Below are 144179 nucleotides of genomic sequence, written 5' to 3' on the forward strand. Positions count from 1 at the left end.
CAGAGAGAGACAGCAAGAGCAGGAACACAAGCAGGGGGAGTGGGAGGCGGAGAAGCAGGCTTCCTGCGGAGCAGGGAGCCTGATGCGGGGCTCGAAACCAGAACCCTAGGATCATGACCTGAGCCAAAGGCAGATGCTTAAGGACTGAGCCATCCAGGTGCTCAGTTTCTTCTTCTTCTTCTTTTTTTTTAATTTTTTATTGTTATGTTAATCACCATACATTACATCATTAGTTTTGGATGTAGTGTTCCATGATTCATTGTTTGTGCATAACACCCAGTGCTCCGCGCAGAACGTGCCCTCTTTGGTTTCTTCTTTAAATTGAAAACAAACATAAAACCCTACCTTCCTCATAGGTATTATTGTTTTTATTTTCTGAGAATTAAATGAATACCATTTGTAACATTCTTAGCACAGGGCCTGGTACATAGAAAGCCCTCCAATCCCGATGGCTACTCTTTACCAGCACTCATATCGTTATTACTATCGTAAATATTGCTCTGGGAGTGGTATGCAAGGTGAGTCAGGTAGAGGATAAGCTGGAGGAAGGGAGACTGCTTAGAACGCCTCTGGAATAATCTAGGGAAGAATATTCTATTTTTATTTATTTATTTATTTTTGTCCAGTACCCAGCTGTCATTCAGAAGGAATAAAAAAAGTTTGTGGAATAAATGAAAAGGAAGACTGAGCAGAATGTAATGATTGATTAGCTCAGAGAAACCAGGGGGAGAGTAAAAGATGACTTTAAGTCTTCAAGCTTGGGTGACTGCAGAGTTCTGGTACTGTTGACACAAAGAGACCTTTTCTCTTCCCATCCCATGGCTCAGCTTTCTCAGACCATTGCTCGCCTGACACCTTCGGATGGTCACCAGCTTTTTTCAGTTTCATTTATTAGCTCAGTGACTGTGCTGTGCACATCTGCCAATTTGTCTTTTTCTAGAATGCCTTGTCATGACCATAATGGAGGTATATCTGAATTTAAAAACTTCGAATTTTTGAAGTCTCAAACTCCACTTACAAATCGGGTTTGAATACCCTTCTCTAGCTGCTTCCAAATCTCATTTCATTTTTAGATCCTACAGATGTCTCTGGAAAGACTAGCATTCTATGCCTCTATATGGGGGCATTAATAGAATCCCACACTTTTACAATTAATATTGTGTCTGAAACAAAATATACTTATGGCTTCTCAATATTATATAATTGCCATTTTCTCTTATATGTAGAATTATATTTTTGGTCCCATGTCACAAACAAACAGACAACCCAAAACTGGCTCAGCTTTTGGCTTTTCTTTTACTGCTAAATTGGTGTTTCTAGTCTAACTCTGAAGACAACCGGAAAAACCTGGGAATTTGACAGGAGGTCTTGTTCTAGCCAGGTCATCTGTCCACATGAATGATTTTAGTACCAGGTAAGAGCAGATGGGGCTGAAGCCATGGGCATGGTTCCCTGGGTTCCCCCTCTGCCCTGCCCCACCGTTTTCCTTGAGTTTGATTATTCTGATTACTAAAAATGCCTTTCTGTTTGTCAAAGAACAGGAATTTTGAGGTTGTGCTGAGGCTTGGTTAGCTAGGTCAAGCCTCCAGTAACATATATAGAGATTGTTTTTTTTGGAGTGCAGAATTTTAATAAATGTCTTATGTGAAAACAAGTGACACATCATAAACGAGTTGAGAGTGGTCTCTACTAGTGAAAATGGCGGTGTGTTGATCTGTCCACATTCTCTGCCTGATTGTTCTTGTGATCCAGAGCACACATTTGTGAGTCGGCTGTCGCAAACAAGAGGAAGTAAAGCAAACGCCACTGCCCATCAGGATGGCTGTCTGATCTCAGCGTCATTAGCTCCTGAGGTACTACCAATGAAGTTAGTCAGAATTCCTGTAGACCCACAGCTGCTCACATGCAGCCTTTCTACTCCTTCTCTCTACTGGTCCCCTAATCTCTCTCTGTGTGTATGTATTTCAGAAATAGCACGTGAGAGATGGGAAATTAAATGTCTCTGTGGGAAAGAGCAGTGTTTCAGGTTCTCAGCATTTTAGTCAGCTGCGGTCGTATTTTTCCAGACTGTAAATATATTTTGAAGCTATTAAAAATTGATTCAGTGATGAAAAAAGGTAGGAACTCAATAGTTCTTTCCCAGCTGCCATTTGTCCAGTAACAAATATCTAGACACTTTAATTATCCTTTTAATTTCCCCTAGTGTGGCAGAATAATCCTACTCATCTTCATGAACAGGGAAAAAAATCTGTGTTGGGAACATAGCAAGACAAAAAGCTCCCTGGGCTAGCCTGTTTATCTGGTAGTATGGACTTTGGCAGCGCTTTAAGAGTTTGGCTTCCTGGTGAGGGCGCTGGTCTCTCTTGGGTGTGGGAAGGGAGAGGTAGAGAGGACAGGAATCTCTTTTAAATCACAGAGAAAAGGAAACCAGGAAGTAAGGAGAAATTATTAGTCTGCTCATAGCTCAGGATGTTAAAGGCAATAGGCTCAGCTGGTTGGTTAATCATTAGCAAAAAGGAAAGAGCAGTGGGGGTCAGGACCGGCCAGACCACAGAGACGGACCTGAAGCAGGGAGGGAGCTTCCGGCAGAGGCAAGATGTAATCTTACCTGCAGTTCACCTCTTTCTCTTATTAACTTTACCTCCGCACATAAAGCAAGATGAGTCTTCTGTTCGCAGACGTTTGTCTAAATAAAGCCCTCTTAACTTTATTTTAGCTGTGGGATTCCTAAGCAGACAAGAAGAAAAGGCATCTTCCCCCGAGCAGCCTCCCAGCTCCCACTCAGTTTGGCATTGGGGCAGCAGCTCGGGCCACAGAAAGCAAGCAGGTGAGTGTCCCCAAGCGGGGATCACCGCAGGCAGGTCTGCCGCTTGTTGTGAAACGGGGCTTTGCACCCTCTCGGAAGCCGGGGGAGTTGGTGCTGACTTCCAAGCTGCCTGGTGGAAGAAGAGAAAGTGGATCTGCAGAGACTGAGGGGAGAGGGAGAAGCCCCTCTCCCCTCTTCCCTACCACAGCACCATGGGCAACATTTGTCTGAGGTTCTGGGCGAACTTGGGGCCCTGCCTCCCGTGCTTGTTCCAGGAGGCCGACAAGCCGGCGGTGGTGATTGAGAACCCAGGAGCCCGCTGCTCCCCCGATCCTCCCCAGTCGCAGAGTCAGGAGCCCAGGAGAAGCCACGGCCACTACTTTGTGGCTCTGTTTGATTACCAGGCGCGGACCGCAGAGGACCTGAGCTTCCGCGCGGGCGACAAGCTCCAAGTCCTGGACACTTCCCTCGAGGGCTGGTGGTTGGCCAGGCACTTGGAGAGAAGGGAAGATGCCTCTGGCCAACCGCTACAGGGCTATATTCCTTCAAACTATGTGGCTGAGGACAGGAGCCTGCAGGCAGAGCCGTGAGTAATACAAACCCACACTTTCTCAACTCTCTGAGGGCAGGTAATGAGTTTTCCTTCTTACCTATCCGCAGCCCCCGCATTTCCAAAGAACTGCCCAGAAAGTAGGAGGAAGCCTTGGTAAGAACCTCCTAATTGAAACACACCTCTCCTGCTAAGGGAGAGTGAGACTGGCATGTAATTGTTGTGGAAAGGACTTCTATTACCGTGGGCCCTGGGTGAATCTTCATCCATGTAAACAAATGGTGCATTTAATGCCCTACCTTTTCTTTGGCTGTAAAATAAGTCATGCCTCACTTTAATAATATAATAATGTAAATATATATTAATAAATATATTATTATAATATATATTATTATATATAATATATATTAATTAAATAAATATAATAATAATAATAGAACTGCATTTCATTTGCAGGTATCTCATAGATCTTCCTTAAATCTTTCAAATCTGAAGTCCAGCTCTCTCTCTTTTAAAACTTTGGAGCATCAACCCCCAACCCTAACTCTAATTTTAATCCTTTTTCATTCTGTTAGGCGCACACAGGGCCAACTAACATACAGGGTAACATTTAGAAGATGCTGATTTTTCACTCCTTTTTCCCAGTAAAATCATGACTAGACTTTTTTCTTTGAGTACCAGATAAGGACTTAGGCTACCCAAATTGTGATAGTTTGGAGCTTTTATTATGATTAGAAACTGGCCAGCTACAGATATTTTGTAAGTTTTAACAAGGAAAATATAATGGCAGTATTTCCCCAGAGGAGGTGATAAAGACTACTCCGATATTTGAAAAAAATCCTATGAATTATGATGGACCCACAGAGGAAAATTTTATATACTTATCCACTCATCCATCCATCCATCCATCCGTGCATCCAAGCATCCATCCATCCATCCATGCATCCATCCATCCATCCATGCATCCATCCATCCATCCATCCATGTAAGTGCCAGGCACAGCAGGGGCGTGGTGAGTGGGGGAGGAGGGAGGTTATGCTAGCGGTGGTTGACTATAAAGTAGGTAAAGCACAGTCTTTTCAATGGATACTTGAGGCTTGCTGGGTTGAGAAGCAGGTGGGGACTGTTACTCCCTAACTTTCTTCCTGCCTGGTTCCAGTGAAACCCAAGACTGGGAAAGTCTCTCAGGACTCATTTTATAGAATGGATCCTTAGTAGAGGAACGAGCCACTGGGGATTCACTCATTTTCTCATATGGTTCTCCTTTTTATGAGAGCTGCAGCATCCTTTACTAGCCCAGGGAATAAAATGGCAAGGAATGCCATTGGGGCAGTACTGCTGCTTTCTAAACTCAAATACAAATACAGAAGGAGGTTTTATAATTTTTGAGATTCTTTCCAACACCAGGAACCTATACATGTTAAGAAGGGTCTTATTTTATGCCCAAATAGAAATGAATTGAAATCTAGACTTTTGAGGAATGGAATTGCTCTCAAATGAGAAAATCATCTGTGTAAACATTTGTTTTCTGTGTTAATCTATAGGAAATATCTTATTCATTGAATGCTTACTTATGTGCATTTGTTTTTACTACTGTACGATTTACAGATATGGTATGGTAAGGTATGGTATTATGTATGTTTTATATTCAGCATAACATATGCATACTATACGAATGAATACTAGAATATTTATACTAGAGTCTTGAACTCATAATCTACTAATATTTTTATCATTCTATTTTTTATTCATCATGATAAGTGTACTCTTTAATCTCCACCCCATATTTCCCCTATTCCCCCATCCACATCCCCTCTGGTACTCATCAGTTTGTTCTCTCTAGTTAAGAATCTGTTTGTTGATTTCTCTTTCTCTCTCTCTTTCCCTTTGCTCATGTTTCTTAAATTTCACATATGAGTGAGATCATATGGTATTTGTCTTTCTCTGACTTACTGATTTCCCTTAGTTTTATATTCTCTTGCTCTATCCATGTTGCAAATGGAAAGATCTCATTCTTTTTTACAGGTGTATAATATTCCACTCTCTATCTATCTATCTATCACATCTTTATCCATTCGTCTATAAGTGGACACTTGGGCTGCTTTCATAGTTTAGCTATTGTAAATAATGCTGCAATAAATATAGGGATACCTGTATCCCTTTGAATTAGTGTTTTTATATATTTTTTTGTAAATACGCAATAATATGATCACTGATTATAGGATAGTTTTACTTTTAATTGTTTGAGGAAGCTCCATACTGTTTTCCACAGTGGCTTCACCAGTTTGCATTCCCACCAACAGTGCAAGAGGGTTCCTTTTTCTCCACATTCTCACCAACACTTGTTGTTTCCTGTGTTTTTGGTTTTAGCCATTCTGACAGGTGTGAAGTGATATCTCATTGTAGTTTTGATTTGCATTTCCCTGATGATGAGTGATGTTTAGCATCTTTTCATGTGTCTGTTGGCCGTCTCTATGTCTTCTTTGTAGAAATGTCTGTTCATATCTTCTGCCCATTTTTTAATTGGATTATTTGGTTTTTGGGTATTGAGTTGTATCAGTTCTTTTTTGATCCTAACCCTTTATCAGATATGTCATTTTCAAATATCTTCTCCCATTCAGCAGGTTGCCTTTTAGCTGTATTGATTATTTCCTTCACTGTGCAGAAACTTGTTATTTTGATGTAGTCCCAATAGGTTAGTTTTGCTTTTATTTCCCTTGCTTCGGGAGACATAGCTAGAAAAATGTTGCTAGGGCCAATGTCAAAGAGATTACTGCCTGTACTCTCTTGTAGGATTTTTATGGTTTCAGGTCTCATGTTTAGGTCTCTAATCCATTTTGAGTTTATTTTTGTGTATGGTGAAAGAAAGTGGTCCAGTTTCATTCTTTTGCATGTAGCTGTCCAGTTTTCCCAACACCGTTTGTTGAAGAGACTGTCTTTTTCCCATTGTATATTCATTCCTCCTTTGTTGAAGATTAACTGACCATATAAATGTGGATTTATTTTGGCTTTTCTGTTCTATTCCATTGATTTGTGTGTCTGTTTTTTATAATCAATACCATACTGTTTTAATTACTACCGCTTTGTAATAGAGTTTGAAATCTGGAATTGTGATACCTCTAGTTTTGTTTTTCTTTTTAAAGATTCCTTTGGCTATTTGAGGTCTTTTTTGGTTCCATACAAATTTTAGGATTCCTTGTTCTAGCTCTGTGAAAAATGCTGTTGGTATTTTGATACAGATTGCATTGAATTTATAGATTGCTCTGGGTAGTATAGACATTTTAACAATATTTGTTCTTCTAACTCATGAGCATGGAATGTCTTTCCATTTCTTTATGTCATCTTGAATTTCTTACATCAGTGTTTTATAGTTTTATATTTGCAGATGACATAATACTATATATAGAAAGCCCTAAAGACTCTACCAAAAAAACAAAAACAAAAACAAAAAAAGTACTAGAACTGATAATTCAGCAAGTCTCAGGATATAAAATTAATGTACAGAAATCTGTTGAATTCCTATATGCTGGTAATGAAGCAGCAGAAAGTGAAATTAAGAAAACAATCCCATTTACAATTGTACCAAAAACAATAAAATATCTAGGAATAAACTTAACCAAAGAGGTGAAAGATCTGTACTCTAAAAACCTTTTAATCTACTAATTTTAAATGTATTTAATGTATATAATTGCTTAGGACCTCTGTTTGCTCATCTATAGGGTCCCTGGGGTCATGTAGATCTCTGGGTTCCCTGATGGTCTGGGAACATGAGCTCTTAATGTTTCATATGTAGTGGTTTAGCTACATTCATACTTGACAAAACAGCAAATGCTGAAGAAAACAAGTAAACTGAAATAAGACCATTCAAAAGTGATAATAGTCTGGGTAACAGGTGCAAGCACAGTGTCCTTTGCTTATTTAGATTATATTTGCCTACCAAACACAAAATAAGATGACTAAAATATTGTGGCTATTTTTTTATTCTCATGGGCTATCTGTAACCAAGAATACTTTTTCTTTTCTGCACGTAACTCCTGACATTTTTCCTCCTGGAAATGGTTCTCAGCAGTATTCCGGTGTGTCACTACTGACCTATAGTGGGCTCCCCTTGGGATCTTCACATCCACTGGAATAAAAACTTGATGCCCAGAAGATGTTGCCACTGTGTCTCTTGGTCAACGTGGACCATTTCTTTTCATTTAAGTGTACACCATGGCCTTCATCTATGAACAGAGGTTATTAATGAGAGTTCGTGCCACCAAATAGCTAAATTCCTTCAATACTTTCAGTGTAGGTAGCTGCAGCCTCTAGAATTCCAGTCCATTTCAAGTGGTAGTGATTTAACTTAACAGTTAAGCAGTTAACAGTCTTCTGAGTGAGGGTGTCCAAGTGGCCCACACAGTGCCTTACTACCCGCGGAATTACACAAAGATGTTTTTTAATATCTTTCTTCATTGAGTGTTTGAAAATTACACTTCATTTTTTTCCTTTCAAATACTGTGGAAGTTAATGTAGTTTATTTTACAATGAGCTCAGTATATAGCATTAAGTAAAGATTATTGTTTATATTTGCCTGTGTGAGATGGGAGGCAATGGGAAACCAATGAAAACTGAGTTACCAAAATCCTAAGTAGACTAGTTTATTGCATGCATATTAGTATTTATCTGTTTGTGTCTTTATTCTTGTCTTGCTGAAATAAGAAAACAATGCAAATACTTACGGAGTTACCAGTGTCAGGGCAAATCAGTTGAAGGTTTTAGCTTTTTTTTGTTTTTTTAATACTAAGAAATGGAGATGTTAAAAAAAGAACTATGCTATTGTTAAAAGATAAACCAATTTAATACTTGATTGTTATTCCACTTTGAAATACCTTTTCTGAATATCTCACATTAAGCGATATAATAAAGCCATTCTTAATGACTTATTTTGTCTCTAGGAAAAATTATTATATTTACCTTAACTTCAATTTGAACTCCTAGGTCCTTTCATAGATGAGTGCTATTCTTCAACATCTTCAACATGGAATTTCTCAAAAGCCTTGCTCTTAGAGTCTGATTACTCAGAACTCTGCATTTTTTTCTTTTTTTAAAATTTATTATTTTTATTTAAATTCAATTAACATATAATGTATTATTGGTTTCAGAGGTAGAAGTCAGTGATTCATCAGTCTCATATAATACCCAGTGCTTATTACATCACGTGCCCTCCTTCATGTCCATCACCTAGTTACCCCATCCTCCCAACCCTCTGCCTTCCAGCAACGCTCAGTTTGTTTCCTATAATTAAGAGTCTCTTATGGTTTGTCTCCCTCTCTGATTTTGTCTTGTTTTATATTTTCCCTCTCTTCCCCTATGATCCTGTTTGTTTCTTAAATTCCACATATCAGGGAGATCATATGATAATTGTCTTTCTCTGATTGACTTATTTCGCTTAGCATAACACCCTCTAGTTCCATCCACATTGTTGCAAATGGCAGGATTTCATTTTTTGATGGCTGAGTAGTATTCCATCCATTTACATTTTTTTATTCACAGTGTTTTTAGAAATAAAGTTCACCCAGAAAATAATGGTATGGAAATTACATATAAATCTTGGAGCCAAGAACAATGGCTTTAAATTCCATGTTTTTACTGTAAAAAAAAATTTAATGCAATATAGTGATGGAAAGCAAAATGGTCAGCAATTGTACAATTTACACATAGCAAATCATTTATCCACAAAGGGTTTAAAAACTTCTTTGCCTAATTGTCTAAGTGTGCTTTAGGTGGTGCTCACACACTTTACACCAAATTAAACTATGAAAGCATTCAGTGGAAAGCTTTTTCTCCTCCTTTCAATTGCCACATAAAGGCAGATTATTTCCAGTTCCTCTCCTATTCACCATTTTATGAGCTGCTTTGAAAAAAAATATTTGTACCTTGTAATTTTGTTGGTAGTTTATGCTATGAAATAAAAGTGTTAGAATTTTATGAAGTATAAAGGTAATGGAATTTCTCCCTATCTGTTTAGGGCATATTTTCCTAATTGTGCTCCTCTTTACTGTGTCAAACTAGAGTTCTGTCAAAATTTTATCTAATTTAAGATCATTGCCATTGTCTGGCTTGAAGAAAGTAGCATTGAAAAATAAAGGGGTCTATTCTCAGGAAGAGAATTCTTTTACCCCACCATTTTAAAATACAGTTGGAGCTTCACTATTTGGTGATTTGAATACTGCTGAATTTGATAACTGTCCAATACAAGTTGTGCGTAGTGTTCCTAGTTATTTTCAAACTAGATGTCAGTAGACTTCTTTCTCAGCTGGGTAATGAAGCCACCTTTTGAATCTTATTAGTGAACGATGTAGTTTAAAAATTAAAATTATCATTAAGACATAAATAAATGAAGGTATCAGTATATATATATAATTATTTGAGTCTAATTGACATACAATGTAACATTAGTTGCAGGTGTACAACATAGTAATTTGACAAGTTTATACATTATGCTCTGTTGACCACAAGTCAATACCATTGACTATATTTCTTATGCCTTGCCCTTTATTCCTATATAGTAGTCATTCCGTAACTGGAAGCCTGTTTCTTCCACTCCCCTGCACCCATTTTGCCCAACCCCCATCCTCCTCCCCTCTGGCAACCATGTTTGTTCTCTGTATTTTTAGGTCTGATTCTGCTTTTTGTTTGTTCATTTGTTTTTCGTGTTTTTTTTTTTTTAATGAGTGAAATCATATGGTATTTGTCTTTCTTAGCCTGACTTATTTCACTTAGCATAATACCCTCAAGGTCCATCCATGTTGTCTCAAATGGCATGATCTCTCATCTTTTTTATGATTTCATAATGTTTCAAATACCCCACATCTTCCTTATCTGTTCATCTATTGATGGACACTTAGTTTGCTTCCATATTTTGGTTATTGTAAATAGTGCTGTAATAAACATAGGAGTGCATATGTCTTTTCAAATTAAAGTTTTCATTTTATTTGGGTAAGTACCCATTAGTAGAATTTTTTGATCATACGATATTTTTGTTTTTAATTTTTTGAGGAACTTCCATACTATTTTCCATATTTCTTTCCCTTTGTGATAGTTTTCAAGGAAGACTAAGTGCATATATGTGGAAAATGAAAATAATGCATTTTCAGTTTTTCTCCCCCAAACAAAGTATAAATACCATTGTTTTAGAAACTAAGTAAAATAGAGATTTCCATATATAAGTAAAATATATTGTAAGAATAATATACCTGTTGTCAAAATAAATGTTCCAGATAAATCCAACATAAGAATTTTAGGACAAATAATTTAAATTAGTTAGAAAAATGTATTATTTTTTTTTAAAGATTTTATTTATTTATTTGAGAGAGAGAGAGAATGAGAGATAGAAAGCACGAGAGGGAAGAGGGTCAGAGGGAGAAGCAGACTCCCTGCTGAGCAGGGAGCCCGATGCGGGACTCGATCCCGGGACTCCAGGATCATGACCTGAGCCGAAGGCAGTCGCTTAACCAACTGAGCCACCCAGGCACCCAGAAAAATGTATTATTAAGTGACTTTATTACCTATAGAATTATGATGTATTCTCTCCTAATCCCTTGATGTAAAATAATAAATATGGTGCTAAAATACTTAATTTATAAAACATTACATCACAGATATAATATTATATGGTTGGTTGTTCATATTAATATAACTATTATGCTTATGTTAACATAACTGTGTTTCTCTTAATTTGTTACATAATGAATTTTATGTAAATTGTCACCATTTTCAAGAAAAATGATAATTAACTGCTAAATTAAAATAAATTTTAGGATGCCTGGGTGGCTCAGTTGGTTAAGCAGCTGCCTTCAGCTCAGGTCATGATCCCAGGCTCCTGGGATCGTTCCCCACATCAGGCTCCCTGCTCGGCTGGGAGCCTGCTTCTCCCTGGGCTCCCCGCTCATGCTCTCTCTCGCTATCTCTGTCTCTCTGTCTCAAATAAATAAATAAAATCTTTGAAATAAAATAAAATAAATTTTATAAGCATAATGGCAAAGTCGTAGAAGAGAGGAAAAGAGGAACCAACTAAACTGCACTAAAATCAGCGTTAAGGGGCATCTGGGTGGCTCTGTTGGTTAAGCATCAGACTCGTGATTTTGGCTCAGGTCATAATTTGAGATCGAGTCCCCTGTTGGGCTCTTGCTGGGTGTGGAGCCTGCTTAAGATTGTTTTTCTCCCACTCCCTCTGCCCCTCCCCTTCCCTCCTCCTCTCTCTAAAAAAAAAAATCACAGTTAAAGTGTAAGTGTAATTAATAGCAGTTTAAAGTAGTTGCTGAATAGTAAAATTTGATTACATGTATCTCAAGATATCTTTGAGAAGCAGTGAAATGACACCCCAAGAGAGTTGTTTGAATGGCATATTGCAATTGAAACTTTCAAAGTATTGGGGCACCTGGGTGGCTCAGTCGTTAAGAATCCACCTTCAGCTCAGGTCATGATACCAGAGTCCTGGGATTGAGCCCCGCATCAAGTCCCACATCAGGCTCCCTGCTCAGCGGGGAGCCTCTTTCTTCCTCTCTTGCTCCCCCTGCTTGTGTTCTCTCTGTCAAATAAATAAATAAAATCTTAAAAAAAAAAAAAGTAAATGAACAACCACCAAAAAAACCAACTCTTTCTCTAGTAAGAGTATTGATTTTTTTTTCAGGTTTTCAACAAATTACTAATGATGAAAAACATTTTATATAAAAAAATAAAATGATGAATACTATAAAAATTTTTCATATGAGTGAATTACATTATAAGCTACTGTGCTTCAATCTTAAAGATTAGAGCCTAAATTCCAACTTAATCAGATTCATTTTTTGAAAGAAAAAATATTCTATTGGTTTTTTTCTAATTTGTTTTTGTTCAGATGAATTTATTTGAATGTTTAGTTTGCCTCTGTAGCTACATCCTGGTGTTATTTTTGATGAATAAAGGTCAAACATCTCACCAAACTGACATTTCCAAAGTAAACACAACCTTCTGTACAATAAAGTAGAACTAACTTTTGTTAGGCAACTATTATGTCCTGTCTACTAGGTCTTGAGGTTCCCAAGAGAAAAACCAGGTTTTGCCTTAGTTAACTGCCTGATTATCAACTCAGAAAATTCCCTTTGGACTTCCCAACTCTCAGTCCTGTAGTGATACCACCATATCATGAATAAAAATCAGAGCAACATTTGGGTTCTTGCTGGATATTTTAACTAGGTCAAAATGTTAGTGGCGTAGAATTTTAATGGAGATATAATGCTAATTGCTTTTTTAAATGTGTTTAAGAACACAGGCTGGGTGACCAGATGATCTAAATTTGAGTTTGGCTCTGTCATGGCTTAGCTGTGTGAACTTGAGCAAATTATTTGACCCCTCTGCCTCAGTTTCTCATATGTAAAATAGGAATAAAAATGACACCTATCTCGTAGGGTCATTATGTGACATAAATGAGATTATTTGTGTGAAAAGCACACATCACAGGGCTTCATAAATGTTACCTATTACTGAGTTGCATGGCTCCCCATTTACTTATACCTAAATGAATCACACTTTGTGCATCTCCGCTCTAACCTCAGCTCACAGTATTTTTTCCCTTAAATGGGTTTCACATGCTGAGTATCTTTTAGTCTTTTTTCCATACTCTCCCTCACTGCGGTCTTGGGCTTCACATGGGCAGGCTGTCTTGCCTACAAACCTCTCCCTCCTCTTTTCCTGACCACCGCTCACTCATATTCAGTATCACCCTGTTCGTTCCTCTCTCCCTGAAGGCTTCCTTGACTTTCTGGACTACGTGAGGTGTACCTGTTTAGAGCCTTTAACGTCATTCATCATCATTGCCTATCTATTATCAGAGACTATAAACTCTGGGTGTGGGAGGTGGAGAGAGGAGCCATTGCCTTGGGCCCCAGAGCTTGGTGTGGTGCCTAAATAGTGTGGTGCTTAAATAATTCATTTACCCAAATACTGTTTGGGTAAATGAATAATTAAACAAATGTTTACTTATCTACAAATCTCAGATCTTTTGAAGAGCAGCTGACAAAACTACCTTTTTTTTTTAACAGTTCTCTGAGTTGCTTTTTTACCTACCAGAAATATCTAATGAGTTTCTAAAGGCATAGGACATTTTGCATTCTTTTCTCAATGAATTGTTCATCTTAATTTTTGGTTAGACTCATAGTCATAAATATAATTTCTAAGGTTCCAGAAATTTGTGGCTCTAATCCACTCCTGGGGAAAAAATACTTAGGGGTCACCGATTGATTTGAATATTATCCATAATGTAGAATGAATATTGAGCCAGAAACAGATTGTGAATCTTATTGAAATGGTATTTAAAAATCACATACATACGTATTAAACTATATTGTGGTTATATTTAGAGTAAAGGAATTATTGGCCTGAGCTTTTAAATGGACAGAAAACCAAAACCCAATTTATAAAATTAATGTCATGGGGCCAGACTTGTAATTTCAGTTTTTATGCTTAACAGACATGATTTCAAATTGTTATGGATATGAAATATTTTTCAGATTGTGCATGCTGAAAGTTTGATGCTTTTACTGAATATTAATAGATTTTCACTGTCACATTCTAAAACATTACCAAACAATAATTATATGTTTTTTTTACTAGTTTTCTTACTAATTAGCTGCTAATTTCTCTGCAGCATTTTCTGACTCCTATTTTTAATTTAACACTTATTAGCACTGGAAAGATTGGAACAGTTTTTCTGGGGGAAGGTAGTTATGCAGATTGATTGTATTTTAGACCACCTTATGGCTGTTTTCCTGAAGCCTGCAACTTTAGTATTAGTTTATGTGGATTTTTTTGAAGATTAACGTAACAAGAATTTTGCTAAACTGTATAGGTACAAATGTAGATCATGTGATCTGTATTATACACCTTCATGCTTATTTAACTAATTTCAGATGCCATATAGACTGTCCTTGTGTATGATCGTTTTGTCATGAGGTCATTTTTTTTCTACAAAGTTTTTCAATTAGGTTTTTTTCCTATTTAAAAATTGAATTAATTTTAGTGTTAGATTCTTAAATGTTTTTGTCTTCTTTTTTCTTCATATGCATATTTTGTAGTGCCTTTAAATTCAGACTAAATTTCTCAATTAGAGATTTTTTTCATGAATTTTATGCCTTTTGAAGGGTAAAATGGAAATGCAATTCAAGAAGCGCTGTAACTAAGAACTTTTGTAATTCAAGAAATACTATTACTGAGAACTTTTAAAATTTATATTAGCTATCTATTTTGAAAGGCATTTGGAATCTTATATCAAAATAAATATTTCCATTAACACAAATGTTGCATACCACACTGGCAGCATGATTCAGAAGAATCCCATATAGTTCTGTGACAGGCCAGTATCGTTGGTAGATTTAAAGTCACTCTGATGCTATTCCAATCTCACATATATCTTTTCTTCTATATCTGAATATTAATCAATTATGTCATACCAAGATTCTCATTACAGGAGGGGCATCATCCTGTAAACCCCAGAATTGTGCTGACGGCGAAGTCCCTTCTAAGAAGTCCTCTCTGGAAGGTGCTTGTGTTATGTCTATGAAGTAGGATTCAGGACACTTTCTCCAAAATCTCCTCAGCATTTCTAGTCATTGAGAAAGATAGAGTCTGTGGGGTTCATGTATCCATTCAGTAAGCATTTTGTGTATATTTACTTTATTAAAGGCACTGTTTTTGGATAGTGGGAGATACCAAAATGAACAAGACAGTGCTTCTTCTTCTCAGAGAATTCTAACAATCTCTGGAGGTAAGACAAATAAACCAAGACTGTATGTCAGTGCTTGTCAGCCAAAGACCACCAGGAATATACCTGTGCTGGTTTATTACTCAGTGTGGGGAAGGAGAACACAGCATGGACAACAGTGGACTATCTCAGTAAGAGCATGTTAGAAAGAATGCATAATAGAATTTGGGGGTATAATTTTGGGGAGGGATGAAAGAAGCAAGGCTTCACTCTAGATTGACTACTGTCAGGAAGTGGGGATAACTGTATGATTGGGTATTTTAATAAATTTTGTTGAGAAGGAGGGAAGACTAGTTCAAGATTAAGGCTGTAATTGGTAAAGAAACAACAGTCACTCGTGTTAGCCAAGATAAGGGGATGGTTGGTCATTTTTGTGGTTAGACAATGTCCATGTCTTTGTGGGTATTCAGGTGTGATTCAGAGTGATCTGATCTTGTGTTGGACTTGGCTTCATCTGATGTTAATGTTCTCTGAGGTTGTTTGTATTCAACAGGAGAACACCAAGACCTACTCACAGCACAAGGCTAGCCCTTGGATGTCAGGGGCTGTTTCTCTCAGCTAGCATAAGACAGATGTTGATAAATGCCATAAGAGTAGCACAAACTGTCATGTCATGCACTTTAAAAAATTATTATTTAGTGAATGAATGAAGAAATGAATACATGGATCAGTCCTGGTTTGGGAAAAATCATACCTTTCTTTCAGGGTTCAACTCATAAGACCCTTTTCTAAGAAGGTTTTTCTCACCTTCATTGGAAAAATTCATAATTTGTTCTTCCTATGACTTTGTATTTCTTGTTAATAGAGTGATGGATATAAAGATGGGATTTTGAGTTTTGAAGGCATTCACACAGAGGTGTTATAGATGTCACAAGAATAAGAATTGCAGACTATTATAGACCCCACAAGGATTATAAGAACCATACAGTGTGAGTCTAAGAAATAGGAGAAGGGGCCAAAGATCACCTCTTTAGAAATGCCCATATTTTAGGTGAGTAAGTGCAGTGTGTAGATCATAGTAATGGCCCCATTGGTTCACATCTCCTTGAATCCACACACTTCAGAAGTCTCCTCTCACACAAACTCTCAGTTTGGCCAACTGACTTGTTTTGGCCAATGGAACAATAGTACATGTGACAAATACAGAGATTGAAAAGTGCTTGCATCTTGGGACTTGCTTTCTTATTGTTCTTGGACTTTTGCAAGTACCATGAGAAAAACCCAAGCAAACCCCCTGGAGGATGATACTGTGTGAAGAGAGGTCTTATTTGTCCCAGCTGACTTTCCAGCTGACCGGAGACTCACGGTCAAGCCCAGCTAAGATCAACAGAGCCCATCCCAAATCACTCACCTCTAGATTTGTGAGTTAACTAAATAGTTAGTTTGAAGCAAAACCTAACTAATACAAGGAAGAAGAAGAGCCACTGAAAGAAACAGTGAAGAATTCATGAAAGTAGAACAAAAACAAACAGCATATTTTTCAAAATAAGAAGATAGGATGTGAAGAAGGAGATTTTTGGGTCAAATGCTAAAGAAAGATTGGAGGAATGAGAAAGATAAAAACTCCTCGAATTTCTTGGAGATTACTGATAGCACTAAAAAGCAGTTTCATAAAATAATTATGGGTGATTTCATGAGCTGAAGAGAGTTCAATGAGGAACATTATGCTTCATCTAGAACTCTGCACTGGGAAGGTTAGGCTGGACTGAGCCATAGGAAAAATATTGTATGATAGGGCTCTGCACATGGGACTTGGATTTGTCCTGATACTCAGCTAAGGGAAAGCAAAATCAAAAGAGGCAGTTGGAACCCAGCTGAACAGAGCATGCACGGTCCTAAGGACTATGTCTGTTTGGTTTCAGTTCTCACCCTCTGTAGGGCATCAAAGTTGGTAGCTTTTCAACATCCTCTGGTGGGTTGGGATATTTAGCATTTGGTGGTTGGGGTAGAGCGAGAGTAGGTTGAGGGTTCATTTTTAGCATGGTCAGTTTGGTCTTCCCAAAATTGTTCAAAAAATTAACGAGTTTTCTCTTTGGTGCTATACTTCCAAGTTTTGGGGTCATGTAGGAAGATTGAACTCAGTCATTTAACAGCTCCTTAAGAATACTTCAGTACTTAATTATATACCTCGCATCTACATTTTTATTTTTATTTATTTTATTAAAAAAATTTTTTTTGCATCTACACATTTAGTAATTATTTTCTGTGGTATTGTAGTAGTACTAGTATACAAAATAAAAAGAATGCACTCAGATCCCATCTCTTCCACTAATGTTGTATATACAAAACACAATATATGGTCCTCTTTGTATTTTCCTAGAAGACAGATGAGGAGTGGGTTAGGTAAGCCTTGACTATCTTCTATTGTATACTACAGTTATAGAATGTTCCTCTGTTTAGCTTTAGGCTGTTATAATACAGTGAGTACAGTGATATTTCTGATAAAAGCAATACAAAAGTGACTCGATATCTTGTATATGTATTATGCAATAGTTTATAGGAAAACAGGCAGATACTGATTTTGCTGCTGAATCACTTTGAACTCTGTGCTCTTATCAAAAGCCTAACTTAAGGAAGCAGTAGTTTAACAAAATGGAAAGTCATGCTATTGATTTAGTAGGTCCTTCCTGGTAAAGTGGTAGAAAGCAAAATAGTTTCATGATTAGTGAAGATCAAAAAATCCCAACAGATGATTTTTCACTTATGATAATTTTGGTGCTTAATGAAACTCCTGATAGGTTTTACTTATTTTTATTATTTTTTAAAGATTTTATTTATTTATTTGACAGAGAGAGAAAGCGAGAGCAGGAACACAGAGGGAGTGGGAGGAGAAGCAGGCTTCCGGCCCAGCAGGGAGCACGATGCGGGGCCTGGGATCATGACCTGAGCTGAAGGCAGATGCTTAGCTGACTGAACCACCCAGGCTCCCCAAAGTTTGTTTCTCTTGAAAAATTATTTACTTCCTTATAGCAGATAATAAGAATTTTATTACACATTGCTTTTTTTTTAATTCTTAGGTACTAGGAAGCTCAGAGACCAGTTGAATGCTTGTTCACGATAACCATTTTTTTTGAACTTAAGTCTGGCTTATTTTCTTCCTTCTCTCTTCTTTTTGTTCTTATTTTATAGAACAAATACTGAGTTTTATAGGGGTCTGTTATATAACCTACTTTAATACATAAATAATATCATTCTAGACATGTTTTACATTTTATTTTTTATTTTTTTTAAAGATTTTACTTATCTATTTGAGAGAGAGAATGAGATAGAGAGAGAGAGCATGAGAGGGGGGAGGGTCCAAGGGAGAAGCAGACACCCTGCTGAGCAGGGAGCCCGATGTGGGACTCTATCCCAGGACTCCAGGATCATGACCTGAGGCAGTTGCTTAACCAACTGAGCCACCCAGGCGCCCTAGACATGTTTTACATTTTAAAACCTTAAATTAGAAAGAAAAAGGTAATTTTGTATCTTAATCTATATCCTAATTAAAGAATACATTTTTAAATTGTCTTTCTAAGCTTGATTGAGAGACTAATTCTAAGGCAAACATGACAAGTTGTTGCATTGAATACAATTAATGATTGTTGGCCAAAACCCAACCTCACCACTCCCTTACATTTCTCCCAATTTTTTTCCGAGGTTCCAACACTGGTTGGTGCTGTCTCCCCTGCCTCTTGCCTTCTGTTTCAATCAGGCATACATCTTTGTTTGCTGGAGAATTTGACACAACCTCCCCAGCCTTCTTCCTTGTTCCCGGGATTGCAGGCAGTGTGTGTTTGTACACGGGTGGGATTCATTCTGCAGAGTGAGGCCGGAAAGTGCTGTCAGTGGGGGATTCAACCCTGTGTGAAACTCACATGCATTTGAAGAGAAACGCACGAGGAACAAAGAGAAGGATTGGAACAAAGGGAAGGAGGGGAGTCCGTGGTTTAAAATGTGGGTAAAAGGCCAGATGAATTTTTAAATAAACATCAGAAAAGAAGATATAAGGAACAAACAGAAGTTACCATAAGCAAAAATAAAAGAATATAATGCTGGTGTTTAACTAAATGAAAGGAAGTGAAACTGTATGAGAAGGTGGGATAAGAGATTGATGAGCAGGTAGATAATTAGCCGGGCGTGGTTTGAGGGCGTGGTTTGCGGTTGAGGGAAGACTAGATAGAAGGATGCCTTGCTAAGAATGGAAATAAGTCGGACAGATATGGGCGTGTAGGGAAATTCGTGATTCTAGGCTTATGTTATTTTAACCGGGTTTAAAAATTTATCCCTGGGCTTTTACATTTCTTTAATAAACATTTATACTAAGGAGACTATAACAAGATACAGTTTTTCATCTCAGGCTTTACTTTTGGGGCCACTGAAAAAAAGAAAATGCTGATTATTGTCGACGAAAGTGAGTTAAATCCTTTTCTTCTTTCTACCTTCTTTTTACCATCCAGTGATATATTACACTTTAGTGTAGATTATCTTTCACAGAGTAAAAAGAAAACAACCCACAAAACTACACACATCGAAAGTGAAACCAAATAAGTGACTTCTGGGACCCGAAAATGAATTGACCTCCTACACTGTGTGCAAATTGGGTTAAAGCAACTTAATAGTGATGTAAGAAGTCTTTCACATTAGCTAATGGAAAATTATCTGTATAGGCAAAAGGTGCTAAAACAAAAGACTTTTGTAGGGAATTAGAGGAAGTTAATAGCCTTGCTTAGCTCCCAGTGATTAAGAAAGGCTCACAAAGAAGTACTGACACATTTGGGTGTGTTACATTCTCCCTTAGGGAAACCTGAAGGCTTTGTTATTTGTTGATTTAATAGTTTAAAGAAATGTTGTGTTAGTAATAATAACTTTTTTTCTGATGACATGTTCACATGCAGAATATGAAATTGCTTTTTGAGGAGTTAGAAGAATAAATAGGTGAATGTATACTGAGGAAGGCTTCCATAAGCTTCTGCATGGTTCCAATGATGACTTTTCCTAGGACAGAGCACACTTACTTTGGTCACCTTATTTATACATTTGCACTTACAGTTAAGTAGACTGATAGTTATCTTGGAAGGCTGTTTCATTTATTAAATGGACAAAATACAATTAAAAAATCTTTTTCAAAGGAGTATTTTCAGTTTATTTGAATTTTGACAGTAATTTAACAAAAACTAATCTTCAAATGCAAAGAAGAAATACCTCCCAGGCATCTTTGCTCAGTGGTTCTGGGAATATAAAATATGTCAATAAGCATTTTGATTTAACATTCTAACTGCATTGTCATACCTGACGGAGATCACTGTGCATACCGAGTGATTTAGTTTAGTACAGTGGGTATTATGAGAAAAATGATCCCAACTTGTTTTTCAAACCTATGTTTTTATGCATTTGAACATATTTTAGCAACTTTTGGTTGCTATAATTTTGTGCCATTGTAAAGAAGTAAGAGTATGAGTAATGAATGGTTTAGTTTGATCCAGCAGAAAGTAAGTTTATTTGCTGCGGGCAACCCAAGGAATTGGCAAAGTTCACTGCATTCCTGGAGATTACCTTATCTAATGGGATCTCAGCCACTGCTGAAAGAGGGGGGAAACTATCCCTATTACTCGAGGATTTGTCATGGAAAGAGGCTTTGTCCAAGCACAGAAGGAAACTGTTATTTCTTCTTAAATTGCAGATCTATTTTCAGAAACGAAGTATTTGTTCAGACAAACTCATTTAAAAAGAGCAGATAGGGTGCCTGGGCGGCTCAGTCGGTTAAGCGTCTGCCTTCGGCTCGGGTCATGATCGAATCCCACATCGGGCTCCCTGCTCCATGGGGAGCCTGCTTCTCCCTCTGCCTCTCTCTCTCATTAAAAAAAAAAAAAAAAAAAAAAAAGAGCAGATAAATCTACTGCCTGTTCCTTTTCTATCCACTTTTTCAAGAATGGAAAACTGAAATGGAATCATATTTAATGAAACTTAGAGGTAATGATCCTTGAGAAAGAGAGCCAGAAAAAAGGAAAGAAAATAGTTGAAATGAGGACAAGATGAAAGAGACTAAGGATAGGAATGAGGGAAGAGAAAACAATACTTAAATTTCTATTACAAAGGACAGTAACAAATGCCAAAGATCACTGTGAATGTTCTTGTCTACTGTAAATAGAAACCATAGAAACAGACATTCACCTGCTCACTATTTATTCATGAATAGTTGTTGCAACACAAAAACTCAGTACTTGTTAGCTTAGTCACCAATATTGGAAACAATAATAGGTAGAGTGGAGAATTAAGGAAGACATTTAATAGTAATTCTACTAAAAGGTCAATGAGTCGGAAAGTTTGATTTTAAGGAGTAGCTACATGAATTATATGATAATTTTCCTTGTTTCTTCCTTTCTTTGATTCAGGCATTTGTTACATTTAATCCAAATTTATTAGCTATCATGCACGGTAGTTTGCTAATCAAACATGTTACTAGATTATAACTCTGAAACAGGCTTTTCAATCAATAGTAGGTAGAAGGTTTCTGAAAGTATGGTTTTGATGGATGTGTAGGAATGAGTAATGACTGTGGTCATATTGGAAAAGAATAAAAACTTTAGCAAGTTTAGAATGGGCCTGATTCTTAAGCTTGCTGGGGGTTCAACTGAAATTGAATAATGGGTCTCTTATAAAAATTATTGACCTCTCTTACATTCACCACTACAATTTAAATTCTAGTTGGTAAAGAATTAAATGATTTTTCAGAACTAATTTCATCTTGGAAAGCTATGTAGCAGCAAACAAGATCAACATTCTTAACTCTTAAATTCCTCTGAATTCCTCTTCCCCTCTGGCTACTGCACATTAATCTCTTCTCCTGTACAGCATACCTTTGAAAAAGTTGCCTATACTTGGGTCTCTTTTTTTCTTTCCTCTCTCTCTCTTATTTTTAATTTTTTTATAGACTTACAGAAAACAGTATCCGCTCCCCCCCATGTCTCCTCACTCAGCTTTAACAATTACCAACACATGGCAATTTTATCTGATCCTCATACTCCTTCTTCCTACCCTTACTCCCACCCCACCACTGGGTTGTTTTGAAGCAAATCCTAGACATCCTATAATTGTTTCTGTAAATTCTTTTTGTAGGCATCTGTAAACAACATGAAATACTCTTAAACATAATTATAATGATCACTCCTAAGAAATTTTTAAAAATTCCTAATATCATCAAATATTCAGTCACAGAAACTTCCCCAAGTCTTATAAACCTTTTTTGATACTTTGAATGTAAATTTTTGTGGATTTATTTTATGGTTTGTGAATCCAAATAACATCCATATGTTACAGTTGGATAATTTGTCTCATTTAAATCTCTTTTAACATGGATCCCTCCACTCTGTTTATTTCCTTGAAATTTATTTCCTTTGTCTGTAGAGTTCCCAACAATCTCAATTTTGCCCACTGTTTATCTCTTGAGCTGACTGCAATTAGACTTTTACTCTTACCACTCTGGGAAACTGCCCATTCGACCTTGGTGATCAAAGGTCACCAAGAAAACTCCACATTGTAAAATCCATTGGTCAGTTCTTAGTCTTCTTTTTAATTATTTTATTAACACTATTTAACACATGTGATAACTACACTAGCCTTAATAAACTTCCTTTAATTGACTTCCTTTAATTGATCTCTCATCTGGTTTCCTTCTGTACCTCCAACTGAGACATTTTTGCTTGGTTCCTCCCTTCTCCCTGACCACTAAATGTCACAGTACCCAATCCTTTAACTTTTCTCCTCTTTCCCATCTGCCCTGACTTTCTTGGTCATGTCCTTCAATTTGAGACACATGTGTTCAGTGATCTACTTGAAATCTCTGTATTTACATGGAACGCTCCAAATTCCAGCTAGTTCTAACTCTTCCAAGACTGAGCTCCTCAACCTACCCCATAAAGCCTTCCCCTTCTCTGTCAATAGCAACTAGGCCTCCACTTGCTTAAGCCAAATATCTTGGACTCACCGTGACTCCCATTTTTTCTTAATACCTCACTTCCGGTCAATCAGCACATCATTTTGCCTCTACTTAGGACATATATCCACAAGTCAACCATCTCTGACAGGTCTTGCTACCATCTAGTCCAACCCACCTTAATCTTTCAATCTGGCTTTGTGTGATACTCTCCTCACTGGCCTTTCTGATTTGACTATTGCCCTAAAAGACTATACTTTCAGGGATCATTTCTATAGTCTGTGACTGTTGCCCTAAATATACTCTATGCTCAACCCAACAGGCAGGGTGACTCTGTTTAAATGACAAAATATTAAAATTACTTCTCTGTTCAAAATTCTCCAGCAGCTTCCTGTATCATGGAGAGGGATCCCCTATTTCCGCCATTACCTTTCTTTCTGACTCCATTCCTCATCTGTCTCTCCTTGGCTTCTTCTACTTCCCCCACAGGACTTTTTTAGTATTTTCACTCAGACCTTGGAATTGAAAAGTAGCCTTTTAATTAACTAGTGCTGATATTTCATCTGTGTTTGGCATTTCAAACTCATTCTCATTAGTACATGGTAGCCTGTGTGCCTTTGCATGGTCTTGAGAACACAGTCTTTCTGGCTCAAGGATGTTAAGTTTAAGAAGAGAAAATCTGGGACTTGAACAAAATAGTCTCTTGTACCTCTAATAACATCAACAAAAGTCTGTGTTATTAATAGATATCTAGATTTCAGTTCTAGGCATTTCAAAATCCTTGACATTGAATTTATTTTTCTCTTATTTATATCTTTAATGAAGAATTTTTCTTAATGAATTCAGTGCAATATATGCACATCTAAAAATAGTTCTAAACACAGAAAAATTATGAATCAATTCTGTGTTGGAAATTACCCTCTGCAGCTCAAATATGTTTCCCCCTCCCCTAAGAAATTAAACACAGACATGAAATATAAATGAATATATGTTTGCTGTAATGCTACTTGACATTTAAGTGGTAATCGACAGGATTTCTAATATTAACCAACGTTAATTAACAATGTAACGTGCTTAAACATGGAATGTAGTAACAATGCCAAGTAGATTAGGTATATTCATCAATATACCTCATGCCTATTAATGATTTCTTTTTGAATGCCACATTATTAAACAAGTTTATTATGCCTGCCATCATGAATTTTGAGTTTTCTCTTTTATTCGTTCTGTAGATATTACTTCTTCTTTAAGATATGGTGGGTGTTAGGGATAAGCTCCATGGACTGAGTCAGCAGGTTTGAGGCAGGAACAGCCTTAGGGGGAGAAGCTGATTGGAGGTATGGTTCTGGGAGAAAAAGAGCTGCCATCTGGCTTTGATTTGGTTATGTTAGGTTTGTTTTGTTGGTTTTTTTTCCAAAATGGACATAAGTTCACTTTTTTCTGATTGTGGGCACAAATAAAGGCTTACTATAAAATGTTTCAGACAACACTGAAAAATGTGAAGAAAAATTTCCTCTCATCTGAACATCCAGAGATAGTAACTGTCCACATTTTTGATGCATATCATCTTTCAGAAATTCTTCCTTTGTTCCATATCAGTCTTTTAGGAATTCTCTCTCCTTTCCTTTCTCCATATCTATATATATGTATCTGTATATCTCTAAATAAACCCACTTGCTACATTACATCTCCCCTTAACCACTACAGCTAAATGCGATTTTCCTCTTCTCAGAAATTCTCTTAAGTATTTTTGGCACTTAATCATATGTTGTCTGACGCTGCTAATCTTGAATATTGTTAAAAACATTTGCCAAGCGATATACATATATAACAAATATAAAAATATAAAAATATTTTCTAAGTTTTCTTATGCATATGTCCTCTGTATAAAAGTAATCAGTGTATATATTCTGCTTTTTCACTTCTGTGCATTTTAAGGTACTATAGAGTCTCCTTATTAGTTTTTCAAATTTCTGTAATATTCTTGTCAGTGAATGCACCATAACTTATTTAACCCTTCTCTTAATAGTTAGCACTTAGGTTTTCTTCCATTTTTAATTTAAAAAAATTTTTTTAAAGGTTTTATTTATTTATTTGACAGAGAGAGACATAAGGAGAGAGGGAACACAAGCAGGGGGTGTGGGAGAGGGAGAAGCAGGGTTGAAGGCAGACGCTTAACCGACTGAGCCACCCAGGCGCCCCCATTTTTAATTTTTTTAAAAGATTTTATTTATCTATTTGAGAGAGAGAGCACAAACCGGGGGGGCAGTGGGAGGGTGGGAAGGGCAGACGGAGAGGGAGAAACAGGTTCTCTGCTCAGCAGGGAGCCTGACGCCCGGGGTTCGACCCAAGATGATGACCTGAGCGGAAGGCAGACACTTAACTGACTGAGCCACCCAGGCGCCCCCCATTTTTAAGTTTTATAGTGTTTTGAATAACATAGCAACGAATATCTTTCTACGTAAAGATTTTGCCATGTTTTGTATCATTTCTTTAGGATAGATTCCCAGAATCTAAATTACGGAGCCAAAGGTAATGAACAGTTCTAAGGCTCTTAATGCTTACTGCCAAATTTCTTTCAAACGGATTCGAAAGGATTCCACTGACACAATATGGAATGCTTACATTCTCATAAAACCATAGTCAGTACACAGTATCATCACTATTTTTTCTAGTGACTGGAAATCCAATTTTTAAAAAAATTTTTTCTACACTAACAAATTTGAACTTTTTCCATATGTTCTTTTATTAATTATATTTTCCTCATGGATAAAAATTGGATCTCTTTTGCTTTCCCTTACCATTATGTATGGGCTCTGTCAGAAGAAAACATTGGTTCAGTCTGTTCATTTGCTAGGGCTCTGCGACAAAGTGCCTCCAAGTGGGTGGCTTAAGCCACAGAAATGTATTATCTCACAGTTCTCCAGGCTGTAAGTCTGAGATCAAGGTGTTGGCAGGTTGGTTCCTTCTGAGAGTTATGAGGGAGAATATGTTTTATGCCCCTCTCCTAGCTTCTGGTGGCTTGCTGGCAGTCTTTGATTTGACTTGTAGAAACTTCACCCCCATCTCTACCTTCATATTCGCATGGTATGTGTGTGTGTCTGAGTCTCCAAATTTTCACTTCTTATAAAAACAATAGTCATATTGGACTAGGGGCCCATTCTGCTCCATATGACCTCGTCTTAACTAACTACATCTGAAATGACCCTATTTGCAAGTAAGGTGATATTCTGAGGTACGGGCACTTAGGACTTCAACATATGAAATTGAAGGGGACATGATTCAACTCATAACATGCAGTAATTCATTTATCAATATATTTATTGATAGTATTTATTGGTAATTTAGGCAAGAACATTTATGTAGTGATTCCTGCAATGTTAAGCCTCATGCTAATCATTGGAAATAGGGAAGAAAGATACATATCTTGTCCTCATGGAGCTGGAAGTTTCAATGTGGACCCTACAGCTCTGTTTGACTGCCTCTGCCCCAGCTACACTGATCTCCTCCATGATTCAGGACACATTGGGCACGTGCCTTCCTCTGGGACTTTGCACTTTCTTTCTCCTCTGCCTGAAATATTCGTCCCCTGGATGTCCATGGGGCCTGCTCTTTCCCCTCCTTTAATTCTCTGCTCAAATGTCACCAGCTCTATGGGGCCTTCTCTGACTGTCCTGTTTGAAGTGGTGACACCACACATCTTGCACAACCTATTTCTCTTTCCTGCATTTACCTTCTCAAAATTTCTTATCACTTTCTAAGATTATAGTCTACAATTTACTTATTTATTTAGTTTATTGTTTGCCTTTTTAGTGGGATACAAATGGCTTAAAGACAGGGATTTTTGTCTGTTTTATTCACTACTGTATTCAAAGGGCCATGTTCAGTCAATACGCAATGAATGGATGAAGAGAGAACTATGATCCAATGGATTAGGAGATACTATAGTGTTAAGCTTTTACTATTCAATTGCATTTTTATTATTATTAAGACTTCATTTTTTAGAGCAGTTTTAGATTCATAGCAAAATTAAGGGGTAGGTATAGGGATTCACATATATTCCCTGTCCCCACACATGCATAGCCTCCTCTGTTATCAACATTCCCCACCAGAGTGCTACATTTGTTACAATTGGTGAACCTATATCGACACATCATAATCACCCAAAGTCCATAGTTCACATTAATGTTTACTTCTCGTGTTGCACACTTTATGGGTATGGATAAATGTATAATGTCACATACTCATTATTATGATATGCAGAGTATTTTCATTGCCTAATACTTCTCTGTTCTCCACCTATTTATCCCTCTCCCCACCTCTCCACCCCATCAACCACTGATCTTTTTATTGTCTCTGTATTTTTGCCTTTTCCAGAATGTCATAGAATTGGAATCATATGGTATCAAGCCTTTTCAGATTGGCTTGTTTCACTAAGCAATAGGCATTTAAGTTTCCTGCATGTCTTTTATAGCTTAATAGCACCTTCTTTCCTTCCTTCCTTCCTTCCTTCCTTCCTTCCTTCCTTCCTTCCTTCCTTCCCCTTCCTTTCCCTTCGTTTTCTTTCTTCTTTCTTTCTTTCTTTCTTTCTTTCTTTCTTTCTTTCTTTCTTTCTTTCTTTCTTTCTTTCTTTCTTTTCTTTCTTTCTTTCTTTCGTTTCTTTCTTTCTTTCTTTCTTTCTTTCTTTCTTTCTTTCTTTCTTTCTTTCTTTCTTTCTTTCTTTCAGCACTGAATAATATTCCATTGTCTGAATATACCACTGTTTATCCAACTACCGAAGGATATCTTGGTTGCTTACAACTTTTGACAGTTACTATAAACGTTCATGTGCAGGTTTTTGTGTAGACATAAATTTTCAACCCCAAATAGTGTGATTACTGGATTGTATGATAAGAGTATGTTTAGTTTTGTAAGATACCGCCAAGCTGTCTCCCAAAATGGCTGTACCATTGTGCATTCCCACTCTCAGTGAATGAGAGTTCCTGCTGCTTCAGATCCTTGTCGGCATTTTACTGTTTCCAGTGTTCCAGGTTTTGGCCATTCTAATAGGTGTGTAAGTGGTATCTCATTACTTAAATTGCACTTCCCTGATGACATTTGATGTGAAGAATTCTTTTCATATGCTTATTTACCATCTGTACATAATCTTTGGTGAGGTATCTGTTAAGATCTTGGCACCGCATTTAATTGTTTTCTTATTTTTGAGTTTCAAGAGTTTTTTTTGTAAATACATTTTAGGTAGCAGTCCTTTAGCAGATGTATCTTGTGCAAATTTTTCTCCCAGTGGGTGCTTTATCTTCTCATTCTCTTCACATTGTCTTTCATAGGGAAATTTTTAATTTTAATGAATTTCAGCTTATCAATTGTTTTTTTTTCATGGATCATGTATTTGGTATTACATCTTAAAAGTCATCACCACATCAAAGTCATATAGGTTTTTTTCCCCTATGTTATCTTTTTTTTTTTTAAAGATTTTATTTATTTATTTGACAGAGAGAGACACAGCGAGAGAGGGAACAGAAGCAGGGGGAGTGGAAGAAGGAGAAGCAGGCTTCCCGCTGAGCAGGGAGCCCGTTGTGGGCCTCAATCCCAGGACCCTGGGATCATGACCTGAGCTGAAGGCAGACGCTTAATGACTGAGCCACCCAGGCGCCCCTACCCTATGTTATCTTCTAGGTGTTTTACAGTTTTGTGTTTTACATTTAAGTCTGATCAGTTTTGAGTTGATTTTTGTGAAGGGTACAAGATCTGTGTGTATATTCATTTTTATGAGTGTGTATATGTCAAATTGTTCCAGAACCATCTGTTGAAAAAACTACCTTTGCTCCATTGTATTGTTTTCGCTCCTTTGCCAAAGATCACTTGACTGTATTTGTGAGGGTTTATTTCTGGGTCTCTATTCTGTTCCATTGATCTATTTGTTTGTTCTTTGTCCAATACTACACTGTAGCTTTATAGTAAGCCTTGAAGTTGGATAGTGTCAATCCCCCAACTTTGTTCTTCTTCAGAATTGTATCAGCTCCCTGAGTCTTTTGCCTCTCTACATAAACTTTAGAATGCAGTTGTTGCTATGCAAAAAATAACTTTCTGTTATTTGATTGGGATTGCATTGCATCTATGGGTTAAGTTGGGAAGAACTGACCTCTTGACAACGTTAGGTCTTTCCATGAACATGGAATATTTCTCCATTTATTTAGTTCTTCTTTGATTTCATTCATCAGAGTTTTGTAGTTTTCTTCATGTAGATCTTGTACATATTTTGTTAGATTTATACCTAGGTACTTCATTTTTTGGAGCACTAATGAAAGTAATAGTATCATAGTTAAGGTTTTAAGTTCACTGTTTCTTTATTTTATAATTATTTATTGAGCACCTATTTAGATAGTACATGTGTAGTCATGACCAATACCTAATTCAATTGTTTTTTTTTTTATTCTTTCTTTCCCTTAAGAATAATTCTCCTAAGTCATGAATTTACCTCTGAGTATTGCTTTTAGGGATCTGGGAAAGTACCCAATGTTCTATTGCATTAGGGAAGTACCATGCACTGCATGAGTTATTTACATTAATTATTCATCAGTTCTGCAGAACAGCTATATAAGGGAGGCACTCTTCAATTGTAGACAAGAAAGCTGAGAAGTAGCAAGTCTAAGGGCTGGAAAGCAAATCCAGATATCTTAGTCATACCTTTCACTCTCTGTGGATTCTTCTGTTTGGCATGATTCTCCTAGAAATAAAAATACTCTGCTATTATATTCTTAGTGTCCTCTTTAACCTGACTTTTCTTAGGAAAACTTTAGTTTCCAGTTATTTTTAATTTTTTTTGTTTGTTTTAGCTTAACTCAATAATTCCAGGTCTTAATTTCTGACCATCTCAAAAAGTAGTATGTAAATTCCTACTTTTACATTTATTGGATTTCTTAGTGGCCTACCATGATCTGTTTTTATTTGTGAGCCACACATCTTCCTTAAGAAGATATCATCCAGATGTGTGTGGTATAGGGTTGGTTCTCCCTGCCTCATCGTAGTTCAGAGTATGAGATGATAATGAGCCAGCCACTCCACAGTACAGACCCTCTCAAAGAATTTCTCTTAAGTGCTAAGGTGGGACAGATGGAAGAGAGAATGATCCCTCAGGTGTCCCACAAAATGCTGTTCTTTTGGTGTGGTAAGCCCAGCCACTCTGGGACTGCTGACTTTCTCAGGTGGTGCTATCTGTGGATTCTCTTCATTCAGAATACCCGTGTCATCCATTTTTGTTCAAGCGATCTGTGGCTGGAATGGCTCTGTGCCTTAGCTGACCATCTTCTTGTGACATAATGTTGCACCATTCTTGCCTTCAACACTTCTTATGAATATCATAATGATTTTCAGTGTTCCTTCTCTGGGCTGGCTGGCTCCTACCTTGAGCCCTGATCTTCTGTCTCAACAGCCCTTTTGGCCAGTGTTTGTGTAACAATCCTGCCCCTCTACTCCTGTACATTTGCATTTAAAAAACCTTCAAAGTTCTAGTTCCATCCTCAAGTTCTCTCCTAATATCTTTAACCTTAATCTTTTTAATCATATTATTCTTTTTCTTCTTTAAGCCATTGAAAATTTTTATAACTGAATCGATCGTAGACCTGTAATACTGGATTAAAAACCTCCCATTTTCCCTTCTAATTTTAAATAGCTCTTTCTTTATGTTATTCTGATTTATCCTATTTTTGTATATTAACATATCTTAAAGTTTAATTATGACTTCTCAATTATAATGACCTTTGTCTTTTCCAAGTTAATATTTTTTCTAGATTAAAACAAATTAAATTGATAAGTTTTTATCTGACATTTTACTGTTTTCATTTCTGTGTCTTTCTACCTTTGGTGCCTCAAGTAATAAACAGACAGTTAGATTTGTTCTTTTAAACCAGTCTTAAATTCTCTGACTTGATGGGCCATTTTGGCTGCTTATAGTCATTATATAATATTCATTTGCTTATATAATATTTATTATTTAAGCATTATCTATCATCCTATTTGACATGTTAAAAATTATACCTCCTTGTCTCTTTTCTTTTGAGGGTCTTTATTTGGGACTGTTTTTGTTTTTCATTTTGCTAGTATGATGGAAGGATATTCTTTCATCTTAAAGTGTAAGCATGTTTGAACACTGCCAGATGATTTAAATATGTTCTTTGGTCGCAATCACCATGTGAAGTAGTTAGTAATTACCTTCAACACGTTTAACAGTTTGGATGGTCCATGGTTAACTCTTCAAGGTCTGATTCTATCCCTGTGGGAGCACATGATTCTGCATAATGCAGACATCATGGCCAGTGTTCAAAACTTTCTGCCATTTCTTATGAACTCCTTACCATCTCTTTCCTACTCCATACCCTATTTCTTGCCACATTTTGACACATTTTTCTCTGGTTTCTCCAGGTCCCAAGTTATGGCATCATCATTCACTTTTATGCTGCATTTCCTTCCTTCTGGCAAATCATTTGTGACAGTTACCTCGCTAATAACTCATCTTTTGGCTTCTCAAAACCTTTTCTTTCCTGATTACTCTTATGGGAAGAACAGCCAGTTCTCTCTAACTTGAATCCCAAAGAACTTAGCTTCTTGAAGGACACCTTATTCACATTCCTGACACTTTTTCCTCAATAAAGATAAATCTAATAGTCAGTCTGTCTGTCATCTATCTTTCATATTCTTGTAGTACCTGTTGTTTGATCTACTTTGGCCCTTCTAATTGTTCCTATTATGCTTTGGTCATGGATGTAGGGACTATTTAAAAACAACAATAACAACAGCAACAAATTTCTGGGCAGTTAACTCAGGAATTACTCCAGGCTTATTTCTTCTTCGGTCACTTAGAATTTCCTTATAATCAGTATGTCTTGTTTATCATCTCATTGAATTTAAACCCTTTACCAGAAAACTGGGGCACAGGGATTGGTGCCCTGTGACATTTTCTCTACCACTTCTCTTTCTAGAAGTGGATATTTATCTCCTCTCTGTTCCTTTTCTTTTTTTACTTTGCCAATATGTTATTTTTGCTTGCTATTCAAATTCTGTTCCTTGAGGTTAGCAGGAACTCAGTTACAACTAATAATTTGATTACTTTTAAATATGACACAATTGACATTTTGGCATCTGGTGCCGTGGTAATTTGTAATTGCTACAACCATTAACGTCTGCAGCATAGATAAAATAAACCTAATTTCTTCTTTCTAGCTCTTTTATTTCTCAAATAAGAAAGCACACTGAAGCATAATCAAGTGAGATAACTGAGTCGGCTCTGAGTTTTAGAAGAGTGAGCGATTTGTAGACATTAGTGCCTTTTTAAAAATTAAACTTTTAATTATGAGATAATGGTAGATTCATGTGCATTTTGATAGAAATAATACAGAAAGATTTGGTATGCCCTTTACCGTCTTTTGCCTAATGATAACATCTTTTAAAACTATAGTGCAATATCGAACCAGGATATTGGTAGTCAAGATACAGGTAGTTCTATTACCATGAGGGTCTCCCTTTTTCCTTTTTTTTTTTTTCTTTTTACTCTTTTATAGTCAACCGCCACTCTGCTTCCCACCACCCCCCCACCCCACCACCCCAACACTCCCTCCAGTCCTGGTCCTGACCCCTGACAACTACTGATCTCCATTTCTTTAATTATTTTTCAAGAATGTTATATAAGTGGAATCAGACATTTTGAGATTGGCTTTTTTCCCCACTCAGTATAATTCCCTGGCAGTTCGTTCAAGTTGTGTGTGTATCAGTGTGTTCCTTTTTATTGCTACTGCTATTTTTTTATTGCATGGGAATAGTATTCCACAGTATGGAGTACACAATTTGTTTAACCATTTACCCATTGAAGGGCATCTGAGTGATTTCCATATTTTTGGCTATTACAAATAAAGCTTCTGTGAACTTTCTTATATAGGTTTTTGTGCCAATGCAAGTTTTCATTTCTCTGGGATGAATTTCCAAGAGTGCAATGGATTTGTTTTTCTCCTGTTGAGTCTTGAGAGTTCTTTATTTATTCTAGACACTAGCCAGTCCCACGTACATGGTTTCCAGATACTTCACATATTTTTCTCTCAGCCCGGAGATTGCTTTTTTATCCTCTTAATAGGATCTTTCACAGAGCACAAGTTTTTAATTTTGCCAATGTTCAATTTATCATGTTTTCCTATGATGAAGCATACTTTTGGTGAAAAGTTTAGATCTCTTTGCCTAGCTCTAGATCCTGAAGATTTGCTCTGTGTTTTTTACAACAGTGGGTTTTACTTAGAGAATTGCTTGCTGCACTCTTCTCAGCTGAAATCAGTAGTCTTGATTCCAAAGTTTAAAACTCTAAATGAATACATAGATGAATTAGCCATAGCATATATAGCTGGGATCTTTAAAAAGTATATTTGATGGCTCCAGCGTTACAAAGAAACACAAAGTGCCTCTTCTGTAGGTACTGTCATGAAGGCAGAGCATGGAAAGATAGGACTCTTGTTCTATGTGCCTTATAGAGTTATTGGCAGATTCCTAGAACGAGGGGAATCCAATAGAAATGTCAAGGAGGAAACTGAGGCCAGAAGTCAGGCAACATGTGAAACATACTCATTTACAGTGAATAAATGGTATTCTTTGGAGTAAAGTATAAACAGAACTGTAGCCTGTTCTCCTAAGAGTGTTTAACATCCTGGATTACAGAACCAATGATAGATGACTCATATTATTAACAAAGAATTATAACACACAAAAGTTGGTAATAGGTAAGGCCATAGTTGAGAAATAGTCAATAACTAAGAAAAATATAACCACATACCTTGGGTATTTGGGTCTTCTAATAAGTCTGGTCTTTTTAAAGGTCAAAATTATAAGGGTGTGGTTTCAAGCTTTATTATTTCTAGAAAGGGTTTGCTTACTTTGAAAGTTTATGATCCATGTGTAAGTGCATGGTGACTTCACAAATAGTGGTAAGAGTTTCTTTTTAGAAGTGAAATTTAGGGGCACCTGGGTGGCTCAGTTAAGCATCCAACTCTTGATTTTGGCTCGGGTCATGATCTCAGGGTTGTGAGACTGAGCCCCACATCAGGTTCCACACTGAGCGTGGAGTCTCCTTGAGATTCTCTCTCTCCCTTTGCTCCTCTCCCCACCCCCTGCTCACGCTCCCTCTCTCTCAAATAAATAAATAAATAAATAAATAAAATCTTTTAAAAAAACACTGAAATATAAAATAACTTTTTATAGGGTGCCTGGGTGGCTCAGTCCATTAAGCATCTGTCTTCAGCTCAGGTCATGATCCCAGCATCCTGGGATTGAGTCCCACATTAGGCTCCCTGCTCAGTGGGGAGTCTGCTTCTCCTTCTCCCCTTGCTTCTCCCTCCTGCTCATGCTCTCTCTCTCTGTCAAATAAATAAATACAATATTAAAAAAAATAAAATAATTTTTTACAGTTAAATATAGTGTAGATTCTATATATAGATTTTAAGATGTTTATAGTCATTTTTCTCTAATAAAAGTTAAAAAAAATACATTTTTGTTTATTTTCCCATCTTTGTATTTCCCTTCTCAAGAAACTAGCTAATCACAGGGCACCTGGGTGGGTCAAGTGTCTGCCTTCGCCTTGGGTCATGATCCCAGGGCCCTGGGATCGAGCCAGCCCTGCATCGGGCTCCTGCTGACTCTGCTTCTCCCTCTCCCTCCCTCTGTGCTCTCTCTCTCTCTAATAAATAAATAAAATCTTAAAAAAAAAGAGACTAGCTATTCAAAAACATAAGTTTGCATAACATATTGAAGATTAGATATTTACTTTTTTACTCCAGTACTTGAGCCTTAGCTAGTCCTCTGAAAATTGTGTCAATCTATACCTTTGAAAAAAAAGACATTTGACATTTGACAGATGTTTCAGGGCCTCACTAACCCCAATTTCTCCTGTTCATGGAGCCTAAAACTTTTGTTGTCCTGGAAGTTAAAGTCCTCTCTCCAGAAGACCTTTTTTAAAGAAGTAAATATCTTAACCAGGGAAGCAGATATTAATATCCTCAAGTGACTCACACTTCTACACCCACCCCTTAAGTGAGAATAGGATCCTAAGGAAGCAGAAGCCAGAACAATTGTACTCAAATGGGGCAGTCTAGTAAGGTGGGGAAGGAATGGGGGACATTTTCAGGTGCCCATGGCAGCACAGACGCAAACTTTATGAAAGGAAGATTTCTGAGGTCCAACCTTGCAATTGAATTGTTTTTGCAAATGCCAACCTATTTTCAAGTCTAACTAAGGAAATAGTGGCATTATAAAAGCCACATAGTATAGTTTTTTAAAAATTAATTTTATGAAGTACAGTTTATATACAGTAAAATGCACAGATCTTAAGCTTACATTTTGATGAAGTTTGATAAATATATATGCCCATATGAAGAACACAACAATTAAGATGTAGAACATTCCATCACCTTAAAAATTTCCCTCATAGTCCTTTTCTAGACACTCCCCCTTTCCCTGCCCCTGGACAATAGTTGTGCCTAATCTGGCACTTCATGTAAATGCAGTCTTACAACATTTACTTGTCTGTGTCTTGCTGCTTTTGCTCATCGTAATGGTTTTGGGATTCAGCCATGTTGTTGAGTGTATCATTAGTTTGACCTTCAGTGCGGAGTACTAGTTTATTGTATAACTATATCACAGTTTGCTTTTTCATCCTCTTGGTAGACATTTGGCTATTTCCCGTTTTTTGCCCATTATGAGTAAAACTGCTCTCAACATTTTTGTGATAGTCTAGTTGTGGACATATGTTTTTATTTTTCTTAAGTAAATACCGGAGAGTGGAATTGCTGTGCCATAGGGTTAATGTGTGTTTAACTGTACAAAATATTGCCACATAGTTCTCCAAAGGGTTTGTACTATTTTACACTCTTGCAACGACATATGAGAGAGGCTTCATAGCTTGCTAATGCTTGATATTCTCAGTCTTTTTTATTTTAGCCATTCTCCTAGGTATGATATAGCTCACTGTGATTTGATTTTTTTTTTAATTTTATTTTATTTAAATCCAATTAATTCACATATAGTGTATTACTAGTTTCAGAGGTAGAATTCAGTGATTCAGCAGTTGCATATAACACCCAGTGCTCATTACATCAGGTGCCCTCCTTAATGCCTGTCACCCAGTTACCCCATTCCCAACCCGCCTCCCCTCCAGCAACCCGCAGTTTGTTCCCTATAGTTAAGAGTCTCTTATGGTTTCTCTCCCCCTCTGATTTCGTCTTATTTTAATTCGCATTTCCTTAATGACTAATGATATTCAGCACATTTTCCTGTGCATACTGGCCAATCCTCTGTTTCCTTTCTAAGTCTTTTGCCCATTTTTAAAATCCAACGTCTGGGCCTACTTGGAGTTACTTTCTATTGACTTCATTTTTCCCTGGGTATGGATCACACTTCCCTATTTCTTTGCAGTACTGCTAATTTTTGATTGCATACAGGACATTGTTGTAGCTACTTTAGATTCCATCACATTCTTCTGAGAATTACAGGCTTTCTGTTTTTGTAGATAGTTTAGTAGATAGTAGCCTGGCATCTAAGTGCAAACTTTGTTTCCTTTAAGATATATAACTGCTTGTATCTTTATTCTGTTTTTATTTTGCCTGTAAGCCTGACAGGGTTTTTTCATTGTGGCCTTTTTTCAGATTGACGAGGTTTTCCTCTACTGCAAGTTTGCTAAGTGTTTTTGCTTTTAATCACGAATAGATATTGCATTTTTCAAAAGTATTCTGTGTCTATTGATTTGATTCTGTAGTTTTTTATTTTTAGTCTATTAACATGGTCAATTACATTGATTTTTAAATATAAATCAACTTCTTCCTGGGATAAACCCCATTTGGTTGTGATATATTTTTTATTTTATAGATTCTTGGATTTGATTTATTAGTATATTTTAAGGATTTTTGCATCTATGTTCATGAGAGATATTTATCTGTGATTTTCTTGAAATGTCTTTGATTTTTGATATCAGGGTATTTCTTGCCTCACAAAATAAATTGGAATATATTCTTTTTCTTGAATTTCCTGAGAGAACTTGGATATCAGATTGATATTATTTCTTCCTTAAATTTTGGTAGCATTCACCTGTGAAGCACTAGAGACATAGAGTTTTCTTTGTGGGAAGGTTTAAATTATGAATACAGTTTCTTCAACAAACCTTCTTTATGGTTATTAAGATTTTCTGTTTCTCCTTGTGGTAGTTTGTATAAGATGGATTTATCAAGGGGCATGTCTATTTCATCCAGGTTGTCAAAATTATTGGCATATAGTTGTTAACAATATTCCTTTATTGTTATTTTAACATCTGTGGGAATCTGTGATGGTCCCCCTCTTTAATTGCAGATATTGATAATTTGTTTTTTTTTCCTTGAATAATGTTGCTAGAGGCTTATACCTCTTATTAATCTTTTCAAAAAAATCAATTTTTGTCCTTGTGGATTTTTTCTATTTTTTTCTTTTTTATTGAACTAATTTCCACTGTTATTTTTATTGTTTCTTTTCTTCTATGTCTTTTAGGTTTACTCTGTTCTTCTGTTTTTGTGTTCTTTTAAAGGGAATATCTGGTGTGGTTTTGAAAAAGCAATAGAAAGATTTGTATTAGTGTATACTTAGAAAATCTATGTTGAACAGATTTTGCAATCTTATTTTTGTAATCAAGGGACTTTTAAAATTAAATGACTATTGTTGTAAATTTAATCTCAATTAATTACATATGAAGGGCATGAAGATTGAGGCACATAGAGAAATTGTGAGGTGGAAAATCCTTGTCAAGCCAAACTCCTAAAAATAGCACTTTAATGTGGAGGTAGAAGTATAGTTATATTTTCCAGGCAATTACACTCATAGGTCTTTTTTTTTCATAGTCTCTGCCTTATTAGCTATTATCTGTGAAATTTTATCTGCACCATTGACATATTGATCACATACATGTCAATTATGGAACATTTCCTCACAATACATTTCTTTTAAAATATATTTCTTCAATTATCTGACATCAAAATGATGTATGATATGGTTAGGTAGCTTATATTTTTTGACTTTTGTGTTTTCTTTTTATACTGGTCTACATGTGTGTTTTTCCAGTTGTAATGTAAACTTGTAAGCAAGCATATTATCTTTTTTTTATTATTATTCCTATAGCTTATCGTAGACTTCAATAAATGTTTATTGTAGTGTTTTTCCTTTTAGATGTGATGTTTCTCAGCATTTGAAACGTTTTAAAAACCATCCTTTTAGTTTCTAAAGAATGAGAATCTGATTTTAAAAATTAATTGAGCATAAAATATCATTTTAAAAAATGAACATGAAACCATTTAGTAGTTCTTTTTTTCACTCCAATTTTCCAACTAAGATTTGGAAACCATGTGAATGCAGATCAATTAAATATATAGTAAGAATTAAAAAATAAATAAATATATAGTAAGAAATAAGATCAGAAAAATGTTGATAATTATTGAAGTTGGGTGTTGAATAAAAGTGGGTCATTATACTATTATCTCTACTTTGGAAAATGAATGGAAAGTTTAAAAATGTCTATTATGAATGCATGTATGGAAACTCAAGGAGATGGGGAAATTGTGTCTTGTCATTGAGACTTCCTAAGAAAATATTTCCAAACATGGACGGATCTTGGTTTCATGGGTCTACCATTAACGTGGTTTGGAGGGGAAGGTTCTCTTTAAGACAGTGAGTACAGGGGCGCCTGGGTGGCTCAGATGGTTAAGCCTCTGCCTTTAGCTCAGGGCATGATCCCAGCCAGGGTCCTGGGATCGAGCCCCGCATCCTGCTCCCTGCTTGGCAGGGAACCTGCTTCTCCCTCTCCCTCTACTCTTCCCCCTGCTTGTGCTCTCTCGCTCGCTCTGTCAAAAAATAAATAAAATATTTAAAAAAGAAAAGAAAAGAAAATGAGTACAGAACTATGTGAACAGAATTTGGTAAGAAAAGGAATATTTAGGGATGCCTGGGTGGCTCAGTCAGTTAAGCATCCGCCTTCGGCTCAGGTCATGATCCCAGGGTCCTGGGATCAAGTCCTGCATCAGGCTCCTTGCTCCGTGGGGAACCTGCTTCTCTCTCTGCCTGCCACACCCCCTGCTTGTGCTCTCTCTTTCTCTCTTACTCTCTCTCTTTCTGACAAATAAATAAATAAAATCTTTTTTAAAAAAAGGGAATATTTAAACAGAAGAAGTCACTACAAATTAAAGAAGCTGACAGATAATAAACATAACCATAGTGAAATATTAATGAACTGCCTTCTATATAATTTTTCCTCCATATTTTTGCTCATTTTCTTTGACTCTTGATATGACAGTGATTTTGTAATACCATTTTCCATAGAAAGAATAAATGATAATTTGATCTTTTGAAATGTTTGATCACTTTTTTTGTTGACAGTTTAGAAAAACTACTTTAAGCTTCATAATTCATTATTTGTAATATCTAAATTTTGGGATTGCTTTGCTTATTTAAATATTTATTTGAATCTTATTTTGTGCTTTTTATTTTCAAATTTTGATCCTTGTGCAACCAAGCGTACCTCTAAATAACAAACAGGAAGTAGTGTTTAACTTCATAAAAGTATATTTTGTTACTCTATGGGAATATTTTTAGGAACAAATTTGGTGCTACCTACCTATTGAAAATGATCCATCCTTTGTGTTGTACACATTTTTTCAGGCAAATGTTAAAGTGAATAAAGGGTAAGTCTCATGGTTTCCTTTTTTTCTGGAAAATCAGTGAAATTGAAGAGAAATTTAAAAATGAGAAATGAAAATATATGACTTGTTACACTAGCACAAACCCCGTGGCTTACTCTGTTCAGCATTCCTTCTGAGAGATATTATAAAAGAGAGCTTATCGACTCACAATGAAAAGGGGTGTGACCCCAAATCCTATTTTTTTTATTATGGTCACATTGTGGGGTAGTTTTCTATGAATTTAGGTGATACCTACTTATAATGTTTTCAACTTGGTGTTCCTCTTTCTGCCATGGTTTCTGTATATTTCTGACCTGCTCTGTAGAGTGGAATTATGATGTGAGGACAACTCCGTATGTCCCACTGTGCGCATTCGGCACAGTTTTGGAGAGGTCACGTGTAACTGCCTTGCACATTTGCCAACACACTTACACTGCTTATGCTCTTCTCTCAGCTCTAGTTCTTAACTCCGCAAAGTGGAGCTATTGAAGCACCCGCTCTGAGGGCCCCAAGATTTGCCATGAGAATGAGCGCCATAATGTCGATGATGACACTGGGAATTATAAAGTGGAATCCAAATGTTAGTCTTACTGTGATTGTTATTACTGTCACCTCCCTTTGAGGACTGTGATCATTTGCTTGACTGTGAGGATATTCATGACTGATAAAATCTGACTTCTTTCGCCGTCTGTTCCAAATCTTCAGATGATTTTCTTTATATTCTTGTCCTATTTTTTTAAAGTTATTTGGTCAGCTTTAATGTTTAACAGCGAGACTCATGTCCCCAAGCAATCATTTGTTCATTCATTCATGTATTCATTCAAAGATATTTGTTGAGAGCATATTTAATATCCGGTGCTGTGCTAGACTCTGAGAATTGCAGTAATGAACAAAAAGATAGGGTTTTGCTCTTGGAGCTTATAAGTGTAGTTGGGAAGTAGGAATTAATCAAATAATACCAAAAAGAGGAATCCAAGGAAAGGGGTGTGAAGGAAAGGAACAGGAGAGGGGGCTGTGTTCTGTCTCACCTGCTCTGCAGATAATCCAAAGGTTAAGGAGTTAAGGGAAGGGAAGTTCTGATATATAATGAATGAATCTGTCATCACTCAGTCTTAAGATTACCTGCTTCTCAGACTGACTGGGGGGGGTGGGGCGGTGTCCCAGTTCCAAGGCTTTAGGGTGTTCCTTTCCTGTGCTCTCATTCCAACAGCAGTCTTTTCAAATCTCTAAGATTTAAAAAATCTTTTCTCTGGGTCATAACTTGACTGACCAGTCAGAATTTATTATACTCTGTGTGTTTCACTGAGTTCTTTCTTCAATTAATCCCAGACAAAGAAGGTAGCATTTTCGTACCTGGATAATTTTTTGTATCACCAAAATTATGGAACAAACCTTACTTAATTGCAATTTGCTAATTAGTAAGGTGGCCATCCAGGCAGGACATACTTCAGTTTCTCTGAACACAAACTTGCACACAGGTAGTTCACATGCTACTTACAAATAATATTTACTTTGTGTATCATTAGAGTTTGTCCTTTTTTTTTTTTTTTAAAGATTTTATGTATTTATTTGAGAGAAAGACAGAGAGCAAGGGCTGGAGGAGGGGCAGAGGGAGAAGCAGACTCTCCGCTGGTGGGACTCCATCTCAGGACCCCAGAATCGTGACCTGAGCTGAAAGCAGACATTTAAGCAGCTGAGCCACTCAGGTGCCCCTGAGTTTATCCTCTTCAGAAGACATTTTGAGAGAGCAAATATTTTAACCTAGTTCAAGAAATTCATATTTTAATAAAACTACATTCTTTAAAACATAAATGTAACTGAAAAAAAAACACCCCAACTCTGCCCCTTCACCCTTATCCTCAGATGTGGACTAGTTTTTGATAGCAAGAGTATGCATAATTTTTCTGCTACCTTCTGCTGTGGAGAATGGTGTGAGAGGTGCTCTGCCTGAGGATATATCCTGCTAAAGAAAATTCTATTTTCAAAGCTCTGGTTGTTTGTACTGTTGAGAATCAAGACCTGGAATGGATGGGCCTTTATGGAGCAGAACAAATGAACATCTATTGGAGTATACAGAAGGCCCAGAATGCTCCTTTGGAGTGGGGGTGGGATTAAGAACTACATTGCTTTGCATATAAAATCAGGGGTATTTTGTTGTAAAAGCCTGATCCAGAGGAGAGGGGAAGGGCCTTAGCAACCTGGCAGGGGGCTCTGGACCTGAGGGATAAGAGCATTTTGGGAAATTCCCTCTTCAGGACACTTGGTATTAAATTTCCAGGAACAGAGAATTCTGATGTATTTGAACTTGTTACTCTAGATTGTACTTGGCTCTCCACAAATTTTACACAAAGTTCGGGCTGAATTTATATCTTTTGGTTGGGATGAAAATAAGAGAGTGGGGTCCGGTTTGGGGCAGAGTGGACCAGAGAGAACCAGGGTTTGGGGTGGGTGATGGCAGACATGAGAGAAAGTCTTTCCCTTCAAAGAATAGCTGTGCTTTTCAAAACTCAGCCCCAGGTTCCCAGCCTCAGAATGCTCTGGGGCACTTGGGAACCTGCAGCATCTGGAGCCCCACCTCCAAGCTGGGAGTACCTGTACACACTCTTCCTCGGCTTTCTTAGCAAACTGGGGTTTGAGAACTGAGGCCCTGGAGGAGGTTAAGAAGTGTGGTGGGGTGGATGGGGAGGGACAGTTTTCCTTCTCTCACGCAGCCTGTCCCCATAGCTGTTCCCAGGAGTAAGGCTGTAAGATACTTGTGCACCTGCCCTGGAACTAGAGAATTCTAAGCAAAAACAAGCAAAGAACTAATTTTCAGGTTTCAGAAAAATCCACCAGTGTGCTGGCAGAACCTTCCTTTTGTTTCCTGACAAATAGCTTGTTGGCACTGAAAACAAAAGGTGTATTTTCTGGCACTGTTTCCGGCTTTCCTTTTGACAAGAATAAGCTGCTTTGTGGATAGGTGCAGCTTCTACCATTTCAGGAGTCCAGTGGGGGACATTTACATAGGTTATAAATACTTCAGTTATTAATACTGGTGTGATTATTGATAATTATTAATGATAGCGATGTTGAGTTGGTAGCTGGGTGCACAGGATCAAATTACTAAAAAGAAAGGAAAAGAAAAAGAGAATATGTGTGTCCATTCTGACCTTTATGGACTCTGTCTCTCCTCTTGTCTGCCTTGGGACACCTGCTTCATTTAAACCCCTAAAAAGTCAGTGATACTAGTGCACATCTGTGATGGTAGCAGTGGGTTCACACCTACACACATACACACACACCCGCATACATCCACATCCACAACCACATCCACATCCACATCCACAACCACATCCACATCCGCATACATGCCTGTGTCTCTGTGCCGTGTGTGGGTTAAGAGAATAGAGATTTTGTTTTTCATTATATATTTGCCAAATGTGAAAGACAGTTTCACTTAAACATTTTGATTTTTATATGGATTTAAGAGATATCTATAAAGAAATCCTACCTCAGCTATTCCTTTATAATCAGAAATATTATTTCTATTCTATGTATAGTTATTTTTTTTATAAAAGGGTACTCTTCCTGTTAAACAGATTGTTCATTTTTCTTTGGCTAAAGAGCCATAGTGCCCAAGGAGACCCTTGGAGGATACCTGGAGCTTCTGGTGTTTTGCATTTCCATAAATATCAGTGATTGTCAATGAAGTTGATGGATATCATTTATTTCTTACCTAGAAAAAATGCTAATAGATATTGGCCAGGCGGCAGTTGAGAAATCTGGATATTGTCTCAATCCTAGAGTGGATTACAGTCCTCACTCATCTACTCCTTCCAAAGACTCTATCCAGTTTTTCTCCACAGCTGAGTTTATTTTGATTACTTTGACTTCAGGAACACACAGGCAAACCCTCTGGAATTCCATCTGCCACATATTGCAGCCTACTGAGTGATTTTAAAAATTTACTCTCTCCTTCTTACGTTGCTTCATTTTTTTTCTCCTTTGCCCTTACCACCTTCGAACACACTGTATAATTACTCATTTATTTTATTTATTGTCTATCTTTCCCCATTATATGGGAGTCCAATAAAGGCAGGACTTTCTGTTTGTTCCATTCACTGCGCTATTTCTACCAACTAGAACTGAGCCTGACACATAGTAAGTGCTCAATAAATAATTGTTAAATGAAAAATGAATGAGTGAAGGAATTTTATGGTGGTAAGGCTGTGGTTATAGCTTTGTTACCTGCTCTTGCATGAACTTGGAAAAAAAAACACTTAGCCTTATTGAAGGAGATGTGTAGTTTCTGTCACAGGCATCATTGAGAATTTAATGAAACACTGGACTCTCTTCCCAGAGAATGCACGTACTCATTAAAACACATTTACAATAAGTTTCAGAGGTTTACACATGGACCCTCATAAAAATTTCTTTCTAGTTCTAAAATTCTGATCACCTCTCCTGTGTCCCTCCCATAGAATAATTCTCCCTTGCTCTTGCCTTCCACATTTTCATCTCTTAAACTTATTCATTAAATGATTTTTAGAAAAAACAAGTCAAAATTTCCCATCATTTTTGCAGGTGTGCTCAGAACTCAAAATTCTTTACTTTGTTAAATCTTAATTGGAATATCTTATCAACCTCCTAATGTACTTTTTGAATATTTACCGAAGATCTACCTCAACTGTGGAGTTAGTAGTTTCTACATGGGAGTACATATAAACATCGAAGAACTGGTTTTGTTTCTTCTTCATTTAATCGACCCTCTCCCACCCCCCATTGCCCACCAAACCAGGCTGCTCACAGACATGCTGCTGGTTCTTCACCTGTGACATGCCCTTGTCCTTCATTTCTTTGGGTTTCTCATCTCTTCCAAATCCTTATTCCAAGTGTCTTTTCTCTAAGATGCCTTCCCTTTTTTTTTTAAATTTTATTTTATTATGTTATGTTAATCACCATACATTACATCATTAGTTTTTGATGTAGTGTTCCATGATTTATTGTTTGCGTATAACACCCAGTGCTCCATTCAATACGTACCCTCTTTAATACCCGTCACCAGGCTGACCCATACCCCCACTCTCCTCCCCTCTAGAACCCTCAGTTTGTTTCTCAGAGTCCATAATCTCTCATGGTTCATCTCCCCCTCTGATTTCCCCCCTTCATTTTTCCCTTCCTACTATCTTCTCTCTCTCTCTCTCTTTTTTTTAACATATAATGTATTATTTGTTTCAGAGGTACAGGTCTGTGATTCAACAGTCTTTACACAATTCACAGCACTCACCATAGCACATACCCTCCCCAATGTCTATCACCCAGCCACCCCATCCCTCCCACCCCCCACCGCTCCAGCAACCCTCAGTTTGTTTCCTGAGATTAAGAATTCTTCGTATCAGTGAGATCATATGATACATGTCTTTCTCTGATTGACTTATTTCACTTAGCATAATACCCTCTAGTTCCATCCACATTGTTGCAAATGGCAAGATTTTGTTTTTTGTTTTTTTTTTGATGGCTGCATATAAGATGCCTTCCCTTACTGACACACTTGATTTGCTTATTTCTTGGATTGCAGTTCCCTTAGCAATTAAATGCTCCTTTTGTTTTTGTCACTTCTTTTTTATTACTCAGTTAAAGTGATCTCTTATCCCTCCCTTGATAATCTAAAATTCTCAAAGGGAAAGAAATATACCCTTCTTTTGCTCTTATGCTTCTTCATCTGTTTTCCATATAGTTAGTATGAAATGAATGTTACTGATATATTTTAGCAAATGAAGCACACAAAACTATATCTGTATGACCATGTACGGTAATAAGAAGGTAAAGTTACCTTCAAGTTGTATACTTTCTGATTTGGGATAAAGGATTTAACGAAAGTATATGATGACATGGAGTGTAATGTTATTAACCCATCTAGAAGAGGGTACACACGTGGACTACTAGCTCACTAGACTCAACATTTGGTCTTGTTCCTTCTGTGAACATTCCCAAAGAACAAGTTATTTTGTAGATCTTTATTTTTTTAAGTAAAATCTATGCCCAGTGTGGGGCTTGAACTCACTACTCCGAGATCAAGAGTTGCATGCTGTATCGACTGAGCTAGCCAGGTGCCCCACATTTTGTAGATCTTTAAGAATACTCAGTGCTTTAAATAAAGTGGGATGAGATAATATCATTCATGACTCTGGGAATTAAGATTCTTTAAAATTAAGTGAATTAAAAAGTTCCTTTCATTTTTCCTTCTTGGAAGTGAGAAAGGAAATGATTCATGAGAGGAAATAACTATTGTGGGTTTTGTGTGTGTGTGTGTGTGTGTGTGTGTGTGTGTGTGTTTTGATAGGAAACTGAGTGGGGCTATCACTTCTGAAATTAGAGCTCCCTATAACTATTAAAAAGTCATACTAGTACCCAAAAACTTATTCAAATAAAGAATTGGAGTGAACATTTGTGGTATTTTGTGAAGTAAGGCATTTTCCTAGACATTATAAAATCAATTGCATTTACTTTCTTTGGATGTGACAAAGATGGAAATTCCTTAATGATTAATGCTTTCAACTCTAATATTTCTCTCGTTTCTAGGACAAACATTATCACAAATGTACAAAAACAAAGCAGACACGCTTAATGATTGGAAATGCCATTATATATTCACACACTTTATTTATTAATTTATTTTAAGTAAGCTCCACGCCCAGTTGGAGGGCTTGAACTCCTGACCCTGAAATCAAGAGTTGCATGCTCCACCTACTGAGCCAGCAGGCACCCTTGTTTTTTATTTTTAAAAGAGAATATTAGTTTCCATTTCCTTTTATACAAATAGGAGGTGGTTGTGAGACCAAAGCAGTGCCTTCAGATTGAATCCCTATCTGAACTTTATTATGCTCTTCAACTTTTTGTGAGGAATTGCTTTTGATTACTAGACACTGGCAGGTGGGTTCAGGTTATAATCATATCCTTACAAACATATAGCACCACACCTTCCGCAGGGGTGAAAGTACCAATGAGTTCATCTTACTTCCTTTCTAAAGAAGTTCCTTCAAAATTCCCTTTTTATGATGACTGTACAGGTGAACAATAACAAAAAAGCTTTGTCAAATGAACCAAGCAAGGAGCTTCCTCGTTTCTTTGTGATTGCAAGTCATACCTCAGACATTGAAGGTGACATCGTCGCTTTATCACACATTTTTTTACATGTGTGCAGCCTTGATACGCTTGTGTGTGGGAGGGCAGGAAAATCAGCTCTATTTTTGACCTTTACATTCATAGGCAAATGTTCTCTTTGGGAGAAGAGAGTGGTCAGATTGGAATCTGTGGTCTGTGGCCAATTAACATCTGAATCTGTGTTGCAACTGGCCCAGGACAGATAAGGCTTCTCCCTTAAGTGTTTACCACTCAAAGTATGTGGCAAGCGCAGATAAATGATTACATGAACACAGGTTTTATCTAGTTCAACATGCAGTATAAACTGGAAGACATATATAAATGCCCACATTGAAGTACAGTGTATTGTTTCATCAACAGGTATTTAACTGTTCCAAAAGGTATATGGGGTGTTTTCAGTTAGGCTTTGTACCGCAGAGGTCTGCAGCCTCAAGTGAACGTGGAATAATAATAATAAAATAATAATAATAATAATAATAATAAAGCAGCTCTAACTTTTGTATGCTACATGTGAAACCGAAGGGTGGTCACTGAAGACTGGGAATTCTGGGGAAGCAGATTTAAGTGATGCCAGTGCAAATAGCCATAAGAAAATGAGTTTAGCTAGAGCCGAAGAGTTGATGGTGGGGAAGACATTGTTCAGGAAGTGGCCGGTGTCCAGATGGTAGAGGGCCTGAAATTCCAAGTCAATAAGGATTTTATTCCATAAGCAAAGGAAACCCTTAAAACTTATTATGTGTATGTATGCCTTGGTGAGATGTATCAGGTCATATGATCAAATGATTAATCTAGTGGCGGTGGCATAAGCAAGGTGGGGGAGTCTAAGGTAATGCGTGTAACACCATAACAGCAGTCCCTGGCTCCTTGTCCGTGATCAATAAGCAGAAGCTGTTAATATTAAAGAGGACAGAGAGTAAAATATTGCCATGATCTAAGTGGTGATGTTAAAGTGGACAAACGTTGTGATGAGGGAAATGAAAAGGAGAGAATGCATAACAAAATACATATGAGCATTATTTGCTTTTTCTTTGTCCTTATCATGCTATGTTCACTTTCTGTGAGCTAAATGGGCTGCTGAGCCTCAGGAGACTTTGTAGAGGAGAGGGACATGCTTACCTGGACAGGAAGGGAACTTCACAGGGGCTGTCCTGACAATGTTGCTGAGACGCAGATAGATGCAGGGGAATCATATGGAACTGCCATAGCTCAAGGGACCATGAGTTCACACCTTACATTTAGATATGATAAATGACTAAATGTGGATGATGAGTGTACCCTGCAAACTATAGGTGTTTTGCAAATGTTTGTGTCTCTGATGTCTCCCAAGCCACGCTGGTGAGGATGATGGGAGGTTTTATCCACTGTGACATGTGTCTGTGAAGACTATGAGGAAGAAATGAGGAAATATTAATGGACGTACCACATCTTTATTTTTTTTTAATTTTATTTATTTTTTTAATTAAGGAGGCTCCACACCCAATGTGGGGCTTGAACTTGGTACGCTGAGATCAAGAATTCTATGCTCTACCAACTGAATCAGCCAGGTGCCCCTGGAGGTATCATGTCTGTTTACATATTGATTTCCCTAAATTTTGATTGATATCTATATTTTTTAAATGTTGATATTCAGTAATAACACATAAATTCTGTTGTTTTCTTTTTAAGACTGATTTTGTCTTTTTTGTCAAAGTACTTCCAGTTATCACAGTACAGCCTTTTTGAATTAGTAAAATTGCCTACTGCCACCTGGTGGCAGCATGTCCTAATCAAGAATGGGCAGGCAGGACCAAAAAATCACTAGGGAGGAACCTTCCAATACAAACACATCTAGAAAAGTGAGATCACGTTCACATATTTATCACATTTTTTTCATGACCTCACGCCTAACATGCCTAAAACCAAATATATAATTTCTCCCTTAAATTAGTTTTCTGAAAATAGGTGCTATTTATTGAACATGAATGTAGCCAGGCATCCAACACTTGATATACATCATTTTTTCTTTTTTACTCTCAAAACAAACCTACCAGGCAGTTGTTGTTGTTGTTGTTATTATTATTATTATTATTATTATTATTATTATTTTTGCTAACAAATGACGAAATCTGGGCATAGAGAGGTTAATTTTCCCAGTGAGGTGCTGTAGCTCTTAATCATTATGGTACTTTTTTTTTTTAAAGATTTTATTTATTTATTTGACAGAGAGAGACAGAGCAGGAACACAAGCAGGGGGAGTGGGAGAGGGAGAAGCAGGCTTCCCGCCGAGCAGGGAGCCCGATGTGGGACTCGATCCCAGGACTCTGGGATCATGACCTGAGCTGAAGGCAGACGCTTAATGACTGAGCCACCCAGGTGCCCGGTACTCTGTCTTTAATGCGTTGCCCAGTATATTGTTCTTCAGTCATCCAGATTTGAAACCCTGGGGTCATGTTTGCTCTTCTGTTTGTTTCCCTTCTCATCCATCAGCACCTGTCCTGTACTCTTTTGAGATTTTTCTTGTATCTATCAATTCTAACTGCCAAAGTTTCTACTTCAGCTCTCTTACAGCATGCAGATTTTTATAGCTTATTTCTGATTGGCTTCCTTAGATTTTTTCTGTTTAAGTAGATTGCAAAGTAATATAAAACTACATCTTGCTGTAAATATCCACATTATGGAGAAGAATGCAGAGTAAAAAGTGAAAGTTGGTTTTTGTTTTTTTTTGGCCATCGGTTTTGCTATCTCTCACTAATCTCTAGAGAAGTAAGCACATACAAGTTTTGATTTGTTGGGTTTTAAAATATAGATAAAACTAATATTTTGATTCCTCTGCAGTTTACTCTTTTTCATTCAGGAGTATGTCTTGCAGATCTTTCTGGGTCTGTGCTACAGAATTTACACACAGTAGACACTGGATAAATGTTTGCAAAATACACCTTAGACTTCAATTACATACTCCTTTCATCCAAAACAGATATTATGCTTTTTGCTCCATTTTCTATTTGAAGCATTTCCTTCTCCTTTTTGGTTATTCTTAATCAAGATCTCTTTCATGGCAAGTATGGCATAGCAATAAAGATTAGTTTCATTAAAGATCAATAAAATGTGTGTGTAGTGTCATTTTACTGGATAATTTTCACATGTAAACACCAAACTCTAACAGTATTCTCAGCTGTCTCATAAAGATTTTTAATTTTTTTTACTATTCCTATAACTCAGTAGTTCTCAAATTTTCCTGGGCATCAGAGGCACCTGGAGACTTACTGAAACCTAGATTGTTGGGCACCACCCCACAGTCTCTGATTCAGTAGGTATGGGGGATACCTGCAGATTTCCTTTTCTAACAAGTTTGCACGTGATGCCAATGCTCCTGGTCCGGGAACCACACTTTCAAGGGTCACTAACCTGTAAGACTCTCCCGGGATCTGTCCTGGGATATCCTGATCACTTCTCAGCACTCACCGTTTACTGCACACAAGAATTACAGCAGAAAGAGGGCATTAAAAGTGGCTGTGGTGAGCATGCTGGGATGTGCGTGACCCTCTGGAATGGGGCCAACAGGGGCTCTAGCAGGCAGAATGGAGAAGAATGACGGTTCTGCCACAGGCTCAGACCACAGGTTAAGGCACAATTTTCCCATGTGCAGAGGGTGGAAAGAACTGTCTTTCTCCGTTTAGTCTCCACAGCAGCACGTGCCCTAATGATTCAGCACATGCTCTAACGTAGAGTGGTTGCGTCATCATTGAGTATGAAAGATGGCATTATAATGCCACTACATCCAGAAAACAATTTTTTATTTATAGTCACTTCCTGGTGGTAGTCAGCCAAGTAAAATTCCAGGTATTAAGTGAGCAGATGCATCCAGTCAAATATTTATATCCATTTCATTACTGTGGAGTCAATACTGGTGTGATTTGCCTTGTGAAGTGAGTGTACAAAACTATTATACAAGAATCCAAAATTGGTGAGAAAAAAAGGATTTATGGGGCGCCTGGGTGGCTCAGTCTTTAAGCGTCTGCCTTCGGCTCAGGTCATGATCTCAGGGTCCTGGGATCGAGCCCTGCATCGGGCTCCCTGCTCAGCGGGAAGCCTGCTTCTCCCTCTCCCACTCCCTCTGCTTGTGTTCCCTCTCTCGCTGTGTCTCTCTCTGTCAAATAAATAAATAAAAGCTTTAAAAAAAAAAGGATTAAAAAAATTACCACAGTTTCTCTCTACAAATGTTATAAAATTACTATATCTTTGATTTACAAAACTGCTTGCTTATACATATATTGGGCAGAGAAAATACATCATTTACAGATTTGATTATATAAAATACAAATGTATGTATATAAAACATATTATAGAATTTATTCTTAAGGATGATGAGATATATGAGATATAATCATACTTCTAAGAATTTAATCTGCTAGATAAATTGTAATTCTTGTAAAGGTTTAAATATTTATATTTTGAGCAAACATTTTAATGCTGATGCATAATCAATGCACTCAGAATCAAGGAAATGCATGGGCTTGATCAGTATATTTGATCCATGTTGCTAATGTGCTTGAAATATTTGTGCAAAGAAATTTTGCCATTTCTGGAAATGGAGTAAAAAAATGTTATTAGCTATTAACTATTAGCTTTCATTAAGCATGCAACTGTCCATAAAAATATATAGTGTTTTTTATGTGTTCACTTAAACTTTACATAAAGGACATTATAGTAGTATGTGTCATTCTTCAGCTCCTTTTTGTCCCTCAACAATTTGTTTTGACTGCTGTATGTTATTCTATCTTTTATCTACAACTAAGTTTATCTATTCCCCTGCAATGGACATTTAGATTGTTTCCAATTTTTCAGTGCTAGAATTCTTCAGTGATTGTTCTTGTGATTTATTTCCTTGAGCACATATGGTATATAATCTAGAAGTGAAATTGAATGGTATATAAATGGTATGCAGCCTTATTAGATATTGCCAGATTTTTCTCTGAAGTAGTTGTACCACATGATATTGCCTCTAGTATTGTATGAAGGTTCTTGTTTCACATTTTTCCAGATACCTGAATGTGAAAGTTTTAAATTTTGTCTAGCCTGAAAAGTGTGAAATTTCATTGTTTTATTATTTATTGGTATAGATAATACTGGTACAGATAGAGACTGTGCTTATTTTCTTATTTTTATTAGTTAATGGATTTTCCTTTTCTGTGAACTGTACAATTATATACTATGCCAATTTTTCTACTGTGTTGTCTCTTTATAAAAAAATTCTTTCTAGGAGCGCCTGGGTAGCTCAGTCGGTTAAGCATCTGCCTCCGGCTCAGGGCGTGATCCCGGAGTCTTGGGGTCATGGGCCCCCTGTTCACTGGGGAGTCTGCTTCTCCCTCTCCCTCTGCCCCTGCCTGTGCTTTCTCTCTCTCTGTCAAATAAAATAAAATCTTTAAAAATATATATTTATTCTGAGAGAGCGGGCGTGCACCAGTGCAGGGGAGGAGCAGAGGGAGAGGGACAGAATTCCAAGCAGACACCCCTCTGAGCGCAGAGCCCAAGGCAGGGCTTGACCCCATGGCCCCTAAGACCATGCATGACCCGGCCGAAATCAAGAGTAGGGCACCTAACCAACTGAGCCACCCAGGCGCCCCGTGTTTGTTTTTTTTTAATTGATTATATGTCTCTATGTAATCTGATTACTATGCCTATTCTTGGTTATATACTTTGCAAATATTTTCTCCAGGTCTGTGGTTTGTATTTTAATTTTATTTCACGATAATCTTGCTGTTGTAGAAGTTTTTAATTGTGGTATAAGAAATATTATCAATCTTTTCCCTTAAGGTTTTTATGTCTTTTTCTTTTTCTTTTTCTCTTATCTAAGAAACCCTCCCTAGTCTGGTAGCCTCACAAAGTTTTTAAAGTTTGCATTAGGTCATTAATCTACATAGAACAATGTTGTATGTTGTAAGTAGTATCAATTTTTTTTTCCGTATGGATTACTCATGGTACTAATATTGGTTATTGAATAATCTGCACTTTCATCTCTAATTTGTGTGTTTGGGTCTGTTTGAGGTTTTTTTCCCCCCCATTATTCTATTGACTTATTTCTGTAGTCATAGAAAACATGCATTTCTATTTTTCTGTGAATTCATTACATAGCCCCTTCGAATGTTTCCCTGGCTTCCATAGTTTCTGTCCGACAAACAGTAGTCTGTGGACATCAGTTTGGTCCCTGATATTGAGTTGGTGAGGTGGTCATTAGTGCAGTCTACCACGTAGGATTCCAGCTCTGCCTTCTGGGAAACGGTGCGACTGCGTTTCCTACTCTCTTTGCATTTAGGCACAAACATAGGACTTATTTGCAAGAGTTTCATTCTTGTATAGAAGCTTTAACTAGAAACTCCAGGAACCAGTCTGTGATTGGCCACATGTCTTACTCCTGCCTCAGCCATCGTGGAAGCGTGGAGACAGAAATGCCCTGGTAGTGCTAGTGATAGACCTAGAGCAGAGCCCTGGGCAACCTTTCGGACATGCAGCTGAGAGAAAAACAGGTCTTCATTGTCTTAAACCATGGAGATTTTTAGCACTGTTCATTACTCTAATATAACCTGGCTTATCCTAACTGATATAGTTAAGATTGTGTGATTTCCAACTTGATGATTGGCAAAATGGTAAACAAGCACCTTGCCTTTGCTAGGAGGTAATGATTATGTTTTAATGTCTCTCTTTTCACTTCCTTTCCCCTCTTCCTTCCGATTGTATCACCCTCAGTGCACTCATACTCTCCAATATCCATGACCTGTCAGACCAATTGGAGCCAATTTGGTATGGCCTGTATGTCCTCCCTCAGCCTGCAGCTCCTCACACAGCCTGTGTATCTTCCCTCAAGCCTACATTTCCTCTCTTTGAGTATCTACATTTTTAAAGATGATACCCGAAAAGATAAAATCTGTACCTAAGATTTTGTTGTACCTAAAATCTTAAATGATAAAGATTAACTTTGTGACTCTAGAGTGAGGGGCCATCAGTGAAAAGCAGGTTTTCTCAACTTCCTTTTATTATAACATTAGTGTCTACTGACTCGATATACATCTTAGGCTGGCTCCAGCGTTACAATCCATAATTCTTGGGGCGCCTGGGTGGCTTAGTTGGTTAAGCATCCAACCCTTGATTTCAGCCCAGGTCATGATCCCAGGGTCCTGGCATCGAGCCCTGCATTGGGCTCCCTGCTCAGCGGGGAGTCTGCTTCTCCGTCTCCCTCTGTCTGCTGCTTCCCCTGCTTGTGCTCTCTCTGTCAAATAAATAAATAAATAAAATCTCAAAAATAAAATAAAGTCCATAATTCTTTGTTAGGGTTAATCACATTCACAAACGTGTGTGTTCAGTATCTGACTTTTATATTTCTGGAATGTTCAGGATAGGAGGGTAAAGATAAGAAGTGGGGGTGGCCCTAGGAAGATACTTCCCAGGTGGAAGCATCTTTTTCACATCATCTCTCCACCAAGGACAATTTCCTTTATATTTGATAAGTTTCTCCTAAACATGCAAAATTGTCTCATATTATGGTGGCATTGGGCAGTAATGGATGGAGTGGGGGGGGGGAAGGAATTAATGCCCAGAGAACTACATTTTTAATTGTTCACACTTTAATGTGGAGTATATGAATCCATTGATTGGAATGTTTGCCTCCTCACACCTAGAAGGTGTTAGGTGAGGTGGTGAAAGTTTGATGGTGATGATGAGTAATTATAGAGCATGGAACCCAGCCGGCTAATGTGGTGGGCCCACCCTGGAGGCTTTGAATTTGACAGAAGGAGGACACATTACCTCTCAGACAGAATACAGATGTGAGAAGGAATGTGGTAGCAGGCATCAGCCAAATTCCTATTCTATAATTTTTAAAAGGCTCCTGGTGAGGGTTACAGACATCCAGAAAAATCATCTCAAGTATCGAAAGGTACATTTATACCTGTAATAGTTTCACTGAAGAATAGCAAACATTTCTGATGTTTGAACACTTTCTTGCCAAACTTTCTGCTCCTTAAAAAAATGACTCTTGATTGGTTAATTAAAGTTTACATCTGTCTCTTTTTAGGTGGTTCTTTGGAGCAATCAAGAGAACAGATGCAGAAAAACAACTATTATATTCAGAAAATCAGACTGGTGCCTTTCTAATCAGAGAAAGTGAAAGCCAGAAAGGAGATTTCGCCCTTTCAGGTATGGGCATTATTTTGTGTGATTTAGGTGTGGGTTTGAGAGTCTGTAGGAATGAACCTGCTGTGTGAACATGGACAAGTTAATCTGAAATTTGCCTTATTTCTTATTTTCATAATTAAGTACCAAATTAAATCTGAACTACCCAAGAGTAATACAGAAATTAGCAAGCAGTTTCTATCTATGGATAGGAGTCTCTGTAAACAAATACATGCGCTCTGGATATGAAATGAAAATCATATAGATCTGGCCGCATTTTCTCACTTTTGTATTACCTAAGGGTCTATCCTTCTAGGGAAATGATAAGCAAAAAAGTGAAAACTACACTGTTGTCAAAATTGATCTTTCCCCAATATAGTTTGAGTTTTTGCATTTCATTTGTCTTTGCCTGGTAAATAGAAAATGAATTGAAATGCTGGATGCAATTGCATTTAGTTAACTCCATGACATGTAAAATTTAGCCAAATGTAGTTAGTTTTCTAACTAAGAGTCAAATACATGTTTACTTTATGTTGTCTTAGGAAGGAAGAAACACCTGAGAATTGTCTTTGATAATTACAGGTGCTTACATGCATGTCTCTGCCTTCAAGAATCTGTTTCTCGGGGTGCCTGGGTGGCTCAGTCAGTTAAGCATCCAACTCTTGGTTTTGGCCCAGGTCACGATCTCGGGGTCATGATATGGAGCCCCTCCACCCCCAACTTGGGTCAGGCTCCACACTCAGCAGGGAGTCTGCTTGAGATTCTCTCTCTCTCCCTCTGCCCTTCCTCCTGCTCATGCTCTCTCTCTCTCTCTCTCTCACAAATAAAGAAGTCTTTAAAGAATCTGTTTCTCGGTGTATGTTGCAAGGCCACAGAACGTCCTTTCTTCAAGACCATCCAGACCATCTGTCATGTGAGACTTTTTCTCTCCTGACTCTGCTCTGACCTCTGTTTTGTCCAGGCGCATTGTGTGCTATTATCCCCTTTAAAGCGTGCACTCTGTCTAGATATAAACCTTTTGGGGGAAAGGATTTTGCCTTCCTTTATCCCTGTTGCCCTGCAGCAAATGTTTATTAAATACCATGCCCAGGCACCTGATTTTGTCTGCCTGGCTCACTGAGCTGAAGTCAGGACAGCCTCCAAGGTGCACTGGGGAAGCACGCCTTGAGCTCACATGTCCTAGGAACTTTGATTGAACCTGAACTCAGGCCAGACTGTGTGTGTTGGGGACCCATTTTTCTTACTTACACTAGGCAGTCCAAATATCGGGGCAGATGGATGGGACCTGGAAAGGATTAAGGGCAGAGGTGTTGAAGCACCTTTTTTCAGAGGTTCCATCCTTCCGCCCCTGCCTCATCCTGCATCAAATGAATATGGTGTTCTCAAATTGTTTGGCTTCAATCCACCCCTCCTTAGAGGATGCTGTTCTGATTACCGTTTTTGAAATGTGCTCCAGTATGATGTGCCACTGACCTTTCTAATCTTGCTTATACCCAAGGTGATAATAAAACAGTACAATGACTGATACAGGATAGGCATTCGCCACTTAGAATTGATGACCCATCAGCCTGTGACTTCATACCAGGGCACACCTATACACACCCAGGTGACATACATGAATATTTTATTAGATCTAATAACTTTTTTCTGATCATGAAAGCAATATCAACATTGTTATATAAATAGAGAAGCTCAAAGAAGAATCAAAAATATCACCTTCTGAAGATGTATTTTTAATACCGAAATACCTTTCCTGGCAAGCTTTTTTTTCTGTGCTTCACCTGTAAGTATATTTATTTAAACAAACACACCCTCATATTCAGAAAATAAATGGAGATCATCTTATAAAGAAAAGTAAATATAGATATGTGTATATATGCATATCTATATTTATATATACATACACACAAACTTGTGTGTGCACACACACAGTGGATCTAGGCTGCATTTTTCTTATTCTGTCTCTCAGTGTCCTGTGAACAATTTTGCATGTCCTTTCATATTCGTCTACATCATTATCTTTAGAAACCACATAACCTACATTGTATGGGTAATTCATCATTTAATCTATTTCATGTTTTATGTATTTTCATTATTTTTAGCTGTTTTGCTGTTAATAAAGTATGATGCAGTGAACATCCTTATAGATACATATTTGAATATTTCCATAAGACTATTATACTCAGAGGAAGAAAAACGAGTCTTTTGGAAATCTCTATGCTTAATGATAAGAGATAGAAGAGAATTCCTAATTTAAGTGCATCCATGTTTGTTTATTTGGCTTTCCCAATACTTATATGCAAAATTAGGTAATCATTATTTAGCTAAGAGCTAGATTATATGTTTTAGATTAGCATTAAACATAGAGAAGAAGATTTCCATGAGGAAAACAAACTAAAAGTAGAATTGCTTGAGTTATATGTTTGAATAATGCCCAGGCTGCAGTGACTGTTCTGAACACTTTCTAAGAATATTATGGAACAAAACAGCTTTACAGGCTTAGAACAAAATTACAAGGATATTGACTTTTATGTGCTGAGAATACTCTAGTGCTTGCTTATGGATTTAGGAAGCTTTGTAGGACTTTCTTGGAAACCAGCATATCATTATATATTCTTTTTGAATGAAGTCAAACGATTTAGAGTCTTTCAAACAAATTATCTGATTGCTGTGTATTCACTGGGGGACAAAGTAAATGCAGACCATTATATTCTACTGAAAAGAAAATTTTCTTATTAGCCAGAAGGAGGGTGATCCAAGAGAAAAATGGAAAGAAAAAGGTCTTCAGTATGTCCACATTAAAACAAACAAATACACCAACAAACAACCCAACTGCTGACTGTTGATTACCACTGAGGATCTTCAGATATACCATGGATTTATTTCTTAGCGCAGTTGTTCCCTTAATAAGTCTGAATTGATGGTCTTCCATTTTGCTGACTTGTGTGCTGCCAAAGGAAGGCAAATAATACCCCTTTTTTATCCCTGTCTTTCCCACATGCATTTTCCTTAGAAGTATTGTCTTTATTCCTTGGGCAGCATTGGCTTGCAGCTGTCAGAAGAGCTTCATGATGGAGCATGATTTATTGGTGCTAGGGCAGGCTGGAGAAGCAGCAGCCCAAGGTTGGGGTGGGTGCTAATTGGCCTGTTGTGATCCTTGCATGGCTGTCAGCTCTTCTGAGGTCTGAGTAGATCTGGAAAGAGAGTTAGGGCCGTGACACTTCTCATAATGGCAAGACATTAATTAGCTGTGAATTATAGCAGCACTTTTGGATATTACATATTATATGTGGTAGCCAGAGAATCTGTCTTCATTTGATGCCTGACAGGTAGTTTTAGCAGCCCTACTGTTATTTCTCACTGGTAGTGAATTGTTTTTCTGATAAAAAATATAAAATTTCGATTGCATGTCAACTTGTTTGGCTATTTTTTGACTTCAATGAAGTCCTTTAAAGACAATCATTATTGTTATTACCATTAATATTAAGTTGATGTTTGAGTTCTATACGCATTTATATTATTGTATAAAATACACTTTGAAGAAAATACACTTTGAGGGCTAAAACTGGGCTGCAGGTAGGTTTTTCAGAAGAGATTCTGCATTGCACATTGTAATTTCACTTTAGGCAACTCTGCATACAAAAGCCTCCAGAGTAGTAGAGGGAATTCCAGATTAGTCCTCAGTGAAACCCTTTCAAGAGCAAGCGATTACAGATTGAGGATAGTTGAAAAATGACCACGTCGATGACACGAGGCAAACAAGCTCCTCAGCAGTATTCAGGGAGATGCATTCAGGAGTTGACATCATTTATTTGTACATTTGCTTATTTCTTCAACAAACATTCAGGTGCCTACCATGGGCCAGGCCTTTGCTAGGTGAAGGGCAGTGAAGACAGCAAGGCACAGTCCCTGGGCCCAGTCTTTGGGAAGATTATAAGCTGTCTAGTGAGAGGCGGTGGGGGCAGGGACCCAGTCTCTAAGGAGGGGGGCAAAGAGGTTTCACAGAGGAGGAAGCATTTGTGTTCTGGCCAATTTCTGTTGCCAGGTAGCAGTGTGGGAAGGCAAATGCACAGGGTTATATGTCTGTGTGTGTGTGTGTGCGTGTGCTTGTGTAGTGGGGATGGAGTTGAGGAGAGGAGAGAAGGAATAGTAGAAAATGAGCCTGGAAAGGAAAGTGGGAGCGACACCATTTAGGGCCTTGTGTACCATGTGAGGAATTTGGACCTTGTTCTACAGGGGGAAGTTTTAGGCAGAAAGCGACCTGGTCTGACCTTCAAGAGCTTGTGAAGGGACGAGGTTTACAGGTGATAGTCTGCGGAGGAGTGACAGGCAAACACAGTGGCATCACTTGTCACTGTTTGAAATCACAGGTGCAAGGTGGCAGAGTTCATCAGCATTACGCACAAAGGGGCAACGGGACCCAAGCTCAGCTGGTCCCACTGAGGCTCCACTCAGGCACAGGGCAGCCCCAGAAGCCACAGGGCCCATCTGTTGCTGAGCTTTTCTTAGGGGGCAAGTGTGGGAATCGCCCGAGGACTCACAACAGCAGCTTTGTCTTGGTGCAGTCGGCTTGGATATCAACTGTTTGCCAGGTTGTTTGGAAATCTCACCACCTATGGGCTTTGGGCATGGTGGAAACTGCAGCTCCTTTTTCATCCAAGGAAACCATGGGATTTCTTAGAAGTGGAGTTTAGGTGCAGCCCCTCCTGATAGAGGGTGACAGTGAAACAGGCCCAGTGGGTCCTTGCCACACAATCAAGAATGAACTCCTAGGGTTCTTCACTAGAGAGTCCTGCTTATCTCCACAGATGACAGCCTGAACCAGGGCAGAGGTATGGCAAATAGAGAGTAGGAAAGGGAGGTGAGAAAGAATTAGAAGATGGAACTGACAGGAGTTGGTGGCTGATCAGAAATGGGGTACTGTCGGGACGCAGAATCTGGGATGACTCGGATCTCTGACTTGAGTGAGGGGGGGATAGTGTCAAGATGAGAAATATAGGAGGAGATGGCATAAGGGGGAGAGGAGAAAAGACCAGGGCAAGAACGCCTAGAGATGTTTGAGGCAATGCACATATGGTGAACATACGAGTAGCCATTATCTCTCTCTCTCTTTTTTTTTTTTGACTTGTTTCTGCTGAATTTGAGCAGAGTACTTACTATGATAAGTTTCCATTACAGTGAACATGTCCGTCCCATGGAATATGCACTTTTATGATAGTTTGTAATTGCTGTGAAGTCCCTTCTTAAGAATATAAGATAGGCCTCTGTAGTGACATATTTTAATTTTAAAGTAAATAGAGATAATTGGAACCAAATCACTGTTTTTGCCCTTCCAAGTAATAGATTGCCCTTGATTAAAGTATTGCACAAAGGGTAGAAGTGTCTTATAGAAAGGATATCACTTTCGTTAAAGGCCTTCAGCGGGGGCGACTATGTGTTTGCTCACTGAGGGTAGCTTTGACGCTTGAAAGTGGCCGGAGTTATCTGAAGCAACTTTCTGAATAATATGGATGATTACCCTGAGTGATACCATGGATACAAAGTGATACCACCTTGTAAATATTTCTGCATGTGTTATAGATTAATTCTGAGGGTAACTCAAAAGCTAATGAGAACAGCAGCTTCGTCAGGGAAGATGCTCACCCTTTCGTGTTGACCTTGTGTCTGTCCTTCACATCGAACTTTCATATTCCAAGATTCATTTGTATTTATGAGCACCTCTTTCACTGTAGGTAAAAAATGTGCTTCTCAAACTAGGTTATAAATTCCTTGAGCAGAAGACACGCACGCGTTTTGCTTCTGTTACTTTCTTCCTCTCTATCTCCACAGTTGCCGTATCATTTGTAAAGCCAGCAGGCGCTCAAACACTCACTTCTGTACCCTACAGTCCACCAGGAGCAGAGATAAGCAAGGCCATTGTCACTTTCTTACACCTCTGAAGTCTGGACCATGCAAGATCACAAATAATCCTATTTGCTGGGCTTCAGGCTTATTTTAGACAGACTATTTCTCACCTTGACAGGTTAGTTGTTTCCAGGTAATAAGACTTTTGTAGACGAGACCAAATTGAAAAAGGACATCACTTGTAGTGTGGCCTCTGTCTGTCTCCCTGGCACAGGGTTTAAACCCAAACTCACTTTCACTGACCACTGAGAAGCCATTATTATGCCCAGACATCTTGAGATCTGCTGCCTCATGCTCATCTGTTGCTGGCCCAACGGCAAGAGTCCGTGTGTTTCATACCTGTCCCCTGAACCATCCATTTGTTCTTCGTTTAAAATTAATGTGGACATAGTGGCCACAAGAGTGTGTCAACAGTTCTATTACTGTTAACCATGAATGGAAATACAATTGTATATCTCAAGTAGGAACCAGTATTAAATGATTGGAAAAAATTGCTCCTTGAATTTATTATGCCATGAAACTTCTATGGATTCTGGGAGCATTTTGATATTGGTTAAAGATGTTTTGCTTTTCAAAAAGTGCACGTGCTGCAGAAAGAAATCTTTATGTTAATAACTCCAGTATCTCATATAAAATGTATTAAATTTTAAACATGTTGGTGTCATCTTAGAAAATGCCTTTTAATTAAAGACATAATTTAGTTGTATTCAGCTTAATTGCAAATATCATTGCCTATAATAGCAAGTGGCTTTTTTTGTGAGTTAGGGCATTTCTTAACGTTTCCTTTTCTTAACATTATTACTGATAAATTATATTTCAAATGTTTTAAATACTCTATAAAGTTAAATTAACATTTTATTATGTAGTACATGTATCTGTGTTTATGTCTGTATATACACACACACAGATGCACAGGCAAAGAACCTTTTCTCTAGGGCACTGGCTCATGGAAAAATCTTCTCTCTTATTGAAAATCTATGACTAGGGGCGCCTGGGTGGCTCAGTCGTTAAGCGTCTGCCTTCGGCTCAGGTCATGATCCCAGGGTCCTGGGATAGAGCCCCGCATTGGGCTCCCTGCTCAGCGGGAAGCCTTCTTCTCCCTCTCCCTCTGCCCCTTGCTTGTGTTCCCTCTCTCGCTGTGTCTCTCTCTGTCAAATAAATAAATAAAATCTTAAAAAAAAAAGAAAAGAAAATCTATGACTAACATTTCTAGAAGCCACAGTATTCTTTAGGGGCTTGCATTCTATTTTTTTTTTTCTTCTTCTTTCATTTATCTCTGAACACCACATACTAATTCATCTCAATTTTCATTTCTGGTTTTGCTTACCTTGTTTTATTTATTAAAAAAAAACCTTTCTGTATGAATATTTTGAGCTATTTGGAGGAAAACACAAAAAAGAAATGATGCATATTATTATTGCTTTTTGAATGTAATGTTATAATAATAAATTCCAGATATTAAATAAATAAGTGGGAAGTTGATAAGTCATGTGGAGGTCGGGGAAACTGCTTCATTTTTGTAATTCATGATGTATTCCATTCTGTTATTTTTTTCATTTTATTAGTTGCCAGATTAAACTGATTATTTACATTTAGTCCCATTTTGTACTTCTAGTTGGAAATAATGGCTAGATGAAATTATCTGAGTTAGCATCCTCTGGTTTTATATTCAAGAATATACATAAGAGGGGCACCTGGGTGGCTCAGTCCGTTAAGCAGCTTCCTTCGGCTCAGGTCATGATCTCCGGGTCCTGGAATGGAGCCCTGCTTTGTGCTCACTGCTCATCGGGGGACCTGCTTCTCCCTCTTGCCCCCGTCCGCCCCCCACTCATGCTCTCTCTCTCTCTCAAATAAATAAATAAAATATTTTTTAAAAAAGAACATACATAAGAGGTACAGAATCAGAGCAGCTCTGTAAATGGAGTCTGTCCATTGATGATTTGTTAGACTCTGGGTAGACGTTCTCCCTACTTCAGTGTGAATGTAGATGAACTGACGTAGAAGGGGCTGGAACAGATTTTGACTTTCACATCAGGTCAGGGCTAATCATGAAGAAGGGGGGATGGTTTGGCCTGTGCTCAGTGTATGTTTCTGAGGCAGGATATGCTGCCACCAGGAAACCAGGCAGCCACTGCTGGCCTGAGTGGAGTGGCTTGGTGGTTTGGGTCTTCCCTTGGCATCCATTGGTCGCCCCCTCCTTCTCTCCATCCAAGTGAGAACAGTAAATGAACTTCCCGAACAGTAAATGTTATAAAGATGGAAGTTGACAGGCAATGATAGTGTGCTGCAAACTAGGTGAATTTAACCTTGTAGAAAGAAAGAAATGAGAACTCTTCTCTCTTGTAATTGTGTTTTTCACGCATTCTTCTGGTTGAACAAACAACTCAGCATTACTATCTTGGTTTGATGTGCTATCACAAAGTACCATAGAGTGGGTGGTTTAAAACAGCAAACTACTGTTCTGGAGACTGGGAAGTCCAAGATAAGGTGCCAGCAGATTCAATGTCTGATGAAGAGTGTTCCTGGTTTGGAGCTGGCTGCCTTCTTGCTATATCCTCACATGGCAGAGAGAGAGAAAGACATCACGTGTGAGCTCTGGTGTCTTCCTCTCCTTATAAGGGCCCTATCCCTGCAGGAGGTTCCACCTGCATGGCCTCATCTACCCCTAAGCACCTCCCAAAGGCCCACTTCCTAATACCATCATACTGGGGATTGGGGCCTCAGCAGATGACTTTGAGGAGGAGACAAGCATCAGTCCATAGCAAGGACTGAATTCTGTTCCTTACTGTCAGCAGGTGTGCCAGGGGGTAGGAGAAGATCCACCTTTCTTCCAGCAAAGGTGGAAGGCTGAACAGTTGCTGAACATTTGCAATATGCGCAGAAGCTGGGTGCGTTAGCAGCCCTGCTGTGCATGCACCAAGAGAAGGAAATGTATGCTTATTCAACTGGATGGAGAGGAGGACCTGTGCATATATGTTTTTTTTTGAAATGCCAAGTTTCTTTTCATTGAGTATAATGGGGAAAAAATAGAAGTAATGAGATTCGGTATACTCAATAACAAACTTTCCCAACTTATGTTCTAGCACATGAAGTCTTTGATAAACTGAAAGTGACCCATAGAATAGGTTTAGGGGTTAAATGCATTTGGAGAACACCTCATTGCCTCTGCCCTGACTCGACAAAGCACATGAAAGTCTTAAAGTCCTATAGCAAAGAAACTTAACTTTTCAACCCAGAGTTTCCCAAGCCACTTGATTAGAGAACCATTTCTTTTTCTGTAAGATGTGGTTTGGGGAAAAAAATTCTAATATAAGAGATGATAAATGGTAATCTGAAGATGTAGAGAAAAGTCATCCTTTGGAGACATATTTACTAAAAGGAACAGAAGAAAATTTTTGAAAGCATTTGATTTGCAGTTATAAAATTCAAGAAAATACAAATTCCAAGAAATTAGGCATAAAAAGCAGCACAAAAAGGCAAAAGATGGAGATAGCAAACAGCAAAATTGTCACCTTAAGGATGTAAAGAATGACTTGAGATGCTCTCAGAGACAGAAGAAAAACGTGAAAATTTGTGAGGGCAGATAATGCATAAACAGGAGACTTTTCTTGAAATTTATAAGAATAATTAATTGGAAGCAACAGTTAAATATGTAGTAGAAGAAAACTTTCTTGAGTTAAAAAAGAAAATCTGTGCTTGTCGATGAAAAGGACTCACATTGTTGCATGTAAAAAGATCTATACCTAGTGTGTCTTTTCAAAATAATTTAGTATTGGGGTAAAAGAAGAATTCTGTGAGCATCCAGGAAAAAAATAATTTCAAAAGAATGAAAATTGAGTTGGTTTCAGAATTCTTTTCCACACTCTTCTTTTCCCACACCAAAACTCAATATAAACATTAAAAAAAAATTCACCACTGATGAAAGACTAAATAAATAAATAAATAACCCCCCACAATATCTTTTATACCCCCCACAAGTCTTTTTTCCCCGAATCTTATTGATAAAGTTAAAAAGGTAACTGTATAACCTTCACTCCAGTTCACCAGTTTTAATACTTTGTGACATTTCTCTTCTCTTCATCATTCATATATTGATATATGTCTCTTTATATAGATATTTATATAGAAGTTGCAGATATCATGTTACTTCACCTTTAAAAACTTTAGTATTCGTATGTATGTCCTAGGAATAAGGACATACTTTTACATTACCACAATACCATTATTAAACTCAAGAAATTTCACACTGATGGAACAATATTATCTATTCTAGAGTATATACTCAAATCTCTCCTAATGTCCCTGCTAGCTCTTTGTTTATTTATTTGTGTTTTGATGCAATAAGGGATTATGCATTGCATTTGGATATTGAATCTCATTAATCTCTTTTATCTAGAAGAGTCAAAGCCTTTGATAACTCTCCTTTGCATACCCCATAAATTTTTATCTGCCTTGACATTTCAGCCCTTTATGGTACTGCTCAAGGCTGTCTCCCAGCCTAATCTTTCCTATTCTCTGTAGTCAAACCGTGCTTCCTACAAGGTGAACACCAGCTATTACATGACCATCCCTTGAACTTCCCCTCTTCCTAACCGTTTTTTTTTTGTTTTTGTTTTTTTTTACTTTGGGATATGAGCAAGGTACCCAGGACTTAGCACAGTGTCTTGCGTGTAGAAAAAATTTTTTGATAGATGTTTGTTTACTAAAGGTTGAATCATTTTAATAGTTTGCTACTAATTTTTTTCTTGCCTCGCTTTTTTTTCTTCTTTTAAAAGATTTATTTATTTGAGAGAGAGTGAAAGAGAGAGAGCCAGGGACGGGGAGGAGCAGAGGGACTGAGAAACAGGCAGACTCCCTGCTAAGAGGCTTGATTCCAGGCCCCTGAGATCATGACCTGAGCCAAAATCAAGAGTTGGACATTCAACCGACTGAGCCATTCAGGCGCCCTTCACTTTTCTTTATATAGAAAAGCAATTTCAAAAAAATATTGGGAGGCATATTTATTTTGAACTATTTTTAATAATTTATTCATTGATTTATTCATTCACCCATTCATCATGAACCTTTCTTTTGTGTATGTTATGTGGCATAATTGTATAAACAACTAGCTGACACTATAACAAGCATTTGGTTATGCATATAAAGCACTTATATGCAAAGTGCATTTAGAACCCAGAGAAGAGAACAGTTATTTCCTGGATTAAGAAGGGAGGCCATCGGGGCACCTGGGTGGCTCAGTCGTTAAGCACCTGCCTTCGGCTCAGGTCACGATCCCAGGGTCCTGGGATCGAGCCCCACATCGGGCTCCTTGCTCAGTGGGAAGCCTGCTTCTCCCTCTCCCACTTCCCCTGCTTGTGTTCCCTCTCTGGCTGTGTCTCTCTCTCTCAAATAAATAAATAAAATCTTAAAAAAAAAAAAGAAGGGAGGGCATTACAGGGAATGAGACAACAGTCAACACTACCTAATAGTGAGTAGAAGTAAATGGAAAATAGTGTGCACAAAATTAATTTTTATTTTCAGATAATGGCCATTGTTAAGAACATTTCTTACTTTGAAAAAAATCAGACGATGCTCCTTAGATGAAAATGGGAATTATTTTGAGCACTTTGACAAAGTAGAGATCTGTAAATCATCTATTACTACCCATATGCTTGAATAGCTATCAAGGTAGTAGACTGTATATATTATAAATGTGATCATGATCAAGTCAATAGGAGTTTTATTTTTGAATAGCAAGCCAGTGCCCAAACTGAGATTTGAACTCACGTCTCTCTGGATCTTGGACCCAGATAACATATAAACTTAATGATCTCAAACTGGGACAAGGGGGGGAAAATAAAAAAAGTTGAGCAGTGGAAGACAGCAGGAGGCAAAGAGAAGAACATTTGAGAAAGCATGAGGTTGAGTTTTGGATCGAATAGGAAATTAATCTTGGCTCTGGAAATGAGTTAGTGACCCACGGGCCTTTTAATTCCTCCTCTTTTCCACTGAGCATTCTTGTCTTGAGCATTCTCATCCAGTTTATACTTCAGAGAATAACGAAATGTTTGCATTTCAAGGCTGCCGGATTCTTAAATTAAGCATCTAATCAATTTCTTTTAGTTACTCTTAAGTGGCAAAAAAATATTTGAAAAAATCCTGTAGAAAGAATCCTGAAGAAGCCTAACCAGCATATTTCATAGAGTGTTTATACAAACAGAGACACTGTCTACAATGCTGAATGCTTTATGTCTATCTTTTAAAACCAAAACACGGGGCACCTGGGTGGCTCAGATGGTTAAACGTCTGCCTTCAGCTCAGGTCATGATCCCAGGGTCCTGGGATGGAGCCCTGCATCGGGCTCCCTGCTCGGCGGGAAGCCTGCTTCTCCCCCTCTCACTCCCCCGGCTTGTGTTCCCTCTTTCGCTGTGTCTCTCTCTGTCAAATAAATAAATAAAATCTTAAAAAAAAAAAACCAAAACACTATGCTGGCTTCTACTTTCTGCTTACACTCGTTACAACTATGGGCTGTTGGAGGGCTTTCAATCAGACCCTTGCTTTGGGGCTTTGCTCCCTCTTGTGGCACATCGGAGATAACATTCCATTACAGAAACAATACAGGAGATTTTTGTTTTGTTTTTGTTTTTAGGTTTCAGGACCTATTAATTTATGGGAAGGGAAGGATTATCTGATTTTAGTTGAAAACAAGTTTACAATTTTAATTTATTTTTTTAAAGATTTTATTTATTTATTTGAGAGAGAGAATGAGAGATAGAGAGCACGAGAGGGAAGAGGGTCAGAGGGAGAAGCAGACTCCCCACTGAGCAGGGAGCCCGATGTGGGACTTGATCCTGGGACTCCAGGATCATGACCTAAGCCGAAGGCAGCCGCCTAACCAAACAAGTTTACAATTTTAAAATATCTTCAGCAGCCTGTGCTATAAATGGAAACACATCCAACTGCAGTAATTTTACTTTATTCATGTCAAAAAAATTGACCAAGGTTTAAATTTTCTTAATGATTCAGATATCTAGGTACTATGTGGTGATAGTTACACAAAATGTGTTCATGATGTAATAAGTGAGTGAAATAAATACAGTCCAATTTAATAAATTAATAGCTCTAATTTTAAACTATGTATTTAAAATGATATATGCATATTAGCTACTTTATAACTGTTTATCAGCATCGCATCAATCATGAAGTCATTTCTAATGCATTTTAGAAACGTGCTTTGCCTTATATTATTAGAAACTTTGGCACAGGAGCTACAATCTGAGAAAGTATTCTGTTGTCTTAAAAGCCTATGCATGGCAGGTACTAAATTTATTTTCCTATTTGTGTTAGCAGGACAGGAACTTTCTTTAAATCTCTTCTCTCTGCAGAATTAGCTCCTTATCACCTTCACATGCTTTAAAAAATGTTTTGCTAGAAGTAAAATATGGAGGAGGCAAAAGCATTAAAGGAGCAAAATGAAAATTGTATTCCTATTTTTATATAATTTTAGTAAGCATCATTTTCGGTTTATCTCTTATGTGTATAATCCTGAACAAAATGATAACCCAGGCCTTCAGGAACTTGTGATTCATCCGTCCATTAATTCATTCACTCAGTCAGTCAATACTTGTTTAATGCCCATTATGTCCAGTTAGTATTCAGAGGGTTGAGCTACAATGGCAAACAGTCTCTGCCCTCATGGAGTGGACACTCTAGTTGGCAGTGAGAGAGAACTGCCAATTAAATATAAAAGACACACTTATATAGGAAAGATATCTATAGATGTGCTGTGTTACTCTGGTTTCTACAAGAGTAAGCAAATAGTTGAAATCAAGGAAAACACTTTGTTTTACTATACAGAATAATGATGGATTGGAGTAGAAATGAGAATTGCTTTCTTACATGGGCAGTTTAAAAGAAATCCGGAAGCAGAATTTTATGCTAAGAATATCTAGGCTGGGAAGATGAGGTCATCAGAGTTTTAGTTGGATTCTCCCATTAAAAGTATTACAGTTTATGATTATGAGCTCTGTAGCTGGTTTTTTGGGCTTGGATTCTTCCTCTTACACAGTGTGGCTTTGGGCAAATCACTCAGCCTCCCTGTGCCTCAGTTCCCTCTTCAGCAAAATGAGGATTAAAAATAGTATCTACCAGCGCACCTGGGTGGCTCAGTTAAGCGTCTGCCTTGAGCTTAGGTCATGATCTGGGAGTCCTGGGATCCAGCCTCACATCGGGCTCCCTGCTCATTGGGGAGTGGGGAGTATGCTTCCTGCTGCCCCCATCCCCCACCATGGCTCATACTCTCTCTCTCAAATATATAGATAAAATCTTAAAAAATATATGGTATCTACCTCTTGGTGCTGTTCTTTGGATTAGATGAGTTAATATAGTACAGGAAAAGTACTTAGGACATTGCCTGGCACAATGCAAACAATATATTTGCCATTGTCATTAGCATTCAAACCCGAGCAATAGTGAGCCCTCAGACTATTTGGCCCATCATGGCAGCTTGCTGTCTAGGCATAACAAAGGGACCGTGAAACTATATTAATTGCTATGTGGGATGAACCTAAGAAGATACTGGTTTTATTCTTTTCTCTTTGAAATTTGTGGTGTAGTTTCAGCATTTTGTTTTGCTAGTTTTGGTAATTTAGGTTGTAAAAAACAAGGATTAGGTACAATAATGCAGCTGCTTTCAAGGGTGGGAGGGATGCCCAGGGACTAGGGTAGAATCTCAAGTGTCAAGCATGTTTACCATCATATATAAATATGTATAACCCGCCACGTTTCCCTGGGCCTCTGTCACAATGCCGCACCCCCAGGATTTTCACGTTTCATCTAACTGTTTAAGTTTGTGTCTTAGTTTTCTCCTTCAGGAAGTAGAAATCATAATTTTTCTCCACCACATTCAAATGTTGCACTGACTATATTTATTACTGTAAAGCTCCTTGCTAGAACAGTAGAATTAGAGAATTTGAACTGAAAAGGACTTTCGGATCATCTAGTCAAAACACTCATTTTATAATTGAAGGAATTGGAGGTCAGATAGGGTAAGTTACTTGGCCAAGGTAACACAAGTAGGTGTGAGCAAGGTGTAGCTACCTTCAAAATTGGATCTTTTGACCTCTTTTAAATATTACTCAGAAATCATGCTGCTTTCTTTAAAATGCCCTCTGTTAGCTAGTTTTTGCCCCTGAAATTTGGTGGTTTACTCATTTGCATGAGGGCTATTGGTTGATTGTGCTTGGCGAGGCTCTGTCCGTGGTACCAGGCCTAGGTTCAGCACCATGTAGCTTTCATTCTGGGACTCAGGACAGGGAGCCCAGCGGCTGTCTGGGATAGGGCACTCTCAGGGTGGCGAGCAGAAGATGGGGACAGAGCAAAGAAGAGGAAGGCAAACTATTCCGACTATTTAAAGCTTCTGCTAGGATGTGCCATGGGTGTGTTTGCCCCCACACCAAAGGAATCACAGAGCTACATGCTAAGTCAGTGAGTTGGGGAAGGATGTTACACCTATTGGAAGCCATGGCAAAGACCAAGAAAGAATGATTCATTGACATGCCTTATATAAATAAACACAATTGAAGGGCTCAGAATCCAGTAGAAGAGGTACACTGTAAATATTGAAGGGGTTCAGGACAGGTCCTCCCCTCCCCTCCTCCAAATGTGCCACTTTGGCATGTGGAGTGTTTTGAGCTGAAGGCACCTTGAGACCTGCAGGCTCAAGAGAAACTTTTATCCCTCCCTTAAGCACACAGAAGAATCTAAATTAGGGCCTTTCCGGGGCGCCTGGGTGGCTCAGTTGGTTGAGCGACTGCCTTCGGCTCAGGTCATGATCCTGGAGTCCCGGGATCGAGTCCCGCATCGGGCTCCCTGCTCGGCGGGGAGTCTGCTTCTCCCTCTGACCCTATCCCCTCTCATGTGCTCTCTCTCTCTCAATCTCTCTCTCAAATAAATAAATAAAATCTTTAAAAAAAATAAATTAGGGCCTTTCCAGAATGCGGGTTATTAACAAAGATATATTTTATCTGTGTGACCTATTTGTATGGCAGGGCAAACATCTAATTACTAAACATCTGCTCTTCTTATAACCCTGTGAAGTACATTTTTTTCCTCTGAAATCCTGGACCCCTACCCCCTTCTCTTTAGTTCAGAATGACATATATATCTCATTTAGCTTGGCTGTCTTTGGAATTTCCATGTCTGTGTGGATTCCCCATATGTACGCTTATATTAAATTTGTTTTTCTCCTGTTACTCTGTCTCATGTCAATTTGGTTCTTAGTCCTAGAAGGACCTTTGAGGGGATAGGAATTCTTGCTCCCCAACAATATATGGGGGCAACACTGTGGAATGAATTCAATAGCAGAAGTCAATGTACAGTGAGATCCGAAGGATCAAGTGAGCCACTCTGCTTGCTTAGACCAGGAGGCTTAACAGAGGAGAAGCCTGGGCTGGGCCCTGAAACATGAATCTGTCTCGAATACATAAATAGAATGGCATTCTAGTTGGAGTTTACAGTTTGTACAAATGCACAGAAACAGGGAACTGTATAGTGCATTTAGGAAACTACAGATAAGTGTTTAAACCTTGAAGATAAGGTGCAGCAGAGAACTGTCTCGAGGTGTCTGAACTTAGGCAATGGGAAACACTGGAAGAGCTTTCAAGAGGAGAATGTCGAGTTCAGATTTAGGTTTTACAAGACTATATGGGTGAGTGTGGCAGAAGGACAGTGATGCTGGGGACAGGGAAAGCAGTATCTAGCTTACTGCAATAGTCCTGGAGAGAGAATTGAGGGGCACTTCCCAAGGTGGTGGTGGTAGGGAGTATAGACTGGCAGGCGTAATGCTCAGTCAGAGATGAGAATTCTGGAGGAGAGAGGAAACCAGGGTGACCCCCAAACTTCTAGTTTAACTCTCTGGGTTTCAGGATGGCAGTGCCATTCACTGAGACAGAGTATTCCAGCGGGGAGGAAACTTGGGGAGTAAGATCATGTGAATTAAAATTTTGATTCGGTACATTTGAGGTGCCTGAGGGATCTAGAAGGCAAGAGAGAAGGCATCAGTGCAGAGGGAGTCACCAATATTCATTATAGTCATCGGAAGCTGAATGTCTGCAGTAACACCAAAAACGGGTTGTGACAGATTATGTGATGTCCCGGGTCAGAACCAGTATTGAAGGAGCAGATGGAGGTAGAGAAGCCTGAGACACAGTGAGAATGAGAAATTAGAATCATTGCATTAGATGGGGTACAATGTTTCAAGGAGGGATGTTCAACCTATGTTTCCCTTTAAAAGATGTCAATTGCAGAAATAAGGCTTATCTGCAGCATCATCATCACCTCATGATTCAAGAGTAGCAGTACATTTACTCGCTTCCAGAGCTGTGAGCACTGCCTTTAGGGAACTGTCTGAAAATACTGTTTGGCAGTCGAGGGAGACAGTTGGTGTAAGGATCAGTTGGTGTAAGACTGTGGGATTGAGAGTTTCATCACCTGCTTTTGAATCATAGCACTAATATTTATCTGCTTTGTATCCAGGGGCAAATTACTTAATCACTCTATATACTTTAGTTTCTCCTCTGTAATGTGATGAAAATACCCTCAGGGTTGTTAGCAGGATTAAATAAAATATTACATAAAAAAGCACTGAGCACACTGCTTGCTTAAGGCAGATGCTCAGTAATAATCCAATTGCATTTTGTTATTATGCATAAAGAGTGCTGCCTTTTGCACAGAAAGATGAGGTGTTGGCCCACCTTGCCCTGGAACATGTGCTTTAAACTTTTTCTGGGAGTAGTGATGGGTCGTGCTGAGTGTTCACAGTGGTTCACCTGCTTTACCCCTGAGCTCGTGAGTCATCAGGAAGATGGTTGGGCAGCCTTCCAAGTGCAGCCTGTGACTAGGGGATGGTTTGTCTTTATGTGAAGTGTTTACCTGAATGTGACCTGAACTATGTGAGCACGGAGCGATGACAAAGGAAATGTAACCAGACAGAGCCTTGTGTAACCGTCATCAAATACTTACCTGAAATAAACAGCGGGAACATATCTTATATCATGGGTCTTCATTCAATACAAAGCAATTTCCAAGAATGAGAGCTATTGCCTCTTGGAAATGTGAATGAATAGTGAGCAAATTATCAATAATTGTCACGCGTATGCAAAAACAATGAAAAAAGTGTAAGGAGACTATTCTGCTGTGAAAATAAATTAGCTAATACACGAGAAGTTCCTTTATATTTTTGCAAGAAGATAGAAATTGATTTCAAGGGATTTTGATTATCATTCATTACAGTCCACAGTGACTTTCATGTTCACTCTATTTAGTATGTCTGCTAGTTACTGAAAGTGGGTGGGGGGAAGAGGAGTTCAGGGCCGGAGCTCTCCAGCATGGGGAAATTTGCTGAGAGTTTTGACAAGGAGGGGACAGAAAGATGCCATTCAGAAAGCTTTGAGATCTAAAACATTCTTCTGAGAAATTAGTAAATTATTACTTGGTTAAAACAAACAAAACCAGGAATCAGGAAATAAGAGGTTGAAAATTTTCTCTGTTCCTACTGTCATTCGCTGACACCCCAGATGACTGGAATTGGCTTCCAGCCCTACAAACAAGTAGCAGTTTATTTCAGAACTCGGGGCTTTGTTTTTCCCATCAGTAAAGGAGGGATTGGGACTAAATCACCCTTAAAATTTCTTCTTGTTCGCATATCACATTCTCTTTGTTGATAAGACTAGTAGAATTTGCAAAGACTGTCTAGACTAATATTGTCTTTTTCTGAGGGATCTTTTATAATGTGAAAAGGAGCTGCAAACCTCCCATGGACAGAAAGCCCAGACAACTAGCCTATTCCATTGTTGGGCAGTTCATTCCATTAGGAATTCCTTCTTATGTTTAGTAGATGCACCATTTCTTTGATTATCATTTTATATGTTCATGTGTTTGCTTACTTCCACGAAAGGTTTTACGTTGGCTTACAGTGCTGAAACAGTGTAAAATACAGCTAAACATAAAAAAAAAAGACAAAATCAATGAAAAAGAACAGAGAAATAGATTTTGCTGAGCCTCTAATGGGAGATAATTATCACGGTTTAGAAATCAGTTTAGCCGAGGATTCTCTGGCAGACAGGGCAAAAAGGGAAGCACGTTGTGCTTCTTACTGGCTTCGTAGGAGATGTGTCCTGATTTTAAACATTAAGGTCAAAGAGAAATGGGGGTCTTTATATAAAGAATATCAAGTATCAGAATGGACAGTCGTGCGCTGAATATGTGTACCTTGACTTACAGAGTTAATCCTTATATGGCTTCTCTAAAAAAGGTGGAAACATTATGTATTTGTTCTTATTTTAAAGTCACTGTACCTTTATTACTGTTGGTTAGTTAGGAAAACAGAGGGAGTGAAATACTCACAAATCTGCCAATCTTTTCATGTTGGCAAATGTAATCATCTTTGCCCTTATGCAATTATGGTTTTCATAGGGAACCTCAGCTGGATTCCCTTAGCGGTAAAGGGCCCCGGGATATGGGAGCCGCCAGATGCATCCTTATGTTTGCAATTATACTATTCTCTTAATTTTGTATCCCACTTATTTCCTTAACACATTATGTTTTTTCTTGTTACTACATAATTTTTATGATTATATTTTTAACTCTCAATTTTCAGATTTACTACAATTTGAAAGTCATTTAGCGCTATAAAAATGCTGCAGTGAACATCCTTATACATACTGCTTTTCCTATTTTGGATGATGAACTGTGGTTAGTTTCCCATATAAATGCCTTTATTGAATTTCATGTTGGAAATGGACCCACATTAATGGACATGATAAGAACCACCCCTTTGCAATGTGTCAGTGTATTTATATTAAGAATGCTGCTGCTGATAATTACTCATTACATTTTCTGTGATTTCTTTTTCTCTTCTTTTCTTTTCTTTCTTTCTTTTTTTTTCATGTTCTGTGTTTTTTTTTTATGAGGACCCATGTGAGAAATTTCTCGCACTTCAATTCCAGGAATAGTTGTGGGTTTTTTTGTATTTTTGTTTTTTGTTTTTTTGTTTTTTTGGTTTGGGTGTTTTTGTTTTTTGGTTTTTTTTGCTTTTGTTTTTGAGTAATGTTAATCTTACTATGTTCAGTTAATGTTATTATGTTCTTCAGGGAATCAGGTAACTGGATGTGTTTTCCTCAGGGCTTATGAGTTGCCAGAAATGCAGAGAGCCAAATCTTTGGCTTGCATCTAGGAAACCTGGATTGGAATGTAAAGAATACCTTACAGAAAGCATACCAGCCTTGTTCCTAGAATGTCGTCCTTCCCTCTACCTTTTGTCCTCTTTCCTTTACCCACTTATTCTAAATTTTCTTTTATTTTGATAATTTATGCAAGCCTTTGAGTCTTTCTGGAACAAAGCCAGGGATAGAGCTAAATAAATGCATGTCAATATTTGGATTATTTCCTTAGGGTAAGTTTTGAAAAGTGGAAGCACCGGCTCTTATGTCACATTAAATCTTAGCTCAGTGAAAGATTTTCTGTTAGGAAACTGAAATAATATAATCCAAGCATGTAAATTCCTGGTGATTTATTGCAGATATAATACTGAGTGAGATGTTAGAGTCCTAAGAGGAATAAAGAGTCAAGTTGTTTCCTGGAGACTTTCTCTGCAATATTAGATGCTGTAAATGGCATTTCATGTGAAACTGTGGGAGATACTCCCAGTTATCTAGCAAAATATTCAGTGTTACAATTATGTACTATTAATTAAAAAGATACTCATTTTCCTTTTTCTTTCTTTCTTTCTTTTTTTTAGTTTCTGTGTGTGTGTGTGTGTGTGTGTGTGTGTGTGTGTGTGTGTGTGTGTTTTGAAGTAGGCTCTTCACCCAGTGTGGGGCTTGAACTCACAACCCTGAGATCAAGAGTCTCATGCTCTACTGACTGAGTCAGCCAGGTGCCCTGAGATAGTCATCTTCTTAAGATAACATTTGTATAAACAGTAAAATTGACATTCTGTTCTGAAAATTTAAGAGGCAGCTTTGATAGGGAGTTGGCTTCCTTTTAGAAAGAGTCAGACCATATGGGTCTTAAGGATAAGGCCAACATTTTTCTCAAAAATGTCATTAAGTATTTGGACAGTATATGGTTCAGGCTCATGATTTTTGTGCTATATAATATGGGAGAGACAGTTGACTTTTGTATGTAAGGGTAACTGATTATATGTCATCTTTGACTTATAAAGGTACCTAGTGGTTAGATGTGTCCTCAAATAGTATTTTTAGTAAGTTTTTTTGAGTCAACTATTGAAAACATTCTCTTAATCAGTCTTCAGTCAGCCTACCAGTTTAATAGAGTTACTGACCAATGTCCACAGCACTCTCAAATATGCCTGGCTGGAAGGCAGATGTCCTTGGGGACCCACTAGTTGAGATGTACACAGAAAAATAGTTCTGTTTGTTCTCTTTGGTTGTATTGTGTGTGTTTTTTTCCCAGAGAAGGAGATAACAACTCTTCTGCATGATACTGCTTTAATATTTTAAGACAGATGTACTTTCTCCTTTCAAAACGATTCATACTGGGATCCTTCTGTATCTGCTGTAGAACAAAATAGAGTGTAAAATGAGTGTGTGTCTTGAATTCTGTTTTAATGGGGATACAGTAGAATAACTCAAATGTTATTTACTTATTGGTGTAGACCAATCTTAGTGTGATTTCTGAGGCAATGGTGTTGGAGGAGTTATCATGACTATCTTCATAATAGTTTTGAAAAGTACTAATAATAAACGGGAGTTTACAAGTGCAGGAGCTCTCTCACACAGAATTAATAGCAATTTCTTCATTTAATAGGTTTGGTGGCCACTGTGTTATATAGCCATTATTGTGCAAAGAGTGGGAAATTCTACTTTGGGAGTGGCTCTCTTTTGTTGACAAAGCTATTTGATAATACTGATATTCTAATATAGTACTCACACATTGCACATTTAGATATATCTATCATCCTTTGTGAATAATGACACTCAAACTATCCCTGGGGGGGTATATAGATAAGATCATTATTTTCATTTTCTAGATAAGGAAACTGAAATGAAATTCCTTGCCTAAGGTCAAAGAACAAATCACTGGTGGAATAAGATTAGGGCAGTGAGTTCTTGATTTTCAATCCTTTGTTCAGTCACCTAAGTCATAGTGTTTTACTCGGTATGGGAACAGATTATTATCAGTCAAGAGGAATAAGGCTGTGCCCAGATGATGCCAGCAGATCAGCTGAAAAATGAAAATCTGCTCAATCAACCATTTGTTTATCTATAAAATGCCGAGCTACTCATTTCACTGATACTTTTCACTGAGCTACTAGCTTGCCTTTGTGTCTTGCAGACATAGTCACTAACTGGACGTTCCTATTGTATTCTAAAGTTCATTTCTGGACATTCTGTCTTTTAAAAATCTAATTGTGGAATATCGTGGAATTCATAATACTTTAATATGTACTGAATACTATGTTAGTGGTGTGGTAGAATGGGGACAGAACTCCTTGAAAGCTCACAGCACTACTTCCTGCAGCAAACACTTCTACCAGCAGAGATGATATAAAGTAAGATCTCACCGTTAGGAGAAAGCTGGACTTCTGCATCTGCTATCAACCACCGAGAAAAGCACTGGAGTCTGGCAAATAGGACTGCAGTCATAAGATTCCATCCCTATGACACAGATTCCCCCCAGAATTATTTACTCTGGAAATGAAGGTGGCCAGATAATCACAGGACCTGTGCCACAGCCCTCACAGAAGTTCATGGGGAAAAATAGTTGAATTCTCTCAACATTCACCAGACCTTTATTGTACTCTTTCTGCATGCTTACCTACATCTCTGCAATATATCCTAATTCTTGGACATGTTCTGGTAGATTAATCTGTTGACAGGTGAAACATTTTCCCCTAGGTCAAACAGCATAAATGAGAGTCAAGATGTAAACTCAGGATGCCTGGCCTTTTAGCTAAATCCATTCAATCATGATGCTCCCTGAGTTTGTTGATGGATGGTTCCATTATATTTTATAGTTAGCCTTATGGTTTTTGCTGATGAACTACTAGAATGCTTAATTAGTCTGAACTCAGTCATTCACAATAAGAACGGCACGAACGTTATCATTCACTTATAGTCTATAGAATTTGGAATAGGTTTGGTCCAATAATAAAGATGACAGCGAGCCAGAAAAGGAATAGAAAATTCATTTCTCCCTAGTTCTGAGACCCCGTCAATTCCATCTTTATTAAGAACGACAACTTGGAAATGTCTGGACTCACTACTAACAAATTAAAGCCACTTTTAAAAAAACAATCATATATTTTGGATTTGATTACTCAAAAATACAATATTAAAAGGGCCTCCATTCTGACTAAAATGTATTGGATTTCCCTGATGTAGCTTCTGTGGTCTGATTTGTATATAGAGATAGATAGATAGATGTCTTTCAGTCTTATTTAGGTTGAAAACTTGAATGAAGCGAATATAAATATCCGTGCTGTCACTTAGAGATGCAGTAGTTATTTCTGTGTTATGCTGCAGAAATTAAAAAAAAAAAAAGATCTAAATTTGAATGATGATCCTCTAATAGTATCTATATTCTGGGACTAAGTGTGTTCTTCCCTTTAAAAATAAAATTCCAGGGAATTTGTCTTGAAATATTTATATAATTCCCTATTTAATTTTGCAGCAGACATTTCAGAAGCTTATATGTCACTTCAAATTCAAGGGTTGGTGAATCATCTCCATTCATTTAGCAGATGTTTATGTTAGTTGTTACTCTGTGCCAAACTCTGATTAGATACTGGGTCAAAACAGCAGAGCCCCTGCCATCAGGGAGCCACCTCTACCGAGATAAATAATTTCATAGTTAAACGGGGTGATAGGAGGGAGCTGGGGAAAAGTGTATTCAATAGGGTGGATGGAGAAGGGTGGTTCTGAGGATTTAAACTGAGATCTGAAGGAAGGGCCGGCTATAAGTAGATTCAGATTTGTAGGAAAAGCATCCAAGTAAGTGGTGCTCAAGGTGAGAATTACTTGTTTTTTGAAAGGACTACAACACATAATGGGAATTCAGGGAGAGAAAGCAACAGCCATCAGAAATGTTTGATTACTAAGGTGGAAACAATTGGAAATTTGGAAATTTCTTAAAGCCTGCTCTTTTATTTTAATGTTGGGGAAACTGACACCAGGTGAGATTGATGTGTTTTTGGTCATACACAAGTTAAATTGTAACCTGGGTCTCCCATTTCCAGATCTATTGCTTTTTCTATTAAACAAAATTACTTTTATTGTGCTTGAGAATGCTAAATGTATTGCAAAGTATTGGTTTTTACAGTTGAGAATTGAAACCTTTACAGAGTTGGCAAACATTTATTTAGGCTTTCTTTATAATCAATAACAGTTGCCAAAGCCATATCAATCCTTGAAATTTGCATCCCTTATTAAGAAAATCACAGGGAGTACTTTAACCCTTCAGTCATTTATTGATTTTAGTCTCTAGCTTGGAAATCTTTAGATCTTTTGTGGTGCATCAAAAAGGCATTCCTGTTTATGTTTAATTTCCACACCGTCCACTTCAGTTTGAAACCAGATATTGTCCATCTTGTTTAAAAGTGGGGAATTTTTTTTATTGCTTCCAGTCATTTCCAATTATAACCCCATTGGCTTGCTAGACATCTCAGCTATAATTTATGCACTTTTCTGTTTGATAAATGGGAAAGCTTGAATTTTCAGGCCAATCATTTATATAAATTGCAGGTATGCTTTCTATTTAGCTACCTTTCTACTTCTAATATTTTTGTTACTTTGTGGAGAACTAAATTGGGCTAATATTGTTGACAGCTCTCCTTGATTTTTCTGTTAGCCTTTTAATCCATATATAGGGATTGTTATGAGCTTAGTTCTATATCTCGATAAAACCTTCCATTTGGTGATGATTATTCAGGGCAACTAACATTGTCCCAAGAGTCACAGTCAGTGGGAATGGTAACTTGACAGATCAGAGAGTATAAGAATATGTTGCAGATACTTCAAAAATTGTAACTTAAGAGACTTATATGGCTTTTGGAGAATCTAAATGTACTCCCACCCTCTGTATTATGAAAAACTAAAATATTTTTCTGTGTGCAGATGATGTGATTCTTTTTTTCAGTTTTATTGAGGAAAAATTGAGAAAATTGTAAGGTATTTAAAGTTTACGATGTGATGATTTGATATACATATACTTGTGAAAGCATTACTCCCACTGAGTTAATTAATACATTCATCACCTCACATATTTACATTTTTTTGGTAAGAGAACATTGAAGTTCTTTTTTCTTTTTTCAAAGATTTTATTTATTTATTTGACAGGGGGAGCGAGAGAGAGAGAGCACAAGCAGGGGAGTGAGGGGCAGGGGCAGAGGGAGAAGCAGACTCACCGCTGAACAGGGAACCCAATGTGGGGTTCGATCCCAGGACCCTGGGATCATGACCTGAGCCTAAGGCAGACGCTTAACCAACTGAGCCACCCACAAGCCCCTAAAAAAATTCTTTTAAATTGATGTGTGACATATGTAGCAAAAGTACACAATTTGTAAGAGTTTGGTTTGATGAGCATTCAGAAGGTGAATACACCCATGTAAACCAGCACCCAGTCAAGAAAGAGAATCTTACGAACATGCCAGTCTGACTCCAAATGTCAGTAGTTTTGCTAGTTTTTAAATAATGGTTTTAAATAATAGTTTTCAATAATATTTGTGAGATTCATTCATGTTGATGTGTGTATTTATAGATTGTTTATTTACATATCTGTACAGTATTCCCTGGGCAAACATAAAATAATTTCTTAGTCTGTTCTATAGTTGATGGACATTTGGATTGTTTCCAGGTTTAGACTCTTACAAACAATGCTGCTAAGAGCATTCTTGTACTTGTGTTGGGGTGCATATATTGTGCATTTTGTTGGTTACATACGTTGGAGTGGAATTACTATCCTATAGGTATGATTATGTTCAACTTTAGTAGATCATGACAGTTTTATAAAATGATTGTGAAAATTACACTTCCATCATCTGTGTATGAGAGTTCCAGTTACTCTTACTTCCTTGTCACCTCTTGTTATTGTCTGTGTTTTTTTTTTTTTTTTTTTTAATTTTAGCCGTTGTGATGTGCACTGATTATTCTGTGAGGAAAACATTGTCCCTCCCAGCAGCGTGCCCTCAGTAAACCTCAACGCTGGGATTGAGCTGTCTTCTACTCAGTCTTCTTTCCTTTCATGAGAGCATTGCTCCAGCTTGACCGATTATTGGAGCACAAGTTTCTATATTTAGCAGGGAATTCAGAATATCTGTATCCCTGGTAAATGCTGCTCAATACTTACCAATAACTTTGCTAAATGAAAGACAAGCTTATGAAATGTATTAGGCAGTATTCTGAATGCAAGTGCTTTAAAAAAGCCCCTAATTCAAACTAGTTTAAGTAAAAAAGGTGACTGATTGATGCTTCTAGCTGAGAAGCCAAGCTTGGGGGGCTCCGGAGGCTAAGCTTCACTTCCCATATCAAGGGAAGAGCTTCTCAGGCAAGCTCTCTCCCTGCCTGGGGGCAAGATTTTGCAGGGGCTCCAAACTTCCAGCAGTTAAACAGAAACCAAACCAAAACAACCACCATAACAACAGACTTCTTCCTGTTTTCCTAGAGCTCTCTAGCACAAGTCCTGGATTTGAGGCTTATTGGCTCTGTTCATTCCTTGGCTCAGGGTTGGCACCCGTACCTTTGGACCACATGCTCTTAGAGGAGCAATGATTCTCTGAGGAAAATTGGGGTGCTATTACCAGAAGAAGGGAGGCTGGTTGGTGGCAGGCAAAAGCAAAAAAATACTCACTCTAAGTCAGATGATTTGAAAAAGGGTGTGCAGTCTATTCATTCCTTTAGCTGTTATAGGACTTGTCCTTGGATCAAGCAATAGTGCTGGAAATCCATGTATACATGGATTGCATTATTTGAGGCCCTATGGAATTGCTTTTATTGAACTGTGCTTGGACATTCTGTTATCGGCCTGCATTTAGAGACAGTATAACGAGCTGCCCTGCAGAATTCCTTATATTATTGTTGGGTAGTACTGAGGACACTGTTTTATTGTTGGGTAGTACTGAGGACACTTTATAGGATTTCATGGGAGAAAATTCTCCATGGTCTCTGTACCAGGAAGAGTTGAACTGTTTCTAAACAACTTTTATGATTTCATCTTATGGTATTTCTATAACTGATAATGTTTGCTTCTTGGTATTGCTAGTATGAGAGTCAATTTTTTTTTTTTTTAAGTGAGCTCTACTCCCAGTGTGGGGCTTGAACTCACGAACCCGAGATCAAGAGTTGCATGCTCTACCCACCGAGCCAACCAGGCACCCCTGGAATGATAGAGTCAATTTTATGTCTTGTTTTAATTGAGTCAAATAGGCCTCAAAGCCTGGCTTTTTTTAGTGGTTACCTCACTCCTTTATTTTTATTTTATATTTCCTTTAAACGTGATTTCCCAATTCTTTTTCCTCTTTCTTCTGCTATATATCTTTTGTAAACTTCCTGAAGTCTTTTCTGAAACCAAGTTGTGAAATAAATAGAACTTACGAAAATTTTATTCCATGCATTGAAACTTTTACTGCAAAATAAGTAAATCTGCTTGGCTTTGGCAAGAAGTGTATTAATAGGACTTATTTTAGGTTCTAGTTTTAGATGCAAGGTTGTGAAACACTACAGAATCAGAAGACTGGATGAACCAGGTACCCCTAGAATGATAGAGTCAATTTTATGTCTTGTTTTAATTGAGTCAAAGAGGCCTCAAAGCCTAGCTTTTTTAGTGGTTACCTCACTCCTTTATTTTTATTTTGTATTTCCTTTAAATGTGATTTCCCAATTCTTTTTCCTTTTTCTTCTGCTATATATCTTTTGTAAACTTCCTGAAGTCTTTTCTGAAACCAAGTTGTGAAATAAATAGAACTTACGAAAATTTTATTCCATGCATTGAAACTATCACCGCAAAATAAGTAAATCTGCTTGGCTTTGGCAAGAAGTGTATTAATAGGACTTATTTTGGGTTCTAGTTTTAGATGCAAGGGTTGTGAAACACTACAGAATCAGAAGACTGGATGAAGGGGGTTTTTTCCTTACCCAGAGAAGAACCTTTTCAACACTGAATGAATTTGTGAGCTACTACACCAAGACAAGTGATGGCCTGTGTGTCCTGCTGGGAAAACCATGTTTAAAGGTGAAATGCTTTCAAGCTGTGTTCATTTTGAAGTTAACTTTTTTCCTTCAGATATTGGAGTATCTCTCATGTGATCTGTCTGTTCAGAAAAAAAAAGGTCATTTGATTACCTGAGGCATGGATAGACAAACTATGGCCTATGAGCCATACTGTCCCACACTTATTTTTTAAATACTGAATTTTATTGGAACATAGGCATGCTCGTTCATTTACAAATTGTCTTTGCTTTTTCTCCATATTAGCAGAGTTTAATAGTTGCAACAGAAACCTCATGGCCCACAAAGACTGAAATACTTACTATCACATTCTTTTCAGAAAAAGTTTGCCAACCCCTGACCTAAGGCACTCACTCAAGACAGAAAATATTCATTCTTTGCCCTAGGAAATTAATCTGATATCCTGCCACTGGAGCACTTAATGATATGACTGGAGGGGAAAAAAGTGCCCAAATATAATTCTTATTTAGATCTGTATTCAAGAATATTAATATGAAATTACTAGACTCATTATCTGGTCTGCATAGAGATGTCATTTAACTAACTGTTCTAACAGTGTGACCAGGCCAAACAACATTTATAGAATTTATCTACATCTATCATTATTCAGTTGTTGCATGTTTTACCTAGACTTATTTAAAGTTATGGAGTGGTCTTTCACTGTCGTGGGGCAAAACCTCAGCTCCTCATCAGAGTTCAGGTCTCATGTCCTGTCAGTGGGACAGCCAGCCCTGTGGTTTATGTCTGGATGATCAGTGAAGGGTTACTGGTAACACCTGACCAAAATTTTATGGACAAGTAGAAGTTGAAGAACTTTGTCCCGTATGTAGGGAATTCATTGACTTAAATCTTGCCAAGTGAACATGCAATTTTGGTATAACTATGTGCATCTTGGATGGTATAGGCCTGACCCCACAAGAATATGTAAGCTCATGTTAAGAATAGCTTACCTGATGCAAAGATGTGGCTTAAAAAATACTCAGTTTAACCAATATTGTTGAATTCTGGTGGGGACAAGTGTTCACAAAGAAGCCTACACCTTCTGTGTACTCAACGTGCTGATGATTTGGCAGAGGAGCTAAGATAATTTCTGATGGTCAGTAATGAACTAGATGATGAATCCACGAGGGCAGGGATCTTGTCTGTTCTGTTTACAGAACGGCACCTTGTTGGTGCTTGAAAAACATGTATTTACTAATTGAACAAGTACATGAATGAACAAATAAATGAATTTGAAACAAGATGAACATTTTAATTATGCAAAAATATAGGATACATATGGTAAATGCTATAGACCAAAGAATTTGAGAAGTAATTGCTAATGAGGTGAAACTTCAAATGGACCTTAAAATTGGGAGGATTTGGCTAGGCAAAAAGTCAGAGGAAAATCACACCAGACCCATGTAAGGGTAGCATTGGATGTGGGGTGGGACAGATGGACAGCAGGTAGCCTGATGTAGCAAGACTTGGGGGGAGATCAGCTCAAAGAGGCAATGTTACAGATTCTACCATGATTGCTTTTCATTTTAAAGTAATTAGAATAAAATGTACAATATTTTGGTTTTAAAAATGGTGTCTTTCTTAAAAGTGCCTAGACTATTATTTTCAACCCCAAAAATTGTTAAATCCTTTTCTTATAATTATTCTAATTATTCTGTGAAACAGATACAAGTGCCAGTGCCTTTTGATTTGTCATATAAAACCGTGGACCAGTGGGAGATAGACCGCGAGTCCATACAGCTTCTGAAGCGATTAGGATCTGGTCAATTTGGTGAAGTGTGGGAAGGCCTATGGAACAATACCACTTCAGTAGCAGTAAAAACATTAAAACCAGGTATGAGACTGAGAATGGCAAAGTTTAAATGTCAGTTGTTGATTTTTAGAAGCTCAGCTTGCTACTGTCAATGTCCAAGGGGTCACAGGACAGCCAATGTAGGTATCACGCAAGTGTTGTGATCACTTTTTCTGGACCAGGTGACAAGAAAGCAGAACATGCTTTGGACTGTAAAGGCAAGAGCAAGTTCCTGTGATCAGCTAATGCTTAAAATAGCCCCAGTGCAAGATTTCAACAAGGCATCTCTTCTTCAGAGTTCAGATTATCCCTCTTCCCATTTTTTTCCTAGGCTTCATGAAAAATACTGACTTTACTGAAAATACTTAACAAATCAATGGAACCTTGGAGATCTTCAGGGAGAAACAATTTTATTAAATACTAATTGTTTATGGTTAAAAAGTAAAAGTGTCCATCTAAAAGCCCTCGTATTTGGAAATGTAGGAACTAGTTTTTTCTTCCATTTTCCTTTTTCCTATCATGGAAATTAAAAGTACACTAAAATCATATTTATTCTGCCGGGCATTATCCCCTCCATTTTAAAAGCAGGATAAGAAAATTTAGAAAGATTAAGTAACTTTCCTAAAACTTACTAGTCCTATGAACTTGGGTAAAGTTTTAAACTACTTTAAGTCTCAGTTTTATCATTTGGAAAAAAGAGGGTCATTAGTGCAAATGCTTTGAATAATGTCTGGTTCATAGTAAGTGACCAGGAAAACCTGTTCTTATTTTGATTATTATTATTATTATTATTATTATTATTATTATTATTATTACTGTAAGGTCAGTCAGTGGCAGAGCTGGAATTTGAACCCACATCTATCCCTGTTGCATCACCCCAGGGAAGTAACATTCCATGACAGTACAACATTACTGTAGTTGCCTCATATCTACTTCTAATAACATAGGCAAGAATAATAACCAGAGGCTAGAGTATAGTTCTCTGAGGGACCTTCCTTCTTTACCTAACCCAGAATCTTAAGGGTTCAGAAAGCCTCCTGGTGGCAGAACTTGAGCATCTGGATGCTGCTGGGTAGCAGTCTTGTGTAACACCATGGTTCCCAAACTGTGTGCCAAGGCACATTGGGGCACCACAGTGAATTCACAGGAGTGTCGTAGGATATTTCAAAGTTTTGGGGTAAACAGCTTGAACACAGTTCAGTATTAGATCATGTCACATTCCCTTTGCTGACATCATATCTTTGTGAAAATGGGTTTTTGGTGGGGACTGGGATCACACTCAAGATCCAAGCAAAAATCAACATGGGGCAGGAAATGAGGGGAGCAATGTTCTCTCTGCTTCCAAGACTTGAGAAATTGTACTGTGCCCCATAGATGTGCGTATCTCTTTAGTAAGTAATTGCGATTAAGAATGAAATAAAAATTATTTTTTCTTTTGATTTATCTGTATTACTTTTTAAAATGGATATTAATGTTGTTGGGACACAAATACTTTTAAAGTTGCTTTGATTTAACCAAGTAATCAATAGAACTGTTAGATATTGGCTTAGGGGCATCATGAAAAAAGTTCCTGAGACAGTGAAGGTGCCGTGAAGCGAGAAAGTCGGGGCTGCTCTGGTGTAATAGTAGGAGCATAAAGTTTGGTCTAAGATAGACCTGAGTTCAACCTTGGCTCTGGCCTCTGTGACATTGGACAATTTATTAATCATTTGAATCTCCTCATCTGGAAGTGGGAATTATAATAGTTCCTACTTCACAGGGTTTTATGAGGACAAATTGAGTTAATGTACATAAAATATATGCAGTGAGTTCTTAATAAATGTTAGCTTCAGTGGGGCTGCCGACAGCTGTCCACTGAGGTGCAGATTCGCTAGTGCAGGACTTCGGTCTCAGCATCTACACCTGCCTTCTGAAGTGATGGAGAAGCACTTTTGAGTGGCCAGATGTCATGTGAACACTCCAGGGGAGGACGATCTATTCCAGCACCTGAGATTTTCCCAATCACTGCATATATATTATTTTGAAACCTGAGCTTGTTGACAATTGAGCCTAAGCTTTATTTCCCAGTCTAATCATTCTTTTCCAAAAACAAAGCAGCCAGCTATTCATCCTAACATTGTTCTTGAAGGAAAGCCTTCTGGAGGTCAAAAGAGAACAACAACAAAAAAAATCGCATTTCTTATATTAAAAAAAAAAGCCATGATAGTTTTCTCTCCAACAGGAATAATTATTATTGATTTACAGTGTAATAGCAGCAAACAGCTTTGGTGATTGGTTAAATGTCTTCACTTCACCGGGGCCATTAATCAATCTTAGCAGCTATTTATTGCTTAGCAGACTACCACGCAATAAAGACGAGCCTGAAATCAACTCCCACAGTAGCTCTGACAGGCAAAAATTAATATTTAATGTTGCATTACTAGCTGAGTTGAAATTGGGTCTCTGCTCTGCAGCTGGTCAGCTGTAACCAGCGATGCAATGGAGTGCTCTGAGCAGACGTCACCTGCAGAGGCTCCTGATGTCCCGTGGGTCCAGCTCTTGTGCGGAGTCTGATTTGGCAATGATTTGAGTGTCCTGCATTCCACGAATCTGATGGCTACCAAAGCATTAGGGTAGAAACATACTGTATATATAAATTGCCTGAATGGTGATCATAATTGCTTTTATCACTGGAAGCTTCATGAATCAGATTATTTTGGGGGTGGGTGAGGAGAATTCCACTATATCCATATTTGACCATAGGCCAGACTAATTGTAACAAGAAGAAAGTCCTTTATTATGTTTTGGGTGCCTCTTTTCTTCTCTGCTCCATTTTGCCACTCTTTGATTATATGGAGCAAACCAATGGTAGGGATGGAATGAGGAAGCACAGAAAATCATGATGGAAATGAGAATAGGTCATTTTTCTCTATTCCCCCTCTTTGAGTCCTTGCCCCTTCTCCTCCTCAGTCTGTGAAAAAATAGAGTTGATGTGTTTGGTTTTTCCTAGAGTATGCATATTAATAATAATACAAATAATGGCCAATAGTCATTGAATATATATATATATGCCAGGTATTGCTGTTTCCTGGTGATGATATTGTGATATCAGTTGGGTTTTTAGCCATGTTTTACAGGTGAAGAAATTGAAGTTCAGAGACATTTGGTAACTTGCCGAAGATCACACAGTGAGCTAAGATTTGATCAGAATCCAGAGTTTGACCAAGCCTGTGTTCTGAACTTCTACTCTCAAGGGAATACCAAAGGATAGACTGCCTAAATGCTTTATGTGAAATGATCTGCAAGTCACATGTAACTCTTCTTAACTTCATATCAATAAACAAGTTGGAGTGTTATCTTAGAATGTCAAAGCTTATCCATGCCTGGGTTCAAATATCAGTCATGAAGTCATCATGCAACAGATGAATGGAACAGTCTCTTTGAGCATCAGTGGATATGATATTGCACTATCCATTGTGAATACTGAGATGTGAAATGACAGTATTCCTTCAGTTACAGTAATGTCTCTGAAACATCCTATCCTAAAAAAAAATTGAAAGATTTTTAAAAATTACTGATGAAATATAAACTCCAGGTATCTTTCCTCCTCTTAGACTTTATTTGTTATTAACTACTTGGCACTTTGCATGGTAAGAGTTGAGCCATTAAAATACAATTTAATTGAGGCAAGTCTTCATAATAGGTCCCAATACTGTCTCCTTATCACTCTGCTAAGCTCTTAAGAGTCTGACTACAGAAGTATTAATATAGGAGAAAATGTTGAAGATCAATTTCAAGTTAGATGTAGAAGACTGGTAAAAAAAAAAACAACCCACTAAGTTTTGGGTGTAGCCCTTGAATGTTTTCTCCTCGGCCTATACCAAATATCCCTACAGAATGAAGGACATAAATATGGCAGAATGTCATTGCTTTAGGATTGTTATGCAGCTGTTCCCACAGTGGGTACCAGGGACAGGGCAGCTATCAGTCTTCTCTGGATCCTGGACCAAAAAGCTCTGGCTGCAGTAATTAAAGATTCAGTGTCCTCCAGCATTCATGGTAATAGAATGTCTTCTCTGTGTTCTTAATTTGCCGGCCTTGTTTTATCAATTAGACTGTTAGTCACTCCTTTTCCCTTCATTTTTCATATGGACCAGCATCAGCCTCTCTTCACCTACAGGTCATAACACATAAATTACACCCCCTTGATGCACCAACACGTCAGCTTTAGGTTGCCCTGGTTGGGCTCATTCTCTTCTTTGATAAATCTGAAGATTTGTGACACCGATGCTCTTACTTTACTGAGAAGCAGGAAGCAGTCTTAGTGATTTCCACCAGACTGCTGTGAGGATAGGAATGCCTCAATAACATAAAATGATTTCCTTCTTTTCTTGTTTCAGGTTCAATGGATCCAAATGACTTCCTGAGGGAGGCACAGATAATGAAGAACCTGAGACATCCAAAGCTTATCCAGCTTTATGCTGTTTGCACTTTAGAAGATCCAATTTATATTATTACAGAGTTGATGAGACATGGAAGTCTGCAAGAATATCTCCAAAGTAAGCTAAAGACTTAATAAAAGGGGAAAAAATGAGGAATTTAGTTTAGCTAGTCCTATAAATGTCAATTTAGCAAGCCTTCTATAACCCAATGTGTGTATCTGTGAGAATGAATGTCTTAACAGTGAATGGCTCAACTACATTTTAATAGGATATATACTGTGTGCCAAAAGGAGGAAAAATATTTATGTAGCGAAGAACAAGTTGTTCACAATAGACATACTGGAACACATAAATGTAATGTAGAAAACTGAAGACTATGAGATACCATGTTTTACATGATGCTTTGTTTCCTATAATAACTAATGGAACATTATCAGTCATGGACCAGTTTGTTCTATGGCCCAGAATTAGGGGACATGGAATACTTTTGGGGAGATAGAGGGAGAGGTACCCTCATTCTTTTTCCTTTGCCAGTGTTTGACAACATCATACTTGTTGGTATTTAAAAAATACTTCCACTGCTAGGCAGTTTTAGAATTTTCAGACTAAAAAGCAGAAATATACTATTGCTTTATTTCTACATCTGCTTCCTGTAGTCAGAGAAGACTTAAGGGCATTGTGAAATTTTGATGTTTATTACAAATGAATAATTTAATATGCAAGAATATAATGAGTATTAAAATGAGATGTTCAAAGTAGTGGAGATCAAGTACCGAGAGAATAATTCATGCTTAAAAAAGAGACTTTTTCTATGCTTTCTTGAAATGTCAGAGTGGGATTGATAGAACGTGTACAGGTAAAGGGAGGTGAGACTAATAGAACAAAGATATTAGAAAGATAAGAGTATTCTCTGATTTCAGGGTGACTTGTGAAGCTGGTGGTATTAAATCGCAAAAGTGGAAAAGAGGAACAAAGAACATGGGCCTGTTAAATGCTGTTAAAAAAATATGCCTAGCTCCTTTGCATGAAGATAGCAAATTTAACAATTATCAGAATATATTAGCCACCAGAGTAAGACTAACCTCAGCCATTGACCCGTTTTGCCTTATTCCCAGGGACAAAAGTACAGTAGCCATCTTGGGTCATCTTTAACAAAAATGCTTTGTCAAGGCCACTTGTAACAATCATGGTGGTAGATCTAATAGTCAATTCTCAGTCCTCAGACCTATCCATAGCATTTATTTCAATGGACTTGAAATAATGGAAACACTTCCTTCATTTGGCTTCTAGGACACTTCACTCAATGGCTTTTCCTCCTCTCTTTTTTGTTGGTTCTTCTCCCATCTATGTGGTTTCTCTCATTTCTCAGACCTCTCAACATTTTGGAATTTTGCAACATCACTAGTTCCCTTGCTAAATTCAGTCAGTCTCAGGGTTAAATAACATTTATGTATCAAAGATTTCTCAAATTACATCCCTCCATTACTTCAGAATCAGAAATCCAACTGCTTTCTTGACTCTACTTGAATGCTTCTCTGGATAACATAGATGTGATGCAGCAGCACCCCCTCTCCCAAATCCCAGAGGCATTTATTTCTTGCTCATATTATGTGTGCAAAATAGATTGGTTGGTGGCTCAGGTGTTTTGATCACCTTGGTAGGGAAAGGGGATGAGACTAATCTCGTTCTGGCTCTTAGAGCTCCAACTGGCAGATGCAGAGATAACTTCTGTGCCTTTTTATTTGGTCAAACCAAGTCAGAGGGAATAGGGAAGTAAAATCCTCTAACATGGTTGAAAGAAGAAAAAAATAAATGTTTGTGAACAGCCAGAATTTCTACTACATATGTCCATTAAAAATCTCAAAACAACATGTCCAAAACTGATCTTATATTATCCTCAATAATTGACTGCTCTTGTGGTCTTTCCTTCTTTGATGATGTCAACACTCAGCCTAATCCCTTGGATCATCTCTACTTCTCACAGCTTCCATCTAACCAATCAGCAAATCCAATTGACTTTTTTCAAAATATATCCAGGATTTTGCACCTCTCTGCACGCCCACCCTGGTCCAAGCCGTCATCAGCTCTTTTCTGGATGGTGCAGCAGCCTCCTAAGTGGTCTCCTTCTTTTGGTTCTTGCTCCTCTCGGTCTCTTCTCAACACAGGAGTTGGAGAGATCCTGTTAAAATGTAAATCAGATCGTGTCCCTCTTCAGCTCAAAGCCTCAGTGACTCTCATTGGTTCTCTGTGTACAACCTCTAAAGTCCTACATGGCCCAGCTCTCCATTACCTCTCTCCCTTGTCTCCACGTCTCCCCCAATATCTCCCTTATCTCCCTTGACTCTGTGTCAGCCGCACTGCCTTTTGCTGCTCTTCATATCTTCTACATGTGCTTTGCTTCAGGCCCTTTGCACTTGCTCCTTCCTCTATCTGAATTTCACCCCCATTAACATCCATGTAGTTCACTTCCTCACTTCTGCAGCCTTTCCTCAGATGTTTCCATTATGGTGAGTCCTTCACTGGTCACCCTCTGAATTCTAAAATTTAATCTTCTTCTTCTGTCTCTTTGTATGCTTCTTTCCTGTTTTTTGTTTTGTTTTGTTTTGTTTTCTTAGCTGCTGATCATCTTATAATGTATGACTTTGTTTTGTGGCTTATTGTAAGTATCTTCTAAAATACAACTCCAGGAGGTTAGAAATTTTTCTTTGTTTTAGTGATAGAACAGTGTCAGGCACATAGAAGGTGTGCACTAATTATGAATGTGTTGACTGACTGAATGAGAAAATTAATGGATAAACTAAGTGGGGCTATTTTGAACCTAATATCAAGACTCGGGGTTGAGCTTGTTTTGAGACTCTTTGTGTCAGCTTGACAAGATCCACTTATTAATTATGAACTCCTTTGACATTGAGGATTTTTGTGGTTTGTTGATGTGTTTTACACAGGGGTCAGCACAAACCCTGTCATATTGTGAGTTGGGCCTTAAGGGTCAAGTTTACCAAGGCCTTCATTTGTCAAGACACTTAGTAGCCATGAGGAGTAATGAAGAGATGCTCATTACAGACAATCCCTTCCCAATCAAGAGGGCTTAAATTCAACAAAGTGATCTTAAAATGAATCTACCACTCTTAAACAGTCCATCATGATAACTGTTATAAGATGAAAGACTCTTGAGTAATGGAACATAATTGAAAATATTTTCTTGCAGCAGATGTAAATTGTAAATTGAACCTTTATATCGGTTTTGACAACTGACTGTTGTACCGGAAGTGTGTTCTGAGGTTTACTTGGGCATATTCTAGGCCACTGCAGTCTTTCAGGGTAGAAAACGTGTTATTCCTCAATTTTCTTCTCTATTGTGCCTGTCAGTGAAAACTTTTTATATCCACTGTAATAGGATTAGATGTCATATTTCATAGTTGAAATGACATACATATTTTTCCATAGAACCATCTTTGTAGTCCCTAAGCTTGGCTAAATATTTTTTTGTAATAAATTTCTCCAAAGTGGAAGAAGCTTGTCAGAAAACTTTAGCTTTGAGGGTAATTGATGTCAGGTATTTCCTATTGAAATTTAAAGAGAATAAATACCTGCATTTTTTTATATACATACATATTTTTTAAAATAAATAAAGTCCTAGCATGTTGTTAATCAATCTCATGGACAGTTCACTTAGATGGCCTGAAATAGACAGGAGTGTTTTCATTGAGATACTCTTTAGCTGACTACAACTGTAGCCCCACCATTCAGGTGCTCAGGAATCATGTGTAAGGTAAGTTTTAGGAAGGAAGGAGTATAGAATAGTTTTTAAGAGCATGAGATTTCAACCTCAAACATGCCCGAACTTGAATCTCCACTCTACAACTTATTACCTGTTCTTCTAAGTAGCAGAAACTGCTGTGGAAGGGAACAAATAATAACAATACTTACTTCAGATAGTTCTGAGCATAAAATGAGGTGATGTAGTGAAAATCAACCATATGGGATAGTGGTAGGAGAAGTGCATATATATTCATTTTTTTTCTTTAAAAAAAAAAAAAGCCACTGTATAGTATTTACTATGTGCCAGGCATTTTTCTTGCTTTCTTTTTTAAAGATTTATTTATTTATTTGTTTATTTATTTATTTATTGGAGAGCGCGAGAGAGTGATCGCATGAGTGGTGGGGGGAGGGGGGTAGGAACAGAAGGAGAGGGAGCGGGACAAGCAGACTCTGCACTGAGCATGGAGCCAGATGCAGGGCTCAATCCCATGACCCTGAGATCATGACCTGAGCTGATACCAAGAATCAGATGCTTAACCAACTGATTAAGGTTAATCACCTGTTTAACTACCCAGGCACCCCTGCCAGGCATTTTCTAAGTGTTGTACAAATATTAACTTAGTTCATTCTTCTAACAACCCGATGAAATGAGTATTATTATTATTATTATTATTATTATCATCATCATTTCCACCTTACAGTGGAAGAAGCTGAGGGATGCAGAAGTTAATAACTTATCCAAGGTGGTTGAGCCAGAATTCAAACCCAGAAGTCTGGCTCTGTATTCTATGCTTTTAACTGTATGCATAACACTGGCATTAGTTTCTTAACGTGAACCTGTATTCATTATCTATTGCTGCACAACAAGTTACTCCAAACTTAGTGGCTTAAAACAGCAAGCATTTATTATCTCACAGTTTCTGTGGTCAGGAATCCAGGTACAGCTGAGCTGGGTCTTCTACGACCAGGTTTCTCACAAGACTGCAGTCAGGTGTTGGCAGGTGCTTCAGTTATCTGAAGGCTCCAGGGAGGTTGATCTATTTCCAAGCTCACTCATGTGATTGTTGGCAGGAATTGGTTTCTCCAGGGCTGTTGGATTGAGGAAGCGTTTCTTGCTGGTTGTTGGCCTGAAGCTGCCCTGTGATCCTTGGTACATGGACCTCTCTATAGGGCAACTTACAACATGGCAGTTGGCTTCATCAGAGTGAACAAGTGAGAGAGCAAGAGAGAGGAGAGTGCCTGCAAGATGAAGCCACAGTCTTTTATAATTTATCTTGGAAGTCATACCCCATCACTTCTGCTGTATTTTATTTGTTAGAAGTGAGTCAGTGGTCCAAACCATTTAATGGAAGGGACTTTCATAAGAGCACAAATACCAGGAAATAGAGAATATGAGAAGCCATTTTAGAAACTGTCTATCACTTGACCTAGGACTAGTCACCAGTTTATCTTGACTTTTTTACATTTCTTTTCATATTGAGTTAATTTGGTATCAAAAGGCATAGCTATTTTGGCCAATACAGCAGCAATACTTTGCTATTATGCTGCACACTAAGTTATGCTTTGTCTTCGGGGCACCTGGGTGGCTCGGTCAGTTAAGAGTCTGACTCTCAGGCCATGATCTCAGGTGTGAGATCGAGCCCTGTGATGGGCTCCATGCTTAGTGTGGAATCTGCTTGAGATTCTCTCTCCCTCTGCTCCTCCCCCTGCTCTCTCTGTCTCTCTCAAAAAATAAATAAGTAAGCAAATAAATAAATAAATAAAATCTTATTTATTTGAGAGAAAGAGAGGGCCCAAGCAGAGGAGGGGGACAGAGGGAGAGGGAAAAGCAGACTCCCCGATGAGTAGTGAGCCTGACTTGAGACTCGATCCCAGGACCCTGAGATCATGACCCAAGCAGAAGGCAGACACTTAACTGACTGAGCCACCCTGGTGCCCCAATAAATAAAATCTTTTTAAAAAAAGTTGTTTTGTCTTTTTGCTTACACCTCATTTTAGACTGAATAATCAATGTTAGCTGCTGTAATACACAATTCAAACATTTTAGTGACATAACAAAAATATGCATTTTTGATAGGCATCAGACTTGCTCTGCTACATGGCTTTCTTTAAATGGTGACATAGGGATTTAGACTCCTTTCATCATGTGGCCCTGCCATTTCAAAATGTATTTCTTCTAGCTATAAAAATGTGGGAGATTTTAAGGATCAGGTCTGTAAGTGACGAACGTGCTCTATTGCACACGTTGCAGTGCGCAGAATTAGTGACATGGCCCAATTTAACTGCTAGGGAAGATGGGCAACATAGTCTTCTATGTTTGCCCAGGAAGGAAAGGGCAAAAGAAAATGGGTCAGTGAGCACTTAGTTTCACCACACATCGTATTTAAATATGCTGCTTGCATTAAAAAATAAATATATATGTATGTACGCATACACACACAGTGCTTAGATCTATACCATTAAAAAAAAGTCCTCAACTCTATTTATTTCATTATTTTAAAAGATTTTATTTATTTATTTGACAGAGAGAGAGACTGCAAGAGAGGGAACACAAGCAGGGGCAGAGGGAGAGGGAGAAGCAGACACTCCACTGGGCAGGGAGCCCGATGCGGGGCTCGATCCCAGGACTCTGGGATCATGACCTGAGCCGAAGGCAGATGCTTAACCAACTGAGCCACCCACGCGCCCCTGTTTATTTCATTTTTTATTGAAAAGATGGCATGCATAAAGAACACACATCATATAATATAATTTATTGTTAATTAAAAGTGAGCAATAAACAACGGTATGGCCACTGTACTAATCAAGAATGAGAACATGGCTAGCACTCCAGAAACCCCCTGAGTACCATATCATTGACAGCCCCTCACAATCCTGAATTTCCTGCTAGTTGCTTTCCCTTGACTTATTCTCCTCTGCCAACTCCCTGTTGTCTTCCCTTCTTGACTAGGGTTTGGAAATTGCTGTCTCCATATCCTCAGCTCCCATTCTGCCCTCAACCCCTTATCCCCTATCTCCAGTGAAAGTGCTCTTTATGCACTAAGGTCACCAATGACTGCCTAGTAATATTTAATAAATACCTTTTAGACCTTATCTTGCTGGACTTGTGGAATTTGACAATGGTGGTGCCTTTCTCAAAACCTTTGACTGTTAGGATGCTCTCTTCTGGTTTATCTTTCATTCTTCTGGCTGATTTTTCTGTCTTCTTGTAGGTTTATCTTCCTCTGTCCACCCGAAATGTTGGTGTTTCTCATGATTCTGTCACTTCCTAACAGTCTCACCCACTTTTAATGTTTAACTCCTACCCACAAACTATGACTATTAAGTTGATATCTTTAGCTGCATGTGAGCTCCAGACCCATATGTTTGTCTTCATTTAGGCATTTCCATTTGGGTAATCCATATGCATCTCTGCCTTAACAATTCCTAAACTGTTTAATTCTGCTTAGGCAGCAGCAATGATAATAAAAACAGGTAGGATTTACTGAGTTCTTTCTAGGTGCCAGGTTCTGCTTTAAGTGCTTTACATGTATTAACTCATTTTAATTCTCATTTTAACAACTAATACCATAAGGGAATTACAATGACCACTATATAGATGAAGAAACGGAGGCACAGGAGTGTTAAACAGCTTGCCTGAGGTCAGGAAGAAATGTGAGGCAAAGCTCTGATCCAGATCTTGGCAGTCTAGCCTCAAGCCAGTTTTCTAACCCCTGAGCTAGAGTTGCCTTTCAAGTCAAGTTGTATCTAAGACTCTTGACCATGAATTCAACACAGTTTTGGTAATATTTGGCTTATTGAGTCAGGGATGATGATAGTTTGGATTTATAGGAGACCTTTTTAATTCTCCAGAAATCTGAAGACATCTACTAACAGTATGGTAGCTAAACAGTATCCAGGAATGGCTGACCCCACTGCACAGAGTCAGCACAGAATAACCCTAACCTCTCTACTAATGATCAAACTGAGTCTACTTTCCTATACTTAATTATATAGGCTGAGTAGTGGTAGAAACTATGTCCATGCCTGGAGAGATGAGTGAACTATTTTAAGAATAGCAGGCTTAAAAAAGGAAATTAAAAAAAAAGTATATCAAGCTTAATGGAGTACAAATGTAACATACACATTTTATAAATACTGATAGACCCTTCATTTTTGTTAGTGAGCTTGTTTTTAAGAACAATACGATAGAAAAAAAAACCCAATATGATGGAAGAATGACAACTTTTCATTGGCTCAGCCATGCAAATTAGTATTATTTTATAGCTTCAAAGACTAAAATTATGAAATGTTTGAAGGAAATCTAGAGGCAACCAAGTAACCAAGTAACTCTTCCATGAAGAGATGAGTCAGTGATGCATGCTGTGGGAAATGGCAATACCTGGACACTTTCAGATCTTTAGAGCTGTGTTTGAATTAGTGATACTGTTGTTTCTTTCTCTGTGGAATGTTCCTTCAGGGGAGAGGGGGCCACAGCCTTGGAATGTGTTTGGACTCTGAAAATTGTTGCCTCATTGACCCTTCATAGGAAATGAATGGTCTGTATTAATTATGTTTCTTTGCTCAACAGATCAGTGCTATGGCATTTAATCCCACTGACAGCTCATTCATCAAAATTCTCAGAATTCACTTCAATAATTCACATGTTCTCCAAAGTCAGTCTCTTACTTTCTCTTATTGCTCAGATGATGCTGGGACAAAAATCCATCTGACTCAGCAGGTAGACATGGCTGCGCAGGTTGCCTCTGGGATGGCTTATCTGGAGTCCCAGAACTACATTCATAGAGATCTGGCTGCCAGAAATGTCCTGGTTGGTGAACATAATATCTACAAAGTTGCAGATTTTGGACTTGCAAGAGTTTTTCAGGTGAATTTTGTTTTGTTTTAACTAGGTTTTGTCACAGGTCAAAAGTCTAACATACCAGCAGACTAACAGATTTACTGTTGTTCTTCAAAATAATGTTTCTCCAAATTCTGTGGTCTGTAGAACACTTCAGTAGCCCGAGGCCTTACTGATAAACTACCTCCTGTTTCTATTTCTTCACCAAGGAGAAAGAAACAGAGAAAATGATGCCTAACCAGATGGGAAAGTATGTGATTAAGTTTGTGGTTGGATTAATGATCTGCTTTTCAGTACAGTAGCCTCTGTTGGTTTGCCTCAATTTTCCTTACAAAAAGCAGCACATTTTGTATAGTTACCCCATCCACCTTTGCTCACTTTCTGCCAGATTAATATTCATGCTGCCAGAACTCTTCAGCAATCACTGACTTTTTTTTTAAAGATTTTATTTATTTATTTGAGAGAGAGAATGAGATAGAGAGAGCATGGGAAGAGGGAGGGTCCGAGGGAGAAGCCGGCTCACTGCCGAGCAGGGAGCCCGATGCGGGACTCGATCCCGGGACTCCAGGATCATGACCTGAGCCGAAGGCAGTCTCTTAACCAACTGAGCCACCCAGGTGCCCAGCAATCACTGACTTTTTAATTCCTGCCCCTCTCCCCATGTCATGACATCAGGCCAAAAGACACTGACATTAGTGACATACTATTAGGTGTTTTTCTCTGAATTTAATTTTTAATTTCTACATTGTGCCCTACAAATATGGGTGTGGAACATGAAACACAACATATAAGTGATTCTCTTTTGATCTTCATGAATTCATTATCTTTTTTATTTATTTATTTTTATTTTTAATTTTTTTAAAGATTTTATTTATTTATTTGAAAGAGAGAGAGAATGGGAGATAGAGAGCACGAGAGGGAAGAGGGTCAGAGGGAGAAGCAGACTCCCCGCTGAGCAGGGAGCCCGATGTGGGACTCGATCCCGGGACTGCAGGATCATGACCTGAGCCGAAGGCAGTCGCTTAACCAACTGAGCCACCCAGGCGCCCTCATTATCTTTTTTAAATAAGTTAATTAGAACCTCAGTGACTTGATATATTATTTTAAATCATTTGGATCCTACTTTTCAGTATCAGAAAGTGCCAACATGGTAATTATTAAAGTCAGTGGCTCTCCAATACCAACAGTAATTCTGGAAACAGACAGACTTTGCTTTCATTTTTTTTTTTTTTTTTTAATTTGCTGAAGACCATCACACGTGAGTTCTCCCATATGCAGTAGAGTACTCCTGTCAGTGCTCTTTTTAGCACATAGTAGGCTCTTAAATAATATTTTATTAACAACTTCTCATAGATTTCTCAGTCTTATAAGCCAGATTTGGAATTTGTTACTATAATTATCAATTGAACTAAGCTCATTTTGAAACTTTTCCCTCTAAATTTTAATGTGAAAGAGGTTACAGATGAACGAGGGTAGCAAAAAAAATATATATATATCACTTGAACTTGGCTTGATTCCTTAATGCATTAACAGGTAGATAATGAAGACATCTATGAATCCAAACATGACATAAAGCTGCCAGTGAAGTGGACTGCGCCCGAAGCCATTCGTGCTAATAAATTCAGCATTAAGTCCGATGTGTGGTCATTTGGAATCCTTCTTTATGAAATCATTACTTATGGCAAAATGCCTTATAGTGGTGAGTAATTAATTCTGAAGTGGGCCTTTCTGCTGCAGATCACTTACTTAGGTGTGACTTTAACTGCCTTGCCCAGACTTAGAGGGCAGAGTTATGGGGCTGACCATACCATGTGCCTGTAGGAGCATGATAGATAAAATTTGATGATGATGATTTGCATTAATGAGGTAGTTTATTGCCTCTTTCTCCTTTGCTCTTGAATTGCAGTCTTATGGACATTACTTGCTGCAAGATGTAGTTTAATCTCTGCAGCCTGGGAAGGGGATGGTAGACCTCATAGCTCCACCAAGGAAATCAGTTTGCTTTATAATCTTTAATATAATTATCTATGAATTTAAGACCCTGAACTTTAACTTGTTTTTTGTTGGTTCCTTTCTATGTTATTTAGGCATGACAGGTGCTCAGGTCATCCAGATGTTGGGTCAAAACTATAGACTCCCTCAACCACTTAACTGTCCACCACAGTTCTACAACATCATGTGGGAGTGTTGGAACGCAGAGCCTAAGGAACGGCCAACATTTGAGAAACTGCATTGGAAACTTGAAGACTATTTTGAAACAGACTTTTCATTTTCAGATACAAATAACTTTGTAAGATGAACACTGAAGAAGAACATTAAATAATCAAGTAACAAAAGAGTTCAATAATCAGTCCAGAAATACAACCTTATTAATCAACTGCCAGAAGAGCTTACCTTGACATATTCAAGTGATAGGGTCAACTTACCCGTGTATTATGAAGAAGATTATAAGTGCATTATATGTGACTGGGCAACACTGCACGACAGTCTAAGATGATATTTTATCACTGCCTGGCAAAAATCAAACACATAAACACAGTTATTTTTCTTTTTAAAAAATACTTAAACATTTCTATTTATTGTTTGAAATACCGATCAAGAGGATCAACAGATGACAGTCAGTTTTTACTCAGTGACTGTTGTAGCATTTTCCTGTTTACTGATTAAAGTGGTTATTCATTATTCCTCGGATTGCTGAATCCCATCAGGCTGTTACTATGAAGGAATCTGATTGCTTTGCTGCACAGCAGGACCTGTGCTTTGAGATGTTTTTTTTTTCTCTTTTAAAATATCCTGTAACTACAGTGATGGTAAAGCCATGTGAAATGACTTGATTGTACTTGGAGTAATTGCACATATTTTTTCCTATGCATGAAAAAATGAAGCAGCTGTTGAAAAAAGAATTAAAATTTCTCTCCTTTTGTAGAAGGAAATGATGGGATTTTTCTGTACCTCGGTATGTGTCATCTGAGAATCATCTACATTAGTTTTAATCTCCTCATGTTAAGAATTAGATCGCAAAGCAGATGAGTTATTATCTATGGAAGTATGTGAGAAACATCGAGTAGCCTGCAAAGTCTGAGAAATGAGTGTAAAATAGTTGAGGAACAGGAGAGGAGAGCAGTAGGCTTAGATAGCTGAATAATTTTTTAAAAGATGGACCTTTGGCATATAGGCCAGAGTTTTAAATTGATTACAGTACAGGTTAAGCTCAGTTTTAGATCTAGAGGCTAGGAATAATGTCTGACCCTGGTTATGAAGCTCTATTTTCCATCTGGTAGGACAAGAGGGTTTTTATTCATCTTAAATGTGCATTAACCTTTGTAAGAATGTTACTGTCTTCTTAAGCAACGGGTGGATCAAATTTTGTGCTCCATTAGATGATTTGGGAGAGTTCTCAAAGGTAGTTTCAGAATCAAGGAGATAGTGAAAGATCTCTGCTGTAAAGCAATATGAATGAAACAAGCCACGAAAAGACGGAAGATTTTGAAGTATATTCTCTCATCTTTAAAGGAGAAGAACATATCTAAACAGTTACAGAAACCCGAATTCAAAGTGGATGAAGTATTAAGAAGTAAATGTGTGAGCTCTGCCTGGAAGGCTAGAGGTAGGGAGGGCTTCAGGTACCATATCATTAGCACTTCAGTGATAGTGACGGGGACCCACGTTCCTTTCAGCTATCTTCTCTGTCGCCAGCATTGTCCTCGTTCTCAAATCACAGATGGCTCAGTAGCAGCTGGGGCTCCCTTTTCTTTTCTCCTCATCTAGTAGCAGAAAATGGGAAACCTCTCTCTCTGCATTTTCAGCTTGCATAGGAAGCATTCTTTTTGGGGGCGCCTGGGTAGTGCAGTCGGTTAAGCCTCCGACTCTTGGTTTCAGCTCAGGTCGTGATCTCAGGGTTGTGAGGTTGAGCCCTGTGTCGGGCTCCGTGCTCAGCAGGGAGTCGGCTTAAGACTCTCTCTCTCTCTCTCCGTCTGGTCTTCTCCCCCTACTCTCTCTGTCTCTCTCTCTCAAATCTTTAAAGAAAATCATTCTTTTTTCTCGTTAGGCAAATTGGGTCATATGCTGATGAATAATAGACTTAATGTGAATGTTATGTGCTGATTGGCTTAGAATAAGTTCTGCCACTGAAACTGGAAATGTGGCCATTTTTCCTGGAGACAAGTTGGGAGGTTGGCTTATCAGAATAAAATTAGATGCTGGATAGGTTTCCATTAAGGAGAAAATCCCAGTTGTAGGTAGGTGTGTGTACGTACATTCAGACTTCTCTGAAACTGAAATGGGTCATGTGGAGCTATTGAAAATAGAGCCCCTTGGCTTTTTTTTTTTTTTTTTATAAACAGGAAAGATGTATAAGATAAGGTCAACACTAATTGTTTAAGTCAGCTGACGATGTAGAGGACAACTTCATTTGTTTAAAGTCAGAGTCTAATTGTGAAAATTCAACTACTATATAATCTTTTTTGTAGCAGCTAATAATAATAACTTTCTTAGTAAGATCTGATTTTGAAATGTATAGAGAAGGTTATCCTTTCTTGTTTTAATAACACCTGAAACCGGTTTAACTTACTACGTTTGATTCTTGGAGACGTTTATGTTCAAGGTTCTGTCAAAGCAACCTATTGTTCTTGTTTTTGCCTGATGGATCATAGAGAAAAATAATGGATTCAGTTATGAGAAGCAGTAATAGATTTTTTTCAAGCTGACATAAATTTCTTTCCCTGTATAGAATAAAAGGATCGGGAAAAGATAAGTTGAATTTTCCTACAATGAGCCAGCTCTTGTTAAATTTACCTCCCATAAATTGTAGCAAAGCTCTTTCTATGTAATGTTTTATTTATGTAATTCGGTTATTTGGAGGTGGTGGTGAAGGATGTGAGTACATCATTTCATGTGGTATTTCAAATCTCTTTTGACAAAAACCTAAGAATTTTTGCAATAGGAAAAATTCAAAATTCCATTAAGCCTCTTTTAAGAAGGTTAGGAAGAAAATAGGTTTACATTACCTAAGGTCGAAAGAGGCACAGAGTGTGTGCCTAAGAGCTGTGGAACCTGAATATTGTATCATGGAAAACAAAGTAAAATCGAAGTGACTAGCAATCTGCAAACTGGGCCGTGGTGGGTGGGAGGGTGTCTCAAAGGACACCAAAGGATGGGCGTGGGGAAGTATCAGGCTGAGCACATTCACATCCACTCACAGCGCATGTCTGCATAGTGACTACATGGATCAACTGAACCATAAGGGGCCAAAACTCTTTCGATTCTCTGATGGCCCAAAAGGAGCCATTGCCCTTGGAAGGATGCCATAGTGTCACCCAGCTGGAGCTTCCTTGAGGAAGCAGTGCCCAGCTGGTGATCCATGGCTTTGCCAAGCACATGCCCTGTCTGCAATAAGGTTTTCCATAGTCTAGTTGAGCATATGGTTTCTGGACCAAAGTGCCTGTCTGAGAATGTGTCCGTGGCGATTTTTAAGGACTCTGCAACGAAACATTATGTGAACTAGAATGGTGATACTACGGGTACTTATTCGCCTTGTGTTATTGTGTTCTCCCATTGAAAACACCTAGTCTCAAAAAAAAAAAAAATAGTAAATGAGGTTCGAATACCTGGGGATTGGAATTGCCTGTGGGCTCATCTGGAAATGTTCAATTCTCTGGTATTTCCTTAGCATTGTTATGGAGACATTTTGGTCTATAGTCGCCAACATGATCCAAAAATTTAACGTTGTAGCATTAAAAAAAAGAAAAAAGGCCGGGTAGTTTGGTGGAGAGAGAATACTTAAAATCTTTTAAATTCATGGCTCCAGTAATATTTTAATTTTCATAGTGTCATCTTTTTACTGCCTACACTACACCATTAAACTCCTTCAGATTTTTCCTTTTTTTATATGAAGGAAGTGATGGTAAATCTCTTAAATTATTTATTACATTTAGACATAAACTGGAGAATAAAAATAGCATGCAAACCCTGAATTTCAGAGCCTGTTAAAAGTTTAGCTTCGATTTGCACTCAGCTGGCACTATCTACATAGGAGTTATAAGATTCAGTTATAAGGAAAGAAACACCCAATTATTTCCATTTACTCTTCTTGCCTGAGTAGTTTATCCATTAGTTATGTGAAGTAACAGGCTTCAATGTAACATCTTTTTCACCCTCATGGAATATAATCAGCTCTTCCAGAAAAGGGTAACAAATCTCAAACTTGCATTAAGTATCTAGTTATGTATATTTCTGTGCAGGGGATTCAAGTCATAGAACATAATAACCCTGAAATCATATGTTAGGGGAAGATGGCTAAAAGCAACTAAAATTGCTTGTTTTGGAAGAAGCTAAACATCGTCTTGTAATAATTCTCTGGGATTTTAGAATAGAGGTTTGATTGTACTATATGTGAAAGGTAAGATTGCTTGATATCAACCAAGTTGCTTTAATGTTTATGGTTCACACAATTTCAGGGTAAAGGATATTAGAGCTTTTAATCATTTTTCAGAATCTGCATTTAATTATAGATTCAGAAAGTGGGAAACAAAGCCAATTAGCCAGAGTCTATACTTTAAAGGTGCCACAATGAGATGTTTGTCTCTAAAACATCAGTATTTCTATGTTATATGCTTTAATAATACTTACATTGTACAACTACATGCGAGTGTATTTACACATGATTAGTATGTGTATCAAAAAGGATAAAAAAAAAAACCACTCCTTTCGGGGTGCCTGGCTGGCTCAGTTAGTAGAGCATGCGACTCTATTTCAGGGTCGTGAGCTCAAGCCCCACGTTGGGTGTGGAGCCTAGTTAAAAAAGAGAAAAAGACTTCTTTTAATTGTACCATTTGTTACAGTGCTATTCCTTATCTTGGTTTAAATGCAACTAATATTTGAAAAATTTCTATTTCTGGGTACTTTAAAATACTAAGGTAAAGGCTTTTCTTGAAAATACATTTTACCCTAAGTGTTCTATCTTTATTTAAGATGGATTTTTTTTCATTATGCCAGTTATATCAAAATGATTACTTTTAACTTGACTTTTAAAAGCTGACTTCACTGTTTCAGAGGTCAAGTTGGTAGTGGACCCATGACATAAATTTGATGTATTTTATGGTATTTAAAATGTTTCCTCAGTTGACTACATTAAAAAGGCTTACATTTGTGTAATGGGGAAAGTAAGTTGGTGAATCCAGGAAATAGACCTTGCTACATACTCACTGCAGGTCACCTGCTTCATGTCCCCTTTATCAGAGACCCAAGCTGATGGAGAGATCCCAGCTCTGACATTGTCAGTTGCTGGAGCAGTGGGAATGAGAGCCCTGATGGGTCTCATGTTGGCAACTGAATCCGTGGGCCCAGAAGACACATATGTTGCTTCTGCTCACAGCTAACTCATTGACCGTAATCACATGCCTTCACCTAGACAGAAGGAGCACTGGATGTGTAATCCTACCATGTACCCAGAGGGAGGGCACCAGAAATACTCAGTGAACAGCACTAAACACTATCACACCACATTAGAACATCAAGTAAGTTTTACATGATGCTGAGTGTTGGAAGGCCACGTATACTTATTTACCCATCTTTTCCCCTTAATTATTTTATTCATTCATTAAACAAATGTAGATTGCTAACGAGTAGCAGACATTGGGCTACATAATTGAATAAAATTATGAACAAGGGAGAGATGGACCCTGCTTTCTCTAAGGTTACAATCTATCCGGGGAGACGGATCGGCGTGTGTGACTCTCAGCTCACAAATCTATCTATGTGCACAATTTTACCTTCCCATTTTCTCCCTAAGAATGAACTTACTGTCTGTAAGCTACTATCCTGTGTCCGTTCTCTCCTTGCTTCTTAATAGAAGAAACTGTTTTCTTGGAGCCCAGCTAAAAAGATCACATTTTCAGCCTTTTTTGTAGCTAGGGGTTACCAAGGAGATGTAAGAGAAAATTGCTCAGAGGGACTTCTAGGAAGACTCCATAAGAGGTGGACGGAGAACTGGAATGGGCTTTTTCTTGTCTTTTCCCCTTTTGTACTGTTTTAGGCCTAAAATTCAATACCATCTGAGATCATCAAGAAACCTTATAGATGGAAGTCACTTCTCAGTAGGGTCTGGGTTAGGGCAGCTGCCATACTTGCATACTTGATGGCTGACCTCAGAAATTCTACTACAGGAGAGAGAGAGAGAGAGAGAGAACATTATGCTATGTAAGCAGATGTTATTTCCAATTTCTCTCTCTAGAGATTGGAATGGCCAATTTCTGAATGGCACATTATCTACTTAAAACCTCCCTTCCACCAGGTATTGGAAAATAACTTCTCAGGTATTGCTAGGATTTTTTCCTAAGTACTGGGTGCTCAGGATATGATAAGATTTGGGAAGAGTTGTAATTGTTTAGTGCTGATATCAGATCATCAGCTGTCCATGTGGCCATCCCCTGAGATATCTTTTCTCCCATCTGAAGTCACCTCTTAGTCTCAGCTCTTTCTCATCTATTTTCATGCTCCTTCTGGGTCCAAAAGAAACTCTTTGACCCATCTGTCCAGATGCTCCCACCAGTAGGAGCTTTTCTCTCCTTCACCAGGACATGTGTTGGGAGGTACTTCAGTGCTTTCCTCTCTTCCAGGCTCTACTTGGGAATTCTGCTCTCAGATTCTCCAGACCATCCGGAAGTCCTCCCTCTCTCCCTCCTCACATATCAGAATAGGGACCTACAAAACTCAAGTGCATCCCTCTGGCCCCATTCTTCCCCTGGCCTTGGAATCTTTAGTCTTTTATGGTAGTAGGGTTGGGTGGGGTGGACCAGAAGGCTGATGACTGCATTTCAAAAGCTTTGGATACTAAAAGACAAGAATTTGAGTTTTGTTTTCCTGTTTTCCACTGTAATAATTTTTTTTTTCCAGATAATAGGTGTCTCATGGTCTAGTTGCCTGATATGGGAGGACCAAAGCATAATAGAAAATACCTGGGAAAAAACATCAATTAATATCTTAAATAGTATCCTGCCACACATGGAAATTCAACAAAAAATACATAAAAATTACTTGACTGTGGTTGTGCTGAGTATCATGAAGGAGAAATGTGGGGTGCTGTGACAGTGAACAAATGTCCCCATAACTAGGTCTGGAGAGTTGGGGAGAAATGGAGACATGATGTTTTACTGTGGTCTGAAGGATAAGAAGGTGTTTGCTGACTCCAGGAAGGAAATAGGCACAGCAAAGACAAAGAACATGGGACAACTGAAGAACTAAAAGAAATCCAGTTTGCCTAGAGTGTGTGGAGTGAGGGGGAAAGGTTCACAAGTTAAGGCCGGCCAGGCAAGTTCTGTCCCAATAGTGGGGGCTGTGTGGTCCAGGTTAGTAATCTTATTTTTAATCCTAATGGGCAGACATTGACATCTTTAAATTGGTAGCACAACCTATTTTGGATTTTTAAAATATTATTTTCACCAGCATATGGAGAATGGACATGGGGAGACAATTTTGGAGGTCCGATTGTCTGGGAGAGAGACGAAAGTAGGTCAGAGGAGTGGATGGAGATCTAGAAAACTGGACACACGTGAGACCTGGAGGTAAAACAAGCCGCTCTTGATAACTGGGTATGTGGACAAGGAATAATTACGTATTAAGGATGACTTCCTGTGTCCTCTAGGAGCAACTAGATGTGAAACAGTGGAAAAGAAGCAGGTCAGGGGAACAATGATCAGAGGAGCTGGTTAGCTGATCAGTTGTCATGAAACATCCAACTTGAGATGTTAATTAGAGTTGAATATTCAGACCTGGAGTCCAGAAGTGAAGTATGAAGCCAAATGTAAACTTAGGAAGACTTTGGTATAAGGGAACCATGTAAGGGAAGGGAACCCCCTCAGAGAAAGAGCAGAGGAGGAGAAACAAAGAGGATTAGTTCTGAGGAGATGGGGCATTTAAATGTGGGTGGAGAAGAAGCCAGAGAAGTGGGTGGGAAATCAGGAGCGTGTCATTACAGAAAGCCAAGAATTAAGGAGTGCCAGTTGTGCTGAACCTTAATGAGAGGTCAAAGACCTGGGAAAGTGAAGGTTTCCATGAGCTTTTAGAAACACAGCGGTCCTTTGAAAGTGCAAGTTCACTGGAGAAGTGGGATCAAAAGTGAGATTGTAGGGAGCTGAGGCACAAAAGATGAGCGAGGACACTTAGGGCCTGGGCAGTCTTTCTACATAGGGCGGTGTGCACGCAGGAGGCAACAGGGAGCATCGAACAGTGAATGTGGGACTCAAGAGGTGGGTGTGTGCGTTTCTAAAAACCAGAAAGACTAGATCTTGTTTGAGTGCTGTTAGGATGGTTTCTGGAGGTTATTGTAGCAGGAGTAGAGAACATAGTGTAGGAACATTTTGCAACTGAAATAAATCTGAAAGAATAACTGCTGCCTTGTTCACTGAATTTGTATGGATTCTATAATATGGATATTTAGTTAAGCTAGATATCTTTGCCTTAAGGAAACTAAGGTCTGGAATGTAGTAAAAACATATTTGAATGGATATGTCTCCTTTTCCAGAACCATTTACTTTGTTTGAATGAAAATTTCATGGTGAAATTTTCTTACCTGTTTCTCCAAGATTGATTTACTTTTCTAATATTCTGTGAGTAGATAGATGGCTTTTCTTTAGAAATATAAGTTTTAACTGGATTGGAGAAAAAGAAAGAAAAAAGAAAAAATTTCAAGTAATCCCAAATAAAATATCTATTCATTTTCCTTGGATATGAATGTCTGGTCTAATTGTTCAAAATGAAACACTATGGCTCATTGCAGATTAATTATGAAATCCATTTAAGAGCACGTTATAATAATGTCAGGGAGGTGATAAGAAGCTGGAGTGTTAATATTTCAGGGGGAAGACATTTGAACCACCCCCAAAGAAGATAATCATAAGAAAGATTAAAAGGGAAACAAAAAGAAAATTCAACAAAGAAAGGCAAGGCTGTTTTAAGAAAACATATCATCAAAATCTTAGGAGAAATGTTTCTTCATTCATCTTGTTAATCGGCTTATGAATAATGCAGAAATGTACTTATTTGGCTTTAAAATATCCTTAGTTCAAATCCTAGGTTTTTGGGCTTGAGTCAGACAGACGTGATTTCACAATAAAATCTTTTCTCGGGCATTATCTTCATCAACCTATTTTCATGAAGCCACAGAATTGTAGAGCTGGTAGGCACTTTGGAGGTCATATAGTTGGTCTCACAGGAGTTCTTTCCCTTCTTTTGAAATGAAAACTCAGAAGCAAAAATAATAAAAAGCAGGGGATATTTAGTCATTTGAGAGATTGTTTTCTTCAAATGAAACTGCTTCCTAGACTCTTTAAATCCTTGCAGAATTATTTGCAAATCTTCAAGAAAAGACTCGGCATAAATAAGATTGCCTCAAGTTAATTATCTTTCTCCTGTGTTTTAAAGAAACTTACGGTACTTAATTTAGAGAAAACCAAAGATAGAACTCAAGATTTGGTTTTGCGGCTGCACATTAAAAATATTTGAAAGCACGCAAGATGTGCGATGTTGTGCAAATGGGAATGGGAGCCCACATCAAGTAATAGCAGAAATCAAAGCAACAGGATAAATGAAGTTCACAAGTTCTCAAGCTGACCAGCAGGTGGGGGCCCAGATCGCTGCTGAAGAGCTATGGTTGGGGATTGGGGGTAAGAGAAGAAAAGAACCTTGAAAATAATCTAAAATTCTCATCTAATATTTAGTTTGTGTAAAAAAAAATAGTGGAGGTAAGCTCGCGTGTTCATAAGTCCCTATGCTCAGACCTGCAATGAAGACACTGATTATGGATGACAACACAGTGCCCCACAGTTTCAAGAAATGCACAATTGCATACTTCACTCCTCCCCAAACTCTAATTATCAAAGTAACTTTGAGTGCTCACCGAAGTAGAGTTAATGGCACATAGCCTTCATGAATATTCCTTTTGTGATATATAGATTTTAATATGTTAGCTCTCATTTTTATATGTATTTTTATGATATACCCTGAATATCTTCCCACATGCCCAATTATATTCCAAAAGCATTGACATATTCTTTATATAGCATTGCTTGCTTTCTTTGCTTATTCACTCTTATAACAAAGAAGGTATGAATAGACTTCTGTGAAATTAATTTTAAAAAATTATAGGCATTTTGATTGTTATTAATACAAAAAGCAAAACATTTTCAATACTGCCTTGCAAAACTGACAACTAATCATAGTTCATTTTTTTTCAATCACAAGAGAGTTAAATTATTTTTATACCAGTGAAAAATTGCACATTTTTTTTCCCTACTGTGCTTTAGAACTTTTAGTTTAGGAAACAGTGAAAATGATACGTTGTTTGTGGCATTAACTCCACTTAATTTGGAACCTTAGAATAATTTTATTTTCCTCCCATTAAATCCTTAATGCACTTTCAGCATAAAATTTAAATATATTAATATGTCAAGTATTGATTTTGTGTTCGCATTTTAAGGCTATCTAAATCAATTGATACTTTTTGGTGGATCTGAAAAACAGTTGATGTATACTTTATTATCTGCTCAATATTATGATTTTAAGCTCATTTGTTGACTAAAGAAGATTTATGTCCTTCGGGTTCATTCTATTATAATAATCAGATTTCTAATACTGTGAAGACTTAGAAAGATTCATGCACTTTTTCTGTGTAAATGATACAATTATATTTTCTTTTTCATTGACATTACTTGGTTAAATTCTGGCAGCCTCTTACACAATGAGAAGGTCTTAAGAAAGGAAAGCATTACTTGATTAATGCTGGAAGAATGCCAGTGGAAGGTTGACTTCATATCTGGTTGGTCTTATTGTTTCTGTGGTAAGATGGATGAAAAAAATATAGAATGTTAGAATGCCAGTATGGTTCTGACAGACTGCTGTGCTAAGAGAAGATTTGCCTCTGGGACCATTTAAGAGAACACTTGGTTTACCTACAGAGCAAGTTTTCAGTAACACCTTTATAAAATACTAACTCGTTCCAGGAAAAGACAAGGAGAGCAGAAGGGAAAAGGGTGAATGTTCTCTGAGAAATTTAGGAATTTTCTTCTTTATGCATTCCATAGGGGTTGTCCTATTTTTTCCTACTTCATACTCCCTAAGTTTGGCAGAGGGTACAAATGATATAAGAGGCAAAGAACAAAAGAAGGGAACTAGAAAGAAGAAATAATGTAGTGAAGCATTGAGATGGTGAGCTAGGGGGAGAAAACCAGCTCTTCCCTCTTGAGACTACATAGTCAGATTTATAGCATCTATTTCAGTCTTAGCGAGAGATTTACTGACAGATCTTTGCCAAATCAAATCACTTAATTCCAGAAGCCCTCTCCCTGCCTTTTGGCTCTTTTAAAGATATTATTGTTAGTATTTATAAATTGCACTGAGGGTTTCAGAAACATAAAGCCATGAATATTTCATGAAGATCTTGAGATATTTGGATCTAAGTATGGCTACCAAATACAGCCAACTCTCAAATCCCACTTCGTGGGTTACGTGTGGGGAACTTAGTTCTGGACTGAAATCCTCTTGCCACATAATATATTTCTGAGCTGTCTCCTTTTACAAATTTGTCAGTGTGTAGTTAAGGAAAGCAATCTAATTTCATTTCAGTCTGGACAGTAAATCTTCTGCCATGAAGGTTGAGATATAAGGAGGTGGGGTGGGGAGTGAGGAGGAACTGCTGTGGGCTTTCATCCAATCATCATTTCAACACTTACTGGGCATCTGCTCCACGCTAGAGACCAAGTTAGGGTTTGGAAATAAAAATACGAGTAATAGAGGAAACCTTGTGTCCTTATGTGATAAGGCTTTGGAGCTAGGCTTTCTGGATTTGAATTCTAGATTTGGGTTACTGGTGCTAGCCTTGAGCATGTTATTTAATCCCTTTCATCTGTTTTCTTATCTGCAAAATGGGGATGTTACCTAGCTGACAAACTTGTTTTGAAAATTAACTTGAGAGGAGCAATTTGAGCAGTATCCGATACATGGCTGTGTACTCAATACATGTTATCTGTGAAGATCCAGTCTCTGTCCTCCAAGACAGTCATCTAGGGGGGGACTGTGGGTAGGGAATGAATCACTATAACATAGTGTGGTAACCCAGACTTGCAGGGGCCTTTATGAGGGCTCAGGAGACACATAGAAATCAGTCTGGACGGTTGGTCCAAGTTGGAAGAGGTTGTCAACACCAGGTTTTGAAGAGAACTGCATGCTAAGCCAAAGACCTAAACTGTAGTCTGAAAAAATATTGGTATACAGTGTATAGGCTTCTAATCAGAGCTTTCAACTCAGGAGATCTTTGTCCAAGAAACTCTAATTAGGGTTTTCAACCTGGGACCGACCCCTCTCTTAAGACATGAAAGAACTTAGTTTTACATCTTTAGCCTTTGACCCTTTTTGTCCATCAGAGATTTGGCTTAGTTCTTAGGGATCTCCTTACCTCATCAAAATTTTAAAAATTAGCTTTATGTTTGGGCGCCTGGGTGGCTCAGTTGGTTAAGCGACTGCCTTCGGCTCAGGTCATGATCCTGGAGTCCCGGGATCGAGTCCCACATCGGGCTCCCTGCTCAGGGGGGAGTCTGCTTCTCCCTCTGACCCAACCCCCTCTCATGCTCTCTCTCTCTCATTCTCTCTCTCAAATAAATAAAATCTTTAAAAAAATTAGCTTTATGTTTAACTTATTTTTATCTACCTTCATTAGCCGTATTTTTCAAATGACTACTTACTCTTTGCATTTTATTCCTATGTTAAAAATTTAATCTCTTTCTTTAGAGAATTTTGGAATTTCTTGGCCCTTATAAAATATGGTTATTTGCCTCACATTTTTCTTCAAGTCTGGCAGATATTATAGAAGAGAAAGCACCGACTTAGGAGAGCAGGTTCCAGGGTAGTAACTGCAGTGCCTAATGAGGTTTGCTAGAGCGACCTCTGTATGTGCAGGATGAGGTCTGTTCCTTAACTCTGTGACCTTGAGCTGACTAATTAATTACTCGAACTCATTTAAAAAGCTTTCTAAAATATGGGTATCACATGGAATAATGAATATGGAAATGGCCAGCATACAGAATATTCTGAACAATCTAAGCTAAACCTAGTTCATGCTCATGAGCAGAACCCACCGGGTGGTTTACAAGGATTTGCTTGTCCCAGGGGGAGCGGGCTTCTACATCGCAAATACTTAATGTGAGCATAGTGCTGGTACATAGTAGGCAATCAAAATATATTATGTGCAGGGATAAATCAAAGAATGGGATACTACAAACCTCCACAACTAGAATCACAGCTTCTGGCTTCTCACAAGTTAACAAGTTAAACATTCCCCTAAGAGCACACTGAAGATTGCATGGTTTGCTTATACCCAGATCAGCTGGTGCCCGGTGGTCAAGTGGGGTAACTGTCTGTCTCCAGTTAGGAGGTAGACATGCAGACGTGCAACTGCTTTTGGCTCCATCATGCGGCTGGAGCCATACAGTAAATGGGAAGAATGAGCCTGAAGCCAAGTCCAAAGATATTCTCCACTAGTCATCTCCTCACAACTCTGTTTCTACAAAAACTCACGTGGTGCTGAATCTTTCCTTGAAAGCTTGCTGCAGAGAAGCATGGGATAGGGTTCCCGATTGATTCATTAGAATACCTGCTTCCAGAATAAGCAAAACCAAGTGGATTAAATTTATTTTCCTTCAGGACTGAATTTTTAGGAATTCTTTATCTCCATTCTCTTCTCTCAATGCAGAATCAAAGAGGTTACCTGTGGCTGGGAACAATAGAGACCAAATTTAGTATGAAGATGGATCATCTCACATAAACCATACAAAAGACGAGTTTTTATTGTCTCAATTTGCATCTGTGCTAAGACAAAAATTAAGTACATGTGAAGCCTGCTATGGTTGATACCTCAGTTTGCCGGGCTTTTGACTTAATAATTTGAGGAAACTTGAATGTCAGGGCAGGAAATGCTTTGGCAAATCTTGCACTGAGAAGTTTCCACACTAAGGGCTGGTTCTAGAAGAAGAGCTTCCTGAACCATAAAGGAAATTTTCAGGTCAAACAGATTTCAATATTATAGGCTCATTGAGCTACCCTCAGGCTAAGTCTTCATTCAAGGTCCCGGAATGATTCACTATTACTGCTTTTCTCCATTCTGGAGAGAGATGTTTTAGATCAGGTTAAAGTGATCATTCATTTATTCATATTCGGCCAACAACTATATATTGAGTACTTATTATGTGCCAGGTATTTTCTAGGCCCTGGGGATAATGGGGCAAACAAATCAGAACAAGTCTCTGTCCCATATTCTAGGTATGATTTCACCCTTAATCTTATTCTGACCCAGTATTCCTGCTTGAATCTTGCAGTTTCCATAACCAGAAGGGCAATATTATGGGTATATAAGGATGAAATGGAGCTAAAATGCTTCTAATTATGTAGTTAATCTTCAAAGTTTTAAAAGACTCCAATTGTCTACTTAGACACTGCTATATGGTTGAGCTTTTTTCCAAACTAAATACCAAAGGCTTGATGATTCTTTGAAACCAGTCTCAATTGCCCTATGCCTGGAAAACAGAGAATTAACAATCCCATCTCTTAGTTAAATAATAATTCCGGGGCGCCTGGGTGGCTCTGTCGGTTAAGCGGCTGCCTTCGGCCCAGGTCATGATTCCAGGGTCCTGGGATGGAGCCCCACGTCAGCCTCCCTGCTGAGCAGGGAGCCTGCTTCTCCCTCTCCCTCTACCTGCTGCTCCCCCTGCTTGTACTCTCTCTCTCTAATAAAAAATAAAAAATCTTTAAAAAAATAACAATTCCTAGATTTTTTTTTATTCTAAAAACTTTGTAGAGACATTTTAGGTAGAATTTATATGAAATGATCTAAGTGCCCATGTTTATTTTTTATTTCTATTTTTTTAAAGATTTTATCTATTTGACAGAGAGAGACACAGCGAGAGAGGGAACACAAGCAGGGGGAGTTGGCAGAGGGAGAAGCAGGCTCCCTGCTCGGCAGGGAGGCTGACGTGGGGCTCCATCCCAGGACCTTGGGATCATGACCTGAGCCGAAGGCAGACGCTTAATGGCTGAGCCACCCAGGCGCCCCTAAGTGCCCACGTTTAAATATTTTTGCAAAAAATGTAATGTTCCAAGCTTAGATTATCATTGTTCGCATTAGGGGAATGACAACAGGGTACTGTTGGCAACGGTAGATCTTTTTAAAGAGAAACAAAATACAAATCCTGTTGATGTCTGGACAAACATTTCCCTCAGTTCTGCTGTGAAGAGCTATCTGAGTTTCGTCAATTGCAGTGTTTCTGTAGCTATAACAACAATAACAACAGCCATAAAATCCTTGTGTTCTTTTAAACATCTGATCAGTAGACCACAGCTTAGAAGAGCCTTATGACACTTCTTGTTGCCAAGAAACTTCAATCCTACCTTGGATTGTGGATCTTCAAACCTTTGCGAAAGTTCTAATTAACCCTGTGTAGGTATTGTACTCCAGATGACAATTGTACTCCGTAGGTATGATTCCCTTTGAATGACTCAGTGTATAGCTTACTCCACCTGGAAGTGGAGAAGCATCTCCTTTTTGAAAATTAATAAAAAGAAACCTCATTTAGAATGGAGTCGGGAGGCCAGCAGGGGGAGCTCTCATCCCCTATCACAAGTCAATTGCAGCTCCAATGGGAAGAGAGGGGCCTTGCTGTGGAAACTACTTTATTATCTCAGCAGGAGGAAGGAAGTTTGCGGGGCCACAGCCCAGCCGGTGAGAGACAGTCACAACTCAGCCAATGAAAAGCCACTCTACTTCAGCTCCTAGTTTACTTCACTGGACTTTTCGTTTCTAACAGCCCCTCCTAACTCCCTCCTTTCCTCTGTAAAAGAGTGGTCCTCTCTTTTGGCCTCTGGACGTGATTACAAGTCTCTGCTATTCCCGAATACACCCATTTTTTGCTGGCAAAATAACTGGCGGTTTTCTTTTTAAGGTTAACACCTTAAGATTTTCAGACTTAAAATTGATACCCATTTTTTACCCTTTATGTCTTTCATGATTTTTCACTGCCCTGCTTTTCTGACTTCTTTGATAAAGCAGGATATGTGGCTATGGACTTATTTCACCTTTCCAAGTTTGCCTTTAATATTAGAGTAATTTGCTTAGCATGATGGTGATTGCAGCCAGTGGACTTTTGCCCCTCTTTTTATCGTATTTATCATGTATTTTCTTACCAGTGGTCTCAAAAACAGAACTCTACATTCTTTTTTTTAAGATTTTTATTTATTTATTTTAGAGACAGTATGTGTGTGCATGTTCATAAGCAGGGGGAGGCACAGAGAGAGAATCTCAGGCAGACTCCCTGCTGAGCATGGAGCCTGATGCTGGGGTCGATACCACAACCCATGAGATCATGCCCTGAGCCCAAACCAAGAGTTGGATGCTTAACAACAGACTGAACCACCCTATTACAGTCAAATGAACACCATAAGCCTCAAAATGGATGAGAAATTTGTCTCAGCTGATAAGTGGGATAGGAAAGCTGGCTATTGAAAACATTCATTAGTAGCATTATAGAATCAGCGCGTTCAAAAAGAGCAGTGAAAGAATGGGGTGGCCCTCAGCAAATGTCATATTCCTTCTTTTAAACTCCCCTTTCTTTTCTCGTTCCCTAAATGCAGGCATTCCATTTGCTCCTAGACTTTCTGTTCCTCTCTGAAGGCACTTCTGCTAGCGTTCTGGGTCCAGTCTTCTGGCTTTAACTATCATCTCTGTGGAGAGTGAACAACTGTGCATGCTCCCCGAGCCCTGGGCTGGTTAGTCTCTGCTTGCCCGCTGGCTTTTCTCTGCCCTGCTTTGTGCCATGGGAGACTGATTTCCGTAGACTGCATCATTGCCCTGGCTCCTCGCTCTGGCCTCTGGTTGGATTGAGACAATGGGAGGCTGGGAGGAAAGGGAATTTGGGTAATGATTTCTCTTCCCCTCTCACTGCTGAATGGTGATTCTGGCTTCAGCTCTTGCCGGCTAGCCCCTTCTCTGCCCTGGCAGCCCCCACTGGGCTCACGTAGCACTTCGCTTCCTCCTCTTGATTCTTTGTGTCTGGAATTACTGCAACTTCCTCCCGTTGCCAGTTTGTGTGACTCTATCTGTTGAGTCCCTTCATCCTGCCCACACTTTGAAGCCCGACAGAGACAGCTTCTGACTGGGTACCAGGAATCATGCTAAGTGTTCGAGATGGTGAACAAAACAGGTAATGTTTTTGTCTTTGTGGAGCTTACATCCTAGCGTGTGGGCATAACCAGTAAACTGGTAAACTAGTAAAAAGAAAAAAAAACCCAAATTATTGTTTGTGGTAAAATTTATGATAGCAAGAGGGTGGCTTCAAGGACAGACAGGTGTGCGGATTTGGAGAGTTGGCAAATTTAGACGTGAAAATCTGTTCCTGTGGAGGTAGCCAGTGTGGGACAAATAAAATAGCCATTTGAAGGACAGGAGAAAACAATCAGCAAATAAAAAGGGACTGAGGCAGGCAAAGAGGTTGGTGATACTTCAGTCTCTACGTAGAAGGCCTCATATTTAAATTCTCTTCTGACATCCGAAACTGTTCACAGATACATATTTTTATGTATTGAACTAAGACTTGGATCGTCGCCCTGTGCCAGGCACTGTTGTGAGCGCTTTATATGATCTCATTTAATCTTCATGAAGATCTTAAAAACAGATGCCATTTTCTTCACTTTATAGAGGGGAAGCTGTGGCACAAAGAAGATACGTCCTAGGTCATCTCAGACTTGGCAGAGTCAGGGCCAATTTTACGACTTCGAATTCTATCAGTCTTATTTATATCAGTGGAATTCTCATTATGTCAGTCCCACGGGGTAGAAACTTTGATATTGCACTGATTTTTTCCCCTTGTCTCTCATTTCCTTTATCGGGCAGAAATCCATGTCAATTATCTCTTCAATACGTCTCTTCCATGTGTCACTTACTTTCCATTCTCAGTGATGTCCTAATGCAAGCCCTTTCCTCCTACCTGGATCAGTACCTGGCTGAAGCATCCTTTGACTGCCCTCCTGCCTTAGATGGGGAGAATCTGAAGAAGCTGCCAGATTAGTTCTTCCTAAAAAACCAATTCGCCATGTTTTTCCCCTTTTTAAAAAACCACTAGGGGCGCCTGGGTGGCTCAGTCGTTAAGCGTCTGCCTTCGGCTCAGGTCATGATGTCAGGATCCTGGGATCAAGCCCCGCATCGGGCTCCCTGCTACACGGGAAGCCTGCTTCTCCCTCTCCCACGCCCCCTGCTTGTGTTCCCTCTCTCGCTATGTATCTCTCTGTCAAATAAATAAATAAAATCTTTAAAAAATAAAATAAAATAAAAAACCACTAGAGTCCTTATAATTCCAACCAAAAGGACACATCATTAGAGTGCTTTACAATCTAGCTCGATGCTCTTTATTCCTAATCTGGTTTTTTTTTTTTTTCAACGTAGGTGTTCTGTACCTGGTTTTCCCATTTCTCTACTATTTCCGGCACATGGAGGAGTCAGAAATCGCATGTGTACCACTGCCCCCAAGTATACATTAGGTGAACATGTTAGTTATGGGGTAAAATGTGTTAATTCAGGAATCTATATTTAGAAGATTCAATTGCTATGTATTATAAAGGGATTGTGCACATGTGACGGAAACATGTTTATAAATGTGAGAACTTAATTCCTCTTCCCGCATCCACCATACTGATTAAATAGCAAGGTAGAGTGGTTTAACTGGTCTTGTGTGCATGTGTGTGTGTGTGCATATGTGTGATTATCTATCACAATTTCATTTTCTTTACAGCAGTTCTTTTGCTCAGTTGAATGTTATATTCAACCATGAAGAATATATTTAAGGACATTCATTCAATTAATTTAATATATATTTATTGAGCCACTATTATGTGAAAATCCTGTTTTCAGAGTCAAAGGGAATATAAAAATATGATATGCTTTTCCCCCTAAAAAGAACTTAGACTCCACCAGCGTTCAAAATTAAGCTTATCCTGGGTTACCTGGACGGTTCCTGGTGAATAGTGGAAGGAGGTTCTAGAGGAACCCAGGTACTTGGGTAGGTAGAAACCACTCATTCATTGATTCACTACTTAGATTCACCACTTTGTATTGGAGTTTAAGTTTCTCGTTAGTCCAAAGCTGCTCTCTGGCTCAGCGCTTAATCTTCACTTATGCCTCTTAGCATTAAGAAACAGCCAATATTTGCCTGAAATTAAGGATTGAGAAATCAATATTTTTAAAAAGTGCATAGTAACCAGTTTCCTAGGGTATTCACTCACTTTCAGTATCACTTCAATTTCAATCAATGCAAAAGCTCTACGACAGATTGTTCTGCCTCAAGATGGAGTCCCTTTTCCCCATCGTGACATGTTCCTGTGTCTGCATAATTCAGTCTAGAATAATGCCCCGGGAATTCTAGTAAGACAGCCTGCGTTGTCTTTTGTCACTCTCTGCATCTCAGGGTAGTCAGGGGAGGAAGGGTTCTTGGTTTTTCAAATCCTTTAGAAGTCATGGGTATGGCCATAGGCACCCAAATTTTGTTCTCTTTTGAGGTCTCTCCACTAATGTAAGTTGTGTATATGCCTCTTAGTTTTTCTCATTGTCTAAAATAATAACTATAAGAACACACACACACACACACACACATACACACACACACACACACACACACACCTGTCCCAAAGACCAACATCAGTTCTCATAGATAATACAGTTTAAGCTAGGGGGTCTCAAATTCAAATGTGTGCTGAGGCCAGCCAGGAAAATCAAGTGAGGGTGGGGGCACAATGTCACAGGGAGAGATAGGGACTGTGACAACCTCTACCTGGGAACGAGTCCCCATTGTTGCCAGATCACTGAAATTATGTCTGAGGAGTCAGAGATCCATATTTTTAAAATGCAAATAAATGAATCTTAAGTATTGTGATGGTTAATTGTATGTGTCAACCTGACTGGGCCACGGGGTGCCCAGATCTTCGGTCAAACATTATTCTGGGCGTGTCTGTGAGGGTGTTTTAGGACGAGATGAACACTTGAATCAGTAGACTGAGGGGGGCAGATTTCCCTCCCTAATATGAATAGAACAAAAATACTGAGTTAGAGGGAATTCTTCCTGCCTGACTGATGGAGCTGGGACATTGATCTTTCCAAGCCTTTAGAATTCAAGCTGATAAATTAGCTCTTCCTGGGTCTCAGGCCTGCTGGCTTTCGGACTGGAACTTATGCCATCAGCGCTCCTGGTTCCAGGCCTTTCAACTTGGACTGCAACAGCGCCAATGGCTTCCCTGGGTCTCCAGCTTGTCTCCGTAATTGTAGGAGAAGCCTATTCCTTTCTTCCCCTCTCAGTCTCTCTCTGTCTCTCAGTCTCTGCCTCTTCACCCTTCTCAGTTCTGTTTTAAATCAAAATAAAACAAAATAATGGCATGAGGTCCTTTGTGACATGCCCGAAGGCCAGTACCATCCTTTCATATGCTGTATTAAATCCACGAGTCCCCATTAGAGATGGTGTTAAGGAAGCTGGGGATGGTAGTTTCATTATTCCGGTTAGGTAAGTAAAGAGACTTTATTTTAAACACACAAAACCATATGCATTAAAAAGGTGGTTGATCTTCAAGCTAGTCTCCTCTATAAAACTACGCGTATTTTAATAAGGGTGATGCCATTTTTCTTTTCTTTTTTTTTTTAAGATTTTGTTTATTTATTTGAGAGAGAGAGAGAGGGAGAGAGCGCAAACAGGGGGAGCAGCAGGAAGAGGGAGAGGGAGAAACAGGCTTCCCGCTGAGCAGGGAGCCCCATGTGGGGCTGGGACCATGAACTGAGCCGAAGGCAGACTCTTAACTGACTGAGCCATTCAGGCACCCCTCCATTTTTCAAATAACATTTTTTCTTCCTCTTTCAGAATTGCCTTCTAAAATAATTTCACAGGAAAATTTTCTAGTGTTATGTACTTGCTCTTTGTTTTTGAACAAAAGCATGATTGGCCAAATTAAGATATGTGCCTTTTCAGGGGCGCCTTCCCCTGCTCCACGGGAAGTCTGCTTCTCCCTCTCCCACTCCCCCCTGCTTCTGTTCCCTCTCTCGCTGTCTCTCTCTCTCTCTGTGTCAAAAAATAAATAAAATCTTAAAAAAAATTTGCCTTTTCAAATAAATTTTGGTTAAAAGGTGAATTTAAATATGCCCTCCAAGGCGGAAAAAAAAAGATGTATTAGCACTAAGAATACATGGAAGAATGCACCATAAACCGGTTGCTAAAATATTGTGAGCAATAGCTGAATCACTGGAATAAATGGGTAGTATGCCAAGCTGACTGCTCTGAAGGGGTCACAGGGAGTGGTTTTGATGTATTTATTCAGAACTCAGCTAAGGGGTCCTTAGCTCATTGAGCGACTTGGGTTGGGAAGAAGAAGATGGGAAGTGTGGTGAGTTTAAGGACGAGGCTGTCAAGAGCAGACAGCTACTACTCAGCAACAGCCAGATGTTGTCAGGAATACTTCTGAGCCCCGTGTTGCAAAACGACTAATATTTCAAAATCTGTGGAGGAAAGGGAGTCTGGAGGCTCGGAGGTGACTGGTACCATCGACGGTCACGCTTCAGTCATATGGCGGCCAAGACAAGAGGGGAGGAATTGAAGATCCTGAGTGCAGATTGTGCATTTGAGAAATTTGCCCGTGAAAGGAAGAAAATAAATTAGGATGTTTGCAAGGTCCAGTGGATTTTCTTTAAGGTGGATATAAGAGGGAAGGGAAGGATTCTGAGGGTACGATATGAATAGTGTGAGTGGAGAGGAAACAGTGAGGATGTTGTAGAAAACAGGATTAACTAGGGAATACGGAACCAGGGAACTTTGAAAGAGTGAAGCCAAGGGCCCAGGAAGAAGGGAAAGTTGTGGGAATGAGGAAGGAGATCGCATCCTCTGGGGAAGAGATTTATTGTGGTAGAGTGAGAAGATAAATTCTTTGGATAAAAATAGAAAACACACTTATCAAATTTGTGCATGCTCCTAATCTGCAAGGAGTCACTAATATGATTGATAATAGAGTTAAGATTCAAGAAGTCATATTGGAATGTGGGAGTGATGAACTGAAACAAACAAAATGAAGTTTAGTGGTGATAAATGCAAAATTTTCCCTTTATGTTAAAGTAAATCATTTAAAGTACAGAAGGGAGGAGAAAGGCCTAATACCACTTCATGTGGAAAGGACTGGCATTTTACTTGATAAAAAGCCTACATACTAATGATGCCAGGAGGGTAACATGCTTGCCTTAAAGCTAATACAAACCTAGTTTAATGAATTGGAAGAATAAAGGGTCCAGCTCAGGAGAGTCTGTAATTTGATATGTGCAATGTGTAAAATTGAGACAGAGGGAACAGCCCATAACTAGGGCACTAATTAAATAAATGATGATAGATTCTCATAATGGAATACTTTGCAGTTATGAAAAAGAATAAAGAAGCTATCTGTGTGTTAATTGGGAAAGATTGTTAGGATGTATTGTTAAGCAAAAAAAAAAGGTGAATAATAGTATATATTGAATGCTATCTTTTATGTATGAAATAGAGGAAATAAGAATATATAATCATATTTGTTTTTATTTGCAAAACAAAATTCCAAAATAATAAAAAAGAAATTAAAGAACGTGGTTACCCATTGTAGGCAGAGTGGGAATGGAGTAGGCAGGGACAGGAGAGGAATAAGGGTGCTCAACGTAACCTTTTACATTTCATTTTATTTTGACCACACGAATAAATTGCCAAATTAAAAATTATTTTTAGAAATGACACTGGTGGTTGGTTGAAATTTACAATGGAGAAGTTCCAGAGACACTAACCAAAATCATCTCCTTCCTAATGATAGGGTTTGCATTTCATTTCTCTGTTCTTTTCCATAGGTGTCTTCAGTAATACTTGCCATGTAGAAGGCTATCAAATATTTACTGGCCAAATGAAGAAATGTATGAATATGTGAATGATATGACATGAGATGACATCTCTTCTCAAATGTATGAGTGACTTGTTTTACAGAGGAATGAGCCCTGTTTTCAGTTCTATGTGATCAAAGTAGGAAGAATGAATGATGGTTACAGGAAGGCAGAAAAACCAGTTTGTTCTTTGAAGAAGCATTTTGGAGAGGCTATTCTGTAGCAGGTACTGGGATTATCAAGTGGAAAAAGAAATGGCTTAAGCTTTCACGCAGTTCACAGTTTAGAAGGGTATCAGGTACAAAGATCATGGCAGTTATAAGGAAATGGTCACAATGCTGGGGACAGAACGTAAGTTTGGAGAGTGCTGAACACACGTGCATAAAGGTGTATGTGTGGGTTCGGGGAGGTCAGAGTTAGCTTCCTGGAGAATGGCAGGCTTGAGCTCCATCTTAAGATGAAGAGGGAAAGGGAAGGGGAGAAAGGAGGGGTAATGGGGAGAGGAACAGCAAGAGCAGGGACTCGGGGCAGGGAAGAGTGGGGTGTGTTGTGAGGAATATCCAGCAGTTCATCCTGGGGGGGCAGAGACGTCAGGCAGCGATAGCAGGTCATGTGACAAGAAAGGTACGCCAACAACCTTGAACTCAGTAGAAGAAAGATGTATCTAATAGCCTGCCTCAGCTCAAGAGGGAATGCGCCTTGATGAAGGTTTTCATGTTCAAGCCCAGGCAGGTGACAGGACCACTTATGAGTGCTATAGAAAATAAAAGAACAGGGGCTCAAAATTTAAAATAGAACCTTGACTTTAAAAAAGCTGCATTGCAGTAAAAAAGGAAGGTGGGACCATTCTGAGTTCCCTGACACAGCAAAAATGCACATTTCCTTTTCTACAAGTGCTACTTCAAATCACCTCCCCCCATTGCCTGCTGGTTAGCAGGGGAAGAGAGGCGCCATGACACTCAGGGAACAGACCAGGAGTCTTCATGACACTAAGCAGTGGGGAGAAGGTGGAGCTTGAAGCGGGTAAAGTTGAAAATGGCTGTTTGCAAAGGGTGGTGATAACACACATTTGAAAAGGGCCTTGTAGTCAGCAAAGCATCGAATAGCTATTATTTTGTGGAAGCTCGAATTTTCCCTAAGGACTGCCATATAGATCTGTCTTATTACATAGGGGCTGAGTTTTTGTTGCTCAGTAAGGATAGTAAAGAGAAAGAATCTAAGCATGCTCTAAGGGGTTGCACCAGATGGTCATTTATGATACTTTATAGTCCTGAGTTCGGTAATGTGAAGGATTGTTGTTAAAGTCTGCCTTAGGACGATACAGCCTCATATCACTCCTGTAGAAAGAACCTCTTGGAGAGGAAGGAAGGTTTTTTGTTTGCCTTTGCTCCCCAGGACTTAGCATAGGGTCTTGCTACCTAGCAGAGACATTGATAAAGTTCTTTTAATAAATATATGTGGTAGAGGAGCATTGACGTTTTTCTCTGTTTATGCTAATGTCTAACAGGTCTATGAATCTTGTAACACACACACGCGCACACACACACACACACACACACACACACACACACCTTTTATAGATGCAAAAGCTGAGGAGCTGCAAGGTGAGGTAACTTGGCTGAGATCAGACCGCCAGTCTTAGTCAATGATGGAACACACAAGCCTTTGTATCTCCCAAGCTCATGGTCACAGACTACAGTAGCAAGAGATGTATTCGGCTTGTTCTATGATTCATTCTCTTTCTATGTTTTTTCAGATTTTAATTATTTTCAAAAGCTACACAAAGGAAACAAGGTGGGATACTTTCCCCTTAAATTAAACCACAAGGTCCTCATGCTTGTTAAGAAGGATGCTCACGGTAGCAGCGTGCATTTCCCACGGGAAGCCCGTGTCCGCTTTAGAGATTTGTTGTGTAATTTGGAGAACCGGTAGAAGCTGACAGTGTAGTGAAAAGGGGACGATCAGCTTCCTGACATGGGAAGAAAGCCTGTGAAGAGGTCAATTCCCTGGAGCCCCTGGGCGCCAACTGTGGGACAGAGCTAACAACTTCCAGAGGGAGTTGGGGCCAGCTTTTCCTCTCCAGATGGCTCATTGCAGGATGGAGGGCCCCACAGTGGGGGGCTGTGGAAGGAGCTGTCCTGGAGGCAGGGACAAGTACTAACAATGAGGAACCCTTCTGATACCAACTGGGGCACAGCTATCCCTGAAAAGGAAGGATCCAAACTACTGTCGCTTCACAGCAGGATGTTGTCTCTCACACTGCTCAGCCGACTCACCCGGCACTTCCTTTGATGTGAATAGTTATAAATACACTAGAAACAATCTTGCATGTGTTTCATTTTTGGCAAAAGTGATTATACTAATTACTAGCATTTTTGAATATATGTCATTATAGTCAAACACTTGAGGTGAATGCTTTTTTACCTCCTGAGAGAAGCGGCGATACCCTGCACATATGGGACTATATTAATGAGGTTCCAAGAATGTAATTTAAGCAATTTTGGGTGTTTTCCTCTTATGTATATTATTTCTTCTCTACTCACCTGCGTGATGGTGCTTGCAAATTCTGCAGCAACATCACCCTGTAGCCATCATTTCTTGAAATTCTCTCTCAAACAAGTAAGTAGAAAAAGCAAATATAAAACCCACAGGCGCCTGGGTGGCTCAGCCGTTGGGCGTCTGCCTTCGGCTCAGGTCATGATCCCAGGGTTCTGGGATCGAGCCCCACATCGGGCTCCCTGCCCTGCGGGAAGCCTGCTTCTCCCTCTCCCACTCCCCGTGCTGTGTTCCCTCTCTCTCTGTCAAATAAGTAAATAAAATCTTTGGAAAATAAATAAATAAATAAATAAATAAATAAATAAATAAATAAATAAAACCCACAAAGGTGGTTTCACTTCATATAGCTATAATTTTTGGCTATCTATCTTCCTTCTACAAGTAACGTCTGAAACATGATTTTTCAAGAACTTTTATTGTAGTTTTTCTGAGATTGTAATGATGATAACATTCAGTTTTATCTCTTCTCATGCTGCTAACCTCAAAGACCTTATACAACTAAGGGATTAAATGTCACGCATTTGGAAACCACTCTTTGACTCAACGTTTCATTTTTTCAAATCATCAAATTGCGATAACATTATGTACTTTTAAAAGAGCTTTGACACAGAAGTTATTTGCTTGTTAAAATAATTAGTCTCATTTTATAGGTATAATCTTTGCTCAGGGAAGTTGAGTGCCTTGCAGGTTGGCTGGTGGTGGATGGAAGCTGGCCTCTGATTTTTTTGTCTGGAGCTTCAGTCATGGTGCTATCTCTCTTTTCTGACTCAGTTACTAGGAACACTGACACAGGCCACTTTCCTCCCTATTTACAGCTGTTTCGTGTATAGCTATTAAAACTAGGGGGAGAAGAGGAATGAAGGCCTCTAGAGGACGATGGGAGTAGATGAGTATCTGGAGGAGGTGGGCCTGGACCGATTTCTTCTGCCTCCCAGGAATCTTTTCTGCTCACTGCTGTTCAGGTGGAAGCACCATTTCTCTGAGAATTGGCTTTTTGGGTTACTCTAGAAGACATGGTAAGGATCAGGAGAAGCTGAAAGATCAAGCAGCCCACCTCCTAAATGGAGTGGGGGGCGCGACAAGAAAAGTTTCCAGAATCCCCCAGAACTCCCTGGGTCTCTCCTCCCATCTGCCCTTCCGCTGGCTCTCTTCCTCACCCCTCATTCTCTTTTGCTTTTTCCTCAGTGTCCATCTCTCCCATCTCTCTCCCCTCACCGGTTCTGTGAATTTCTTGCCCTTTCCGTTCTCTCGTCAGAGAACATATAATATATTATATGTTAAAAAAAAAAAAAGAAGAAGATAGTAAGAAGGGAAAAATGAAGGGGGGGGGAATCTGAGGGGGAGACGAACCATGAGAGACGATGGACCCTGAGAAACAAACTGAGGGTTCTAGAGGGGAGGGGGTGGGGGGATGGGTTAGCCTGGTGATGGGTATTAAAGAGGGCACATACTGCATGGAGCACTGGGTGTTATACGCAAACAATGAATCATGGAACACTGCATCAAAAACTAATGATGTAATGTATGGTGAGTAACATAACATAATAAAAGAAAAAAAACAGTTATAAATTCAATAGTAACATGACAGGTCCTCCCATGTTTTTTACTCAAGGAAAATATAAAAAAATTGTGATAGTTAAGCAATTAGGAAAAACCAGGAACAAAATGCCAAATGAGTAGAATAAATTTCAACAAGAAGTCAACCAGCCATGTGAGTGAGAAAATGACTATTTAGGTTCTTTGTGTGAATGTTTAAGGCAATAATTAGAGGGGAAAAAACCCCAAGTACTTAACACAAAATTAATGCTATTAGTTTAAGATTCTTTTAGGGGAGGCTAAGACTAATTACAACTTTATATTAAAACTATGGTGGCAGAAATTGTTAGTTGCCTACCCGATATCCACTTGTCCTTTCTTTTTTTTTCACTAGAAGAACCTCCATATCAATGATTAGCTATCATCCCAGCTAAAAAATATGTCCCAGTCTCCCTTTAGATATAGGTGTTAGTGAGATATAAACCCAGGTCTCTACCCAGGGGGCTTACTCAGCTTTAGGTGCCTTTCTTGTGCCTCTTTCTTTTGATTTTGACTTGGAATGTAGACATGATGAATGGAGGACAGTGACTATTTGTGACCACAAGGTGGCTTCGAGAACTGGGGCCATGAACTTGGCAAGCAGAAAGAGAGAAGAGCCTCGGGAATTGATTACACCTTAGAGCTTCCACACCAAATTTATACTGATGCCTTCATCTGCATGACAGCAGAAACATTATACACTTATACATCTGCGTGTATATATAATATGTGTATTCCATGTATCACTTATATGGTATCAATCCAGCCGATTCCCTCAATATTTCTTCCCCGTCCTTCAGCACTCTCAGTCATATTATACTGCTCTAGCTTTTCTTTTCTTCTGTACATTTATCCCTTTTTCACTACTCTATAATTTCTTTTGTATTATGTTTATAGTCTGTCTCTCTTGGCTAAAATATCAGCTTTGCTAGGGCAAGGATCCCTGTCTCACTGATGTATCCTGAGTGCTTAGAACAAAGTCTGGCACATAGTGCTTACTTAGGGAATACTCACTGGATGAATGGATGTGTTGCTACATACAAAAAGTCAATGAAGTGCTTGGCAACACCTGTTAGTAAATTGCACGCAATAGAGAACATAATCTTCCATGTGTACGTGGAATATCTGTCCTTGGATTTTATGTATAATGTTGGTTATTAAAACTCAAGGAAGTGTAAGGAGATTGGATAAAGACTGCAAGAGGGCGGCTAGAGAGGGCTGGGTGTAGGGGTGGACTTAGAAAGAATTAGGATTGTTTAGTTTGGTCAGCCAAACTGAAAGGACAATTAGCTAACATCCAAAAAACCTTAAAGGACATGAAGAGGAATTGTTTATCAGATTCCAATCCCAAGTATCAGGGGTTGTCAATTTTAAGCTGATAGAGAAGTTTCATATAAATATAAGGATGCAAAGTATGGATGTCAGTGATGTCCATATAGAACTCATTGCCCTAACTAGCATATGTGTGTCAGCCCCAAATCTGAGAAGGTTGGAACTCGGACACCAGAGGGTTCCTCTCAGCTAGAACAGAGGTGAGAGTAAGGTCCAGCAGGATGTACCAGGTGAGACTGTAGCTGGGTGACCTCAACACAACTCCATGGGGCTACTGGCAGGGGAGATGCAGAGAGTATTCTAAGAACTGGAGTTAAGAAACAAGGCTTCAGTGCTGGGACAGAACTGGGAAGGGGTGAAGAGAGAGAATGGAGAGCTAGGTGGGAAAGACTACGGGGAGACCCAACCTTGGAACTGGAGTGCAAGGCAAGTACATACTGCTAGTGGAATGTGCTGTCCAAGAACAGGGTGGGTTAGCTAAGGATCTGCATATTGGTGCAAAGATCATGTCATCCTTCCTGCTTTGGGCTTAAACTATTCCCAGGGCTTGAGCAGGGCTGAGCATATAGGTGTGCTATAGATGGCCCCAAGTCTAGTTCTTGGAGTGCCTTTGTAGCAGGAAACCAAGTGCATGAAATGACAGAGAAAACAATCTTGAATGAAGAGCATGGCCTGCGTCTGCATCTGTAATTTGTGAACATTTCTGGTTCTTTACCGTGTCAAAGAAAAGAGAAAACTTGAAATATAAATAACTCCTCGTAAGGTCTAAATATGTTAAATAATTTTGGATACCTAATAAGTAATTTAAGGGAGCTGGGACTATCTGGAACATATCAATGACGTTTTTGGGGCCGATATATATGGAACAATCATATCTCCCATGAATCTATTTTGGTGTCACCCTTAGAAAATTATGCCCAAATGGAGAAACCATGAAACTAATTGAGTTTATCAATTTGTGTTTTTAAGTGAGCTAGTAAAAAAATCACACAAAAATAAAATAAAAATTTTTCCCTCTAGAGTGTTAGTATTCAGTGTCATAGTCACTACTAACCCACTTACTTGTAATTTGACTTCTCCTTCGGCTTACCTTTTAAATTTGTATAAGGATTTGAAGAATCGCATTGCCCTATTGCCCGTTTTAATGCCAACGTGGCAAAACATTTATCTGCAAATTCATTTCACCACATGTCTTCAAGTTTGTTTCTATAAATGCCCTGACTTGGCATTTCTTATAGGCCATATTCAAAAGGAAGATATTTTGGCATTAATAAAACTTTCCTTTGAGAAACCATAACATGATTGGTTTGTGCGTATGTGCATAGATTACTTATACAGAAATGGGCCTAGGGACCAATGAATTCATACTCAGAGCACTGTGGTATGTTTTCTACAATAAATATGTTATCGTTAAAGATGGGGATTTTTTGGCACCTGGGTGCCTGGATTCTGGATTCTAGGGGTGATTATTTGGTGGAGGACAGACATTTCTCTGGCAGGTGGTCCTACCAATATCCTTCCCGATGGCCTTCATGCGAGTTCGGGTGGCCCTACCTATAAGCCAGTACTGTGGAAAAATCAGGATTAGAAAAAGGAATGATCCTTTTGCCAGTCAAGGAAGCAAATACTTTTTTTCCTTTATCTCCCTCTGGTCACGATGGATAAACACATTAATTCACTGTGTACAAAGGACACGCAGCTCAATTATTTACTAGAGGCATAAATTAAATGCTGAGCATGGTTCAGGCAGCAGGACATCTCTCGTTCTTGAAAAAAGTAAAGAGGGGAAAGAAAAGCCTTAGATGCTCCTAATCCTGCCTGTTCATATTATGGTGAACCAATCAAGTTTAATCCATTTCAGTGTTGGGCTTTACATTTTCATGTTCGCTTCCTGTTTTTCCGCGGAAGCTCAACCACATTGCCTGTTTGTTTTTATCTGAACAAATGTCTCCATCCTCACCAAAGGGATTGTGTATTCTTTACCCTTTCTCTTCCAAACGACCTGTCAAAGCTCAGAAGTGTCAGGTTAATGTTTTATGGACAAACTACCCCAGTTGCTTCAGGAAATGGCAGGACCACGTCAATAATTTACATTATGTTTCTGCTCTACTTTTCCTGGTGTCCGTAAAGTTTCGGCAGTGAAAAACCCAGAAAGCAATAGGGCTTCTAGGCAGCAGATCTGTCTCTAGAGCTTTGTCCACTTCTAATCCCATTTTCCTCCCCTTAAATGAAAAAGTCAAGCCACTTCCGTTTTCCAGTGCTGGTGGGAACCATCAATCTGTCCACACACGTGGGGGGCGATGCTTCAAGTTTATTCTGTGGTTCAACTTTCACACTTGTTTTTACCTATTGGATGTATTCACTGTGCTTTATAAGAAGCAACATATTTCATATTAACTTGTTCATTAAGGATTCCATTCATAAATGTCTTGATTTCTTACCTTGATGAAAATGTCTTGGCCGAGAAGAGAATGCATACCTCCCCTGTGCCAGTTGGATAGATTCATATAAAATCTGGCACACTAAAGCCTCAGGTATTTTTTAAGATTTAAAAATATTATCATGAGGGGTGCCTGGGTGGCTCAGTGGGTTAAGCGTCTGCCTTTGGCTTAGCTCATGATCTCAAGGTCCCGGGATCGAGCCCCACATTGGGCTTCTTGCTCAGCGGGGAGTCTGCTTCTCTCTCTGCGCCCCCCCCCACTTGTGCTCTCTCTCTCACTCTAGCTCTCTCACAAATATATAAATAAAATCTTTAAAAAAATATTGTCACTAATTGAACATGATAAAAAATAAATTAACAAAAAAAGACCATCACAAATAAAATTTGCCTTTGGTTTATATATGATGTGGTGTAAAGAAAAGCTTAGCGGTCAGGAGACTTCAACTCGAGTTCTCGTTTTGTCCCTGACCTTTTTTGGAATCAGAGTCAAGGATCTCTGTTTCTTCGTCTTCAGGAATTCTAATACTTGCCTGACATCTCACAGGAACTGTGCAAAGATAAAATGAGATGCTGTATGTAAATGTTTCATAAATAGAAGATCCTCTCAAGTCTATAAATGACTCTTGAATCACACATTTGGGTCTCTATCAACCACCTTTCCAGGCCTTTGCGCTCTGAGTGAGCAGAAGTCCAAGTGGTAGGGCCTATTGGAAGCAGCACAACTTCATGGCTTTTGGAAATGTTAAAATACCTCCCAAACAAGGACGAACACAGTTTGTTGCAATCTTTTGTCAGAGAGCATGAAAGGGATTCTGTAAGAGAAACCGTTTCTGCTGGTTTCCTTCCCATAAAAGGATGCCTCACACCAAGGCCTGGTTACCTTTTTCTAAACTCTCATTCTGACATATTTAAAGGCACATAATTTTTTTTGAAGAATCTTAAACTTATAGGTCTTTTGATAAAGATTTTTAAAATAGGAGCATATACTTTTCTTTAGGGATCAATTTCCAGGGCAGGTTCACTTCTGTGCAGAATCGAAAGCCTTGGAGTTTACAAAACAAAAATCTAGCATCCACTAAGAGGGGCATATTTTCCACTTTGAGAATGTATATTTGGAGTTTTACTTTGCATATAGATTATCTTTATATATGGCACTAAGTATCTATAATGGAAACAGTATATAAACTTGAATAGATAAACTCGAATCTTGTGGTGTGTTTAATTGACCTGAACCTCAATGGTTTGTATATAGCAGAGTCTGAGGGATTTCCCAGCGTTATTTCTTATCATGCTATTACCTCCCTTACTAAATGGGTTATTGCCTTGATGTGGGGATGGTAAGTACTGAGGTTTAACTTACATACATCTTGTGTTTATAGTCTGCCTTATGTACGGTTCTTTCTGGGCTTATCTCTCCTTTGATGCAAGAGACTCAATCATGTTTTCATAAGCCACATAATTGCTTGAACATATGAGTTACCCAACAGATACTTGTACAAGGAGCTGTACTACGTCCTGTCTTGACGGAATGATTTTTTCATGAATGATTTTCCAGAATATTTTCCTTTCAGCTGATGTGATGGCATGACTAAAACAATCTAAACTCTTGAGCCTGTTCGGTGTGAATTCATGAGGCAAGGGATTTCATGTCTGCAGGTGTCCATTTCCTACCAGTAAAGTGAAGATGCTGACATGGACAATTCCTAAGTTACCACAGGTAGATCCCTTTGTCTTTCTTGTCACTCAGCTCACTGCCAGCTCCCTGATTTATATGCCATCACTCCTACCTGGAATCTCTCATGCGCACTAGCACTCACAAGCAATCATAGGGAAATTATGCCATTCTCATTCTATTGTATCTCATTTCCCTGGAATTTCCTTGCACCTTTGAAGTAGAAATTAAGCAGAGGCAGGAGGGTGTGTATGTGTACAGAAATGGAAAAAAAGATATTTGTAAAAATAGACCTTATGTGTAAGTGGACAGAGTTTGCTTATCTAACTGAAAAAAAGGAAATGGGTTTATTGAACCAGCAAAGTGTGATTTGCAGAGCTTTGGAGAACTCCCCTATTATCAGCAAATGAGGAAGTTGAGACATGGGAGACCCACAGTATCTTGGAGAAGCTAGTTACAGAGAATAGGGAAAGTACATACAATTTGGGGGCGGGAGGAGGGGGAAGATGTCCTTCTTAAAAATTAGGGATGCAGGTATCATTCTTTATTCCAAGGAAATGACTTTTATCAGCCTAACCTAAATAATGTTACTAAGTAGATGCAAGTGCCGTAACTTGAGTTTAACATTTTTGTAATGGAATATGTGATTATAAACAGAGTTTCTTATATCTCATTGATGGTTATTTTTCACTCATAGAGTCCACGCTGGTGTCTCACCGCGCCACCCTCCTGCTCACATTATGGCGGAGAGGGAAGCATCCCTGGCAATCATCACAAGGATGTTTATCTTGCAGGATGTGGACGCCAAATCTCTTGTGCTGCAGAGTTCCAACTGTTCACTCTCAATTCTGATTTTGGCTTAAGGAAGGCCCCCCCCCCCCCCCGCCGTCTGCCACTTGCAGAAAAAAGCGAACCACTTTACCATTGCTGCAGGTCCCCAGCCCGCAGATGTTACTACTGTCTTTAACTGAGCATGAGCCATAAAAGTAATTTCACTGTAAAATAACCTATTGTTTAATTTTCCATATTGTGATTTATTAAAGGCAAACAAACAAGAGGCTTTGCCTTCCCAGAGGGAGGCAGAAGGGATATGGTTACCAATTTGGGTATCTGTTATAATTTTAAAAAATTTAACCTAGATGAAGAATATTAATGGTTACAGTCACAAAAAAATTACAACGGGGTATAAATATAAGGTATTGAGGGCTTCTTGAGTGCTAAAACAAGAAGTTGTGACATCTCCCTCTTGAAGGAAGCTGGGCACTAAGAAATGTGCTATGCTTTTGGCAGGATGTCGCTGGCTCAGTCACCAAGCGGTTTGGTCCCAGCTGTGAGTTGATTGATGGCACTGCATCAGAGAACGCTCTTAGGGGAGCTGTTTACCCCCATCTTCCATCTGGAGCTGCTGGGACATAGTTCACCGTGATGATGGCTACTGAATGAGCTGCACTGGCAGGACCTCAGTGACAAGGAAGGATGGTGGCTGGGGAACTAGCCCAGAATCAAAGAATGTCAGGGAAATGAATGAAGCTAAGCGCAGAACAGCCAACTCTTCTCAAATATGATGGGGTGGCAATTCCAAAAGAAAGACGGTGCACAGCTTTTAAAAGTACGAAATGGGGAAATATGTTCTTTTGTTCTCTCCCTTAGAGGTTACTTTCTAGAGATTTATTTCAGATCAAGGGAACAGGCTACATATGACTGAAATATAATGACTTTGTTGACAGCCATCTATTGTTTATAATATATTTGACCACATTCAATTATCAACTTCTTTTAGGGCAGGCATCCAATATTTATCTGGGCACACTAACAACCAGTATAGGAGGTGCAGGTTTTCTAGGAATCTGCAGTTACTATGTATTAGATACAGGCAAAAGAGGTATCTATAGTTGTATAATTTAAAACGATTTTTTCCCTATGTTATGGGGAATAGTCCAGAAAGGTCTGTAAGAATAGTGTAGAAAAGATAGTGCAGAAAAGCACCTGCAAGAGCTGGCCACATGTAAACTCACAGTCCTCCAACCACAGATGTAGCCAGAGTGAGTGCTAAGTATTGCAGGAGTGAGAGGCTGTTGTAGAGAGGGGGACACGGCTGGGAAAGAAGCCAGCAGGAGAGTGTCTTGAAAACCTCCGTGGAGGAGGGTTGTAAGCAGAGCTTAAAAGGAGCAAGAGATGTGATTTTCTATTTTGCTTGTTTTGTTTGAGGGGGAGGTTTACTCTGCTGCACATGGGCATGTATTATCACTTTGGCATTCTAGTTTTGCCTAGTGCTATCATACTGCTTCCACTTTTTATAATGGAATCCCTCTCCTTCACTCTGGTGTCAGGTACAGAGCATGGGATGTGAACATCCCAGAGATGAAAAACGGATGGCTTTCAGGAAGAGTGACCCCTTAGGCGAGATGCTGAGTTGGGCTAGAATTGAGGCAGTTTGGCTGGTGGAATAAACTTTGTGGGCATTACTTGTCATGCGTAGAAGAAATAGTCGCTGCAATGAGAACGAAGTGATAGTTGAGAAAGGTGGAGTCAGCTGCATTAAGTTGCTTAGAATTGTGGCTGGGAAGAGGTCTGAAGGAGGGAAAGGTCAAGTTTGAGAACCCAGATGAAGTATCTATGCCTTTGGTTCTAACGCAAGCAAGGAAGGAACCATTCTGAGAGGACATCCTTGTTTGGCGGCACATTCTCTTACGAAAGTCTTGTTCATTTTGCTGCATGGAGTTCAAGGACTGATTCTGTGATTGCTACTATCCTGGGTATGCCATGTATTATCACTTTGCTCCCCATTTTTGCACACGGTGAATATGATACTTTCATTTTTTGCAATAAACCTCATTTCTTAAACTATGCTGGTTGGATAAAAGAAGGTGCTTTTTGGAAGCAAAATTGCATCATTGGCAATATTTGCTTTATGGGCAATATTTTTAAAGGCCTGCGCTGATAGACATGAATATTCTCATTAACTGAGGCAAGTACAAACAGGCTTGAAATAATTAACACTTGAAAATCAGTAGAAGGCACCAACCAGGCACTTAACTTGTGTCCATTGTTTTGTATTTGCTTGCTCTTTAATCTCTCTGCAGTCTCCCTGTGATGTAGGGATTAAAATGAATTGAGTCACTTGCCTGAGCTTATGTAGTTAATAAAAGGATGAGCAGGGATTTGCACTCAGCTCTCTGAGTGGACGCCCCCCCTCCCTTTCCCATTACTCAATTTTGCTTGGATTTTTACTACGCTTGATTATCTAGAGCTTGAATTTCTCATACTTTTGACATCCTCAGAGCTTCTTGTTAGTTACCTGCTTCAGGGAAAATGAAAGAAGGCAGAATATAAAATGTATCTATCTTTTGCCTTAGTACAGCCTTTGTAAAAAACTTTGCTAATGAGGACATTGAAACAAATGCCTGAAATTAGAAGTGTGGTTAATAACTGTAATTTTGATTTTTAAAATTTTCTCTCTGATCTAGAAAATTGTGACTCAAAAGCAGGAGTCACTATGGAAAACCTATGCACTTGAAGTCAACATTTTAAGGGAATGGAGGTTTTCCATTTTTCTTCATCCTCTCATGAAGTGTGACCAACACTATGTTTTTAGCTACAAATATTACTAGCTATAGTAAACAGTATTCTGAAGCACTTAGCTCAAATTACAATGCTTTTTAACTTTTTTATTGTAATAATTTTACTTAAAATTTGGTATTTATTAATTAAAATTTATATGATGCCCTTTATTTTTAATTGAAGTATAATTGACACATTAGTTTCAGGTGTACAACATAGTGATTCTACAAGAATATACATTATGAAATGCTCACTACACAGTAAGTATAGTTACTCTTTATCACTATACAAAGTTATTAAAATATTACTGACTATATTCCCTATGCTGTGCTTTTCATTATTATGACTTATTTTATTTTATAACTGGAAGTTTGTACCTCTCAATCCCCTACCTATTTTGCCCATACCCTCAACCCCCTCCCCTCTGGCAACCACCAATTTGTTCTCTCTCTGCATGAGTCTGTTTTTTTGTTTGTATTTTAGATTCCACATGTGAATGAAATCATATGGTATTGAATTTTTTCTGTCTGACTTATTTCACTTAGTATAATACCTTCTAGGTCCATGCATGTCACTGCGAATGGCAAGATTTCATTCTTTTTAATGGCTGTGTAATATTTCATCACACACACACACACACACACACACACACACACACACACACCCCACATCTTTATCCATTCATCTACTGATGAACACTTAAGTTACTTCCATATCTTAACTACTGTAGATAAATGCTTCAAGTTACAGTGAGATTATTTTTTTTAAATGAGCTGCTATTTCAATTAGTAAATGATTTCTGAAAAATTTATGGAAAAGTATTTCCTCAGAACGATTATGGAAGAGTTTAAATTTTGAGTCTATTTAGTATATTTGAGTCAGATATTGTTGTGGGCTGAATTGTGTCACCTCAAAATATAAGTTCATGTCCTAACTCCTAGTACATGTGAATGTGACTTTTTTGGGAAATCACATTATTGCACATGTAATCAAATTAAGGTGAGGTTATGCTGGATTAGAGCAGACCCTAACCCAATGATGATTATTCTTTTTTTTTAAGATTTTATTTATTTATTTGAGAGAGAGAGAGAGAGAGAGAGAGAGAGAGAGCTGGAGCAGGGGGATGGACAGAGGCAGAGGGAGAAGCAGACCCCCTCTGAGCAGAGAGCCTGATGCGGGGCTTGATTCCAGAACCCAGGGATCATGACCTGAGCTGAAGGCAGACGCTTAACTGGCTGACCACCCAGGCGCCCCTAATGATGGTTATTCTTATAAGAAAAGGAAAATTTGGGCACAGACACATAGAGACACCCAGATGAAGTAGGGTGTCCTCACCCAGGGGAGAGGGCCATGTGAAGATGGGGGCAGAGATTAGAGTGCTGTGTCTACAAGCCAAAAGATATCAAGGATTGCCAGTCACTACCAGAATCTAGGAGAGAAGCACTGAACAGATTCTCCCTCAGAGCCTCCAGTAGAAACCAAACTTATTGACACCTTGACTTCAGACTTTCAACCTCAGAACTGTGAGAGAATACATTTCTGGTGTTTTATGCCACCCAGTTTGTGGTCCTTGGTTCCAGAAGCCCTTGGAAATAAATACAGATATAAAAAATCAACGACAACAACAAATAGTGCATCTTTCTCCACTGGTGGCCGTTTTCTTTTTCTAGCTTACAGTTTTTCCTTATGGATATTGATAGACTCCTAATTAAGAACAACCAAGTGATATACACACACAATTTTTAGTTTTGTATCTTTTTTGTCAATCAGTGACTGCTTCTCATTCACATTAACCATCTGTAGATTTTTGAAAGTGGTGACAGGCCCATAGGTAACCAACGAATAGAGCTTATTTGTGAATCTTCATCCTCATATGTTTTCTGGACAACCGCACATGGATACGGCGTGGAATATTCCTTATTCCTTTGGCCCAGACAGATTTGTTGAGCCCGGTGTCAATGCGCACATCTGGAGTTCCCATCTCCTTCATGGCAAATTTCTGGATCTCTTTGAGTGCCTGAGGGGTACACTTCTTGAAACCCACTCATAGATGCACTTGTGAAAGTGGATGGTGTATTCTCTGGTCACTACCTCATTGATGGCAGAATGACCCTTCTTCTCCCCACCCTTCTTCATGGGAGCCATTCTGCTGGGCCCTGGTTGGAAAGGAAGCACAACGTACATATAGTCTTAAAAATTTTTTTGGAAGTCAAAACATTTCCAAGCATGAAGGCATGTCCAATTTCATGGTTCTGAATCCAACTAAAAAATATTTTAATAGTTACAAAGGTTTTTTTCTTGTGATGAGAACTTTTTAAGATTTGCTCTTTCAGTGAATTTGAAATATGCAATACAGTATTATCAACTATAGTCACCATGCTGTTACATTATATTTTTATTTAGGAATGGCAAAGGAAGATGTCTGTTTCAAGATAAAAGGAATCAAACAATTTACTTTGATTCTTGGGCATCAGTTAACATCTGCAGAGTAAGATGTAGTAGATGTATTACTATTATGAATCAGTGTGTGGTCCTACCTCTGGGAAGACAGGAATTTGTTGAGAAAAGGGGTGGTGGGCACATACCAACAAGGAGACACATTTATTTCTAAGATTTTGAGTCCCTGCACTTAACCAGCCTTGCTCATACTTTTCCATTTATAAGTGGGAAAAAGACCCTTCACTTGAATGTTTGTTTCGGCAGTTAAAAAAAAAAAAACTACAAATAAAACTCAAGATAACTATTAAAAAGGACAAAGTCAGAGGGGGAGACGAACCATGAGAGATGATGGACTCTGAAAAACAAACTGAGGGTTCTAGAGGGGAGGGGGGTAGGGGGATGGGTTAGCCTGGTGATGGGTATTGAGGAGGGCACGTTCTGCATGGAGCACTGGGTGTTATGAACAAACAATGAATCATGGAACACTGCACCAAAAACTAATGATGTAATATATGGTGATTAACATAACAATAAAAAATTTAAAAAAAAAAAAAAAAGGACAAAGTCATAAAAATCATTTAGAAAACGAAACACTAATAGAGTATTATATGTACTTGGTGCTTTTGCATACATGATCTTGTTAATCCCTCAGTAAGCCTCATTAGATATAAAGGTCATGGACAGTTTCCCCAATTTTTCTGTCAAGGAAACAGCATCAGGGATGTTTAATGACTTGCTGAGGCTGCACAGCTTCTCATTTGCAGGGTAAGAGTCTAAACTTCTAATTCAAGTGTTCTGACCAGTTGCCTTTCTTACGCTACACGGCATTGAGATGACAGGTCCACTAATCTAGACTATAAAACGTGTTGCAGAACACATCCAGACTGAAGTAAAACTCAGTGAAAAAGGTGTAGAAATGGTTTCTTACCTGGAGACCAGAAGCTTGACTGCAGAGTCAGATCAGGTCTATGTAATTCAGACATTTATGTGTATCAACGTGAGCATTTTACAAAAGGATCCTTTTTGAATGCCTGAGCTTACATTCAACTATGGAGAGGTGGAAATAATCAACAGACATATAAAATGAACAAACATGCAGTAGGTTCTGATATCAGTCTTCAGTTTTTCTCGTAAAGGGGTTACTGATAATTTGTCACTTGTGGCCGAGATTTGTCAGCAGCTGGTCCCGTGGACCCTCCGCAGTGTACTCCAAGGAATTCCACTCCTGGCAGTGTGGTCGGTACAGTTCCAGGGCATTTGACTAAGTTTCAGTATTGACTTTTGCAATGGACCCAACTACAGAGAATTGAGTACTAGGTCTTGATCAGTGGACTCCCACAACAGTGACATACACAATGGCAACATGCATTTATTCCCTATCATGCCCTAGATTGTGTGGTCTATGTTCACAAATGTCCTTCAACCCTTTAGCCAAGATAGAATGACTTATGGACCCTCTTCTCTCAGCTTGTCTGTGTATTCTCTTATATCCTAACCAAAGAAAGCTCACCTGGGATTTTTGCCCTAGCAAAGATGTATTGACATAAAAAAAATACCTCCCTTTCTTCTCTTCTTTCTCTTTTTCACACAGACTTTTTGGCTTAGCTGCGCTTATAATAGACTTCTCCTTGCTTTTTACTTTGAATACGTCTCTGCAGGAAGGATGTTTCTGGTCACTGCAGTCAGGCGGTACTGAGAAAATTATCTCTGGGGGCTCTAAGTGGGTCATTACAGCTGAGGAAGAAGTTTTGCTTTTGCCATTCTGAAGTCAGTTTGCTTTTTAATATATTTTATAGGATTCTAAGTCCATCTTAGACACTCAATTTCTATTTTTTATTCAGTTTTCCACTAAGAATATATTCGCCATTAAATAACTTTTATGTTCTCAGGAAATTTCTAAATTTCCAAAATGCCATGCTTTACAGTTAAAGATGATGTAGAAACTGAGACGTCCACACATATTTTCCTCCTCCTCAAAATGCTAGCAGGAGAGTACCCACTAGAGGGCGTCGTTGAGCTGTAATGGCGCGCTATGGCCCACTCCCGCAGAGGGTTTATTGCCTGCCAGTCTTGCCTCTCTGGAATGGAGAATGTGGATAGTCCTGCTTGCCAGGGAGGAAGTGATGCTTCACTGATATCTAAGCTTCTAAGTGTCCGGATGGAAACAAAGAGAGGGGTTTGCATATATTTTAAATTTGATGAAAAAACTCAGAAGATAAATTATTGTTCACAAACAAGCACACACACACCCAGACACACATTCTAAAACAAAACTTCACAAAAATTGAAAGATATTTGGCTTTAGTAGAGATAATACTTTCTCTGGAACTTAATGAACTTAAGACGTGAAGTATTGCTTTTGGTCCCGCAGACCGATGCACGTTTTACCAGGAAGATTCACGGAACGAAACATTTCCCTGAGCTTTACTGTGTGTTACTTACTGTTACATCACTGGGTTTGAGTGTAGAAATTCCAGTCTAGATGAGCAACAGTGTCAGATCAGCCCAACACTCACGGGACACTGAGATGCCATATAAACATTACCACAGGCTCTTTAAAGGTTTGCATTCAAGATGCCAGTTTGTTATTTTTCTCTTGATCTTCGAGGGCTGTTGAATGTTATAATGATTCAGTGTCAATGCAGTTAAGTAGGTGCTAGCCTGAGCTCTTTAAAGCATCTTAGCCTGCTTCCTTTCATTATATTTTCAAATAAAATGAAGTCAGCTGCTGTTCTTAACAAAGGTGTCATTTTTGCCCACCACTGCTTTTGCATCATCAGTGCAAATACCAATATAGTGAAAAAGGCAATTATGTTCATGTCTTAGCGATATTATTTAAATAGACCTTGTGAGTTTCCTGAAAGTGTCTCAGAGAACACTCGAGGTCAGTGGACCACACTTTGAGAAGTCTTGCACTGATTCAAAACCCTTTCCTGAGACCTAGACCCATATATTCAATGGTCTACTAGATATCTTATAGGCACGGTGAACTCAAGAATCTTACTTGGATAGTGGCCACATTTCCTTCCTTTCTTCCAAGCTGCTTCTCTTTCATTCTCCAAGTCACTTAATCAGAAACCTAGGAATCCTCCTTGATTTTTATTTCCCTTTAACCTCTTTGTGTTAATTAGTCACTAAGTCCAATTTCTCAAATATACTTCCCGTCCAACCATATCAAGATTGTGTTAGTTCAAACCTTTTGTAACTCGGACAACTGCCTGTAGCTAGTACACCCCTAAACAAGTCTTACTCTTCTGTCCACCCTCCATATGCCTTCTAGAGTTAGTTTTGAAAAAAATAAAACTAGATAATGCAAACATGACCTTGGCTCTCTGTGTTAGAATAAAACATTGTAAAACAATTTTTTTTTTTTACATTTGGCTGAAAAGATAGTTGGATCACATAGCCTGGCATATAGCAAGTTCTTAATAAAGATTTTTTAAAGCAACTCTCCTTCCAAAGCCCTTAACATTTTACTATAAGCGTTTGGTGATACAGTCATTAGCTTATTTCTTTGTTTTATTCCCAGGGCATAGCACAATGTCTGAAACATAGTTGTTGATTAATAATTATTGGCTTGGGCGCCTGGGTGGCTCAGTCCGTTAAGCGACTGCCTTCAGCTCAGGTCATGATCCTGGAGCCCCTGAATCGAGTCCCGCATCGGGCTCCCCGCTCAGCGGGGAGTCTGCTTCTCCCTCTGACCCTCCCCCCTCTCATGTGCTCTCTCTCTCTCTCATTCTCTCTCTCCCAAATAAATAAATAAAATCTTTAAAAAAATTGTTTTAAAAAAACAATTATTGGCTTAATGAAGAAAAGTTTAATCCGAATTATCTGTAGATGTAGACTTTCTTAGTTTTATTACCTTTCGCATTTTCGGTGTCTTAATTCTTGAAGATGCTACTAATTACCAGATGAAAATATACCATGGTAGTTTAAAATATATTATCTAAACTGTTAAAAAGGATTAACCTGTGAACATATTGCCCTCAAGTTGGCAAAATCCCTAGCTCATATTTCTTCTGAGGTCCTAAAGGAACAGAAGTCTTAACTTGCCTATGGGTGAGCATGAGGAGGAGTGGGCAAAGTCCCTGAAAACTCCTGAAATTAGTCACCATATTCAGTGTATGCATTCTTTTTTTTTTTGGCAGTAAAAGTAAGGAGGGAGGATCCATTGCTTTTGTCAGATTCTCAAAAGAGATTTGTGGCCCAGACAAGTAATAACCACTGTTACAGAAGAGGGTAAGCAGCATAGTACCAGGGGCCACCAGGTTCCAGCAAAATCTACAGGGATGTATCTTTCAGCAGGGAAAATTTTTAGAAGATGTCAAATCACACAATGAAGGCAATTGTCCTATACTTAGGACTGAACTTTGAAAATAAATTATCTGAAGTCCATGACCTTGAACTCAAGTACCTGACCCCTGAACAAGAGCCAATAAATAAAATCATTAAGTCACAGTCGAGATTTTATTCATGCTTCTTCAGAGTGTTCCCTGGGTTTGCTGCCAACACTGCCAACAGAACCTGTCATGATCATAACCTTGGGTTTCGTTTCTTTGGTGTAAGTCTCCTGACTTTTTCTTTCATTCTTTACATTGTTCTCAGTGTGATGCCTTTTATTTTTTATTTTTAGAATAGAAATCAGAATAGATCTAAAAGTGGAACATCGTGGCTTCCCCTTTTTATAAAAAGCCTGAGTAGAAAAAAAGGAGCTGTTCTGTGACCTTACGACATCTTTTAAAAACATGTTTGTTACTAGAATTTTTTATGATGTTCCTTTTGAACTTTGAATTGACTATGTGGATAGTTTAGCTAAAACTTAGTAAAATATTGTAAGATTCCCTTGGATGAAATATAGAGTCTAAATATAAGATCATAGCCAGAGAGGGCAGGAATGTGTAAAAAGCCTAGAAACAACGAGGAGAATTCCCAAACTACCCAGAGTGGAAGTGCCTTTGATCTGAAGTTTCATATGCATTGTTTGGGGGTACCAGGCTGGGTTAGGATCATGGATCCAGTCCCCTCTATATTGGGTGACCATATGTCTCCATTTGCCCAAGACAATTCCGGTTTCTACCCACTGCCCCGCAATCTTGGTGGTTCCTTTTACACTCTCAAAAGTACCTCAATTTGGACATGCTCTCTATTGCCGACAGTGTGGAGTCGACTGATGCCTCTAGAATTAGGTACTGGTTAAAACCAAAAGTGAGATGTGGAGATGGCATTATGCTCTTTTTTTTTTGTAGAGGCACAGACTCTTAGCCTAGGGAAAAGGCCATAGATTGTGTTGCCTTAAGATTCAGCATTATGTTGGAGACATGAAGCATGACCGCACAGAATAACCTGACCTCATCATTCAGTGGGTTTTTGGTGGACAGCCCTTGGCTCAGTGGTCTGTGCAACAGGGTTATGATCAAGATCTTGTCAACAGAAAATGGAGAAATGCCTCAATGGATACTATGGTCGGCCTTTACTCATGTGATGTATTTCATTACCACATGTGTGCAAGTTTGCTGAATCAACCCAGACGAACTGAATCTCTGATAAGGATGTGGGGCTACAGGGGACCTCTGGTGCTCTGGGCCATGTAACTGATAAGGAGCATGTTTTAATCTAGTTATCCATTTTTTCATTTTTATGTGTAGCCT

General features: G+C 38.5%; 1 protein-coding gene and 1 pseudogene across 1 annotated transcript; both read left to right on the forward strand.

Moving 5' to 3' along the window:
- The first annotated feature begins 1837 nt into the window (after nucleotides 1-1837).
- Nucleotides 1838-101828, forward strand: FRK (fyn related Src family tyrosine kinase). Its single transcript, XM_027604175.2, has 9 exons — nucleotides 1838-1853; nucleotides 2717-3392; nucleotides 54965-55086; nucleotides 83030-83193; nucleotides 84855-85023; nucleotides 89361-89519; nucleotides 97850-98031; nucleotides 99538-99703; nucleotides 100092-101828. Exons 2-9 carry the CDS (start codon nucleotides 3019-3021, stop codon nucleotides 100301-100303), a joined length of 1548 nt encoding a protein of 515 aa, XP_027459976.1. The 5' UTR covers nucleotides 1838-1853; nucleotides 2717-3018; the 3' UTR covers nucleotides 100304-101828.
- LOC113928203 lies at nucleotides 23301-23382 on the forward strand (annotated as a pseudogene).
- Nucleotides 101829-144179: the final 42351 nt, after the last annotated feature.

Source organism: Zalophus californianus, chromosome 7 (assembly GCF_009762305.2).
Source record: "Zalophus californianus isolate mZalCal1 chromosome 7, mZalCal1.pri.v2, whole genome shotgun sequence".
NCBI classification, from domain to species: domain Eukaryota; kingdom Metazoa; phylum Chordata; class Mammalia; order Carnivora; family Otariidae; genus Zalophus; species Zalophus californianus.

Bases quoted from the DNA above. Each gene is read 5' to 3' on its own strand.
- FRK (XM_027604175.2), top strand. From the start codon at position 3,019: ATGGGCAACATTTGTCTGAGGTTCTGGGCGAACTTGGGGCCCTGCCTC. The intron at 85,024-89,360 runs GTATGAGACTGA...TTCTTGTTTCAG, and splicing joins AGTAAAAACATTAAAACCAG to GTTCAATGGATCCAAATGAC. The intron at 89,520-97,849 runs GTAAGCTAAAGA...CTTATTGCTCAG, and splicing joins TCTGCAAGAATATCTCCAAA to ATGATGCTGGGACAAAAATC.